General features: G+C 36.0%; 1 protein-coding gene across 9 annotated transcripts; it reads left to right on the plus strand.

The window, feature by feature from the left end:
* The first annotated feature begins 7273 nt into the window (after positions 1-7273).
* khdrbs2 (KH domain containing, RNA binding, signal transduction associated 2) lies at positions 7274-93263 on the plus strand. 9 transcript variants are annotated; one of them, XM_051126582.1, is made up of 15 exons: positions 7274-7537; positions 25736-25863; positions 44981-45097; positions 52364-52510; positions 60179-60306; positions 64533-64731; positions 73854-73936; positions 74049-74107; positions 77240-77326; positions 79238-79285; positions 79450-79572; positions 85631-85752; positions 89276-89367; positions 89636-89710; positions 89971-93263. In XM_051126582.1, exons 1-10 carry the CDS (start codon positions 7447-7449, stop codon positions 79258-79260), a joined length of 1062 nt encoding a protein of 353 aa, XP_050982539.1. In that variant the 5' UTR covers positions 7274-7446; the 3' UTR covers positions 79261-79285; positions 79450-79572; positions 85631-85752; positions 89276-89367; positions 89636-89710; positions 89971-93263. The 9 variants fall into 9 exon arrangements, with proteins under 9 accessions (XP_050982539.1, XP_050982541.1, XP_050982537.1 ...); XM_051126584.1 differs by having other exon boundaries at positions 77240-77339; positions 89636-93263; XM_051126580.1 differs by having other exon boundaries at positions 89636-93263.
* Positions 93264-140021: the final 46758 nt, after the last annotated feature.

Genomic DNA, 140021 nt, shown 5'->3' on the forward strand with positions numbered 1-140021 from the left:
TTGGTTGTTTAAGTACTATTTTTCTTTTTCTCAGTAGTGGCCCTCAAAAGACAAGACATGTCCAGCACTGTTTACAAGTAGCCTGAGGAGCAATAAAATAAGTTAATCCTAATTGATCATGGAGAGCACCCTCAGTAGAATAGGCAAACTGTAATAACTGCTGATATTAGGATGCCCTGTGGGTCAAAAAAGCTATTTCAATTAGTAATGTAAGGTCTTTTATATCCACTTTTTTTTGCCCGGAGGCTCTTATTAAACTTTCTTTTACAAGGGAGCTCACAGTGGAAATTATTGTTGATGACAAAGGGTTTGGGCTTGTCAGGATACTGCAGACTCACTATTTAACCCTGCTGGCTGCGTGGACTCTTATGGCCAGGGGCAGTGGCAGCCATTATCTGCTCTGGCCTTCACAATCATAAGCCTAATTTAGTTGCGCTGTCCTAACATTGCCTTAACACATTTTGCCTTAATGCTGACCTTTATGAATCATAATCTTTTAATGAACAGTAACGAACAGCTGTGTGGCCACCACTCACACACTCTATTGCTCAATAGGCCTACTGTATATATTCTACTGTAATTATATGCTCTGACCTGAAAGTCCTGGAAAAAAAAGTTTTGCAAAAGTAGAATTAATATTGATACAGTTGAGGTCAAAAGTTTACATACACCTTGCTGAATCTTCAAAATATTATTTCACCAAAATAAGAAGGATCATACAAAATGATGACCTGAATAAGATATTTCACATAAAAGATGTTTAGATATAGTCCATACCTGAATGATCCACAGTTGTGTTTTTTTTGTTGTTGTTTGTTTAGTGATAGTTGTTCATGAGTCTCATGTTTGTCCTGAACAGTTAAACTGCCTGCTGTTCTTCAGAAAAATCCTTCAGGTCCCTTTCCAACAATGACTTTATTATTAAGAGATTTATCTTTTCACACTGAGGACAACTTAGGGATGCAAGTATTACAAAAGGTTCAAACACTCACTGATGCTCCAGAAGGAAAAACGATGGATTAAGAACCAGGGGTGAAAACTTTTGAACAGAATGAAGATGTGTACATTTTTCTTATTTTGCCTAAATATAATATTTTTTTAATTTAGTACTGCCCTTCGGAAGTTACAGAAGACACCTACATGTTTCCAAGAAGACAAAATAAGTTAACCTGATCTTTGAATTCAGAAAGTTTTCAACCACCGGCTTTTAGGTCCTGGAAACTGCATTTAAAAATCCATTTATTTAAAATTAACCATAATAATTAGTATATAGTTCTATAGGCCTACATAGACTATTTGCTTACACAAATCATAAGTCTGCTATTACTTTTAAGTGGTAAAATGTTCAAGTAGGTTATAATGTTAGGGTGTCCTTTATTAATTATTAATTATTTTTTACGTTAATTATGAAATATCTTGCAAGTTATTTGTAGTTACGAGAAGGTAATATTGTGTTGCTTATTTGTGACCCTGGACCACAAACCATTGTGGTAACCAATAAATAAGCTTTCCATTGATTAATGGTTTGTTAGGATAGGACAACATTTGGCCGAGATACAACTATTTGAAAATCAAAAATTAAGTTTTTATATATTTATGGTAGGAAATTTACAAAATATCTTCATGGAACATGATCTTAACATAATATCCTAATGATTTTTGGCATTAAAAAAAAAAAAAAAAATGGCTGTTGCTACAAATATACTCGTGCTACTTAAAGGAGAAGTCCACTTCCAGAACAACAATTTACAGATAATGTACTCACCCTCTTGTCATCCACAATGTTCATGTCTTTCTTTTTTCAGTCGTAAAGAAATTATGTTTTTTGAGGAAAACATTTCAGCATTTTTCTCCATATAATGGACTGATATGGTGAACTTTCAAAATGCTGTTTAAATGATCAAACGATCCCAAATGTGGTTGTAAACGATCCCAGCCGAGGAAGAAGGGTCTTATCTAGCATAACGATCGGTTATTTTAATAAAAATAATACAATTTATATACTTTTTAATGCCAAACGCTCGTCTTGTCTTACTCTGCCTGGACTGTTTTTGTTCCGGTCATGACAGTTAGGGTATGTCAAAAAAACTCCCATCTCATGTTCCCCCTCAACTTCAAATTCGCCCTATATCGCTGTTTTACCTTTTTTGTTAAGGGTGTTTGATCGTCTTTGCATGTTCACTTGCAAAGACTGCGTTGGAACTCCTGCAATAATGTTGGATGATTATGAAATTATTTTTAAAGTTGAGGGAGAAAATACGATCAGAGTTTTTCAACATACCCTAACTGTCTTGAGCCAGAATACACAGAGTTCAAGGATTGCAAGGCAAGACGAGCGTTTCAGAATAAAAAGTATTTAAATTGTATTTTTTTTTATGTAAATAACTGATCATTTCGCTAGAGAAGACCCTTCTTCCTTGGCTGGGATTGTTTACAACCGCATTTGGGATTGTTTGAAGCCGTTTGAAGTTCAAAATCGGGGCACCATAGCAGTCCATTATATAGAGAAAAATGCTGAATGTTTTCCTCAAAAAACATAATTTCTTTACGACTGAAGAAAGAAAGACATGAACATCATGGATGTCAAGGGGGGTGAGTACATTATTTGTAAATTGTTGTTCTGGAAGTGGAGTTCTCCTTTAAGACCGGTTTCGTGATCCAGGGTCACATTTGTTCCTGAGTTATTTGATCATTCATAGATGATGCAAGAACGGTATTCTAAATTGTGACCAAAAAGTGTATTTAACTTGTTTGTAACTAAATTGTTACCAAATAATATATTAAGTGATATTAAATGATATGTAACATTTTAATATAAAAAAATAGGATTTTATGAATGTGCTTGACTGCATTATCTCCCATTAAGGTTACTTAATGTCTCCTGATCTCTATCATTTTCACTGGCAACAAAATGTTGTACAACAAAACGTACAACAGACTAAGACAGTCGGTACCAGCCTATGCTGTTTATAGCATCGTCTCGATAGCTCTCTCCACCTGTCAGGATAGAATGGATTGCTTTGTGTGAAGCAGAGAGCTTGTAAAAATAAATAAATACATAAATCTCAAGCGAAGAAGCAGGAGGTTGATGTGACACAAGGGCCTGAGATGCCATGTGAACCCTTAGTCCTCAAATTGAGCAAAACTTAATATCCCATTACCCCATTTCCTCCCCTCTCCTGACTTCTCTCTCAATAGTGCTGGTTAATAATTCACACTGTGGGCTATTGCATTTCCACAATCGGAGACTCTGCTAAAATACCAAAGCTACCGTCCCTGAGCTGATTACATTCGCTCAAAGTTTTTGATACACCAAAAAAGTGGCTCATGAAAGTGCAACTCAGGACTTTGAAAATTTTGCATACTACTAAACATTTGTTTTTAATAGTTGTTAGGGAGCTTGATCTGAGGTGTAAAGTAGCTCTACTTTTTTTGACTATGTAATAAAGATTGATTATTCCTAACACATGGTCCGGTTACAGCCTTGCAATTCATCATGTATTTTCCCTGCATTTTCTAGTCTAATTATCCTTCATTGCTTGATGTGCCATCAATCCAGAATGAATGACTGGATCTTCTGAATAGAAAAAGGTGTCAGAAAAACAGACTTGATGTTAGACAGTTATATTCTGAATATTAAAGACTTACCACAACAAATGTGTTTTGTGTCCCTTTAAAACAAATGTTTATAAAAGATAATATTTATAAAATGCATCGCTTTTTTCCAATTAAACTCTGTCCAATTTAGTGTCAATGTGACAGCAGGAAACAAAAACAAATTACCAACAACAAATTCTGTGTTGGCCAGAATTTGTTTCGTGCTTTGAAATATTGGCTGCCCACAGCATGAAACCACTGGGTTTAAGCGACAATTAAAAACCAAAATCATCAGTTTCCCATTCAGATTTAAGAAATGTCCATACTGTGTAGTGAGTTACTGCTCATTTAATGTAAAATCTGGGATCTGAATCAAAACCAATTGAGAAGCACTTAATCTACCTGATCCTGTGGTGTTATTTTTGGCCACTAGAGTGCTGCAGAAAGCCATTCTTACTAGTTTCATACATGAAGCAAAGGAATAAATTACGCTAAGCTGTTAAGTGTAACTACAGAGGCTGCTCTAGTCGTTTTTTTCTTGACCAGATGCCTCAGAAGTTCAATATAGCTTTCTTTCTTCCTTTCTTTTTACTACAGTGGCTAGTATAAATACAAATATGGAAAAGAAACGGATTGACTGTGTGGTGTTGAATAACTATGGAACAAATATCACAGTATCACCTTAAATGACCATCCTCTGATGTTTTCTTAGCAAAATGAAAATAAAGACATTTTGTAAAAATGAGAATGCAGATGCAAAAAAACTAGTCTAAGTGAGAGACTTGATGAATTGCAGTCTTTTGATGAAGCATTAAAACTGTTTTTCATCTTCCTGGGATGAGACAAAAGAAGCGTATATCATAGCAATTGATAGCTTTTGCCCTTCAGAAGGATTTCATTATGTTGAGTGGTGAGTGATGTATAGAAGGTGTTGATCCTTCACAAACCCTTATTTCTTTTTCCTTAATCCTTCATTCACCACCCTCAGAAATCAATATAGAGACCCCAAATCCATTTGATTATCCTATACCAAACTGATTCCAAGTGTTAAAGCGGAAAATACAACATGGACATGGAAGTCACACGGGAAATTAAGTAAAGTAAGAACACAAATGTGTCATTTTAAATTAAAGCGATGGTTAGAAATGTTAGTATAACTCATCAGAAATGAAAGATAATATATGAATTGTTGTGTGACATGTTAAACTATATTAATTGTTGCATATGTAATCCAGTCATAAGTAGCACAGGTATATTTATAGCAATAGCCAACAATACATTGTATAGGTCAAAATGATCGATTTTTCTTTTATGGCAAAAATCATTAGGATATTAATATATGTATATATATATATATTAAGCATATATCAGAACTTAATTTTTGATTAGTAATATGCATTGCTAAGAACTTCATTTGGACAACTTTAAAGGCAATTTTCTCAATAATTTTTGCACCGTCGGATTCCAGATATCTCGGCCAAATATTGTCCTATCCTAACAAACTGTATATCAATGAAAAGCTTATTTATTCATATCAATCTCAGTTTCAAAAATGTACCCTCATGACTGGTTTTGTAGTCCAGGATCACATATAAAAATGTTTTATTTAATGCATTAGCATGTTTTATATATTTGTATACTCTTATTTTCGTAAATCCCCTTTATTATGGAATATTCTGGATAAATCAGTATTCCCATGAGACTTTTTGATGTTTTACTTATTGATTACTTGTGCCAAATGGTTTTTCATTTGTAGCATTACTGTGCAACACTCTGTCTGTGTGGACCAGTATTCTGTAATTATGTTCATAGTTCACAGGCAGACAGTAAATATGACACTTGGGGTGCAGATGTTTGCCAACAGCACTGTAATCCATTCAGTTATTAATTAGGCAAGCTGGTCCTGTCCCTCTTCCTCCTTTCACTGCCTCTCTCTCTTTCTCTCTCGTCTTCTCTCCCCTTCTCCTCTGTGGCTATCTTTCCTTCCCCCTCATATGTGCTTAGCTGCTTGGCTAAGTGTTAGTGTGTGTGTTTGCGAGTGTTTGCACTATCTGTGACTGTCTGTCACAACAGCTTAATCCATCTTGGCAAACTGAGGCAAATGGGAAATCCACTGATTAGTATTCATGGCCGTTACCAAATTTCCCTTCCAACTCTGCTGCCTGCGATGGAAAACTTATGTTTGTCCTCAATAGCTGTTATTGCACCTTTCCAATTAACACAATATATTTTCACTGTTGTTTCCAGCTATTAGTCCTTTGTCCATAATATTGCTGTTTTCAGTGAAAAAGTCATCTTGTCTGAATCGGGAGATAAATATGCACAGACCGTCGGTGCCAATAGTCGGTGCCAATAGACATATAGCACAGCTGTGCTCGCAGCGACCCGAGTTCGAAACCCGTCTTGAGGCCGTTTGCCGATCCCGCTCCCTTCTCTTCGCCCAGTAATTTACTGTCATCTCTCTACTGTCCTGTCCATTAAAGGCCCAAAAATATAACTTAAAAAAAGACCAAGCAAAAACAGTCGAAAATAGTTTTTGATGTGAAGCGTTATTATGGATTTGTGGACTTGTAGGTTGGTATTTTGGCAAGAAGCGATGGTTTAAAATGAAAATGCCTTCATAATCAATTTGTTTTTAACACACATACAGCTTTTCACTTCATAAGGCAATAACTAATGGGCTGAAGTTGTGTTAGTTACTTGTGGATTTTTTGTGATATTTTTATCAGCTCTTTGAACTCTGATTCAGACGGCACCCATTCACTGCAGGCAGAGGATGCATTGGTATGCAAGTGACGTAATGCTACATTTCTCCAAATCTGTCAATTAAACAAATTCATCTACACCTCGGATGGCCTGAGGGTGACTGAATGTTAGGCAAATTTTTATATTTGTGACCCTGGGCCACAAAACCAATTTTAAGTCGCATGGGTATATTTGTAGCAATAGCCAACAATACATTGTATGGGTCAAAATTACAGATTTTTATTTATGCCAAAAATCATTAGGATATAAAGTACAGATCATGTTCCATGAAGATATTTTGCAAACGTCTTACTGTAAATATAACAAAACTTAATGTTTGATTAGTAATATGCATTGCTAAAAACTTCATTTGGACAGCTTCAATATTTTGATTTTTTTGCACCCTCAGATTCCAGATTCTCCTTGTTAGTCCTATCCTAACAAACCATACATCAATAGAAAGCTTATTTATTCAGCTTTCAGATGATGTATAAATCTCAATGTCAAAACATTCACCCTTATGACTGTTTTTGTGGTCCAGGGTCACATTTAGGAGAACTATTCCTTTAAAGCATATGAAGAATGACTTCATTATTTCATGTTAAATTCTGCATCCACTTATACTTGCTTAATAATGCTGTTGCAACAATGCATTTGTTTCATGATGTCTTTCAAAGTAAATGTGCGAAGACATTCAAGGTTACTTGTCACAGAGTACAAAGCCATAGCTTTGCATAGAAGATCAGGTGTTCAGAACCATGGACAGGGGTGACAGATCAGCAGCGGGATCTCAGAACGTCCCCGATTCAATCCTATAGACAGTATCTGATATTTGCATGCAGTTTGCTCTCTGCCATGACCAATCCAGATATAGATGGGCGGAGAGAGAGTACAGATTCGGAGTCTGAGGTGGGAGGTTTTACATGAGAGACTCGAGGAGATGGGTACACTGCATTGATATCTTCCACGTTGTGCGCGAAAACCACACGATCCCTCCCCGATATTACGCAGTCTATTTAAACGCAACATCCACACACCCATACCATCACTCACCACTTTGGTCGTCTCACCTGCACTCGCGGTGTACAGGAGAGGAATCCAGTGATGGATCAGGACAAGTACCTGCCAGAGCTCATTGCCGAGAAGGAGAGCTTGGACCCGTCCTTCGTCCACGCGATGCGCCTTCTCGCCGAAGGTAAACTATGATTTCCTCTGCCGTCATTTTTAGGCTCATATCTGTTTGGTGTGGCGTAGCTGCTGTACATTGTTCGTGCTGTTATCGCGTATACACTATTCATTATTCATATTTGATACAGATGAATTGATATCTGTTATTGAATCACGCGTGTCAGGCGTTTACCATTTAGGCTGTTTTCAGGTGATAATTTAGTTAGTTAAATGAGGGAATTGTTCACTGGCAGGCTTAGTCTTTATAAATAATTTTTGGATCTAAGGTCGTCCGGACTGTGTTCAACTTCGTTCTCATACACAGACTCAAGTAAGCTTTCAATCAACACAGTTATATATAACCAGTGAACGGAATTAAAGAAATGTTCACCTTTATGCAGCATAAACGACGGTAAAATATTGTTCTTCAGTTCTTCCGAAAAGTTCACGTGCTTCAACGACGTCGCTTCTAGCCTACAATCACAGAAATTATTTCGAGTTACTGGATCAAGCAATACCGCAAACGCATTCACATAGTGAAACGTGCTTATTCATAATACTGTTTTTTATGCATTTTATCTAATAAATTCAAATTATAGGCTACATTTATCCCTCATTCTGTTTCATTTAATAACCAATATGTTAATTATACCACAACTTTAAGGGAAGTCGGGTATTTAAAGCAATTTCGGCTTTTTCTAAAGAATTAAATATTAATGCAAAAGTAATTTTGTTGCATAACCTGTCGATGTTCAGCTCGTGAACTCACTGATTTAGTAGCTACCGCATAGTTAGCTAGACGTCACTTACATAAAATGTTAAACAAAATATTAGTTTGTGTTATATAGGTTATTTATCATACAAGTCATGCATAACAGTGCTTGTCTAAACTGCAGCCCAAATGTGACCCTGGATCACAAAACCAGTCATAAGGGTCATTTTTTCAAAATTGAGATTTACACATCATATGAAAGCTGGATAAATAAGCTTTTGATTGATGTATAGTTTGTTAGAATAGGACAATATTTGGTCGAGAAATCAGGAATCTGAGGGTGCAGAAAAATCAAAATATTGAGAAAATTGCCTTTAAAGTTCTTCAAATAATGTTCTTAACAATGCATATTACTAATCAAAAATTAAGTTTTCATACATTTACAGTAGGAATTTTACAAAATATCTTCATGGAACATGATCTTTACTTAATTTCCTAATGATATTTGCCATAAAAGAAAAATCAATAATTTTGACCCATACAATGTATTTTTGGCTATTGCTACAAATACATCCCAGCGACTTAAGACTGGTTTTGTGGTCCAGGGTCACAAATCTGAACTGGCGAGCAGTGTTCTGTTGTTATGGTTACCTACTTTGGCTAACGAATTTTGTTCGTTAGTGTCGTGATTTGGCTAGCTATGACTAATTTTAATGTAATTATGATCGTTACTGATTCGTTTAAAAACTTGTGAACTTGTATGAAAAACAATAACTTACAAATCTTAGGCTATAGCATATATATGCTGGTATATTGATTTAATGTTCAGCACAGAGAGCCTAAATATTTCAGAGTTTAAATATTTCAGTTTTCATTTGTGTAATGTCATGAGGACAGCCTAACATGGTTGCATTGCCTATGGTCTGAAGTTATTATAGTTGGGATAAGATAAAAGCAGTTCTTGACAACTCATCTGATAGTAAGCAGAGTAATTAAGAGGCAATTACGGCTATTACAAAGTACTCACACTGGCTCAGATTATCTCAAGTGCAGGGGAGCACAGTGGGGTGTGTGCTGTTGAATAAGCATGCATATAATTAAATGACAACCGTTGTAACTGGTCTAGGTTATCAGGAAATTGTAAATAACAGTAAACATATTTTTAATCGTATAATGCACAGCATTAATTTATGTTAAAACACAAGTCACTGTTAATGCCGCTGCAGTTAGTTTCTTAGAAGTGTTCTGCATGTGTTGCATAAAGCTCATGTCATCTCATGTGTTGTGTTTATTCATGAAGGTTAGATTAATTTTTTACATGATAGAAGCAAACAAAGAAAAAAAGAAAAATGTTCCTCAAGCTCATGATAAATATTAAAATGTGTGAAGTGTTTTAATGTAATCATGCCTGTAATGAAAGTTAGAAATGGGAAATCTCAAAGAGTCCTAAAACGGGCTGTGCTTTTTCAAAATAGCTTGTGTTACCAGGGTTTTCTGTAGGTAACAAATGCATCTGGTAAAAACCTCTTTATGTGCCCCCAAATAATTAGTCATAATCTTAAAACTAAATCAAGATAGCACGCCTCTCCACAAAAGGGATAATAAGTCATTTGTATGCTATCTTTCAAATGAACTAAATTGGCCATGGTTATGAAAGTCTGAATATACCTTACGTCACCATTACTCTGTCTAATTTTTTTGCCTCTGCACAAAAAGGCTTATTGAACTGGAATTAATGGTAATTAGTGGCAGTCTAGTGAAGACACTTACTCTCCTGTGGGTCATTTTTAATCTAAGTAGACACCTACTGTCTTAAAAGACTTCATTTTTAGTGCTTCCCCCAAGACATGTTGAAAAAAAGTTTGCCTTTTGCTTTTGCATTTATTTGAATATGAATATCTTTATAATATTTAGCTATCGTCACACACATTTCAGTGTTATATAATTACGTCGTTATAAAGCATGTAATTTATTCAAAAATAATGAAAGGAATAAAAAAAAAAAGTTAAATGGATAGCTCATCCAAAAATGAAAATTCTGTCTTTAATTACTCACCCTCATGTCGTTCCAAACCCGTAAGACCTTTGTTCATCTTCAGAACACTAATTAAGATAATTCTGATGAAATCCGAGAGCTTTCTGACCCTGCATAGACATCAGCATAATTACCCTTTTCAAGGCCCAGTAAGGTAGTAAGGACATTGATACAAAAATGAAAAATTGTTGAATAAAGTTAGTTTTCTTTGCACACAGAAAATATCCTCGTAGGTTCATAAAATTATGTCACGTAATGTCCTTACTACCTTTCTGGCCCTCAAATGTGGCAGTACCGTTTCTGTCTACACAGGGTCAAAAAGCTCTCGGATTTCATCAAAAATATCTTAATTTGTGTTTCAAAGATGAACAAAGGTCTTACAGGTTTGGAACGACGTGAGGTTGAGTAATTAATGACAGAATTTTCATTTTTAGTTGAACTATCCCTTTAAACTTGATTATCTCTCACATTATAAAGAATGTATCAATAGTGGTACGGATTATAAAAGCAAACCTTGTGGTTTGTTATATTTCATGCTGAGCCACTGGTACCCTGCCAGTGTTTATTTACCCAAGCACATGTTTTATTTATATCAGATTCAGAATGTTGTATGATAGTCAGGCCTCTTGGTACTGCATGTACCTTTAGGGCCATTGAACAGTACACCCGATTTAAACTTGAATAGGAAATGACTCTGGCCTATGTTCGGGGAACACTTTGACATGTGTTTTCTTGTTAAAGATTTAAAACTCTACACTGTTATGTTTGCTGTGCATTTGGGATATTAAGGGAATTTAAATCAAATGCGTTCACTTTTAAAGTTTCTAGGTTTAAGGAGAGTTCAGGCAAGGAGTCTCCCACAGCTTAGTTATTTTGGTACAAATTTTGTCACACCTTTTAAGAGGGAAGTGATTAATATTACAACGGCGATCAATACAAGCGTAACTTATCCTAAACACCGGGCGGCCTGGAAACAACTGACGACTAAGCACTTTAGCTAATGGCCCGTGCCTGCTGCGTAACTCTAATGTCTAGACCTCTCTGAAACTGCACAGTTCCAGTGCACAGTGAGAGAACTTGCGCAAATGATTGGAATACCTAATTTTAGGACTTTTTTTCGTAATGTGAAAAAGAAGTGATACTTATCATGACATATTTTAGTGCAGCAAAGCATCGACTGGAGAATCATTTATTTTTATTTATTTATTTATTTTTTGCTCAGAGCTACACAAAATGAGATGATACAGGGAAGCTTTTGATAATCTGCTCAACGTTTGGCTGTTTTCCAAGTGATCATTTGTACAGTTAATCAAATAATAGGAAATTGTTATTTTTCATTCAGTCTGTATCTTGGTATTTATTACAGTAGATCTTTTTTGAAGTTAATCAGATATCATGACATATAAGCGATCTACGCAAATGTAATATATATAAATATTCTATATATGCTATGACATATACTGTCATATAAAAGTAAAATCAAGTCAAGTCAAGTCACCTTTATTTATATACCGCCTTTAACAATACAGAATTGTGACAAGGCGGCTGTACAGTATTAAATAGGAAACAGTACATCAACAATGCCAAAGGCAACATTAAACACTCACTTTATAGGTAAAGGTAGTTAATCAAAAACAATAAAATAAAATGCAATATTGTGTTAAGAGAAAGTGTCATATATGAAACCTATTAGAAATTGGAACAATTTCATATTTTAACGTGTATATAGTCCATACAAATATGTATATTTATGTAAAACATTTTTGGACATGCCAAAATTATTATTATTATTATAATTATTATTATTATTATTTTTTTTTTATTACAGACAGGACAGATTAGAAAGCACAGGAAGTGAAGCAGGAGAGAGATGGGGGTGGGATCAGGAAAGGTCCTCAAGTTGGGATTCGAACACGGGATGCACGGAGCACAATTGCGCTATATGTTGGCGCGCTGCCCACAAGCTATTGGTGCCGACTTATCATAGTACAAATATTTCAAAATTTCACTGTTTTTGCAAATAAACGCAGGCTTGGTGAGCAGAAGAAACTAAAAAAATTAAAAATTGTACTGTTCAAAAACTTTTGACAGGTAGTGTAAGTAAAATATATATTGTTGATACATATGTCCTTCTACATATAATGTCATATATTTTATGTATGTTATAACCTTATGTCTTTAACTACCCAGAGAATGTATGTACTGTATGTGAAAACAATATATATCCCCTTATAGGTAGCTTATATAGCGAAATATCACTGTTGATTTCAGTATAGCATTTCAGTACAAGCAAAAACGGGTTGACAGGTTTGTCTAGGAAAAAAATAGGAAAGTTTGGCTGAAAGACTGTTTAAAGTTTATTCATCTTCTCCGTCCAGATGCTTTGATTTTCAGGTGACACAGTCCACTTCAGAGAACCACCAATCTGGAATAAGCTGTTCCTCATGGGGAAACAAAGAGGATGCTTCAGATTCCAGTCTGTCATTTTGATCTTGTAAAGCACATTGCTGAATTGCTTTTATAGAGGTGACTTGATGCAAACTACTTACTTTAGAAAAGGACAGACTGCTACTGCATCCACTTCAGAGTCTATTTTTCTAAAATGAGCCTTCTTTGCCTCATAGGGACAAAAAGTAAGGCAGCAAAAAATCTGCTTAGCAACAACATTTTAGAAATGGATAATACAAGGTGGTGTTACAGATGAGGCAGGATTTCACAGAAATGATTCCTCCCTGATGAACTTAGATGAAAACCGAGCATTTAAATCTAAGCGCTCTTATATGATTAAAACAGCTGGTCATTTATTGCTGGACAGATGTTTGTAGTAGAGGATGACTCGAAAGAAAAGCACACAAAACATTTTTCATAGGAGAATTTAGACAGTTGATTTTGTTGATTACAGTACATCCATTATATCACACTTTACTGCAGTGATTAATCTGTGGTTTAAACAACAGTAATATATGACCTCTCAAGTATTGCTGTGCCTGATGGGAAAATTCTACCACTACAACCTTAATTATATAGAACAGCATGAGTGTCATATTTCAGTAATCAATCACACTTCACTATTATAACAACAGATGTAATATCTAGAGAAAGCTATGTTAGTGTGCCCGTTCATCTCAATGGCAGTTGCTTGGCTGACGCAACAACTAGTAGGTTTGTACTGTATGGGCTCGCAATTTTTTATGTTATTTTATGAGAATACACTTTAGTTTTGCAGTGTCCGTCAATTGCGAGAAATGCTTTTTATTAACAGATAATTTAGTTTCTGACATTTCCCAGCATGGGCTAATAGGAGCTTGCTAAACAGCAGTTTGTAAACCATTCTATGCTTCTGAGACATTAATAACCCATTTCTTTAAATTACACAGTGTTTGTAAAATGTTTGCAGTCCAGGATTTTCAAGTCAATCTACTTATGTCTGAGGTTTAATACTCACATTTTTCAGATTCTACACAGGTCATATGCTTCCAGATGTCTTAAATTAGTGCTAATGAATGCAGTTGATCAAATGTATGATCTAGCAGTAACCTTGTCCTGACAAAACGAAATCATTAGGCCAGAGAACGTGTCTCAAGATAGAATGAATGTTTAATGATATGTCTCCATTTTCATAAGCAGCCTTTTAAGTTGATTTAGTTCTCCTGCAGTATAAATTTGACCTGCAGATTGCACAGTCACAGACTTTGATAGACCGAATACCGCAATCCTCTGGACATTAGTATGTAGAGAGTGCGCTATTTAAAATGGGTATGTTGATAGGATCAGCTGTTCCTAACAGCTTCCCATTTGAAAACTTATCAAGCCACAGCTCTCGATCATAGAGTAATCATGTGCAGGCTAATAGGTTAATGCCAGCTACCTTAATATTTTGATAAATATGTTGATGTTGTTCCACAACTGAAATTGATAGATGGCTTGATACCCTGTTCTAATAATATGGGACGTGACAGGTCTCTTTTATGTTTTGGAGGCCACAGGAAGATCTTGTTTAGCTGTAAGCTACTAGAAGTGTGACTTTTTATATATATATATATTCTTCTTTTAGGCTTACTGATGAAAGAAATGATTGCCAGCCACCAGCCAGCTATATTTTTCCCCCAGGGCTTCATGAATCTTTAGCATGTTGCCTTCCTTGAGTTAATGGCTGTAAAAACTGAAAAATGATGCCTATGGAGGTAGGAAGGCGTCAAGAAACATCAAAATCGTGTTCGCATAACAGTGCCTTTATCCAAGTTGGTTTTTGAAGCAGTGCAGATGTAGATCATTCACTGTTGGAATCACCGTAAGAGCGGCCGTGGCTATTTGTTAATTTTATGGGTCTGGCTTCCGGTCTCATCCGTGTCTAGCTATTTTTAGCTGTACAAAACAGCTTGTTTTTTTGCTTGATATTGCAAATTGGTGTGTCTTACCGTATTATGTTATTGTATTATCTAAATAATGAACACACTGGTTTGTACTGCAAACAGTTTTACTGTTTACTGCACGTTGTTATTCTTCTCGTCATTTCCCTACAGCGCATAATGCACCGGAAGTCTTGCCTGTAGGCTTCCGCGTTGAAGAAAAAAGGTGGATACTATATATATTCAGTAGTGCACAGGTGTGCATGGACAACCAAAATAAAAAATGCACTGTGTATACGCACTGGCAAGGTTGACAGAATGCACACTTCCCATTTTAGATCGGATAACTGTAATACAGTATAAGATAAGATACTGCTGGTTTCACAGCAGAACGCAAAATTGTGACATTTTATTCACTGATGTGCTTCTCTTATGATCTTCTTCACTCACGCAGTTCACACTTGGCATTGCGCTAAAGCAGCAGCGCATATACGTACTTGCTGGGAACCTGCCAAAATAAAAGCTTGGTGATTTTAGGTTTGAAACTGATTGAAAATTATATTAAATAAGTAAATAAATAAAAAATAAAAAATATTAGCAATGTATTTGTAAGTGTATTACAAAAATACAGCATTTTTATTTAAAACTCAATTTTTATTTAAATTGTAATAGTAAAAAATTGTAATAACAAAATAAATCAAGTGCAATAAGGGTTAGGTCTCCCAAAAATGCAAATTCTGTCATTAATTACTCACCCTCATGTCGTTCCAAACCCATAAGATTTTAGGACACAACTTAAGATATTTTTGATGAAATCTTAGAGCTTTCTGGCCATCCGTAGACAGCAAGGGACCAAGTTCAACGTCCAGAAACATAGTAAGAACATCGTTATTATAGTCCATGTGACATCAGTGGTTCAACTTGTAACTTTATGAAGCTACAAGAACACATTTTGTGCACAAAGAAAACAAAAATAACAATACATTTCTTTGTGTACAAAAAGTCTCGTAGGTTCTAAAAATTAGGGTTGAACCACTGATGTCACATGGAATATTTTAACGATATCCTTGCTGTCTACGCAGGGTCAGAAAGCTCTTGGATTTCATTAAAAATATCCGGAGATAAACGAAGGTCTTACGGCTTTGGAACGACATGAGAGTAAGTACCTAATGGTAAAATTTTAATTTTTGGGTGAACTATCCCTTTAATGAGTCACACTATGTGCAGTTTGAGTACCAAACCAAAGCTCCAGGTGCTCTCATAAGAACCAGACTGAAAAACTTATGAGCACCCCAGAGAGACACGCTTTTTCATTATTAGCTACAAAGCTCATTAAATATTACTTATGACAGCTTTTGCACTTATACTCCACCAGGATACTTTTATTTTTGATCCCCACCACGTTGTTTGGTTTCCTCAGTAGCACAACAGGCACAGGCCACTTGTGTTTGCTATGAGATACACAGTGAACTTCACTGCATAGATTGTTCCTGAAACTCCAGCTGGAACAAAGAGATCCCAAGTGTCTTTGTTTCTCTGGCTGGATGGCAGGTTCCTTTTCTTCTTGCTGTTACAGCAGCACCTTCTAAAAATGGGATGCCCATACACTTGAGAAGCAGCGAGTAGCACTCCCTTGCAAGCGTGTTTGGCGACTTGATGAAATACCACTGTTCGGGGAGAACAGGGGGGTGGCTGACAGCGAATTCGAACAGGCTTGTCCTTGTGCTCCTGGAATAATTTGCATCAGTATTCTACATGTGGCAGATGTTAATGTGCATTTTGGCTGAAAAACAAAATGGATACTCAATTAAGTTTGTGATTTTATTTTTAAATATGCTTCAGACAGGTGAAGCAAATGCGTGGGATGTAAAAGCTAGCTATCTCTCTGTCCCTTTGCTCTTCTCTATGCTCATCTGTAGCACCGTGTGAAAGGAGACTGAGCAAAGCTGGAGCAGAAATCATATCGCTCTTTTAATGCATGACAGCCACACTCTCAGTTCCTTGTTCGTGCATAATATGAGCCCCCCGGCAAAAGTTCAATTAAGGAATCTTCTTATGATTTGGGGAGCCATTTAAAATGTAATGGAGAAAAGAGATTTGCTAAAAAGCATGTCAGAATGATTTTAGGCATTTTTGTTTTTTTGTCTCTGTTACTGAGCTGTCAATAGCTGCATGAATACACTCCAACTGTACAGCCTGTCGAGGGCAGTCTGTAATATGTGCAGAATTGATTATTTTTTTCTTAAACAGGTTTGAGGTTTTTTGTTTTTGAAAGTGATGGTAATGAAATTTATAATGTTACAAAAGATTTCTATTTTAAATAAATGTTTTTTTTAAACTTTCTTTTTATCAGTGTATCCTGAAAATCAAGGTTTCCAAAACTATTACACAGCTGTTACACAACTGCTTTCAGCATTGATAATAGAACTATATGTTTCTTAAGCACCAAATTAGTATATTAAAATATATTCTAAAGTGACACTGAAGACTGGAGTAATGGCTGCTGAAATTTCAGCTTTGCCATCACAGGTATAAATTACATTCTAAAATATATTCAAATGTAAGTTATTTTTGATCAAATAAATGCAGCTTTGGTGAACATAAAATAATTATAAAACATATAAAAACATAAAAAGCATTGTTAACATTAGTTAATAAAAATATAGCAGTTAATTGTTAGTCCATAGCAGCTCAATTCCATTAAATAATATGAACTATGCAATAACATTGAATAAAGTATATAAATGAGCAATATCACATGAGTAGCAGTGCGTGTATCATGGCTGTATATCAGCACAGCTATGATTCACTTGCAGGTAATAACTGCATGTGATATTGCATTTACACAACAGTTCGACGGCACAAGTATGTAAATAAACAGAGACAACAATGTCTTTAAAAACCTTCTTTTGTGTGGAACTACTTCCTTCCACCACAGATTCAAATCTCAGTTTCACAGTTTAACAGCTGAGCCCGAGCCGCCGTTGCTAATTCGAAAACATCACTATAGAACTAGTAACGAAGGCACATTGAGTTGCTTCATTGAAAGCTCACTGTATTACTGTATTAAAAGCTCACTATATTATGTAGAGTATAATGAGAGAGAGATGGACTGAACAAGTGTGTTTACCTGCATCTGACACAGCATTCATTCTACAGCTCAATCTCATATTCAGAATAAAACATTAGTTTAAATGTCCACTGAGGAAAGCGATATCTTTGTCATACTCTCCTTTCATTTGTAAAGGGTGACTTCTGATGACACAGCTGCTCAGTGCATTTTTTGGCTGCCTCTTACAAGGTGTTGTTCAAAGTAAAAATAACTTACTTGTTTACAGCCCTTTTCCAGTCTTTTTAATATAAATGTCTTTACTGCTTACTCATAAAAAGTCTCTTTTGTAACACTATGAGGCTTTGTCCTCGTCCAAAATTATTTGCTCCTAAACAAATAATGAGATCAAAGACCTGTTAGATTTACCCAAAATGAATTATATCTCATGTTTAACCACTATAGAGACAGAGTCAGTGCCAAATTCCTGAAGAACTGGCCGTAGTAAGGCTGCTCTCAGTGGGTTCATGATCGCTGATCGCCCGTTGATGCCTTGAATCTCACATCTCCGAAAACGTCAAAGCAAATTTTCAAAAAGACTCTATCTTTATTAACAAACCATATATTTGAAGTCTAAGCAATTACATTCTTGTCTAAAAAACAGTCTTATTTATAAAAATTATTGTGAATATGGGTGTTCGTCATGACATTCATTGTGAGAAATATCGCAAACAGTTCTGTTATCACTAGAATATCACACTCCTCTCAGTCAATCAGACTTGAGGACCAGAAATAACTGTTGTGTGTGTATATATAGACTGATCTGTGCTGCTGGGTGAAATGTGACATTCTTGCATAAACAGGTCTGTTTACTATCTCTGATATTTTTAAAACATGATTAAATGATAATTACATTTAAAAACCCCTTTGTAATACATTAACTGTCCTGATTCGTTTAGTGGCACTCTAATTTTGTTATGGCACCCCGTGAAAGGTGCAGGAGCCAACTGTGCTGACATCTGTCGACCAACTATATTTCAGACCTGAGAGTCTTCATTCCCACTTATTAGAAGTTCAGAGGGCAGGTGAGAGGAGTGATGCAGCACACACCAGGCTCACTTTTATTCTAATTAGGAAGCAAGACAAGATGTTCTTTACTGTGGAGGTTAAACAGTAGCTTTTAGTGTATTTCCAGCCCGTTTAGAAACATCTGGGAAAAATCATTATCATTCAGTGTGAATTGTTGTTCAGCCATTGCAATTTGTTGTGGAGATATGAATGCTTTATGCCAGCATTAATGTCTGTGTGTTTGACTTTGAGGCACTTATTTGAAGGTCATACATTTTTAAGTATAGAAGATTATACTGTTTTAATGGTTCAGTGTTTTAAGATGCACAACGTGCAAATATCATTCCTGCCTAAACTATAAAAAATATCTACATTCCCGACGGGCCACTAAGGTTAATTAAGTAATGTAAATTAGGGTGGTGCGCGATGAAAGGTGATGTATGATGGGGAAGGAAATGAAAAGAGAAGAGGTTTCTAATAGTAATGACTTGAGTAATATTTGTCGAGATAGGCAGAAGATGGAAATATATTAATATTCAGAAACTGAAATGAGTTTCTCAAACTCATCTGAAACAAATATTATGAACCCTATTGTAAAATCATGGTGTTGGAAAGTGACATATTCAAACATATCAAAGTATAAAGTTTTAAATTGCAAAATATTACAGGCAGGTGTGCATGTAAATATGATGTGTTTAGTGGATAGTGTCTGTCTGTGTGTTTTGAACTCAATTTCTCATTTACTGCGTTTACATGCAAAATAATGTTGATATTAATCAGAATTGTATTATAAATGAACAATGTGTACTCTTTCTCCATGTTACCTTCACTCAGATCTCCCAGTTTATTTGTCAGCTAAAGTCTGGAGGATGATACAAAACCTACCTTTTTAACAAAAGGGAACACCATAGCCTGTTTTGTCAATTTTGTCTTTAGTCACACAGCAACAATTATTTAAAAAATGGCCTTTCTAATACTTAGACAAGTTTTGTTAAAAACCCTAGTTACCAGCAGTGAATCAACTCTTTATATGTCATGTAAACTTGATTTATGAACCAGATTAAACCTAAAGTCTGATTTTTAGAAACCTTTAGAAACCTTCATCTAAAATTGAAGTGGTTGCTGAAGTAATATGAATCAGCAGACAAAAAAGTAGTAAAGCAGACTGACAAAAGTGTCCCTCGAGTACATCCAGGGCAACAATTCACAAGCTGACGTAGCTAAAGTGCTGCCAGAAAAGTTAGTATTAAATCCTTTGTCTATGTTCTTTGAATTCAAAGTGTTCAAATTGGGTTTTATTATAGATCAAGCATATCCTTCAAAGTGGGATTTATGTTGTAAAACAGGAAAACACGATCACAGAGGCCCTTGGCAGCTGAGATTGCCTCAGCTCTCTGTTAGTTTGTGTTTTGGTGGATTACAATAAAGCTACTGGGTCGTTCTATAATTAGGGGTACGTTTAGAATTTGACAATGTGAAGAAAAAAGCTTTCCTGTTTCCCCAAAACCCAAGCATGACCTTACATAGCTGCTTTGAAACGATCTATATTGTATAAAGTGCTATATAAATAAAGATGATCTGTAGGAATATGTGCATAAAATACCATCTATGTTTGCTACTGTCCACCATGTTACCTTTACTGGGTAACACAGTTGACAGGTAACTTAGTTGACATTTTTAGTGTTTTAGGCCTATACTCAACATGGAAGCCTAGAACTACTGAGCATATGGTATGTTTAGAAATATATTTTCATAAACAAAACATACGTTTTAGTTAAATTTTGCAGCAGTAATACTTGTGTAACACTGTTGACAGTCAATTAATCCACTCTTGACACAGGTTTGCTAGTTTAACCAATATTAGGGTAAAGAAAGTGAACAACTTCTAGTGTTTCATCCATGTGGATTGGGGGGGGGGGGGGGGGAGGTAGGGTGTTCTAGTGGGTATCTTAGTTGACAATGGTTTTTCGGACACAAATAAAACAAGTTATATCACAATAAACATTTTTTCACAATTTTTGAAGCATACACTCAAATGTCTTGATAACCTAATCTAACTGAAAGCAAAACTATAAAATTAATTTATATTTGAGGTAATTTTCATGCTTAAATGCTGAGCAGAATGAGCAACTTTACGAAATCAGACAGCCAAATACCAGGGTTGTATGTGATATGAACATCATTTTTGAACAAAAGATATTGCTTTTTCAACATATAGTAGTGTGATTGGGAAAAATACAATTGTGTAGTAGAAAATTAAGCATCTGGTCTTTATATTGATGAAAATATATAAAAAATATACTTTACAGACATGAGATGTATCCACAATTATAGAATGACCCTACTATTCCTATAGTTGACTTTTCTGAATGGGAAGGGTACTGCGATTATTACCTGTGGTTCGTAATGTTGCTGAAGTAAAAACACAAGGCTGGTTTGAGCAGTAAACAATTAGCCATATCCTGTGACTGAGCCTTCACCTTTATCTGTATTTAATCATTTTTAAACCTACGTACACCTTTGTAAGTGTGTGTATGAGTGCGTCAGAAGAGTGCCAAGCAATTATTGCACTGATTACGTTACAGATTACAAAAAAATAGTGAACACAAATTGAGGACAAAAAAAGAATTGCAACAAGTAACCTTGAAATGATTTTGTGCTGAAAATGTGTTTTACTAGAACCAAAGGGTGATTTACCTTTCGTTTTCATAGCCGGATTGTCCTAATGTGAGATTTGAATTTGTGAGTTCCATAGGGTCCTGATCAAGAGGTCAGATTGATGTGTTTTACAATGTGAATGTCATTTTCAGTTAAAAGTTTCATTTTTCAGCCAGCAGGATCTGATCTTCAGAGAGACTGAGTCTTCAAAGTTCAGTACGGTTATGTCTTTTTGATGGATTGTTAGAAAAGGTGGATCAAGTGGTGTAAAATGTATTGTATATCAGGGAACAATTCTGTGGCACTCCAAATATTATTATTAAAAGCCATTTCATTTTTTGGATTGATTTGTGATAACAGATCAACCTCAGATTAGGCCCAAAGGTCTTTGTAGATTTTCTTTCGTCCTTGAGAGCATTATTATTTGGACAGATTTGGCATCCTTAAATTGTACCCAATTGGTTCATGCGGAACAAGGATCACAGAATTCAATCTTGAATCTTCCTGTGAACTAGACCCATAGAGAAACTTCACGGAGCCCTTAGATGAATAAATATATTTTACATTCTGTGATGTGCATTTTTTCTGCTTATTGTAATGTCAAGAGTATGAAATTTGAAAATGAATAAATTGTGCAGTGAACAGATTTTAATGCTTTCTTTAGGATTTAAATGCTTGGTTTTTTTTGACCTTTGAATGACGAATTGTTTATGCATCGGTAACTGCATTGGGCACTCCTTAAACAAGCTGGACTAAAGTGTTTTATGCAAAGCCATAACAACAGATGTCAGAAAAAGAAACCAGGCTAGAATTTAAGCCTGGATCTTCCCTATTATGCTGCGATACTCATTCCACAGAGCCACTCACCCTTGAAATTGTTATATGTATCAACTAAAAGCCCATTTGTGGACTTTTTGGTCTTTTACTCACTCAATAAGATCAGATCAACAGCTCCTAAATAGCACCTAGAGACTTTTGTTAGTTAGCATTGTCAGGCATGCATGGCATACTCAAGAGACAGCTTTCATTGTGTTTACGGGCATCCAAAATCAATCAGATCCGAAAACGAAGCGGTCTCACAGTGCTTTTTTTATGTTGAATTTGTTTGTTTTTGTTCACTGGCAGTTTGTATGTTGCGAAAAGTCAAGGAATACAGCACCTTTGAATTTTGTCTGATCATATCTTTTCTGTGCAAATAAAATAGCATTAGAAATGCACAGAACACAAGTCTATTCTCAGTGGATTACAATGAGCGCAGCTACTGAGGAGTACTTTTCATATTTAAAATGAACTTACATATATTCATAAGCAAGAGGACAAAGTGATTATACAGTACTTTTCTCACATTCCTTTGTTATAGTTATATGCAGAAACAAATATTAATTCAGGATGTATGTAGCCACTCTCCGTTAAATTATTTTAGCATACCTTACTGTTAGGTCTTCGTTTCCAATGTGTCTCATTTGCAGTCTGGTTTGATTTCATTTCTGAACAACATCCCCAGGACAAAAAAAGGTTAACAAAATGAATCATCATGATCAGGCGACTTTTACTTAGACCGTGTCATTGTTTACTTTTTTGATGGAAATTTCACCTTTTCTTGCCGTTGTCATTTTGCAGATGCTTTGCCATTAGTCGCTTGCAGCCACCTGAGAGTAAGTGTCATTCTGAAGGGCACACAATGAAGCAAGATCTCTGTAACTCTCCAGTTTATGCATCGCCTCAACTGGCAGTTCAACTCACAACTGTAGTGCTGCTAGTGCAAGAAGGATTTTCAAGCAAAAACGTGTTTGTTAGGTTTAAAGCAGTGGTTCTTATTCAGGAGGCCGGGGCCCACTAGGGGGTCTCAGCGAGCTTCCAAGGGGGCCTGAAGTATTTAAATTATTATTATTATTATTTTTTTAAATAGTAAAATCTGAATTAAAAAAAAATTAAAAACTAAGACCATATTTCTTTTCATTTTATTCTCAGTAACTATTGTTTTTACAATACAGAACATAACTTTTGGAATCACAAAATGAATTCTAAATAATTAATTGAAAATATTAATAAAAAAAGTTTGAAAACAAGCAGCTTTTCCTTAAACACAGAAGAAATACCAGAAATACAATATATGGAGGGGAAACTTTGAATATAGTATTTTTTCACAACGCGTCATCCATTGGCCAAATTGGCTACACTGAACATAAACAATGCCACTGAACCGAACAAAACTTAGCATATTTTGCTGATTACTACTGCTGAAAATGGTCAATTATTGTCATGTTTTGGCCTGTACCGATCGGTCGGACCGGGAAAAACATTTGGAGTACTATAGACTGCCAAAACTATAGACTGCCAAAAGGAGAAGAGTGCAAAAAACTGTCTAAAAGAGAAAAAAAAGCATTTGTGGTTGGCCAAACTGAACCAGGATTTCCAGGGCAAGTATTTTGACAACATTTGTGTTTGTTCTTATTTCCTGTCAGGTAGGTGAAATATTAGATGATATATTATAATATTTTAATTAATAATGCCTGTACGTATCTTTACCACCTATTAACTTTAGTTTGTCAAAGAATTGCCCCCTCTCCTGCCCTACTCTATATGATTTAGCAGCTTCTACACATTTGTTTCTGTGGTTTAAACAGCATAAATTATCGAACAACGTATTCAGTAGTACTGTTGTTTACATCCGAGTATCGCCAGTATGGCCGCACATCCAGGTAACTGACCAAATCGTGACGTAAGTGTAAACCCTCTATAGTATTGGCCAACCTGAGAACTACTGTTTTAAATAGACAGTAATGGATAATACTGTTAAACAATGTACTGGATACTGTTATACAATATAACGGACATACTGATATACTAAATGGTTTTTTAAGGAACCAAGTATGCCTAACTTCAGGTTTTCAAAAATTGGTGAAACATGTTCATTGTTAATATGCTGAACTACACCTGTGGTTTCTCTGATAGGACACCTTTGTGAACCTGAGGGGATCTGACTTCATACATCCTTTAAAAATCACCTTGAGACCAGCTGGTTTAAAATAACTGCAGAAATAACTTTTATTATTATTTTATTTTCTCAGTGACTTCATTCTCTGTTGTTGCACATAATTCAAGCAAATTATATTATCCATCTTTTTCCTGGACGCGGAAGTCTCGCCCGACTGGAGCGATGCTTTACATTTCCGGTGTCTGGTGTTTCTATTGAAATGTACGTAATTTCCGAGCCGAATAATATTGTGTTAAATCTATGAAAATGGTTTTTAAAAAGCACGGCGCTATAGTTTCATCACTTAACAGTGTCGCAATGACCGTCTTTTTTGCAGTCACTTCTCATAATCTAATGAGCGGGAAGATGACATAAAGCGACGCGAGGTTAGCTATGCAAAACTAGTACTTAACAGGAATTCCTTAAGCTTGTTGCTGTTACAGTGGCAGCCATTTGTAAATTTAGTTATATTGAAAAAGTTTCAGCTTAATGAATTCAGTCAATATTTTACCCTGTTTTAACATGGATTTCTAAGGAGACTGGAAGACGAGAGTAATGTTACACAATCTGAAGTTAACGGCATCAGGTCGGCATTCCCGGATTAATCAGGAAAAAGATGAATAACGAGCAAATAATGGCTTTCTAGCTGTTTATTCTGAAAAACAAACGTGATCTTTACAGAGAAAGTTTAATTTTAAATACTTAAGGGGCGATATGAATGCAGCAGGCTACCCGTGTTGTATTCACAAAAGACCAGCACACTAAGCTAAAAGAACAACACTTAAAACTTAAAAGATGTTGTGATGAAATCCTATCTGCTCTTCCCCACTACATACAGTATAGAAGTCAGAGGGAGACTATGGTTTTCTGCAGGTCTAAGCAGTTGAGAGTCTCACCAGAGGTGAGATGAAAAATAATGGTCTCTTTTCACCTGCTGACTTCCCTTCCCTGCTTTACCCACTCCATGTTTTACACGAGTTGCACAGGTTCATAATTCTCAATTCTGCTGAGCATTAATTTAGCAGCGACAGAAGGGGATCCCTGGAGGAACCCAGGTGACAGCTTCATTTCAAGCCTCTTTAATGTTGTGTGGCTGCTAAGTCTCCGGCTCAATTCTCAAAAGCACCATAAAATTCCTCAAGCACAAAATATTACAGTTTTGCGCAGCAGCTTTTCAATTTGTGTTTGTCATGCGAATAAGGGCTTAGCAGGCTTACGCCGACAAGTTACGTTCTACGCAGAGTATTTATTTAATTGTTGTTAATAAACGTGCCACTGGAAACTGAAAAGATCTGAAAGGGTTTTTTGAGTTCTTACTAATATTACAGGCCGGAAATTTTAACTTTATTTGACCCAAACTGTTTTTTTCTTTCATCCAGAGATTGAAAAGTTCGAAGGAGACGAGTTGAGAAAAGATGGCGAGGTGAAGAAATACTTGGATATCATCAGCAACAAAAACATCAAACTGTCAGAGCGCGTGCTGATCCCGGTTCAGCAGTATCCTAAGGTAAGACCTCAGTGCTTCATGCAACATACAAAGAAGTGATGACGTGCTGGCCAAATCAATGTTATAGTCATGTGGAGATCAAAGAGGATCAAAAGCAATTCATCAGTTTTATGGGATTGCTGTGCTCGTGGTAATGACTTAATATGTTCTGTATCTGGCAGGAGCAAACTAGATGGTGTCAGACCATGATTTGTGCTGCACTGCAGATCTGCTGTTATTTACACCTTATATTTCTGTCCTAGCTGAAAAGATTCCTGGCTCTCTCAGAGTAACAGGCACGCCACATCTGTTTCTACCTGTTCAAACATTATTCTGCCTCATTTCGTAATCAGGAAATTATTCTTGTTTTTTCCTCCTCTTTTTTTTTTTTCCCTTTACCAGCTGGCCTCTCATGCATCTGTTAGGAAATTTCAGCTTCTCAGCACCAGTAGAGGCATAAAACCATTTTATTTAGCAACATGGCCAGTATTGTAGAATGTTATTGTGTGTTGGTTGATTGGTCTTCTTGTGGGGCTTTGACTTTGTAGCTCTTGTATTTGTTATGTTGATCAGTTTTTTTTCACAGATAACAGCTGAAGTCTTTAAACGTGAAATTAAAACGAGAGATGTAGCGCACTTGGCGCTGAGTGCTTATGTTTGAGTATATAGAAAGCCAGAAATGCCTGGTTTGATTCATCTGGAATCACGTTAAACAATATCACACATGTTTTAGTCAGTAGCAGTGCTTTATTTTAGAAGCATGTTGAAAACAGAGTTTTTATTTCAGGTGACTGGTTATTTATTTCAGACTACTCTGTCGTTATCACGTCGGGTGCACGCGGCGCTCTTTTATTCAGCATTGTGCTGCTTTAAAATGATGCTTTGAAAATGAGTGGAAAAAAGCCCATGAGCATCACACAGACGGATCCATAAAGCTTCTGGGCTTCTCATATGCTCCCTCATTTTTTACTGTTTCTGCTTTAGGAAATGAATCCCTGGAGTACTAAAATGTGCAGACTGTTTGATGGGTTTAGTAGATTTGTGCTGTCGAAAAAAAAGAGTACAAAGAACACGCCTTAGGTTTAGATTTTACATGTCTTGTTCAAGTTGTTACAATGGATTTTTGTTTTCCCAAATCCCTCTTTCTGCAGATTCCTGGCTGCTTTGTAGTTATGGTAATTTTATGGCAAAGTTCTCCTGTGATATTCCTGGAACGTGAGAAATGTCTGTACAGTGTCATCGGATTGATTAACGTTAAGTTTAAGTTATTGTTTTGGTTATGATTATGTAAAAGGGTAAGAGGGTGTATTTTCCCCTCAAATATAAGCATATAAAAAATTTGTTTTTGTGAAGAGTTACACACATACCAAATAGAGTCAATGTGTGCAAGATGCTTTTTTTGTGATCTAATTTTAGCATCTCAGGTTATTATTGATCTGAGACAAGACTAGCGATTTTAAGAACCTTATGGAGGACTATGGGAATCCTGGCTTTTCTTTTTGTAACTGCAGATGGAAGCAGGTTTTGGGGGGAAGAATCTGGCTGACGGGATAAAGAAACAAACCTGACGATGCACAAAATATTGGTACTATATTGATCAGCATAAGCTCATTAGAAACACATGCCTATATATACATTTCAGCAAAACTGAAAAAACTTACCTATATTTACGAATCACCGCAGTTTCCAGTTGAAATGACCACTAGAGGCTGTAAAGCTCCAACAGCTTTCGTTCGTTTTAACACAAAGTATGATTTACACACAGTAAATTAACGAAGCCTAATTTTCACACAATTGCTTGCAGAATATTATATTATGGCTTCAAAACAATTTTAACATCCTGCATGATTTGAAAACTGATACTTCTGAATGTTGTCATCATATATACAGCTTCATGTGCATAAGTTTTCTAATTCAGTAGGTTTGCTTGGTAGCTCACGCGATACAGTGTTGCAATTAAGAGATAAAGAACTCCGTTACAAACCCCGTGAAACAACAGTTCGACACAACAGCTCATATCCGCATGAGGAAGTTAAAATAGCATGGCTGCACCAACAAGTGTGTTAAAATTGTGTGTTAAAACACTATTGGTTAGGTTTAGGGTTTAGTGTAGGGGATATTTCCAACACAGCATTAACCTTTAGCGTCACTGCCCGTATTTGAACTCTGAACAGCCGCAATACGTACCTCAAGCAGCGTCATAAAAACGCAGCAATATGTGGCGTACCAATGTAATAAAAATGTGCCACAGACAAGTATTGAAGGTGTGTTTTAGTGCCACTCTCTGGAGATGTCACTTTGAAACTGGCACGAAATGTGCAGTAAGCTGCTTAATTAGGGTGTTGCATAAATGTATATAGAGGCATGTTTTTCCAGTGAGCCTGGTTTCATATTGATTATAATCATTGGCATTGGTTGAAATGTCTGTATTTGATTTTTCATACTCATTTCTCTTAATTTTAATCTTAGATTAACATTGCAGTCAATTTAACTCACTCAGTGGAGAAGTCCACTTCCAGAACAACAATTTACAAATAATTTACTCACTCCCTTGTCATCCAAGATGTTCATGTCTTTCTGTCTTCGGTCGTAAAGAAATTATGGTTTTTGAGGAAAGCATTTCAGAATTTTTCTCGAAACGATCCCAGCTGAGGAAGAACGGTCTTATCTAGTGAAACGATCTGTCATTTTTAAAAAAAAACAACTATTTGTATACTTTTTAAGCACAAACGCTTGTGTAGCACAGGCTCTGGCATGCACGTCCACGATGCTACGAATTAGTAATGGGTAGTTCTTAAAAGATTCTTTCATTTTTAACAAATCTTTAATGTGACTCGGGAAGAACAAGTTGTCTCGGGGAGTGATTCGTTCAGTCGCGCATGTGCAACATCCTATTAGGTTCTGTACTGGAATTAGTTTACCTGTTTCAAGTCTTCAGGTTTTTCGAGTCGTCCGTTCATCTTACGGGGCTGTCACGTGAAAACTTGAAACAAACCTGAAAACTTGTCAGTTAAGAGGTGAGGTGAGTTAATCATAGACTAAAGACCCAGGTAAACAATGAATTAATCTTTTCTGTTTCTTATAGCATTATAGTTTTGTCTTGTTTGTAGTGTGATCAACGTTTGTGTAAGCAGTAGATGTGTTAAGGAAGTAACACATAACATTTTAATTATATTTTGCTAAAATGAACGAAATTACTCAAAAAAAGATTTGTTCATTTTGCTGAACGAGACTCAAAGGTCAGAGTCGATTAAATTAACCCGAAATACCCATCATTACTACGAATCACACGTAAGCTCATTGTCTGTGTATTAAGTATGTCGAAAAACTCCATCTTATTTTCTCCTACAACTTGAGAGGAGAACGTCGTTGTACCTTTTTGTTTGTAAACAGCCTTTACAAATGTGCTTGCACTTTCTTAGTCTTTGTGTCTTCGCTTTGTAAACATTGGGTCTGTAGTTCCGCATGACCTTTCGACGTGATTCAATAGTATGCAGCGTTGCGCTTAGAAAGTATTTAAAAAAAATTATTTTCAGAAAAAAATTACAGAGCATTTCGCTAGATAAGACCCTTCTTCCTTGGCTGGGATCATTTAGAGCCCTTTGAAGCTGCATTTAAACTACATTTTGGAAGTTCCTCAAAAACCATAATTTCTTCATGACTGACGACAGAAAGACATGAACATCTTGGATGACAAGGGGGTGAGTAAATTATTTTTAAATTGTTGTTCTGGAAGTGGACTTCTTTAAAGTTAATCATTTAACACACTAATGATTTAAAAACACTTATTTTAAAAGTAATCTTGAGCAAGTCAAGGCAAGTTGTGATGATAAATTAACTTGTAGCATTTAATTAATACAAATGGTTTTATTTTTTATAGTTTTATTTTTCAATTTATTTAAACAAAATAGTATATTTTATTGTGTCTGCCCATGCATTATTGGTGAAAATAAGTCCTGCTAAGAAAGTATTTTACAGGTATTCTTTTGCTTGTCATGGCACTTGATATAGAGCTTCTAATTGTTTTGCTGCATTTACAAGCCATTTCTCAAGGCCAAGCCAAAACACAAATAAATACAAATATTATTTTAACGCTTAGAAACCACTATACCTCAACATCAGTTGATCAATGAACTTGTGGACCATAACAGATAATAGCTTACAAAGTCTAGACTTTATGTTATGCTCTCTGTTACAAATCCTCAGGATTTATCTATGTGTGGTTAATTAATCCGTGTGTGACGACAGCGCTGTCTCAGAGTTTTGTCTAATCATGCTTGATGAGACTGTCTCTAAGGAAGAGCATCTCGGCTGCAGCTCAGATTATCTGAGCTGGAGTCGCTCTTGGTTTCTTTGATCCTCTCATTAAATTAGGCTAACTTTAGTTTATGTATTTGCATAATGAAGAACAGGCCTTTGTGGACCTTGAATGGCAGTTTGTTATGTATCTTGTGACTGTTTGTTCTAATGTATATATTGACCTTGACACGAATGCCTTGTCCTGAATTTTGTTCCTTGCTTTGTTTCAGATTGAGACTTTTACTGCGTCGCCCCATTGCTTAGAATATCTTTGTTTTTCATGACAAGATATTAATTGCACATCACTGCTGTGCTATAATGCATGTGCTCAATATACATTTATGGTACATTTATTTTTCTCCAAATTATCGCAGAACACTATCTTTATATGAAATGAAAAATTAAATGCTTTTACAGTGGTACTGGCAGTTTAAATTATTTTATTCAGTGAATATTAAGTTCTTTGGCTCCTCTTTGCTGAATTGGCAAGGTTATAGAAGACTGGAGAACAAAGACTTTATTCTTTTTAAAGAATACGGTTTCTTTTCTATGTTTTTGAGTTGCAGCCTATTAATATCCATAATCCCTTTAATGAACTTATGAATTTATGACACAAATAACAACTCATACAACTTGGCTCTATCATGATCAATCAATCAGTCAATCATTTTCTATCATTATTTATTTAGCATCTCACTGCTTAAAACACACCAGCGCCAGCTCAAACCATTTTTTTGGCGTTGAAATAGTACTGTCAGGATTTACTAAAGACGCACAGTGAAGAATTAGCGCATGGACACAGTTATTTTTGGACCTGATCTGCCCTATAATGATAAAAATCCAAGCAGTGGTATTTGTTTAATCTGTAAAAATAATATCCCCTTTTTCAAATCAAGCCATTCTCAGATGCCTGTCCATGTGGCGTCACACCGACAGAGGCCGCCTCCACAATAGTTGATTGACATGAGCGTCTTACCTCAGATCAGCTGCAACAGTCCCACCTCCACTGTTTTGATGCCGGAGCAGGGATATTAGTTAGACAAGAATTGAGCGACTGAGGTGTTGTGTTGCTGGATGTAATAATGAATGTGGTGGTCGTCATTTACTCCTGCTATCTGAGCTGCTGAAGATGCAGTGGATTACGTTTGTTTGTGAAGGGAATGCACCTCCTGATCTACATATGAAGAGTTCAGATGCAAAACCAGCTAAAAGCCATCTCAGTCAAAAATGAAATAATGATACTGAGTGAATACTCCTGACACACATTATACATCCATCAAATACTTTTTCTTTAAACTCAGTAAATCCCAGCCTCAGCCCAATCAGAAGTACCAGTACTTACATAGAAACCTATACATCTGAGCCTGATAAAAAATACATTTTTTAAAGAAAGACGTCAGATGGATTTAGCTGGTTTTGCATCTGAACTCTTCATATATCCGTCTATGTTTGCGCGAATCATTCGTGATCCAGCTTCACTTACAGCAGAATTGAGTATAAGGGTTTTTTATGAATCTTTGGGATCACCTTTGCTAATAATGTGCTAGTTAGCAAGTTTAGCGGCTAAACGCGGCTAAATATGGCTAAAATAAACAGCCTCATCACTCTAAGGAGAGAAGAGAGGGGCAGGGTGAGCAGAGCTCATTTGCATTTAAAGCAGCCTTGACCAGAATAGGATGATCTTTGCAGAGCTGATTTTTTAAAGGTAAAAAGGGTGTTGTTTTACACAACCATTGAGAATTTTTAACCAAAGTATATTATAGACTTTACATTAAGACTCTAAAGAATCATATCAACTTGTGGAAAATGGGCATCCGATGACCCCTTTAAACTATTTTGCGCTTGAAATGGCTCCAACTGCTAGGACGAGACACCACAGAGAAAAGAGAGCATGTGGTAGAAGGGAGAGAATTTTTTCCACAAGAATTAATTTATTTGGAATGCCAGAAGAACACATTATCCAACATATCGTTTGCCAAGCCATGTTATTTTTAATTTGTTTCAGGAAATAAAATTCGAACCCTCAACTAGGAGTCACGCAATACCAGGTCTATTAAAACCACTTACAACCACTTTTTTTGGACTTTTTAACACACTGTTTTTTTTTAAAGCACTGTGGCATCTTTATTTCTCCATTCTTTATTTGCGACTACGCTAATTTGCGCTGTGCTTGATATATTGCGTTGTTCGATATGTAAATTAGATGTTGTGTCTGTGTTCTTTAATTTGCGCATTGTCAGTAAATCACCTGCAGAAATTTCCACGCCCGTCGGAGCTGTTTTTGAATTGCGCTCTCGTGCTAAATTGCCCTGTTTAGTAAATCTGGCCAATATGGTAAACCAGGGACATTCTTTTGACAGTTGTAACATTTTTTACATTTTCCTTTTATAACTTCTGCTGTATAACATGCACAGAAACGGGTTGCTGTGAACAGAGCTGTTTTTGACAAGGTAAAAAGGGTGTTGCTTAACACCACCATTGAGGAATTTGAACTTAAGTATGTTGGAAACATTTCATAAAGATCCTAAAGAATTATAACAAAAAAGGCATCCAGTGTCCCCTTTAACGGACTTCTAATGGAAAAAAAGCAAAGCATTCTGGGTATTCAAAATTTGCTGTTATTGAGTTCATGTAACTTTCTCTATTAAGTGCAATGTACTTTTTGTAATGTTTAAGTGAAATTAACTCATTTAATTTGTGAGTTTTACAGTGTATGGAAAATGTGCAGTTCACAACATGAACACTTTTTTTTCTCTCAGGTGGAGAGAGAACTTCACTGAGCATATCCTGAATAAGTGTCATCCTTCATCACTGAGGACATTTAGTTTGTTAAATTGCTCCCGGTCTCCCTTACATCTTGTCGGAGATCCAATTTCTGCTACTGCATTGAAAAACTGTTGATGTGTTTTGGACAATGTCCACTAAGTGTTGAATCACTGGATATTTTTATCCTGCTTGTATTACCTCTGCAACTCTTCTTCCTTGGATCTCTTTGCACAGATCTGTATATATTTCATTGTGACATCACAAAACAGCACGCTGTTTTCATTTTTTCATCAGTGTCTGTTACCTCTATGCAAATAAACTGTTTGATTTACCATAACTTGCTGAGAAGCACTGTCAGTGGTTTGCAATAAAATATAGTCCCTGCTGACACAGACCTCTGATACCTGTGCGAACGGATAGAAATCAAGAGAGCGTCACGCATATAGACCAAACGGAAGGCCAAGAGATGAATGGGGTACCTGCATCACCATCTAGTAAAGTCAAAGACACGGTCGCCATGGAAACCACTGTATTTAGATTTAAGAGATGAATATGGGCAATCTATCAAAGGGCATTTCTGCACATCTGAGCATTGCTGCAAATTTGTTTTATGATAGTCTGGTTTTTTCCCATAGGGGATGGTGTCATTTTGATCAACAGTATTCAAAAAAGGATAACTGGGACGTGTGCGTAAGCATTTGGGACATCTTGCTTTACACCGTATTGTAACTCTTACTGTTTGTGTGAGTTTACAAGGTAGCCAGACTGCCTTGGTGTCTGATTTGTCAGTGGATTCTAATTAAGACTTAGCAAATGTCCTATGGGTGCATCTGTTTGTGCAGAGACTCATTAGAGGTGTAGTAGACGCTAAGCTTGTTTTGGTGCAGTGCACACTGATGAATCAAAATGGTGTGGAGTATGCTATCATTCACCTGATTCCACTGGGCCTAACATTAATTTGACAAACACATGTCCGGTAGCACATGCTAGCGGTGCAAAAAAACTTGCATCATCAGCAACTGAATCGAGGCGGTAGCTGTGTTGCCCATATTTTCAGCCCATTTTCTGATTGTTATGCTGTACTGTCAAATCATGATATAAAGAAATCCTTGAAGGTGGAAATTTTGTTAAACAAGGTTAAATGGAACAGCACCGCAAATATCTTAAATATCTTTGATAAAATATCAGTAGTAAAGTATATATTTTTTTAATCTCCAAAAAAACTTAAACAACCGTTTTGATTTTGCGATGTCATTACTGTTCAGGCCCCGCCCAAGACTGCTGACAGACTGTCAGATATTAGAATATTTCCACCAGAGCTCTACACTTACTTTTCTTTTTAGAAGCAAATTTCGGGAGCACCTTCTAATCAATAATCAAAAAATCTGATCAAAAATTAGCCTTCCCATTACGAGGTGATATTTGACTCCCTAAAGTGATTTACAGAGGAATTTTGTTCCCTGAGATCGACCGATATATCGATTTACCAACATTTTTCCTGATATTTAAGCATTTTACCATTATCAGTTATTGGTTTTGTAATATCGGGTTCACCGATAAACATCACCATCTTGTCGGTGTTTTGAAAATTGCGTGCTTGCAGCGCGCCTGAGGGGACACCCAACAACAGCGACGTGCAAAGTTAAAGCATAGCCTACTTTCTTGCTTTGCTGTAATTAGTAAATTTTATTTAATATAACAGCCATTAATGCTCATATTAGATGTGATACAAAAATGCCTGATATGTAGCTAGTTTATGCAGCTTGGCTCTAAGAAATGGAGATGAACTTACAGTCACATAAAATAATTTGTCAAGTCCGGTCCCAATAAACATAACTTTGCCTGAATTAAATAATATACAGCCATGAATGAGCACATGTTGGAAATGAAAGTGCTGAATTTAATTCTCTTTCTTTTGTCTGTGTGTATAAAAAGGGTTTTTAAAAAGGCGAAGTTTAGGGTAAAAAGGTGCAGAGATATGCAAAAACATAGGTTGACAGGAAGGTAGGAATATGCTTTCCACAGATGATACAAATACATATAAATACATTTAGACCACTTAACTTCAGGAGAGTGAAGAGACTTTCAACCAGCAAAACAAAAAATGTTTTGAACCAAGTCACCTACCCTGCCATTAATGTCATTTTAAATTGCTTATCATTTAAAGTGCTGTAAAGAAAGTCAGGCATGCAAGAAATGAAAGCATGAGAACATATTTTTTAAGCACTAGACAGCAAGAATTGTATTTGTGTTTAGGCAAAAATCTTGGAAGATATTTATAAATCCATTGCGGTGGTGCATTCAGTATTCACAATGCTGTTGTAGTAGTAAACAACCAGCTTTACCTAAACCTTTCATTAAAAACCAGCCACAAGAAAAGACGCAAACAGATCAACCACAAGGTTTGCCTTTATAGTTGTGAAAACACAACTAATCCGTTGAATAGTAATGCCGGTGGTTGTTGTCCCCAAAGATTGTGGCTTATCTGTCTCCAGTTATATGACCTTTACATGGAGGTGTAGGCAAGCTCTGCACACAAAGATAATCCAATTGTTGTCTTGTTAAAGAATTCCCTAGTCCCAAAGGCCGACCAACCTTGTCAAAGGTGTTTAACATAGATAAGCTGCTGAACAGATTCAGAATCGAACAGTACACAGTGGGGAGAAATAAAAAAGAAAAAATCAACAACAGCGAGGAAGTTGTATCTTCTTAATGAATTAAAAGCCTGCTAAGGCACCTTTTATTTGTTTTGAGGAAGGTTATTTATATAATTGTAAACATGAGCTCAGATAATGTGGGTTTTCTTGTGGCGCACAGTTGTTGTTTCAAGATTTAGAGAGACGGAAAAGTCATGGAAAGAAACACTGAGCCTATGGGAATATGGCTTCTTTCCTAATCGGTTTATAAAGCTTATCCCAGTATGTTTCAAATGACCAACACCCCATGGGATAACACACTCACTAAGCAGCCAGCAGAAAGGCATTCATTTGTGATGCGGGTGCCATAATCTTGAGCAAACAAATATTTTCGCACTTGGAAAACTTGTAAATGTGTGACTTTCCAGTTTTTTTGACCTTTCCAGGACAGAATTTCGTTTTTAAGAGCTGACACTGAAGTAACATGGGAAATGTAGTCTAGGGAAGAGGATGCCTCTCATCTGTATGGGTAGCAGTCTTTTAACCTGTCAGCCTCCTGACTCTGAGATGGTCTTAATGTGCTGTTTGTTTACCCTGCATCTGTGCTGTCAGCCCCAGAGTGTCAGAGCTCAATATGGGTTCTGTAATGCAGGGGATCCATCATCAACTTTTCCTCAGGCTGATACCTTTCCTAGTGCTGCACTCAACGCAATATTCAGAATGTTGAAACATACGTCTCAGTCTGATGTCTCACATGTTTGTTGGGCGTTCTGTTTATGTGCATCTCATTTTCCCATTTTACACATTCTGACTAGGGCTGTCAGTCGATTAAAATTTGAAATCGAATTATTATATGATGTTTCGATGAATTAATCGCAAAATAAATTTGACTGCAAAAAAAGCTATTTTTGTGTTAAATGACAAAGTATCCAGTAGACATTACAAATTGTAGCTTTAAAAAGAAATATTTCTTCATAGAATTTATTGCACGTAAACATTTAGGCTGTAACGTAAACTATGAAACATAAAAGAAGATCATTAGAGAAACATTTTAGTATTGTTTTATTCATACGATGAAAGTTTTTGGTGAACTATCCCTTTAATGGTTTTATTTTTCTTTCTCTTTTTTTTAAAAAAGGAAAGGATACTGTAAATAAGAAACTAAATCTGCCAGCAGATGGTGGTAAATGTCGTTATGAGTCATTTATTTATTCGATTCGTTCAAACGGCAGGAATTAAGTAAATGGCTTTCTTTACAAATGGGCTTTTGAATCATTGGTTCACACAATTCGTTCAAAACGCTGATTCATTCAGAAACTAAACACCGCTGTATTGTTTGGAGACGTGCAACAATTCTGCTATGGCTGCAAGGGAAATATATTCTCTGCAAAAATGAACAAAAACACGTAATACTGTGTTTAAAATTTAACACAGTATCAAATTCTTATTTACTGAACTGTTGTATAAAATCACATTTAAGCTTGTGATAGTTTGGGACTAAATCAGCACTCTTGTCATATTGCTCTTGCTGCCCGTGTGATATTGTGTGATATGTGATGCATGTAAATATGAGACAAAAAAGACACATACAGGGGCATTTTTTTGCACCTGTATTTTGATTTTAGGGCATAACTGCATTTGTGGAGTTGTTGCCCTGCATCATATTTGTCAAAAGTCAACTATATGAAATATAAGATGATGTACAGGTGCGTTAAAATACTTTAATCGTGTTTTTTTTTTCGTAACTAATTAATTAAGTTAGTGCCTTAAACTGACAGCCCTAAATTTGACATATTGTATGCTTAAATATTAAAATTATTATGTATTATTATTTTAGGAATCTCATTAGATCTTTAAATGCTTTGAGATGTCTGTTAATACTTACTTGCACAACTACTTCTGCGTTCTACTTATTACTACTTGGGAGTTTCTGGTTAGCACTCAGCGCACCTACATAAAGACAGTTGCTAATGAGAATGCAGATTATTACTACATTTTAGGGCTAGGATTTAAAAAAATAAATAAATAAAAAACAATTAATCATATTATCTGCGTTGACATGAATTATCTTCAACCTGCTGAAATGTTACTATAAATATATTTCCCTTCAGTATGTGCATTCGGAATAATAAATATATATATATATTTCCCCACTAACCTGACTACTTTGAATATTCATATTTTGGCATTAGGCTACATACAGTGAAATAATGACAGAGAATATGGCACAGAACAGTGACTCACATATTTAATACAGATAAATAAAAGTTCATTATGATTATATTCATCAGAGCTCACAAACACAGCGTTGCTGTTTACGCTCACTTGAGGTAGTTTTTGACTTGTGCAAAAAAATTCCTCCATGCGCATCAAAAAAGGATAACTTGACTAACCAGTGGATCGATCTTGTTGCACAGCATCTGAAGTGTTGTTATGGTCATTTCTGTATAATTGCCTTCTAGTACTGTCTTACATGACTGCGTTACCAAACAGCAGGCATCCACCTCCGAAAGCAATGACCACATTTGTGTTTTGTCTGCTTGCTCTGAGCTGCAATTTATATATGAAAAATTATTATATTCTGTGGCTTCTCCTACTTTTCTTGGTGATATTTATTGCCAGTATATCAGAAAGCAATGATTTTGTTCTCTTTGACTCATTGGATGGAAACTTGGTTATTCACAAATGCTTTATGTGATTTTCCAATTTTACGTACAAGTTAAATTCACAACTTTGGATGAAAACCCAGTTTGTGGAAACTGAGTTTGAAACCCACTGTTGAGAGATGTACAAGGTTTTAAGGCTTTAACATAACAATTTTACTTTAAGTTCATTCTATATTGCTCATAATTTTGAATATTGTAAAAAAAAATCAGGCATATATAAACAAATATTCATATTTTTTTCAGCAAGGACACATTAAACTGATCAAATGTAACAGTCAAGACTTTTACAGTGTTATAAAAATGCAGGGCTTTTTTTCATAAAAGAATCCTGAAAAAATATATCACAGTTTCCATAAAAATATTAAACAGCACAAATTTTATCGCATTAAAATACATGTATATAAAAAAAATGTTTTACTGTTTATTGTTTTTGATCAAATAAATACAAACATGGTATGCATAAGATTTCTTAATTAAAATGATAAATAATTAAAATCACATTTAAAAAAATCTACTGACTCCAAACCTTGTAGTTAGTGTACGTTTTATAAATATTAAAATATACTTATTAGTCATTATCCAAAAGCCCTTCATCTTATTTTGATGTTAAAGCTAATAATATATGTTGAATACTGGCCAGTATCAAAGCTCTCCCTCTTTCTCCTAGCTCATTAGCCTCCACTAACAGCCAGCAGTGGCCCTTTGACTCCCGCCTCTATTTAACACCATAGTGCGCTGCCCCTGTTTAAACCATTCTCTGCTAATGCCCATGTCCATTGACTGCGGCCAAGCCATTTCTCCTGGCCATTATTACATCTCTCTCAGTCCTAGTCCCCAGCAATAATCCTGCTATCAGCCAGTGCTAGGCCTCGCTAGCAGCACAGCTGGCTACACTGGCAGTAGACATCTAACCACATCTGTGGATCTTATCTGGTTTCACAGCTTATGGCAAGGGTGCTGTGTTTCAACCTCCAACTCAAACAGAGGCGAACAGCCTAACTGCACTTACGGTTATGTTAAGAGTTCCCTTCGCCAGCTTTGGCTGGCAGCACATTCTGTTGTGAAGCCTGAGGAGTTTTGTGCCATTTTTGCTGAAACAGCCTTGAGGATATTTAGAAGTTGTTTATTGGCCCTAGACTTCATAGTCATTTATACAGTGTAAGATGCAGACTATAGCTGTTGTAGCTCTTTCTGCAGAGTCTGTAGTTCCAGGTTTAATTGGCACAGTCTGAAGCCCAAATCCACAAACAACACAAGTTAGCATGTGTCTTGTGCTTAACGTCTCTTTAGATTAACATGTAGTTCGCATTCAGTTATTGTAAATTGGCAGCAGAGTGAAATTGTGCCTGTGTCCCTCAAGATCTCCTGTTCCAATTTTTTGATGATGTGATAAGATGCACCAAAAATAGATTAGTATATTCTATTTATTTCACAACAGATACGAACATGCACCTTTTATACTGAAGAATGAAACACAAAATAATCAAAGACTTCGATATACGTATAGAGGAGCAATTTCTATCAAATCCGTTGAGATGAAGCTGAAGAGAAGTGTTCTAGAACAGCACTCTTGGTGCACCACAGAATGAAATTCAGAATTAAGCACACAATGCATTAGAGAGTATGAGACAGATTTTAAACTCTTAAGACTCTTTCTGAGGAAGTTTAAATTAACAAGTAAAGCTGGTCTTAGTGCAGGGATTCTCAACCTTATTTGCTCTGTGACACATTTTTAAGATCCAAAATTATTGAAACCCAACATCGAAGAATTACGTTAGACACTTGATGACCTCACAGATTTAATTTCCCACAAAAAGGAAGTCTATAATTACCTGGAGAGAGTTATGCATTGGCATTAACATTCATGTCTATGGTAACCTAAATATTGTATTAAGATCGCATTAAAAATTTATGTTAATACCGATGATAAGCTTTAAGCATTTTTACTCAATATCAATTAATCACACAGCAGAAATTAATGTCAGTGCATTTCACTAAGTCTGCACGTTCTGCATGTTTTTGTGTGAATAAGTGACAAAAACTCAAACATTTTTGACACCATAGATATACAAAGACTTATGTAATATGGTGAAATATGCCTTGCCTTCTAAATGAAAGAGCCAATCGCTGCTTGGTAAAGTCATTGCGTCACTGCAGCGGCTGCAGCCATTCACATAGAACCTGAGACTCGTGCTTATAACTGCATATGTGCATTGGCTAGAAAATTACTTTTTTTTTTTATAAACCTTTTGAGCTTTAATTAATGCATTTCTGTTGTTTATCTTATTTCACAAAAAAATAAAATCCAATATTTTGCTGTAAACTGTTATATTTTCATTTTTAAAAAAAATGATTCAGTTGTTAAATTTTTATTTATTAATTTCACAAATTTTGATGGTAAATTTGTATTTAATCATAAAACACAGAATCCAGAAAAAAATACAGTGGAAAACACAGAATTAGGGAAAATTTTGGGAAAAATAAAAGGGATTTCATTGGGCCATAAATTAAAAAGTGGCATACTATGTGGAGTTTAATTATGAACAAACAAGTTATGTTTACAGTCATTCTCAAGGTCTGACAAACATGTGGAACGTATTTCCTTCCTCATTAATGATAATAATAATATTGTAATAAATAGCAATATATTTAATGGTAAGAATAATGGCACTGAGAAAAAATAGTAACATCCAAATTCATCTTCACTTTTGCAGAGTAATGAAATATTAGTGTTTATATGTGTTTCTTAGTAAATACATACATTCATAAATACACAACTAATAAAATAATAAATATTGCATGGCCCTCAGTGAATAAAGAAGCTTTTTGTCTGCTGATTGTGTAGTTACAGCCTGTTGGACAAATCGACAGAAATGCCTCCAACAGGACGACTGTCAGTATGTGATGATAGTAAAATGTGTCTGGTGATCGTGCCAATATGAAACTGATCAAGAGCTTAGTGGTCTGAGTGGCTTGAATGACTTCTGAAAAGATTTTGACAGAGAAATCAATGTAATGCACATCAGAGAGCACCGAGCGCAGGTGAAGGTCCCTGTCAAAGGGACTCATGTGTGAAAAGTCATTTGTTCAGCCAGCCACACACACACTCTGAAGTCACTGCGCGCTCTGAAAATAAGTGATTCTGCATGACAGCACAGAGAATAGCCATCCGAGCTTCTTTAGTTATCAATAAACACAACAGCGAATGTTTTTCCAGGATTTTGGCTGTGTTTTCAGACGTACACACTGATCCAGGCTCTAGAAGTGTGGGTTAGCGATCTACTCTCCATCACAACAGCACACTGCGCACGCTTTCTTAGAAGTCCCATTTGCTCATAATAAGCCAATGCGGTTTGACACTTATGCCTCCGGTTGTCAGGTTTATCATCCTCAGCCTGTCAGTGCTGCATAATGCCCATCATTCTGCGGCCTGCCTCTGCCGGGGACTGCGAGGGACAGCTTGCATCGCTTCAAACCTCATCCAGCGCTGAACTGTGCCCCCTAATAAAGCTTAAATTGCCCACCGTGGAGCAGGAGAGCGGCTCCAGACATTCATTAGCTTAATGAAAACAGGCCACTCCACTGCAGCCGCCCAGTGAGCATCTTCACACTGTAGCTGAGGCAACCATCTGCTCCGAGGCACCCAGCCAGCTGCAGAGTATTCCTGTCATACACACCCCGTCAGAGGCAATGCAAACGGCACACCTCCAGCTCACCCGCTCCGAGAGAGTTGGTCATGACGCTTTGGCGCAGTGCTGCAGTGTTGCTAAATATACTGCCCTACCCACACCTCACCCTTTCACCTGAAACGCTTTGCATTTGCTTTGTGGCTCCGGCCAAATTTGGTGACGGTTCTTCTGCAAACTAGAGTTCCCTACAGCTGCATCTACAGCCTGACTGGGAAGAGCATGTGTTGAGGAGTTTCCAGCCATGTGCTAGGCAGGGTACGTCAACATGTGTTATAGCCAACTGTTTCGTTTTGGCCGCCACATATCAGCTAACCTTTGCAAACATTTGAAGGACAAATTCACTTTTCTTAGTAATGTCTGGCTCACTGGGCTGGAAATAAACAAATACTGTAGTGAACAGCCATATCGCTAAAATGATGCAACTTTACACTGTACACACTGTTCACACTGTGAATGTTATAGTTGGATTGTCACAATGGGGACTAGATATAGTGTCGTGATATACGATCATTGTGATATTTAAATAATAAAATATAGTTATCGTGTTAAAGGGATAGTTCACCCAAAAATGAAAATTTGATGTTTATCTGTTAACCCTTAGGGCATCCAAGATGTAGGTGACTTTGTTTCTTCAGTAGAACACAAACAAAGATTTTAACTCAAACTGTTGCAGTCTGTCAGTCATGTAATGGCTGTCAATGGGATCCACGGCTTTGAGGGTCAAAAGAACATACACAGACAAAACCAAATTAAACCCTGCAGCTTAACACCTCAATGATACATTGAGGTGTTAAGACACGTAACAATCGGTCTGTGCAGGAAACTGAACAGTATTTATATCATTTTTTACCTCTGATCCACCAGTGTCCAGCTGTCCTGAGCACGTTTACAACAGCCGAAACGTGATGCGTCAACGTGCTCTGACATAGTAGACACATGCGCGGAAGCGATCTATCATGCGTATATGTCACTTATTGTTTACACAGTGCAGAGATCGTGGCGGCTACTCAAAATGGTAATTACTTGTGCTTATCCTGACTGTTGCAATCAATTAAAAACTAAAAGATTATGTTTGCTTGCGCTAACTCATCCGGGAGTGTTGACTTTTCACCGACTCCCAACTTTTTAGCCTGATCGACTGAAGTTATGGTTGCTTGCTCTTGTATATGCCAGAGCACGCTGACACATCACGCTCTGGCTGTTGTGAACGTGCTCAGGACAGTTGGACATTGCAGTGGATTAATGTAAAAAATTGTATAAATACTGTTCAGTTTCTTGCATAGACTGATTTTCGACTTAAGTTTTGTATCTTAACACCTCAATGTACGAGCCGCAGGGTTTAATTTGGTTTTGTCTGTGTATGTTTTTTTGACTCTCAAAGCCGTGGGTCCCATTGACAGACTGCAACGGTTTGAGTTAAAAATCTTTGTTTGTGTTCAACTGCAGAAACAAAGTCATCTACATATTGGATGCCCTAAGGGTTAACAGATAAACATCAAATTTTTATTTTTTGGGTGAACTATCCCTTTAATTAGGGGTGTCACAATATTGGTGATATTTAAAAATACGATAATATGAGACATAAAAATCCAGCGCCAGACCCTTTATGGAGCGTTATACTCTCACGTGTGATTTGTTTCATTCATATGCAACACTGGAGGGTGCTCTCAAGAAGAAAGTCCACAAGCGAGACTCATAGGAGTAATAAAACAAATTACTTTCCAGGCCTATAGAAGGTTTGCGCTTACGTCATGGTTCGGTCAGTTACCCGGATGTGCGGCCATATTGGATATACTCGGATGTAAACAACAGCATGGATTGTACGGTTACAATCCAGTTTTTTGCACTCTTCTCTGTGATTTGTTAAAACTTTTGGCAGTCTATAGTACTCCAAAGTTTTTCCCGAAGGTTCTGACCGATTAGTACAGCCCAAAACATGACAATAATGGACCATTTTCAGCAGCAATAATCAGCAAAATATGCGAGTTTTGTTCAGTTCAGTGGAATTGTTTACATTCAGTGCCGCCAATATGGCCGATTAATGATGTGTCGTGAAAACACTATACGAGTGTGTGTGTTTGCAGTTTGCTCAGTAAAACAACCATGCACATTCGCCCGTATAGGTGCGTACTCAATATCCGAAACATCACTTTCTTTTTCTGTTTTATTGTCCTGTGTAAAGATCATACAAAATGTTTTTTTGAAAGGTTTCTCAAAAACATATTACATCTAAAGTAAATTTAGAGAGGCTTCTGGCAAAGGGAATTGTGGCAATACATCAAAGAAAGTGATGAAGACTGAACATGAGCAGACAGTGATGAAGTGACACTGTTATAAAGGGAATCTGATGCGCCATTTTATACAAGGGCACTTTTTCTTACAATGGCAGCATTTATTGACTATTTAAGATTTGTTGTTATCATGGGCATTAAACAGTACTCAGCAGCCCAAATCAGATTGCAAGAAATTCCTTGAAGATACAGTTGTGTGATGCGCAGATGTGAGTAAACCAGCAGAGATAGAGGGTGAAAAAACAGTGAAGGCCAAGTGTTCTCAATGACCGCTGATCTGCTGTGTGACTGAAATGTTAGTTGCTGCCCCAAGGCGGTTGCTGGATAGCTCATCATCTGGGTAGTATTACTTGAATCCCCATTGGAAATGAACTCATTATGTTATGCCTCATTCAAGCATGGACTTCTGGATCGTTTTGAAGATCCCTTTTGGCATTTGGTACATGTTATAATATCTCTGAAAGCAGCGGAGCCCAACCACTGACCCCAAACATCGATTAGACACATGAGTGGCTGCAGTGCCCTGCAGAAACAGGTGTAGACTCTCACATCTTTCTTGATCGCATCTGAAAAACTTGAACCTAAAAATGATCGACGACTGCCACAGATTTCATTTTGTACCCAGGAAGAATTTTTCATTCTCTCACTGTAACTGTTTCTGTGCATGATGAGAAAAACCAACGTACTTTTGAATGTTTTTTATTGACTGTGAGCTAACGGAGGCAACTACTGTCTAGGAAGCAGGCAGTGTGAGAGACCAACCGTATTGCTTTTTCTCTCCTCTATTACAGTTTAATTTTGTTGGGAAACTGCTGGGGCCCAGGGGCAATTCCATGAAAAGATTACAAGAGGAAACAGGAGCAAAGATGTCCATCCTCGGCAAGGGTTCAATGAGGGATAAAGGCAAGGTAAGATGACTGGCAACAATTTCTTTTTTTTATTCTCCCATGTACTTTGTAAAAAGTAATATTTTTCATAAATGCTTTGAGTATTATTATGTTAGACATTGATTTGTTTGTAACCATAAATGTCATAATTGTGCCCGCATATTTTTGGATATTAAATATCTAAACTGACTGCTCATGACTAAAGCAAATTACCTGCATTTGTTTAAATCATTTGTTGATTTTCGTAATAATTCTATGAAAGTCTGTTTCTGCCACAAAAGAAAAAAAAATGTTTTGTATGACATAAGTGTTTTGTATGACATAATATATAAGTTAAAGGGTAGTTATGTCATGCTAAATCATAATTGTGAATTTAGTCTCAATTATGACATAAAATGTTGACTTTTTTTCACAGTTGTGACCTTTTAGTTCATTATTTCAACTTTTTATGAGTTAGTATTCAGAATTTGAAAAACGTGTTTGTGCTATAATTACGTTTTTTTTTTAATAAATTTTGGATATAAAGTCATACTTATGAATTCAGAAAAAGTTGTGCAGTAATTTTTTTTTTTTTTTGTCATTTATGACTTTTTAGGCCAATTTCAATAAATTATGAGATAAAAAGTCATAATTATTAGTTAGAAAGTCAAACAAAAACATGCACTGGTAAATCATAATTATGATTAAAAAAAAAGTCCACATAATGATAAGTCAGAACTGTAAGATTAAAATGAAATTACGACATACTAAATTATAATTATTTTTGTTTTTGTTTTGTTTTTGTAGATTTTGGATACAAAGTCATAATTATGAGATTAGAAAAACTGAAATGACATACTAAATAATGTAGTCATTTTTTTTAAATTGTGACTTTTTATGCCAGTTTAAACTTGTTTATGCCAGTTTCAACTAAGGCATAATTATTAGTTAAAAAGTAAAAAAATCATGGCTAAAAAGTTGAAATTATGACATACTAAATTGTAATTATGAACCATAATTATGATTTAGTATGTCATAATTTCAACCTTTTTATCTTAAAATTATGACTTATCTCATAATTTGGACTTTTTATACCACATTTATGATTTACCATAACTTTCTATGCTGTAATTAAGTTTTTATGGATTTTGGATACGAAGTCATAATTATGAGATTAGAAATACTGAAATGACATACTGAATAATGCGGTCATTTTCTTTTTTTTGTCAATTATGACTTTTTATGCCAGTTTCAACTTTTTAACTAGTTAATGCTAACTAGTTTTATGCTTTGGTAAATCATAATTATGATATTAAAAGTCCAAATTATGAGAAGTCAAAACTGCAAGATAAACAAGTTGAAATTGTGACATACTAAATTATAATTATGAGTCATAATTATGATTTAGTATGTCATAATTTCAACCTTTTTATCTTACAATTATTATTTTGGACTTTTTATATTAGAATTATGATTTACCATAGCATTATTTATTTTTCTTATGTGAAGGAAATGGGCTTCCATAAGCTTGTACATATTATGCACACTACATTTATTTCAGAGTGGAGTACTTTATCCCTTAAATCCTGTAAACCTTTCATTTCTGTGAGTCTAACAAGCATCAGCAGTGGCTGACAGAGCAAAGTGTGAGATGACGCTAAGACTGAAGATCATTACCTGCACTTTATGCCCCCAGATAGAGGAGGAACTGCTGTTTTTAGCATTACTGATGTTGTATACATTTTTAAAAAGAGAAATATATAACGCAAACAATATCACAAATAGATAGCACTGACTGTGAAATTTGGCTGAAAGTAAAGCCTGGCAACCTAACAGACCTGTTTTTTTTTTTTTTTTTTTTTGTCAGTATTTGTAGAATCAACAATATCTCCATGTTGTAAATAGTAGGAGCTGTTGTGACTATTCACAGTATGGATCTTTCTCAGTGGATCTGATTTAAATATGTGCTTTGGACTGAGTTGTGGTGAGTGTAATGTTTAGAAATGGCATTTTGTGATTCAGCCAAACAGCTGCCCTAAGAGACATTCTGGTCATTTACATAGCCAGAGAATCATTCCAAATGTAATATTTCTCGGTTTGCTGCTCCTGTCATCTCATAATAGGCCATCCTGAATTCCCCAGCTCAATAAAATGTTCATTTTAATGTAATATTACTGAATGTAACTCCATTTAATGAAAAACATTCATATCAAGCAAATATTAGTTTTCTTTCATGTGGTGTATAAAACAGATTGAAGCAATGAGCAAAGCGAGGCTGTGTTCTAAAGAGATTTTACCACAGTTAAGGGGTGTTGTTAGGCACAGGTGAAGCATGGAGATTTGGCATATTATTATATCATTCAGTTGATGTGTGCATATTTACAACAATTGAATGTTGATTAACCAGTAACATTTTAGAGCTGGAACGATGTAACGACACCATGATGAAAATGAAACTTTGTTATCGTAAGATTTCCACAAAGTAAACAGAAACTGTGCAATCAGCAATGCATTTACAGTTACCTGAGAGTGTATATTAATTATTTACACAAAAGCTGTTTATCCTCATTTAGTCAAGCGAATGAAATGCACAGTGCAAAACCCAATGTCTTGTTCACATTCCACCTGCAATCTATTTTAGCCAGGTGCTACAGGTATGTGCGCTGGTTTAGCGCTGTACTGTTACGCCTCCTTTCTTTATAAATTAAGCTCTTTAAAATGCACTGGATTTGCCTACAGATCAATCAATGTGGCAGTATTACGAAATCAGATTGGTTGGTCTATGACTTATAAGATGACTTATAACAATTTATGACCCTGTTGTATGTAATGGAAATTATTTTACTAGATTTATTTTCATTTTGGGTTTTACAAGCCACCTACATACATACATTTGTGTTTGTGTACATGAGGCCTTGCGTCCATTTATATACAGTGGTATGCAAAACTTTGGGAACCCTTTGCAGAATCTGTGAATAATTTTAACAAAATAAGAGAGATCATACAATGTTTAGTACTGTCCGAGATGTTTACATATAGACCACAAGACAAAAAAAATCCTCTTCAAAAGTTTGTATTACGTTTTCTTAATACTGTGTGTGTTTACCTGGATGATCTACGACTGTTTTTTTGGTTTTGTGATAGTTGTTCATGAGTCCCTTGTCTGTTCTGAACAGTTAAACTGAGTAGTGTTCTTCTGAAAAATCCTCCAGGTTCTGCAGATTCAGTTTTCCAGCATCTTTTGCATATTTGAACCCTTTCCATCTTTTCACACTGAGGACTCAAACACAACTATTAAAAAATATTCAAACATTCACTGATGCTCCAGAAGGAAACATGATGCATTGAGTGCCAGGGGGTGAAAACTTTTTAAATTTGAAGATCAAGGTAAATTGTACTTAAATTGTCTTCCGGAAAACATGGAAGTATCTTCTGTTGCTTCAGAAGAGCAAGTACTAAAGAAAAAAAAAAGCTATTTCAACAAAATAAGAAAAGGTTGGACATCTTCGTATGTTCAAAAGTGTTCACCCCCCGGGTCTTAATGCATTGTGTTTCCTTCTGGAGCATCAGTGAATGTTTAAATCTTTTTTAATAGTTGTGTTTGAGTCCCTCAATTGTCCTCAGTGTGAAAAGATGGATCTCAAAATTATAGTCACTGCTGGAAAGTGTCCAAATATGCAAAAGATGCTGGAAAACTGAAGAATCTGCAGGACCTGGAGGATTTTTCTGAAGAACAGTGCTCAGTTTAACTGTTCAGGACAAACAAGGGACCCATGAACAACCAAGAACCAAGGGTTCCCAAACTTTTGAAGGGGGTTATTTTAATAATTTCAGCTATTTTTTGGTCTTGTGGACTATATGTAAACATCTTTTATGTAAAATATCTTACTCAGTACAGTATTAAATAAAAAATATCATGCATTTTGTGTGATCTCTCTCTCTCTTATTTTGTTGAAATGATTCACATTTTCACAGATTCTGCAAGGGGTTCCCAAACTTTTACATGCCACTGTATCAGCATTTTGCAAACTGCACTGTGCAGATCATGTCATGCACACAGCCCCAATTTCACCATTACCTAATTTACATAATTAGGTAATTCTTCAATTTTCCAGCACCTTTTGCATATTTGAACCCTTTCCTGCAGTGATTGTATGATTTTGAGATCCATCTTTTCACATGAGGACAACTGAGGGACTCAAACACAACTTTTAAAAAAGGTTCAAACATTCACTGATGCTCCAGAAGGAAACATGATGCATTGAGTGCCGGGGGTGAAAACTTTTTGAATTTGAAGATGAACATGCAAGTCTCTTCTGTTGCTTCAGAAGGGCAGTACTAATAAAAAAAAGGAATTTTAACAAAATAAGAAACGTTTGGACATCTTCATTCTGTTCAAAAGTTTTCACCCCCGGGTCTTAATGCATTGTGTTTCCTTCTGGAGCATCAGTGAATGTTTGAATCTTTTTTAATAGTCGTGTTTGAGTCCCACAATTTTCCTCAGTGTGAAAAGATGGCTCTCAAAATCATACAGTTGCTGCCTGAAAGGGTCCAAATATGCAAAAGATGCTGGAAAACTGAAGAATCCGCAGGACCTTGAGGATTTTTCTGAAGAACAGTGCTCAGTTGAACTGTTCAGAACAAACAAGGGACTCATGAACAACTATCGTAAAACACAAAAACACTGTGGATCTTCCAGGTAACCACACACAGTATTAAGAACCAAGGGTTCCCAGACTTCTGAAGGGGTTATTTTAATAATTTCAGCTATTTTTTTTGTCTTGTGGACTATATGTAAACATATTTTATGTAAAATATCTTACTCAGTTCAGTGTTAAATAAAAAAATGACATGCATTTAGTATGATCTCTCTTCTTTTGTTAAACTTATTCACATTTTCACAGATTCTGCAAGGGGTTCCCAAACTTTCGCGTGCCACTGTATCAGCATTTTGCAAACTGCACTGCAGATCACGTCATGCACACAGCCCCAGTTTTACCATTACCTAATTTACATAATTTGTGTTTAAGCAATGCAGATAGCATGCAAATACAAATGCTTTTAGGGCTATAATCCTTTCTTAATGAATTCCCCCTCAGACTTTAATTTAAACATATTATGCATATTTTTGACTAAAATCTTGTCTTCGTTGCAATCATTTCACAGAACCAAACAAGACCAATGTCTTGTTATTGTTTTATTGTCTTACACTGTTACATGTTAAAAAGGTGTCCAAAAGAAGAAAATGAGACCGGAATATGCATGGTTTGATTCCAAATAGCCGTGTGGGGAGTTTCCACAAGGAGAAAGTTTTATAAACACACTGTTCACCAGAATCCCTTTTAACAATGTACATGAACCATGCTCTGAAATCTATTTAAATTTATGGCAGAACTCAAACCACAGCCTGTTGGATTGTTTTAAATCCCAAAGGCAATCATTAATGCAAACATATTCCATTATAAAGAGTCACCTTGAGCTGGTACAGGTTTGTTATACATGTGAAATTAAGAGTCTGCCAAGCATCTTTATAGACTTGTCTGCCGTATCTAAAATTCCTACTGAGGTCTTCAAATAACAGACTCTCTACATCCAAGGATCAGCAAAGCAAAGAATATTGCATTTCGAATGATTCCCCGGGCAAGTAAATGAACAGCTTGTGTCTGAGGGCAGCAAATTGACTGAATCAAAAATGGCATTTCAGGAAATTACATTCACCACAATGGCAAAAAGACAATCCGTGTAGCGCAAATCTCAATCTGGGGACAGCCACAAATGTTACAGCAGAAATATGTAACTCATATCTTTAATTTTTATGGAATGAAAATAAACGTAGTGTTTATTATGACCCACAGTGCTGTTTCAGGAGTAGATTTTATTTGGCTTCGTAAGCTTTTGTTTGAATGTTTCAAAACTGAGCTCTTTAACTCCATGGGGGCACTGGATAACTGTCAGGCTTATAAGTGTCAGATTCACTATTTGTACTTTACTGGGAATAAATTTGAGGAACCCTTCATTTTGTCACATTTGAAGAGGATTCTGCTGTGCTTAGACATGCTTACTTGAGTGCCTTTTGAAATGCATCCTGGGAGACAGACCTACCTTTTGAAACAACAGAACATTTTCTTCATGGATTGACATGAAAGGAAAGTTAAAGCTTTCAGCCTTGAAACAGAACAAATGTCATCTGACGAACGGTTTTCCGGAGGACTGTAAATGAGACGGTAGACTTTTCACCGTCTCCTGCTTCCCCTTTTGTCTGTCCGTTTTTAAGTCAATCTGGAAACACCCACAGCATCCACACCTACACGTATATATATTTGTGTTTGAGCCATGTCATCTTCACAATTCGTCAGCGCGTGTATACGGAGCCCCACAAAATATGATTATGCCTCTCAGAAATGTTGTGAAAGCTTAAGTGTCTCCTGACCTTTCGTCCATGCAAAGCGTGACGGAAAAAGTGCTTGGGTCACTTTGACATGATAGAAAGATGGCATCGGTAAGTGTTTATTAAAGCTGAAGGGGCTACAAGGGCCTGCATCAGTGATCAGACATCTCTGAATGGCCCCTACATCAAAGCCCTCCTGTCTTTAAGAAGAAGCCACGGCTGAACGGTAATCAACATTAGACAGAAATGTTGACTGCCGTAATTACAAGCTTTGTGAAGTTTGAAGTTTTTTGAAGAGCCACAGAACACCTTTAGCAATCAGAGAGAATTGAGAAACTGAATACTTCTGTGAAATATCACCCTTTTCTGCTCTTCCGATGGCAGGATTTAATCAGAAAGGTGAAAGTGTCAATTTATTTCTGACAAAAACCCCTTGGGCAGATTTAAGCATAATGATTTGCATTATCTACATACCCATTATCTATGTTACAGAGTAAGGGTGTTGATAGGTTCCATTGTTCACAATTTTCCCATGCTGTTATGAGAATTATTATAAAATGTGAGCTAAAAAAGTAATTTTTGTGACATCTTGTCAATACATTCAAAAAACATTATCACCTTAAAAAGAGTTTTTTTTCTTAAAGGGATAGTAAAAGTAGAACTAAAAATTCTTCTTCTGTCATCTTCATGTTGTACCTGTTTGACTTCCTTTCTATGTGGGACAAAAAGATAATTTGAAAAACGTCCCACGTGAGGGTGAGTAAATGAAAACCGAATTTATTTTTGGGTGAACTATCCCTTTAATGCCTTTCCAGTTCACTCTCAGTTCAAAATATGCTGAAGTACTATTTGTTTAATTCTTTAATGAGATGATTCATTCTTCACACAGAGATCCTGACTGATATTTTTTCCATCTCTAGGAGGAAGAGCTGAGGAAAAGTGGAGAGGCGAAATACGCCCATTTGAGCAACGATCTTCATGTTTTAATTGAAGTTTTCGCACCACCTGGAGAAGCCTATTCCCGCATGAGCCATGCCCTGGAGGAGATTAAGAAATTCCTTGTTCCAGTAAGTTCATAGAGTTGGATTCCTTGAGAGGGATAGTGAGCTGGAAGCCAAGATGAGATGAGTACACCAGCCAATACTGAACTCTAGTGCTCTCCTGCATGCATAAATGTGTTCATGTTTATTGCAAAAGAGATTATAAAGTTATGCATATGATTAAATATATACATTGGAGATCAGCCTTACAAAATTGAATGTTTAATATGTTGGAACTGGCTAGAAACTCAGAGTACGCTGCTGGTTTCAGATAATGCATTTTCCAAATCCACATTAATTTAAAAAAAAAACAAGTGGCTTAGTTTGTCTGCTTCTGCTTTTTTTACTATGCCAGTACACAATTTACAGTTTACAATATGTAATAGAACTCTCAGGTGTCCCCATAATAAGTATGTGAAGTTTCAGCTTTAAATACCCCACAGATCATTTATTATATAATTTTAAAAATGCCTATTTTGAGTGGAAGCAAAAACATGCTGTTTTTGTGCATGTCTCTTTAAATGTAAATGAGCTGCTGCTCCCCTCCCCCCTTTTCCAGAATAGAGCTGTGACTTTACAGCTGTTACCTCAGATATTCTGTCAAAAAACATCTGTTTGGCTTTGATTATCATGTCTATCACGCTGAAATCATCCGTTTTAAACCATATTAGTTTGAACATTTGATATAGGATTGCGGCATCACGGCATAAGAGTTTTAAACAAACGTGAGTTCTCTTTTATGTCTTATTGCGTTTAAACTGTCAAATATACACAAGTTTGTTAAAAATGCACAGGAGTTACAAAAACAGTTATGTCTGTGAAGGTAAACAGCTGGCAAAGAAATCACGTTTATATTAGATCTATGTGGTAGCGGCATAATATACAGTAAATAAATCAATAAATCCACTGTTCTCTTGTCTCCTCTGAGGCTGGGACTCAGAAATAGTGTTCTGTGCTTGTCTGTGCAGCCAGCGCCAAATCAGTTAGCGTGCTTTGCCCGAACTTTGGCCATGGTGTTAGATCTGGTACACCGTTGTCGCTTGCGAAAACAAAATGATGGTGCCGTGGGTGGAAACGTGGAGATTAAGGGACAGTAATATTATAATAAAATCCCTTTACTACGTCACGGGGAAGCGAAATGTGACGTGCATATTTTTTCACATGCTTGCAGAAAGAGGCTTACCAAAACAAAGTTTTCTGGGTTGGTAGATGCACTGGGGACCCAATTATACCACTTAAACACAGAAAAAGTCAGATTTTTCATGATATGCCACCTTTAAAATAATAGTAATACTTCTATGATACAAAAGATTTCAAATTAATGCTGAATAAATAAGCACAACTATTCAACATTGACAGTAATAAAGTTTGTTTATTTATTTATTTATGAGCACCAAATCAGCATATCAGAATGATTTCTGAAGGCTCATGTGACACTGAAGACTGGAGTAATGGCTGCTGAAAACTCAGAGCAATAAATTACATGTTAACTTATTAAAACAGAAAACAAATATTTTAAATTGCAATAATATTTCATGATATTACTGTTTTGACTGTATTTTTGATCAAAACATTTTAAAAATTTACCAACTTCAAACCTTTGAACAGTAATATACACACACTAGCTCACTTGTAACGTTAGAGAAAGTGAGTCCTGGAGCTTTCAAAGGTAATTAATGTGTCAAATCTCTGTATATAGTCCAGACTGTAAATATTCATGTAGCCGTGTGAGTTGTTGGCCGCAGGGAGAAAGCGTTCTAGGAGATATTCCCTACATTCACCTGGGCTTTAGGCAGTCTCTTAGCCTCTTGGGCCACATCTTTGCATCATCCACAAAACTGATCTGGTCACATCCTCCATATGTATTACTTCTCAGTGGTCTTCCATGTTTTATGCCCACTGTGGAATACCAAGCAGAGGAGTTTTCAGTCTCAACAGTTCTGTTTCTAATCTTTCCACCTTATTATTCAACGCAGAAGTATGCCTATGGGCGAGACGTCCGCTTCATTTGCCGCTACAGGGAAATAAAGAGAAAGAAAACAATGTGCAGTAAACAGTAAAACTGTTTGCATTACAAACCAGTGTGTTCATAATTAAGATAATACATTAAAATAATATGGTAAGACATAGCAATTTGCAATATCAAGCAGCAAAACAAGCTGTTTTGCAAGGCTAAAAATAGCTGGACACGGATGAGACCGGAAGCCAGACCCATAAAATTTATAAATGGCCGCACCCACTCTTACGGGAAAAATAAGGTGGATATCTGTAGGCATTTTAAGATATCATAGGCATGCTTCTGACACAATTATAATGCCTCCAAATTCTAAGGCAGTGTGTGTATCCATTTTGGTTAGGATGCTGCCATAAAAGCAGCTTCCTATGTAGGCAGCAGGCAGCGAGGCAGCTCATTAGGGTTTTTCTAGCTGATGTCTTGATGTTTTTCCATCTTTGAATGTGTTTATAGTGGTCCACTCATTTATCTTTGTCAGAAAGCTTGATTCCTGTCAGGATTAAAGTAGCATGCTGAAATCTCGAGATGGTGCACTTTGAAATGTTAATAGCATCTAGGCAGCCATGTGAATATTTCACAGCGTTTGTTTTATTGAGACGTGATATTACAAATACACTACATGACACCTTTCTAATTAAAGGCTTTTGCTAGGCCCCTTAATTCCAGTGAAAACAAACCTTAATGCTCACCACACATGACATTCTAGTGTATTGTGTGCTTCTGACTTTCTTGCCATAGTTTTGGGAAGCCATTCAGCATGATACAATGCCACAGTGCACAAAGAAAAGTCTATTAAGAAATGTTTTACTGAGTCTAGTGTGGAAGAACTTGACTGACCCGCACCGAACTCAGACCTGAACTTCTACTGAACACCATTAAGATGAATTGGAACAGACTGAGAGCCAGACCCCCTGACTCAACATTATTAAATGGCTGTAGTGATGCTCTTGTGTCCAAATGAGAGAAAATCCCAGCATCCTTGTTTCCGTGCAAAATAGGGGTGTGACGAGACACTTATCTCGTCTCGCGGGATACACGAGACTGGGTTCACGAGAGACGAGGCGAGATTTTTTAACTTTTCTTAAGAAATCCTCAATGATTAAATATATAGGGAAAATAGTATTTTATTCAACTGAAAAAGACAAAATGCCAAAAAATGTAGGTGCATTTTGAACTTTATGAAATTAAACTTCTATTTTAATGAATTATATGCAGTAATAAACAACAATTAAACAAGAGCTTCACAATTCTGGAGAAAAAAGATTAGAAAACTATACAAAATAACGTAATTTACCAGTGGTTCTGACAAACTGTTCATTGCTTAAGTCTTTTAAAAACATATATTCATTTAAACAAAATTAAAAAAAAAAACATTCAATGAAGAAGTCAGTGTCTCACTTCATTAAGACTTGTTTGACTATTGAAATCTCTTGAATAAATGATTCAGTGACATACTTTTTTTAAACGGGCAGTTGTCCCCACATCCTTGCGGAAGAGGTTAAGCATTCCTATACATACAAGATAGTTTCGTTTTGATCGCTACTGTAGACAATAAGTGTTTATACCCAAACTATAAACTTTTATCCCAGTACTTGTGTTATTTAAATGTCTGTAACACAAAAATAATGATTATAATGTGGTTGAAAAGACTGTTTGTGTTACTCTTTCTGCGTTCACATTTACCCCATCCCTCTGATTCATTAACATGGGCAGCAACAAAACGTCCTTCTCACGCTCCACTGACACTCGCGATGTGAAACAGTACTAATAGACACGTGGGTCGCGTGGGTGTTTGAATCGAGATCTCATATTTTAAGGATTTATCGTGCAACTCTAATGTAAACACTGCAAAATGTTTTACAAGGATTTCGTCACGACATCTCGCGAGACCAGTTGGATCTCACATCAGAGATCACACATCAGATCTCGCGAGATCTCGTGCTGCCAGATCTCGTCACATCCCTAGTGCAAAACATTCCAAAAAAGTGGAAGCTGATAGCAAAGGGAGACCCAGCTCACATATAATACCTAACAAACACATACACTAACATAGGTAAAATAGTTTTAATGTTTTTGAAAGAAATCTCTCAGTCACCAAGGTATTTATTTAATTAAAATACAGCAAGAATGTAACAGCTGTTGTATATTTGAATATATTTTAAAATTTGAATTATTCCTGTGATGGCAAACCTGAATTTTCACATTATCCTTCAGAAATCATTTTAATAGCTATTTTGCTGCTCAAGACAAAATCGTCTTCTTATCAATGTTTAAAACAGGTTTGCTGCTTAATATTTTTGTGGAAGCCATGATTCTGTTTTTCAGGATTCTTTGAGGTAAAGTTAAAAAACAGCGTTTATCTAAAATAGACATCATCTGTAACATTATAAATGTCTTTACTATAATCTTTAGTCAGTTTAATGCATCCTTCCTTAAAACAAGTATTGTCTTTTTAAGACAATAGACCGTAGAGACAATGATTTGTGTTGCTTCAGCTGTAAAGATATCATTGTCAAAAAAATAAAGCAGCATGCAGATTATCTCCAGTTCTGGATTAAATTGCACCATGAATTGTGAAGATCCATTGAACGAATTTTGTAATTCCAGATTAGCTGTGGTTAACATAGAATGAATATGTCTTTAAAAAAAACAAACAAACAAAACGCCTTTGCAACCTGGACTACTGATAGGCCTAAACCTTTGTTGATAAAGCCTACAGAAATGTGAATACGGTTACAAAACCTCACACACTGCCACAAGAAAAGAGTGATTCATGCAAAATGCAATATCTCTAGTACGGTAGGTGTGAGTGGGCTCTCCTCAGATGCAGTACTGTACATCTATTGACTGTACTCTCATTAAGAAGGAAACTGCAGAGCTTTTGCAGAAGGAAGTCTTATATATCATTAATACAGGACGGATGTACAGACTCATACGGAGACTGAAAAGTCTGCGGGCTGGCTGGACACAATTTGGCCTGGTGTTTCTAAGACTCCCTGTTTATATCCTGAATCAATGCATTACCGCTGTTATTAAATCTTATTCAGAACATAATTAGCTTTACCACGAGACACTCTACGTAATGAGTCCATCAGAATGCTCATTACATCTGATAAGTATAAAATACATTTCTGTCTGTCCATGTATTACCCTCATTTCTCAAGGCAAGGAATGAGTCAGATTGTTTAGGCTCCAACATGGGCTGTCCTAGCAACAGGGAAAACCTAACAAGCACTGATCCAAGCACCTCACCTCACCTCACCTAACACACCTGCCACCTTTCAACAAGATATAGAAGCTATCAAAATTATTACTTCTGGGTTTTAGATTTCTTTGAAGATTGTCTCTGTAGTAACTACTATGTTTAGAGGACTAAAAAGATCACCCCTTTAGAGATATGTCTCATTTGTCCTATTTCCAGAAGTAGCACTGTAGAGGATGAAATATTAAGCAGCAAACCTGTTTTTGACATTGATAATAATAAAAATGTGTTTTGTCTGGTTTTAAGCCCAGATATCTAAAAATTCTCAAATCAAGAAGATTTTCTAGACAAGTAAGAATTATTGTCTTATTTTCAGAAAAAAAAACAAGTCAAAATTAAGTCAGTTTTTACTTGAAACAAGCTAAATAATCTGCCAATGGGGTAAGCAAAATAATATTGTTTTCTGTTTGAAATAAGATTATTTTGCTTACCCCACTGGCAGTTCTAAGCAAAAACTTGCTTAATTTTGACTTCTTGATTTAAGAATTTTTATATATTTTGGCTGGAAACAAGACAAAACGTCTAAGTAAGAAAACCCTTTTTTGCAGTGTAGCACCATATATTTCTGAAGGACGTGACATTGACGTCTGATGGCTGCTGAAAATCACAGGAAAAACTTGGATTTAAATATATTAATATATTATAACTATGGCTGTCAAACGATTAATCGCGATTAATCGCATAGAAAATAAAAGTTAAAGTTTGACTAATATATGTGTGTGTACTGTGTGTAATTATGTCTATATAATTCTAAACACATTCATGTATATATTTAAAAATATTTACAAGTATATGTATTTATTATAATTTGTATATAATTTATATTATATGTAAATACAAATATTTTGTACATAAATAACATATTTCTCTTAAATATATACATTAATTTGTGTCTATTTGTATATGCATAATAATTACACACAGCACACACACATATATTAGGCAAACTCAGACTTTTATTTTGTATGCAATTAATCGTGATTAATCATTTGACAGCCCTAATTATAATATATTTTTTAAAAATATACAAAGTTTTATTTTAAATGGTAATAATTTTTGATCAAATAAATGCAGCTTTGGTAAGCATAAGTATGGAAGGCCGTTTCCGCCACAGAATAAAAAAAAAGTGAATTGTGACTTTTTATCTCGCACTTCTGACTTTTTCTTTTCTCAGAATTAAGGGAAATAAACTTGCAATTGCAAAAAAATCATAATTGTGAAATACAAACTCCCAATTGTGAGAAAAATGTTTATTTCACAGAATTCTGAGAAAAAAAGTCATAATTGTGACTTCATATTTTGCAATTCTGTCTTTATTTCTCAGAATTGCAAGTTTATATCTCACAGTTCTGACTTTATAATGCGCAGTTGTGATTTTATATCTCACAATTCTAAGACAAATCTGAAAAAAAACTGAATGGCAAGATGTAAACTCGCAATTGTGAGAAAACAGTAAGAATTGTGAGATAAATAGTTGCAATTATCTTTATTTTTATTCAGTGCCGCAAACTGGCATCCATACATGAGACTTCATTCAAAAAGAAAAAACGTCAAATATAGTTCATAGTTTTTATACTCTATTTTTTGAACAATGAACAAGCCTGAGCCTATTTATAGACACAAAAGCAGCTCTAAATCTCGGCAATGCAATCTTTATTGATTGTTGAGCATATCTCTGTGGAAAGGCCACTCTCTTCTAGCTGCCATGTCTGATATTTGCCTGTACCCAGCTGTTGTGCCAAACAGGAAGGGAAATAAGTGGCTGGTGGAAATGAGGCTCCGTTTATCTGCCTGTGGCAGTGACATGATAATAAAATAAGCGCTATCCACTCTGTAATCGTCCTTGTGATTCAGGGCCCTGTCATGTTCAATCAAATGAGAGAGGGACTTTATAAATGCAGAAAGTGGAATTATTCTTTCACAACAATGCACTGATAGCTGATGTCAAACAAAGTTAATAAGCCAGTGCTCTATTTTTCTCCTGCCTCTATCATTTCTCTTACTCTAAATGAAAGATATGTGTGCATCACGTTCCCTCATTCGACACCATAATTTCAGCATGTGTTGGAGTGCGTGTCATATGGTGCCTTTTTGTCAGTATGTATGCAAAAATGTTTCTTGTCCTGCACATCTGAAAAACAAGCAAAAACAGGTTTCTTTTTTTATCCTTGTTTTTTGTTTGAAGTCAGCAAAACTTTCTGGCAGTATATTTAACATTCTCTGCCAACATTCTGGTTGTCTGGCAATGCATTTAAAACTTTGCTTTGACGCTGGTTTCTGCAAGATGTGCGTCCAACTGGATAATTTCTTTATGCAGAAGCCTGTCAAATGAAATGCACATACAACGCTTGGTATAACATGTATTTTCCTGGTATATAAATGTATTTTTATGTCATGTTGCTGTCTTTTCATTCCATAGGATTACAATGATGAGATCAGGCAGGAGCAACTTCGTGAGCTCTCCTACTTAAATGGCTCAGATGACCCAAGCCGAGGAAGAACCGCACGAGGACGAGGTTTACGTCTGACCTCCACCGCCTCCACTCGGTACAGTAGCTTCACCTCACCAGCCCTCTGAAGAATCATAGAAAAGTTAAAGGATAATAGCTCACCCCCAAGTATGCCATCAATTATTCACCTTTATGTCATTCCAAAACCATATAGCTTTTTTCACTTCTGTGGAATGCAAAGCAAGAGGTTTGAAAAAAATTGTTAAAGATCTTCACTTTTAGGTGGATTTTGAGCAGGTTTGTTGAAAAAATATGTTTTAAAATATGTTATCTTTAGTCTGTCTACCAGAAAACTCAGGTTAGTATAATCTCAAAATCCTAACCAAATATTTCACATGTGGTCTAGGAAATTTTTCCACCCTGTTATATTTTTACAATGCATTGTGTAACAATGTGGACTTTAACTGGGTAGACCTTTTAAGCTAATGAAGCCAGTTTAAAAATGCCCAGTATAAATTAACATAATAGGGTGGACGTGTTATGTTTTATGCTATTAGAGAAGTCTGCTAAAATTAGGAAAAAAGGGAATGTTTATGATTTATAATTACTTGGTCCTTGGAGTTGCTTTCCTTCCAAGAAAATGTTGTCACTTCTAGTCATGGGGATACAATGTAGCAGTGTGGACTGAAGTTTGAGAAACAAACTAATAAACTAATTTAATGGTTTTACACATTAAAAATGTATCACAATAAATTATATGTTATGTCAAAGAAAATAAGTTAGTATGTATACTTGTACTCAAAATTGCTTTTACTTTTATTTCAAATTTAAATTGAAAAAAGATTTGGTACATGGGAATTTGTCAAATTTCGATTTTTGTTTTTAGGTACTAATCATTATGAATTTGTGTTATTGAAGTACAATTACAGTATGCATTTTTGGGTGAACTGTTCCTTTAACTAACATAGTGATAGGAATGTGCTTGCTAAGAAATTAAAGGGACAGGTCATATATCCCAAAAATGAAAATATCCCATAGATTCTTAATAGGGTTCAGGTCAGGCATGTTGGCTGGCCAATAAAGCACAATAATGTCATGGTCAGCAAACCACTTGGAAGTACTTTTGGCACTGTGGGCAGGTGCTAAAGTCCTGCTGGAAAAGGAAATCAGCATCTCCATAAAGCTTGTCAGCAGATGGAAGCATAAAGTGCTCCAAAATCTCCTGGTAGATTGCTGCATTGACTTTGCACTTGATAAAACACAATGGACCAACACCAGGCTTTACTTGACAGTATTCTCAAGCTTGCGGTCATCCCTGTTGCTTGTGCACCTTTGCCTACCCAATTTGCTTCCTTCCAGTCAACTTTGCATTTAATATGCTTTGATGCAGCACTCTGTAAACAGCCACCCCATTCAGTAATGACCTGTGACGTACCCTCTTTGTGGAGGGTGTCAATGATTGTTTTGGACCATTGGCAAGTCAGCAGTCTTCCCCATTAGTGTGGTTTTGAAGAACAAGAGATACCTGGAATTTATACTGTAGGGATGGTCATTTAATAAAATGCAAATGTAAATATTCTTATATTTTGAGATACTGGATTTTTGACATTCATGAGCTATATGCTCTAATCATCAAAATTAAAACAAAAAAACTTTTTAAATGTTTCACTTTACTTGTAATGAATCTAGAATATATGAAAGTTTCATATTTTTAAAAATCTTTTTCATTATATTCTAATTTTTTGAGATGCACCTGTACACCTAGGATGTCTTGACTTCATTTTTGGGAAAACTACCTTTTAAGATCTAAAAGAATAAAATAAAATATCATATAACAATTAAAATATAAATATCTTATTCTGTGTTTCTGATGAAAGCAAAGTAATCTAAGTTTACTCGAACTGCTTTAACTCTAACTGTTAACAACTCTAACAGAGGCCCAATTTTTACTCCCAAACATCTGTGCACTGTTGGACCATGAAAGTGCCCTGAGGTTCAGTGTTATTAATCAGGTTAGCAGGTGAAGCTTTAATTGTTCTCATCAAAAGCATAACTTATATATACAGTCATGCATTATTTACACCATATTTAATGTTTATTTCATAAATTTCACACTGCACTTGTTCTGGCTTGCTTGAGCCTCTGAAGTTCCCTCTAGGATTCTCCCAAAACAGTGACAGCTTGCATTACCTCAGGTAGTAATAATAGATTCAAAATATGATCTTTCTGTTTACCGTTCCTGGCGGATGAAGCTATAAAGCGCCTCTTTCCCTTGATGTGCCCTGAGAAGTCATTACCACAAATCAGCATGGCAAAAACAACACTGATGAGGCCATTAGTCTCTGTAGGATCTTTGGATTTGGATGGACAAAATGTAGATCTGGACAGACTGAAACATTTGCCATTCACCAGTGCTGCCAACTCCATCTGCCATGCTGCAGCAGTAATCAGGTCGAAAATGACTCCAGAAATAAACAACATCACCCCTTGATTTCACAGAATCGTCCTAAAAACAACAGCAGCAAAACCGTACATCAAAATAAAGCTGTCTCTCATTGGACTGAATGAAACAATGTCTTCTACAGACTGCTTTTTGATGCCATGCTTCACTGCCACTGTTACAGTGGGTAACCAGAGAGTGCTATGAAAGAAAAGAGCTGAGGCAGTGAATATTGCAATATCTTTGAAAACCCTGCTGTCTCACCTTATTGAGTCAATGGCATTATGGTTCACAGTGCTTTAATAGGCTCTCTGTGATGAAAACACCAGCTACCAGCAACCCACTATTATAGCACTGCAGCAAATGACTTCACACAAAATGCTAATTTTTCATGTAAACACTGGAGTTGTGCTGCGCTAATTTTGCATACTGCTGCCACTGCATCAAGCCTTTGCCATGTTACTAGAAATATATAGTTCTGCAGAAACGGTATATTATAGCAATATCAAACAATTATGGGAAAGTTTGGTGACTTTCGAAGTGCCTAGATAATAAATACAATGTGAAGTGTACATTATTCATAAGAATCAAACATCTTATACATGAAACTAGAGTTTAGAGTTTTTTTAATGCCATTAAATTATTGTCATAATTAGAAAGTTAAATATTTCATTTTAATATTAAATACATAAAAATAAACTAAAATATATAAATGTTAAGGGGCCAAGCACTAGGCAAGCAAGGCAGCAAGTATCAGAACAACTGAAGCAATGAGTAATTAAAGCCATTTTAATTTTATTTTAGCCAAAATGGCTGAAAAATCATAAATGCAACCACTAGTAATATGATTAATTGGCTTATCAAGTTTGGTGTCAATATGTCAAAGCTTTGCAGAGATACAGCCTCAGAGTTATTTTGGCATCATGGCTCAAATTTGTTGCAGCGCTATAAAAGAAGATTTTGTCTATCAACACAAAATCCATAATGTTGATAGACATTATCCCATCACCCAAGATGATTTGACTCGAATTTTGTTAAAATCAGACTAACGGTCTAGGAGTAAAAAAAAAAAAAGGTTTTTAAAGAAAATCAAAATGTCAAGCAGGAAGTTCGGCCAGTTATGGCACAACTGGTATGTATGCTCTCTATATTACCCAAGGAATAGAGATCAGTTTCATTATAATAGGCTAATTTAATCAAGTAAGTTATTTGCATTTTTGGAAATTTCATTATTAACAGTTTATGAATGGTTTATCACATTTGACCAATAGGTGGCCAAATGGATGTGGTGTGTTCTGTTTAAGGTGACAATGCCACACACAAAGTTTGATGTCAATATGCCAAAGCTTTTTTAGAAATACAGCCTCAGATGCAGATTGGCATCTTTCCAGTAAATTCATTGATGCGTTAAATGATAATAATTTCGTATACTGACACGAAATCCATAACTTTTTTGCCAGCATGGTCTGAAGATGATGAGTCGAATTCGTTATTCGCGTTATTCAAGAAAAAGTTCGAAAAACTAGATTTTTTGAACTTTTAAAAACAGCGAAAAACTTGACCTTATGAATTTTAAAAATTCTAAATTCTAAAAATAGAATTTTCTTTCTAGACTGTACTGTTCAAAAGTAATTAGCATAAACATGAGTGAAACTTTGCACAAGTGGTGGCGCTAGAGAGCTTGAGTTAGAGACTCCAAACCTGCTATGGTTAATGTTGAAACTGTCCTCTATCTGTGTGCCAAATATAAAAAAGAAAAAACATATATCATGCCAAAAATCTCATATCTTTTATAAAAATATAAGAAGTAAAAAAAAAAAAAAAAAAAAAAAAAAAAGGAATATATTGTATTAAATAGCTTTCCTTCCAATTTATGTCTTTAGAGGTCGAGGGGGGGCAGCTCCACCTCCTCCACCTGGCCGAGGAGCAGCAGCACCCAGAGGAACCGTGGGTACACGCACCTCCGTCCCCACACCAACACTAGCCAGAGGAGTGTCTGCATCCCGGGCCAGAGGAACTACAGGAACCCCTGGATACAGAGCCCCGCTACTACAGGCCACGCACAAATCATATGACGACTACGTAAGTCAAGATTAAGTGTTTTTAATGACAGTTTTGTTTTTTTTGTTTTTTGGAGTGTATGTGTTTTAGTTTCATTTTAAGAACTACTGATGTGGAAACATTCGCTGGTTTCATATATGACCAGAGTTGAGCTGGTGTCCAAAAACTCTTCATTATTGAAAGTCTTGATTACAGACCCATGCAAACACATATACACACTCACAAACTAAAAAGGCTTGGTAGAAGAAAGCTTTATGAATCCTTAAATCAAATCATCAATCAATCAAATCACTAAGGTAAATGGACAAGGAATGGCTTTTCTATTTACCAAAAGTTGAATGAATCAGTGGAGACAGAACCCATTCTGACAGACCGAATGTCAGAAGATGTTAGTCTACATGCTGACATGCTGTAAAGAAAAGCCAAAGAAAAGCAAAGAAAAGCATCTGCTCACTCGATTGGCTATTCTCTCTGAGACTATGAGCTTGACTATCACTATCATAATCATTGATGATGGTAATGATGATGATTAAATAATAATGAAAGCTTTTGCTCATTTGTAGGACAACACCTGCACATTGCAGACTTTTTTGCACCCAGGTGTGCACAAGGTTATTTTTGCGAATTCTCAGCCAAGTGAACGTCAAACTCCAACCTAATGAAAAAAGCAATATCTCATGGATTCGATTCCCTCTGAGCTTTTGCCTAATGCAAAAGCCCTATATGTGCAGCGCTGTGGCAGATTGGTCTGTCTGCATGGGGAAATGTTAGAGTACAGACTCATTACCAGTGTGAATTGAGTTCTGCTGGAGAGCCTCTGTATTATGGGAGACATGGAAAACGTGGACATATTTCTGAGTAATTGGGTCTGGGGTAGGCAGGTGGAAGAAGAGGACTAAGAAATGAGCAGTTCACTAGAAACATATTGTAAGTTACCTTTCAAAATCTAACCTTGCCAAACCTCAACCTTGGGATTTTTGCCTAGACTTTAAGAATTCCTGAATGTACATATATATTTGTAGAAACATAACAGGTACATGATATCTTTTCCTATCATTTTCTATCAGATCTGAGAGATTTGAGAGAGATCTGAATCTGAAAATTGTATCTTGTATTACTTAATAACATTTCTTTGGTAAGGATCATTTCAAAGATTCAGGATCTTCCTGAATCACATTACATTTGTGCAATTAACATAACAGCAGAAGAGTTATATTACAGTAAAATCAAACAACCCTGTGAAGATTTGATGCTGATATACTATAGTCACATTAAAACTTTGCCAAAGATAATGAATTCTCATACATTATTCAAAAATATTATTATACACCATTCCAACCTGTTTTGAATATGAAGTGCAGTTTTAAGCAATCCAATCATCTATTTATATTATTGGGGAAAATGTTTTATGAGCAATCAATGGCAGTATATACACACACACACACTTTTTTTTTTCCAATAGATATTTTATCCAAACCCTTAACCTTTGTGTTCTAGAAAAAGACAGCTTTTTTTGTTGTTAATTTGTTGTCTGCTTTTACACAAACTGAAACTGTCATCTAGGTTTAAGATGTATAAAATGAAAGACACATGAATATCCACTGTTGTGTGGCAGCTTTTTGCTCTCTTTGTTGGTAAGGATTTGAATCCAGTTAATCACAGCTCTTATGTATATCAGCCGAGCCGTGCCAGACTGCCTCCTCCTCTCGCTCTCAGCACAACAGCTTTACTCAAAGATCACAAGTGCTTTCTCAGAGGGCTCTTCACTCTTCTACAAACCAGTCAGACACTCCTCTATGAGCTGACGCCCCTTTTTCTTCCCACAAAATAAACAGATTTCTGAATGTGGCTTAGTAGAAACCTAGACGGATATCTGTGCAGTAACATTTCAAAATATGTCCAAAGCTGCTTGTTGATGTGTAATTATACAGTATGTATCCTTTGGCCATTGTTTGTATGTTGTTTGATTTATTAAAAACTTTTTTTTCCTATCACAGCTTAATATGCAGAGTGCTTGTAAGTCATTTGTAGGTTGAGTATGCTAAAAAGTGTAAGCACTGAGGCTCTGTGGTGTTTTTCAAAACATTGTTTTGTTTGTTTCATTATTCCAACCAGCCCAGCATAGCAACAGGGTCTCATCCAATGGTGTTAGTTTGGGGCGGAGCTATATGTTTGTCTTGACCAATGGCAGGCAGGGGAAAGGTGTTTGAGAACAATAATTATATTTCCATTTCTGTTTGGTAACACTAGTGTTGCAGCAAGAACTGTATTTTTTGTCATAATTTAACAGAAACAAAACCCACGAGACTTTCATTCATCTTTGAATCACAAACAAAAATATCTTAATGACACCTGAGAGATTTACATCCTACCTTTGAAAGTCCATTCCACTAATACTTTAATGCTTTAAACAGCGTCAGCCAAACATGTTTGATTTTCCCTACCTGATCTCATGATGAAATCGTACTTGTGGGAACTTTTTCGCAAGACGCAAAATACGTAACAATTTGTAGTACATATCACTGTTGTTTCCAACACTAGAGGCGGTAAAACACTGAGGACTTGTAATCGTTTTCATACACAGTTATGATTACAGCTCCATATGTTTCACTTTCTGGATGTAACAAATATCTCAGCTGGCATGGAATTGGACTTAGATTGCGAGTTCCTGTTAAAAACATGACTCTCAATGAAAGACCTGAAAGATAAGAGGTCGAAAAAAGCTAAAAAGCTAAGCTGCTTTCGGGTTGGTCATGTTTAGGTTTTTAGGTTTAGTTTAGATGGTACGCCTTTTGAAAACATCACTGAGCGTTAGAGTTATAGCGGCACTAGAAAAAATACCAAGTACATAAGAAAAAGTGGGCTCAATGTAGACCAAATTTTACCCATTTTATTAATGATTTTACATTATATGTAAATCTTTTTGAACAATCAAAAAAGCACTGAAAACATGTAAAGTCATTTTCTTTTTCTTTTTTTTCTCTGGCAGCTATTGTAATTTGACATGAATATGTAATACCTCTTGTTCTCATGGCATTGGAATAATAAAGCATTATAAAAAAAAAAAAAAGAGTTATAGCACCACTCAACAGATATTTAAAGTCAGAACTGTGGTGACACATTCAAAACCAGCGTCACATAAAACATTACCATATGTAGTTCATCAAAACTGAACACTCTTTTAGCACCACTCAGTGGACATTTTACATCGAATATGTCACAAAACGTACTTGGCGGTATGTATGTTGCATCTTGCGATAAAGTCCCCACAGGTACGTCTTCCTCATGAGATCAGGTTGGATTTTCCATTTACCATTATGCCTTTATGTTTATATGTGGATTGAAAATATTTTAATGTTTTGACAATGAACTGAAGTTTTGTAGGTTTTGAATGATCTGAGGGTGAAAAACTGATGACAGAATTTTCATTTTGGAGTAAACTAACCCTTTAACCGCCTCACGGTTTTCTTTTTTTGTCGTGTTATATACTGTTTTAATGTACTAACTGTTTGAAAATCCAATTAAAAAGCATGCAGAATGCCTTCTAAGGTCACAACCAGCTCGCAGTGGATAAATAAATGAAAAGGGTCAATCACTGTGAAAGAAGCTCTCGAGTGTCTCGGATAGTATCTCAGTAAACCTCTTACACACACAATCACACGCCACTTCACACGGCAAAAGCCGATTCAAGGTGCAGAATAGAATGTTGCGAAAAGGCTTCACTCGCACTATTTCAAAGCAAGGTTCTCACCACGGCTGTAATTGTTTTTTAACAATGGGCTCGCTTACACCGCTGACTTGACATTTCTGAGGTGAACTAATTATTGAAATGGAATTCTTCATGCAGAACTCCCTCGTTTAATAAAACAGATGTACGACACACACCTCGAGAAGAAGTGTAATAATTTCCTCCTGAAGAGAAGCATGTGGAATGCCTAGAGGCTCAGCATATTATTTCAGGTCTGAGAGCTGCACATAAGGAGGCAGTTAAAAAACTGGGAAAAGTAGCACTTGTGCTTTGCTGTGAAAATATCAAGGGGGGATGAGCTGCATGTCATTGCCAGTAAAATTGTTGGGTACAAGCTAAATATGCTTTCTATGAGCTACAGTGTATTTACTGGTCAGTGATTACTGAATCAGGGAACACTGGCTACGGCTATCACAACTCCTTGTCGTGCATGAAATAACGCCTATTAAAATTTATTGCAACATGATTCACAAATGCGCAGTAGATTGCTCCGTTACAGGAATTGCGCCTTCTGAAGGTTAGAAATAATAGCATACTTGTCTGTCATCAGCTTGCTGAATTAGTTCTTTTATTTGGGTGATTGTAAAAGTTTATGTAACAAGTAATAAGTGCTCTATATTTCTACAGTGAGATCTTTGGCAATAAACAGTCCTAGTTTATCACATTTCTCCTGCCACTTTCTTAGTACTGGCAACCAACTATGCTTTCAGGCAAAGCCAATGCTTTCAGGAATCTCTAAACTGTTATTTTAGCTCTATAAATATTCATGTTGTTGTTCTCGGGTTGGTGGAAGATGTCTTTAATGATTTTCAGTGAGCTGGTATCAAATAAGATTAGACATACTAATTATTTTTATTTCCAGTTGGTAAGTGGTAAGATCTTTTAATTCTGTATTTTAGCAATATAAAATATTAAAACCTGACTCCTGGCCATAGACAATAATTTGCTTGATTAAATTATTTGAGATATTGTTTTGCCTAAAGCAAAGACTGTGTAAATCTGTCCTGAATATGTGATGATTTCTCTACATATGGAGCAACACATGGTAATTGACATATTTACATGGAAATGTATGGAAAAACTCAGAGAGCAGGTGTTTTAGAAAAATAACCTGTTTAATCAGATCCTCAACAAATCAATGATTCCATGCAGTTAATTTGAATATATATATTAATATAATAGTTATTTTACATAGAATTTGTCATACCAGGATGACTAAATTCCAAATAAAGTTATGGTTCTAATTTATGTAATACTGCACTACTACTTATATTTTTATGCAAACACAGACACCAATGACAAGACCAAAAACCAAAGCTCTGGTCTCCTCTTGCCAATAAACTGTGGTTAACTTCATCTAAACCTATTAGTCACTAATCACCATGATATGAAATGCAGTTTCCCTTTAATATAAAATTGATGTTCAGTGAAATCCCATTTTAGAATTATGTGTCCTTTCAACGTTTGCAACAATCAGAACGGACCATTAAATAGATATATGGCAAGTTGGATGTCATTATATTTCAGACCGCTCCATCCTGTCTGGCCTTAAGCCTGTGTTTGCTCAAACTTCAAACTGAAAATATTAGCCCTGAAAAATCGGTTGAGAAACAAGTGCAGACAAAGAGCCTTCATTCAATAAGCAGACGGAGCCACAGACAAAAAAGCGCTTTCAACCCTTCATTTCCCTTTGCTGCTCTCCAGTGAGGAATCATATTCAGTTGCCGTCCCACACAGAGATCAGTCACTGTCAAGAGGTGTTGGTGGTTGTCAATTGATAATGAAGCGGAGTATTGAAGACCTTTGGCTGTCTGCTGTATTAATTACTCTTGCAGTGCTCTCTACCACTTGATTTATTTCCTGTTAGCTTTCTCAATAGGACCAGAGTTAATTGCTCTTTCAAACGAGTGTTGAAATGTAACGATCAAGCACCATTAACTAGAGCTTGCTCGAATTATGCACAGTGGCTTGTAAGTGCATGTTAAAGTCAAAAAGGTCAGACACAAGGACCTTTCAAACAGCACTTTGTTATTATACTAAGTAATATCCTGGCCACACAGGATTTACATAGATGTGCAAGACCTCTTTTAATAGCTTTTGCAGTATCATATAGATGGTTGAATGTGTTTTCATGTGTTTCTATCTTAGGAATAGATATGTCTCATATCTTTAAGGAATAGACCTTAGTCAGAGTAGCGGCATATTTAATTTCTGCGCAGTACTATGGCAAGCCGTTTATCTCATAACTGGCGACGCCAGCAGCACTGACAATCGCCTCGCCCACATATTGTAACGATATCTTCTAACAGGAAAAACACATCTTTTTTATGACATATGTTGTTATTATGAGAAAATATGTCGTTTAAATGGCATAACATTACTCCATATCTTACAAAAATTTAGTGGAAAAAAAAGTACACTACCAGTCAAGAAGTTTTGAACAGTAAAATTTTTAATGTTTTTAAAGAAGTCTCCTCTGCTCACCAAGCCTGCATTTATTTGATCCAAAATACTGCAAAAACAGTCAAATTTTGAAACATTTTTACTATTTAAAATAACAGATTTCTACTTGAATTTATTTTAAAATGTAATTTATTCTTGTGATTTCAAAGCTGAATATTTAGCATTATTACTCCAGTCACATGATCCTTCAGAAATCATTCTAATATTCTTATTTGCTGCTCAAAATTATTATTACTATTATTGTTGTTGTTGTTGTTGATATGTTAAAAACAGTAGAATTTTTTAAATAGAAAGCTCAGAAGAACAGCTTTCATCTGAAACAGAAATCTGTTGAAACATTGTAAATATCTTTATAATCACTTTTGATTAATTTAAAGAATTCTTGCTAAATAAAAGTATTAATTTCTATAATTAATATTTAATTATTAAATATATATATATATATATATATATATATATATGTACTGACTCCAAGTTTTTGAATGGTATAGTATATATTGTTACAAAAGCTTTTTATTTCAAATAGATGCTGGTTTTTGGATCTTTCTATTCATCAAAGAATCTTAAAAAAATGTACTCAACTGTTTTAAATACTACTACTACTATTAATAAATGTTTCTTAAACAGCAAATCAACATATTAGAATGATTTCTGAAGGATCATGTGACACTGAAGACTGGAGTAATGATGCTGAAAATTTTGTTTTGATCACAGGAATAAATAACAGTTATTTTAAATAATAAAACTATTTCAAGTATTTAAAGTTTTACTGTTTTTGCTGTACTTTGGATGAAATAAATGCAGGCTTGGTGAGCAGAAGAGACTTCTTTAAAAATCATTAAAAAAACATTAAAAATCTTAATGAAAGATTTCATTAAAAAACTTTTGACTGGTAGTATATGTGGCAGCAATGCATCGTAAAAACCCCAAAACGTGCAATTGTAAGAAAACTAAGGAAAAAAGCATGTTCTTTTTGCCTGTTTAGACACTTCAAACAGACATTTGCACTGCCTGTTTGGCTTACCAGTTTACACATTTATCGTTTGACTTGAAACCATCGTCAGAACTGTGTGTTTTCGGTGACTCCGAAGTCATGTTTTTATAGTAAATCACACCTAGAGAATGTGCATTTTGATGCAAAAAAACCCCAAAAACAAATATGACCCAAAACGCACTTCAAGAATTCTTTTGTAATGGAAAATCACGTCTAGGATGCTTGTTTTACTGTCAACTCCCACACTTATGACAGGTCAGTGTGCAATCAGATGCCCGACCAGGCATATATGAATACTTTTTTGCCATACAATACGGTCTACTTCACACGTCCTGTCTCAACATTTACTTGCGCCTGCGCTGTTGTATACAGACAATCTGCGCAGTTACAAACATTGGGTTGCGCATGGATGGTGCGTGGATGTTCGTGGGCACTTCTCATGACAGCGCGAACTGTCCCTCGGAACCTATCCACAGAAAATTTAATATAGCGTTTAATATAGACCTGTAGTTCACTCATAACTTTTTAAACATAATTTTTCACATTTTATTTCTAAATCAAACAATTCACTAAAAGAACTTTTAATGTAAAGTAAGTAATGACAGAATCTTCGTTTTTGGTTGAACTGTTCTGTTTGTAAATGTCATAGCAGACAAAAAAGGGCACATCTTCATTTTCTTGAGTGTTTTTAAATGAAAGCTACTCCTTCCGCTCTTGATGAAATGACCCTATTAAACGGGTAGGTCAGTCACTACCTCTCACTGTTCTGCTAAAATGTATTTCCTTAGCGTGCTGTTGGTATTAGAGTGATTGACGTGTTCTGAAATATGCCATTAAATAGTAAAACATACTGCCTCTATACGCTGCTGCTTAAGATATGCATAGCACTCTATCAAGAGGACATGTTAACAAACCGGTCAATTAGTGGGAGAGGACAGAACCTTGACCCTATTAGCACGAGGAAAAACTAATAGAAGGAAACTTGTGTGTTAGATCTCCTGAACAACTTAATCCCTGGCCTAATCCGTAACTTTAATTTAGTCAAATCCTTCTTCATACTCATAAAACCTGACTGTTGTGCAGAATTTTAATATAAAAGGAATAGACAGGGTCAAAATAGCTTACCCAGGTTTTTCTGACAGATTAGGCCTAATAAAAAAGGGAAGCGTTTTCAGTTAGTCTGCCTGAAAAACAAAATATGAGATGTTATGAGTTTGCATTTGTGAACTATTTGGTGTTTACCCAATAGTTAGTTTCATTAATCAATGCAATATAGTAGCATCACCCTCTTAGCACAGGATTTTGCTTGAGGAAAGATGAATTTTCATTTTATGATGCTGTAAATCTTCTACAGGCCAAGAAGTCTGAAGTGAAATAAATAGAATGTCTTATTTTTGAAATATGATTTTTCTGCACAATTCACCTCTGTGTTCTTTTGCATTTATTATTTGATATCTTTTTCAGATGCTTTTTATCAAAATGTGTATGTGCTGCTGAATTTCCATCAGGCCAAAATATAAAACCAGACATTAAAATATCAAAACAATTCCTTTCAACATCAGTGAAAGCTTAAAAAAAGAATAAGAAAGAGTGTATGGATGACATGAGTCATGTTGGATCTCCTGAACATATCATTATGAAGTTTTAATCTGTTTATTGTTTCTTTTGTCTGTAATACTGAATCGACCTAGGCATTATCCACTTGTCTTCAGACATGGCAAATGAGACAATTGTCGCTCATTGATCAATATTTTCTGTTAGACATGATTCAGCTGTGCCAGTCCTCTACTCTGGGAGTATATTTATTAGAGAAATCCTATTGCAGTGTAATTAAACATTGATTTTTCAACCCTAAACAATTAGAGTGCCGCTTTGAGACAGATTCAGTCCTCTAGCGTTGTCCTCTGTGATTATTCTTTTGTGTTTCTGTGATTTCAGGGATACGATGATGGTTATGACGGGGAATACGATGACCAGAGTTATGAGGGCTATGATGACAACTACAGCAACCAGTCGAAAAGGTGTAGATTTATTTTTAAAAGACATTCTGTCACAACATGAGCTAATTAATGCTTGGCTCTCACTCTAAGAATCTGTCAAAATGTCTCATAAGAATGATTTTTCCTCCTACAGTGTCTCAGAATATTATGAATATGGACACGGTAATAATGACGAAGCCTACAACAATTATGGTAAGAATCTGATCTGCAGTTCGCCATCATGAGTTTCATCTCAAACTTTCATACCTTTTTTCTCTTTTAGCTTAGTAGGAAACGGTTAGGATTTTAGGTCAACCATTTTGAATGGTGCATCACAAAGAGAAACATCCTCTTTGCATAGCAGTAGTTCGCCTAGCAGGCGGGCTGGAACTCAGTCATGGCACATTGCCCACACCAGTGAGAAACCTCTTTGCCTCATTCATTTTCCATATTGCTGTTAAATGTTTTAGAGCTAAAGGTAAGGAAAAACACCTTGCGGCATTTGCCAGTTGTTAAATCACCGAGGCCCAGGGCACAGCAGCTGCCATCTTACCGTACTAGTCTGCTTCAGGGCTGGGTTTTAAGATGCACTTGAAATCATGGACTAGAGCCAGTAGAGAGCTGGAGGCGTTGCTGAGGCCCACCAAGAGAGTCAGAATGGCCTTTTAGCCATTACTTTGCCTTTTGAATTTGTGCTCTCTCTGGATTACATTTGATGCAGTATTCCCTCTGTTTTGGAATGGATTGTTGTTTTCCACGGATGCCAGTTTCCCACTGTATACGTGCCTGCTCATTCATTTCACATTGTGGCAAATTGTGCGGTGGAGTGTCAAAGTGTTAACAGAAATGATTTGCTATTTTGCCACGTTTTGACTTGAAACCAAGATTTCATTGTGTTACGAAATGTTTTGCTTGTTAGGATCACATGGAAGCCCATTTCCACCTCAAAGAGGTAATTATGACTGTGTATCTCACAATAGCGACTCTGTCTCGCATTTGTGACTTCCTTGCACACCCTGTCTTAAAGTCTCACAGTTGCAGCTTTGTTTCTCACAGTTATTAATATTCAGTAATATTAATGATTTAAGTACACTGTTCGTGCACTACACTATTGGATAAGAACAAAATTCAAACTGAATTGAGCGGGTAAAGTGAAACAATGTTGAACTAGGGCTGGGTAAAAAATATTGATTTCATTATTTTAATCGATTCTCATTTTTATGAAACAATATTGATTCTTAAATAAGTCTAGCCTGTTTTTAGAGTATTGGAGTATTGTAGGACACCTCCCATCCAATAAATCGCGATAAGCTTTGTGCTTTGTTAGTTTTGATCTAAAACAAAGTCTCAGATTTCACATTCAAACCATTAATGTTGTTTTGGCACTGTGGAGTGACAGATCGCTGTAGCGCCTCAGTTCAAGACAAGCGGTACGTGAACTGATCATCTCACTTTAATACCAGTTTCAACGCAAAATAAACATGAATAAACATCCAAAGGTATGTTAACAGAGAGTACAACTTGCCGAAATCATAATATGTGTCATGTAATTGCTCAATCAGTGTTTCAACCTCGCAAAGAGGTCAGTATGACTTTCAAACTTGTAAAACTTGTAAACAATGTCAGGTAACATCACATTTACCTCAGAAAAAACAAATTGGTGACCATAAACTTATCAGTCAGCTAGAAAAATGAACTATATAACATATTCATTATATTTTTTTTACTGTTCTTCAGTATTTAATTTGTTTTGTAAAATAGTCACCATTTAAATGTTTATATTTCAAAAAAATGAATTGGAGTATAAATATAATTATGTAATACTTTATTATTTTAAAAACTTCACTGAGTGTATTTCACAGTAAGCGTTAATACACAAATCAATTCATTTTAACCTTCAATATTACATTAATGTAATAACTGACCCTTGTGTATATTTTACAGCATTAGCTGAGAGGTTTTTTTCCTTGAAAATTTGGCATGTGCTGTATCTGATATATATCCAAAATAATCGATACTGAATTAAATCAAATCAAAAATCAAATTGAGAAGCTTGTGAATCAGAATCTAATTGAATCATGAAATTTGTGTCAAAACCCAGCCCTAATAATTGATTACTTTAACAGTTAGTTTCTTGCTGCTCTTGTAGCAGAGACAGTTGTATGAAGCACTTTATAAATGTGACTTGACTTTGCTTCTCATAATTGCAAATTTACTCAAAATGTCACAACTGTGACTTTATATCCTTTAGTGTGACTATTTCTAACAATTTGACTTTGTCTGTGGCGTTATCTCTTGTAATTGTGATTTCAGATCTCAAAATGTAACTATTTCTCACAATGTGACTATATCTTACAATTGTGACTTTTTGCTATAATTGTGTATATAACGTCGTACAATCCAGTTTTATGTATTTTTTTTCCCAACAATGTGACTATATCTTGCAAATGCAAATCTCAAACTTTATTTTTCACTATTTGACCATTTGATCTCACAATTTATTTCTCGTAGTTGTGACTGTATGTCACAGGGTGACTTTATTTTTTTATTTTTAACTCTCAAAATTACCTGCTGTATTTTTAGGTGAAAACAGGCATCCATAAGATTCTAATGATCAGAGATCGTTTTTCACAGTGAGGAGGATGTAGTGGAAAACCTATTAAAAATAATGTGAGTGAGGGAGGGCTGTTTGTGCGGTAGTGATCATTACACAGAATACTGGAATAAAAGGGATTTTGTCATGATGTATAATGGTTTTTTCTCCTTTCTCTGCGAAACGGTAGTTAGCAACAATGAAGGTTAAGGTTCTTTGCCCTGAAGGCGGGCTGATTGTTTCTTCAATGGCCCAGCGATCACACTCAGAGAACCTAATGGAGCATCGGCTCCCAACACATACTGTATTTAAATGACAGCAGGGTCATACTGTGAGCTCAGCCAGGAGTTCATGCCTCATCTGTTCTGCCTTTGGTAACTGATAATTAGGGCAAAGTGACATTGTATATTTCTCAAATCTACCATAATGTACCGAGGCAAACATGCAAAGCCCTAGATGGGATGCAGGAATGGAGCTCTAAACTGATTATTGAAATGCATGTGTAAGATGATCAGCTGGTGCTCAGTTTATTATTTTGTAATGCTTAGAACAAAAAAAGAAAGCATTAAAAATTGCTAATGTCACATGGAATTACATGGCCGTAGGATATCCATTCCCTGATGAATCGTCATAGCATTGCATTTCAGCCAAGAGGTTTCTCTCCTGTGTAACATCTTGTGTCAAATTCCATTTTTCTCTTTAAATGAAGCTTGATTTAACTGTTTAAAGCGGTTTAATCATTTCACTTTTAGCAGAAGAGGACTGGATCTCATCGCGGCCCAACCTCAAAGCTCCAGCATCAAGACTTACTCGAGGGGGCTACAGAGATCACCCCTATGGTAGATATTAAAGGTGCTCCAGATCACGTGACCTCCATTCAACGCCAACTTTATTTGCTAAATAATCTAAAATGGGATTTTTAAGTGATAGGTCAATCATGTTTTTAAATTCACACTAACCTTGGGGGTGGTGGGGGAAAATCTACATGGTCCCTTCTTTTGAAATTGTTGACTTCTTTGTATGAAACCTTATGGACGTAAATTCTGGCCAGGATTTGGCAGTGTACTTTTGTCATTGAATGCTCCTCCCTTCAGTTTTCCATTGTTTGTCCCCTAAATTGTAAAGCATGGAATTAGCTACACATTATGCTTCCCTGACATTGGGAACCTTTGCGTTAAGACAAAAATGTGGAAAGACTCATTTTGTACATAACATCTTTCTTAATACTTCTTGATTTGATGATGGTAAATACTGAGTTTGTATATTTAATTTTGATATCAGTATTGGGTTTGAAAGCAATTGGCTATGTATGTAGCCACATCCAAGTGCTTTGCTTTGTGTGTAGCTTGTATTTGTACATAAAAATGTAATAAAAAAGGATGTAAAGCGCCTTGTGCAAGCTTCTCTAAATAGGTGATTATAATTGTTAAACTTGTGTTGCTATAATTTGTTAATAAAGTTGAGATCCTTTTTGTAAAATTAGATTAGGTACGTACTTGTCTCTAGTACTAAATGCCTGTTTGACCTGAGGAAATGGATAATATGTTTTTTATATATATATATATATATATATATATATATCTCTCTATCTATATACTTAACAAAGAAAAGCCACAAAAAGGAACCGTAGAGACGTTGTCAAGTCATTTTGTGTAATAATAGATAAGCTACATTAATAGAATTAAACTTTGTTAAATAATTTTTAACATTAGCTCTAAATTTGTTCATGGACTCTTGATTAGTCATTTAAATGTTTAACATGTTAATGGAAATCAACTGTTTAGATCAATAAATTGAATCTTTTTTAACACACTCTTTAAGCTTCAGCTTATTAAACAATAAGTCGGACTGACTTGTCTGCGCTAACGTGACTCTGAGAAAGATATGGAGATTCAGGAGGTAAGAACGTCCCCATATTCCAATAAGATGTTCTAAGTGCCTTCAGCCTTTGGTGTTAACCACTGTAGCCGATGTGAATATGAGTGATATTCACACTGTTTCATCACTCGCAGGAGTGAATGGGATTCAGTTAAAATGCTTTATCTCTGCTACCTACAGTATATTTTCCTCTTTTGCTATTTATGTTAATGAACATCAGAAGGCTGAATTTGTGTTGTAATACCAATGCTTTTAAATATCAACACTATTCAAGGCCCCATAGAGACCTCAACTCTTTTTTGTGACTATTAGAACTGAATGCTGACGCGTATTAAGACTTCGAAAGGATGACTAAACGTTAAGCAGGTAACCCTAATAATAACTCTAATGTTGCGAATGCCAGTCATAAATTAAGTTATTTATACTTCAAAAAGTAAACCTGCCCTCACTAACCCCAAATAAATGCCTCGGCCTTCTAAATCCGCTAATAAAGTTAACTAGTGACATCAAAAATGACTTACTAACACATAAGAAAAAAAAAAATTAACAATCCATCTTTTAAAAGAAGCTAAAACTGATCTATAATACCTGACCAGCTAAACTAAGCTTTTTAACCAGACACGCTGAAAAAGATGGTTGCTCTCAAATCATATTCTGCTCTGACAGCTTTTGTCCAGCCCCACAAATTGGTTTACTTTTTTGATAGTAACATATGCTTTGTCAACCTGTTTTCTATCCATCTGTTATTCGTGCATGCGAGTGTACGTTTGTTTTGACTTTGTAGTATCACTCATTGTCTCTACTTCATTTTGTGTATTATACTAATAGCGCCTCAAAATCTATATACTAAATATGATTTATCTTTCCAACAGGTACCAGTCTCTCTGTGAGCTGAGATGCAGTGGATTGAATCAGACTTGGTAAGCTGCAAAAGTGTGTCTAAACATAACAGCAAATGCATTCAAATATAGTTTAGGTGTACATTTGTTTTTTTCTGGAGGTTTAAGACTTCTTACCTGATTTTTATTAATGTGGAAGTTCATACATCCATTCATTTTAACCCAATATCCACCTTTTTCCTCAGTAACTGATGAGCGGCACCCTGGTGGATTATAACACCGTGTCTGGTTGTCGCCCCGCGTCGCGCCGCAACAGCTGTTTACACTGGATGCGACAAAGCGACCGTTGCAAATCATTTGAACTTTGTGTGAGTATGTCATAAATAGAATAGCTGTTTACGGGGATTTGTCGTGTCGCGCTGCGACGCATCCAGTGTAGACAGCATTGATGATTATAATGGGTTCTACTGTATTTTGTCGCGTCCGGTGTAGTCACGGTGTAACACTGTGTCCTAACTGCACGCGATGCGATGCCGCGACACTTGATAAAAGGTATCTTATCCGTATTAATGAGAGTTTTTTCCTAACTAGCTACGACGGCGACAGGCGAAATTTCTGTTTTAACCCGCCTTTCCACTGCACACGACATTCGGACACGACTGTCGCATTTCTCCCCCTAGTGGCAGCCGCACAGAACGTTCAGACTGATCGTGCAGCAACCGTTACCTCTGCATATGGTAAAATTAATGATTTGAATGAATATGATCAATGTATGAATGTATCCGTCACAAAACAAATAAAAACATAGTGGGTTTCATGGGGCTAATCAACGTAAATAATGATTTAATAATTATAAAATAATTATTTCTGCCATAATTATTCTAAAGCAACATTTTACAGAAATAGTGTGTAAAGAATAATGTTAATGTGAATAAAATATTGATAATTTTAACCTTACGCTAATAGTTTTTAATAAAATATATCACATCCGGTCGGGCAGTCGCATAGGGTCTAGCTGCAGAAATTCAAATAGACCAATTATCTGTGTGTAAACATTCGGGATGCGCGTGCAGCGTGGTTGCAGAAAACCCGGGAGAGATGGCCTTTACAGTTAGAGAATTACAAGGATACGGCACAAAATACTTGGATTTAAAAAAAGTATAGATTATATTGATTAGATGTCATTTTCAAAATGTTATTCGCATATTACAGCAGCTTGTCACCCAGCCATAAGCAATGTTATTCAACGAAATTTACGTTAGATAGTGGGATAGTCTTACAGACCCGAAACAGGGATGACGTTTTTTTATGGGCGGTTCAAGTGGCAGTCTAAGGAGCCATGGAATAAAAGAATAAAAAGGTATATTTGATTTTATATTTCAAAATTCTGACTTTATTTTCGCAATTCCGAGATTATATCCCACAACTCTAGAGGAAAAACAACTCGACATTCTCTCTTTTCCCCTCTCTTTGCCCTAATTATCCCACACTACTGCTTTTTTCCCTCACTAATTTTGTTAAATCGAGTTATGAAGTCCGAATTAGGAGATATAAACTTGCATTCGTGAGAAACAAAAATCAGAATTGTGAGATAAAATAAAAAAATGTTATGTTAAAAAATTAATAGTTATAGATTTAAATAATATTTCATGCTGTAACTGTAGGGCTAATACAGTACATCCCCTATGAACAGCATATGTGAATATTACATAGTCCTATAAATCAAATTTATGCTTTAAAAGTAGGGTAATCATAGCAGTTTTCATCCATAGTATGCCCGTTTAAACGTCTGCGTTTAGCTTCAAATGGCGTCTTGGACTACAGTATTGTATACAAATTATTTGCATTCCGATTTTGACATCAAAAGGCACAAAAATATATTTTTTTCTCTTATTCCATGGATTTTACCCATTTACCTCCACTTGCTACCAGTGTTTTTCTGCAACCACTATGCACGCGCAGCTGCAAATGACGTCACTGTGACGTATACTCGAAATTGGTCTATATTTTAACGCATTCGCAGAGCCGATATTTCCGCATATGATCGGAACTCCACGCTGCTTCCGCACTACTCGCCATTGGAAATGAATGATTTCCGGTCTGTCGCTGGCCGTTCGTCGGAGATAGTGGAAAGGCGGCTTTTATAACGGTTTCTAGTTCTGTGACGTCACAGCTGGAACAACAACATACAAACTGTGACAATTTTAAATACTGATTATTATATGTACTGATTATGCACTTCATTCGATGTTAAAAGTGTCTAATGTGAGTTTGAATATAATGTGTGACATTTAAAGTCATACTGAAATCAATAATAGATAATTTACCTTTAAATCTTAAAAATAAATTTAAATAAACATTACAACTGCAAACTCAATGCGAAACAACAAGTGTTTTCCATGACGAGGTTAGTATCAGTCATTCAGTATATAGTTTTAACAATGTTAAAAAGCTTTAATATTTATGAATTTCGTTGGGAGCGCAATGCACTTCTGTGATTCTGCTGTGGTATTTCAGTGATTCTGTCACGTCACGCTGTCTCTGGATTCTTGTCGTGTGGCGTGTAGTTAGGACATGGTGTAACTTCCGTTTACGTGCAGTCGTGTTCCGATCTCCACAGAAATCCCTGGTAAAACGGGGTAAAAAAGACTGACTTAATTAAACTGGAAGTTTTTCAGTGTAAGTAATTATAAAAATGTGCGCAGGGTTAAGCTGTGCTGTTGTTGGGTGCCACAGCAATCTTAAGGAAGTCCTGTAAAGGACTTGTTTTGCATACCAGCAAAAAAAAGCCTAACCTTGCCTCCAACCTTGCTCCGCTTCATGTCATCTCCTCATTTTTTAAATCTATAGCTATGTTTCTATCCACCTATTTTTATGCGCATTTTGGGATATCACATAAGAATACGCTGATTGGAAACGCCAAGATGCGCATAAATTAAAAAAAATTGCACATAAAAAAACATATGCGCTTAACTAAGTAGGATAAATGTCTTATCCGGTAAGAAAACGTGCATAAACTATAGTGGAAACACTTTTACCGAATAAATTCCTTGACGCGCATCAAAAAAGACATGACTTTGCTATGGGACAGCATAAATGGACCAACCAACAGACCGATCTCATTGCTCAGCATCTGAAATGCTAGTTTTGTCATTCTAAAATGCTTGAGCAAAATCTCGTCAAAGTGCTTGGTTATAATCAACTCTCAGAACTGCCTTCCCAAACAGCAGGCTCCGAAAATAAGATAACATGACCATGTTCCTCTGTGCGCTCTGAAGTATACAAACATTATTATTCAATTCCTACTGCAGCAAATAAATGTTTTCTTTGTGAGATGTAGTGCAAATTAATCAGGAAGTGATGATTTTTGTTCTCTTTAACTCACTGGATGGAAACGATGCTTTATTCGCAAATGTTTTATGCGGTATTCCAATTTTGTGTATAAGTTTACTTCATAACTTTGGATGCAATAAGAAAAAAAGACAGTAAAAAAATGTTAATTGGACTAGAAACAACCAGAAATGTAATAAATCATTCCAGTCGGGTGAGACCTCCGTGTTCAGGAGAAAGGTGGATAGGCATTCTGGGCATAATTGGAAACAGCAAGTATACACCTATATTTGCCACAGAGCTGTCTTAGAGCAAGAGAAAACAATAAGCAAATAATTTTATTTTATAGTAATGAGCATGTACTAATGTTTTGTTGTGAAAGTACAATTAATAAACCATTTAGCATATAACACAAACATCCTGTTGGGTTATAGCTTGAAGACAGAAACCCTCTCAGTATGATGCAGACTTGTGACACCACCCGCAGATTAATTGCACACACCACTAAAATATTAAGGAGTGATTGTATGACCTCGAGTGAAATGTGGCCTTCAGGAACAATGCTTTGAACATTTGGGTAATTAACTTTATTTAGGATTAAATATGCTGCAGGAGATCCCCGCATGTGAAGCATAACAGTAAGAGAGAGACAAAAACAGAATTCTTCAGGACTCATTTTGTTTGGTTTATTGTTTCTTTTGCTATAAGGCAATTATGCGCATCAGAATTGAAAAATCTATTAACGCAACATTTTCAGTATCGATTTAATGCATATATTAGTCATCCTATTAATTTTGACCATCGTCGCATTATTTTGGTTCTCTTGATGGATGGAAGTCTTTTGTAGAGGTCAGCCATGTTTTATAGTCTAATTAAGGACAAGACAGGGGCATGCTCAAACAGATGCGTTTTTTCACACAGAGAACCATTTGTAAGCCAACAAAGGATGATTAAATCACTGATGCCTATCGGATGGCTTATTTGAGAATGGAAAGGTAATGGAAATGATAGCAGAGATGTTTTAGCTGCATTAACACTGGTGTGGTTTTTGATTGTTAATGGTCTGCATGAAATAAATATTTAACTGCTATATTAAATTTCGGTAAATAGTATGTAATTAAATGTAATGGAAAGGGAATTTTTCATTATTTAAATAATATATAGGGTATTGTGATTTGTGGACCTGTATGACTTTGAATGGCTTTAGGCTTGCTAATTAAAATAGGCATTGTCTTCAAATCACTGACACACAGGTGGTGATTTTACTATTTCATAGTAATGCCTTGGGCATGAACATGTCAACAAAGGATTTTGAAGCTTGGATGTAAATCTCATTTGTCTTTACACAGTATTCCACAGTGAAAGAGAGCGCATGTGGCCTGATATTTTGACTGCAAATGTGAAGGTGGTTTAAATGAAGAAATATCTGTTTATGACTGATCTCACATATGCTGTGAATTAATGAGACTCATTTGTAACAAGCAACTGGACTTTTTAGGCTGTTAAATCTAGTCATTTGTGATTCACAATGCATTTTCTTTATGCATTTTTTTTTCTGAAGGGAGGAAGAATACATTTATGATGACAATAACAGATTAATGCATGATGCTTTCTGTTGGGTGTCTGTAATTCACACACAAGACATTCAATTTGCTGTCAAATACTAGTGGAGTTTCCATCACTGTTGAAAATCACGGTTGTTTTCTGTGACAGTGTTGGTCATCACATACAGCACAAGAGCCGGAGATAGAGAGTCGTTTAAACAAAAGGGCTTTAAAATCGAACTTCATTGCGTTACTTTGGCATAGTAGGAATTATTTGTTTGTGAAAAAAAATAAAAATAGCCATGAGATTAAAAACTAAGGATACATTCAAAACAGTACAATATGCTCAATTGTTTTTGGTATATAAAATACCTTCCTTAACTATAGACAGTTTACTTAGATTTTTTTATATATATATATATTTTTTTTTAGGATTAGCTGCATTTTATTAACGTCTAGAACTTGTCTACAGAGTAATATCAACACATCAGAACTAAAAATAAACATAACAAATATAAAAATGTCAACATTATACATATAAATAGGCAGATTTAACCAGCTCAAACAGAAGAATGAATGTTAAATGATTTTGTTAGGCAGTATGGTACTCGAAGACGTTACATGCTGGTCCCATAATTTGGTTCCTTTGGGTTTAACACAGCAGGAGAGCAGACAAACAAATGTTAAGCACACAGAGCTCTTAACTGTACAAAAAGAGAAATCGACAAGCTCCAATTTCTTAACAGTGTTCAGATCTTTGAAATGTGGGATGATGAGTCTATTGGTCTTTTCATCTTTTGAAATGTAGTCTTATTTTATTTTTTACCGCTGTGATGTTGATATCCAACAATGAAAGCCACTGTACGTGAATTAAACCGCCTTTTACGACTTGAAAGAGTGCATGAGCCTCGCGTCTATAGCCTCTTCAGAGGATCCTTTTGGAGTGAACGTGGATAATGGAAAGAGACCAGTTAATCCGACCTCCATTACTTTTCCATAATCAATAATCAGCACAGACGATGTAGAGATTTGAAAATAAATCCACTAAATTCTTTCAAATGAAGCTTGTAGCTTTTATTTAAGCCTGAGAATGTAATGTGAGATGTAATCATTACCTACTTTAAGCCATCTGACAGTCAGTGTGGAGGAAAGTGAAAGAAGATACAGCTTTTTCTTCAGTAGATCATGAATCATGAGCAGCGTATAAAAATCGTTAACAAACAAAACAGCTGAAATAACTGCACAATGTAGTTTGAGGCGAAGAAACCCCCCAAAACATGTCAGGCTATTAATTCTTCAACAAATACCGCTATGTCAGTCTGTGGTCATATTAGTGTTATTTCATCTATCTTCAGGCAACATTTTAGACACGCATATTATCGCTGAGGAGGGTATGACTGTATCATCAGCAGCTTCCCCGACACCAAGTCCTCCCACATATCCAGCTCTATCTCTGCCTTTTATGCTGCCAAGAGTAGAATATCCCTTCCCAGCCTCTCCTTAAACGTTCCGTTTGTTTAACCTGAGTAACATCTCTTCCCTGCCGTTGCAGGCGCTTTGCAGTCGATATGTGGAGCATACTGATAAAACCAATCAGTAAGAAGTGAGGGGGCTCCGTCTCATTTGGCTGAGGAAGTGCTTATAAACAGTCTGTGTGCAGATGCTGTATGCCAGGTAAGTAGTGTGTTTGAAAATGTGGAAAGCGTAACCGCAGCACTTCAACATCCAATTACAGAAGCCACACTTCCTTGGGAGGATGGATGCAATTTCATATTACATATAGAGTATCGTTTATACCTGCCTCTTACAAGTGTACAGAAAGCTTATACTGAAAGATAAGGAAACTGCCTTTACTTATAATAGCTGTGCTTCATATATTATTATACATATGCTACTTATAATAACAGTATATCAACAGTTATGTGCCGTTCACACCAAGGCTGATAACGTTATAGTTTTAAAGGGATAGTTCACCGAAAAGCCATTATAGGTGTAAATGACTTTCTTCTTTCAAACGAATACAGTTGGAGTTATATTAAGAAATGTTCTGACTCTTCCAAGATTTATAATGGCAGTGAATGGTTGTTGAGATTTTGAAGCCCAAAAAGTCCATCCACCCATCATAAAAAGTACTCCACACACCTTCGGGGTTAATGAAAGCCTTCAAAAATGAATCAATGTGTTTGTGTAAGAAAAATATCCATATTTATAACTGTATTTTAAACTGTAATCTGTAGCTTCTGACTGTTGCTAACTTGTATGCGCATGCACAAGAGAGTGGCGTTCCTGTGGATGATGAGAAATGACAAATGCAAAGCAGCAGAACAAAATACCGGTCACAAATTAGAAGCGCAAAATGAGGATTTGTACAGCCAAAAGGAGACTTGGTTCTCGCGAGACTAGCATATTCTCACCGGAGCTTGGACCACAACTTTCTCGTGAATGCACGTACGATAGTTAGCGGAAGCTAGACATTACAGTTTATTAAGTTTTAAAATGTTATGTTTATATCACAGAAATGCATTGTTTTGCTTCAGAAGGCCTTTATTAACCCCTGTGAGCTGTGTGTAGCAGTTTTTATGATGGATGGATGCACTTTATTGGACTTTAAAATCTCAACACCCTTTCACTGCCATTATAAAGCTTGGAAGATCCAGGACATTTTTAAAATAACTCCAGTTGTATTTGTCTGAAAGAAGAAAGTCATATACACATAGGATGGCTTGAGGGTGATTCTCTGAGAATCATGTCCAAGTTCACATCACAGCCATAACAACATAAAATATTCTTCAGAACTATTTTTTTTTCCACCTGACGAATAATAAAAACATTGACAGATGATCAGAATGCACCCAACCTTAAAAAGCTCACGCATTTAAAGAGGCAGACAACATTACTGCAACACTTTTAAAACTGATATTGTGCATTAATGTGGAAGCAAATATAATTCTCATTATGGCCTGAGCACCTATGGTGGTGGAAATGCTCAGATTCTTCTTCTTTTCCAAGATAAGTGCCAAAAGAGAATTTAATATGGGATTTGGGTTTCAGAAGTGGGTGTGGCAAAATGGCTCGATAGCGTCACCTATAAAATTTCAAGCTATGTTTCACATTCATGTACGAAATTCCAATACCTACAAAAAAGTCCCTTGGTACGAAATCTGAAACCCAACACGAAGTCTGTTTTTTTTATTTTCTTTTTTTTTTTTGTTTATTTTTTTTTGCCATTTTCAGGCGTTGTATTTAAACAAACTCCTCCTAGAGATTTAAACAGATCAACACCAAAGACATGCAAAATGTGGATTGAGAAGCACTGATATAGTTATCTTCCTTGGTGTGAATGGGTCTTTAGTTTTGTTCTTCAAATTTGATTGGCTGAGCAGCATTCTATGAAAGCCAGTAAACAGGCCAAAATCTCTGGGACTTTTACTCTTAGTAGCACTCTGCTTTTGTCGGTGATTGCATGTTCCAGACAGACTAACATTCTGTACAGTAATGCTAGAAATTGTTCAACAACTTGTTTAACATTTCTCATAGATACTCCAATATGAGCGAATTATCAATTCAACTGATTTGTTAAAAAACTGATTTATTCAGGAACAAAACAAGTGTCTGTTTTTATAAGTGCATCATTGAATCATTCACTTAAATGATTTGTTCAAAACAACAGATTCATTCAGAAATGAAGCGCACCTGTTATTTGTAACTATTTTAGCTATATACACACAAGGTAAACAACTAATATTGTTTGTAAAATGTGAGTTGCTCAATTTTCGTCTTGTTTATTGAACTGTTCTAAAACATTACACTCACAATCATTCTTCCGGTCTGAATATCAGCGCGACCCACAGCCATTTCACAGCTGCGCTTCGAAACCTCAGCACTCTTGATCGAGTGATAATGAAAAATTCAATTCAGCATGCGAGACACAATGTAATTATCCTTTAGTTTTTAATGAATCTCAATTACCAGCAGTCCCACTTTTCTCATTATAGAGAACTTTCCTCTTCATTTAATAAACACTCCATACGCTTTAGGAAGACATGCATTTGTGACTTATTCTGTCTCCTCTAGTAAAAATCACACTCCTGAAAAAACAGCACCTAGAAAATGCAGCCATGTTCGCATAGCGTCTGTTTATTTTTGGTGTTCGACTGATTAGTATTATGGGGGGCATAATGGATTCCAGCAATATTTGTGCTGTTTTGGCAGACACATTGCAACGAGCCATTCTCATGCTGAGCTTATAACTGTGTGAGCCAGAGGCCACATTCCCAGAGTGCCTAGCGCCTGTTTGTGAATTCAGAGTGTAGCGAGCCTTGCTGTTTTCACCTGTTTTCTTGTAATCAGTTTAGCACTCACCCATCTCTTCATCTGTTTAATTCTTCACAATTTACAGCTGTTTTAGGAAGTTAATTGTTCTGCTGTAATTCAAGGACATTTGTAAACAAGACAACAAGTGATTAATTTAAAACTTTGAGTGAAATCTGCCATTTGAAACATTGGCCCTGCATTCGTCTCAAGACCTGTGCTTTGCTTTATGAAGTACAAGGGATACTGTTGCTTCCAACTTTGTCAGAATATGAAAATAATTTTTAATTTACCTCATTATACCCCCATAATACTAATACTAGGTAGTGCCTAAGATGCTAACCAGCCAAACTTTAATAAAATGCTCCACTGCTCATAATGCATAGTACTGTTTGTATTTATAATTGCATGTATTATTCACCTTAACAAATTTGATTTAGTCTCATTTTTGCTTTTTCCTTTTTTTGATATACACCAAAAGCAGTGAAGATTATGTTATGATTGAGGAGTCAATTAATGCAGTCGGACAAAAAAATTCAGAGGTTTGACAGTGATACAATGACACCGTCTGCTTGCAGGAGTGCACTTGCACTCTCTTATTCTCTGCCATTATGGTAACACTACACACTTGGCAAGTCGACTGAGGGATTTGTTCTGGAAACCAAAGATAATTGCGGGGCTGTAGACAACGGCATCCAAATGACAGATGCTTGTCAATGTAACTGCGCTTTCTCGAGGTCACTGCCAGCATTCCTCGAGATGTGTTTCAGCCCACAGTTTATGAGCTGTCTTACTTGTGTATGATAATGTTCTTGTATTTGGCAGATGTCGGTGGAAAAGCATAAAAACGTACCAGAATTAAATGTCTTTTTTCTTTCCCCACCAGTGGTGAACTTCTCATTTCCCTGGATCTGAATAGAGCTGATCTTGACAGAACATCACTGCAGGGCACAGATGACCACTGCGTATCCATCTTGTGTAAGTCACTGTAAAGTCACACTTGGTTTGTGACAGATGGGAAAGGACGGCATGAGAAAGCTGCAGTAAAAAAAAATAAAGCACAGGTTGATCACATCAGAAATGAAAATAAAATAAACAGTGCTTACCGGCTGGTACGTATTGATGTAGAATCTAGAGCTGATCTTGTAATATAAGCCTGTTTTTCCCAGTTGGAAAGATACGTTTATGAGAATGTATCTTTTGAGTGACACTAAGTTAAGACTCCTGTTTTTATTGTCTTTTTCAGCAAAATGAAATCTGAACGGTGTCTTATGAGATGGACCTCACCCTCCTGGATTGACTCATTCAGACCACGTAGAAGGTCCAAGCAGAAACCTTTCCTAAGCTGCATCACATCCAGTTTGAATTCTTCAGAGACCCATAAATTCAATATGGCATTATGGTGTTAAGATCAATATAGCAACATAAGGCATGCCACATATTGTGGTATATTATGAGGCTATGTTCATCCTAACATTGTTTTCAGGTTTAAATCCTTTCTCATGTATAACGCTGTGCTGTAATGTTTTGCATTTTTTTGGTCATATATCCTCTTTTCGTTTAATCTTTTTTATCCCACAGGACAAAAAAGGACATAATTGGATTAAATGGCAATTGAAGATGGAGTATATTTTGTCTAAGTACGTCATCTACGCTATGTCACCTCAATGACAGCTAAATGAGAGGGTTTATCATGGTGCATTAAATCTTCATAGATATGCAACTAAATATCTTTATGCAACACAAACAGTTTTGGTTGTATTTTTGAGGTTATAGGAGCAGCTTGTTTCTGTGCTTTCTGCCACTGTGACATCTGTGAGCATATGACTCAGTTTGCTCTGCGTATGTCATTACTTGCAGCGTCGAAATACAGCACATATTACTCATCAGAACCTGTGCTGTCAAAGCCGGAGGCTTCAAAAATTAGTTAGATAAATACATACAGTAAGTGAACTTCACACAAAGGCTCATCTTCATGAAAATGCATACTATGTAAACAAATCCAGTGCATAAATCTTTAATGACAAACACATATTCTCATTAATGCTTTGAGTTCCTCAGCCGAATGTGTTTTGAGGTTTTTCTCCTTGCAGTGAAAATTTCAAAACATCCAATCATGTTTTTTTAAGTGGCATTTTTACACTGTCTAAGTGCCCTTGAGGTTATCAACACAGCTCAGACCGAATTTTAAAATTCAGTTTCCTTATGACTGTACAAATGAAACAGCATCTTTCTGGAGAATGTGGAAGGCATGTAGATTCAAAAACATACACCTCAAAGCAATCAATAGTTTGTACAGAATAGTCTATAGGTTTGTCAAATAAGCGTTTGCACAATCTCCACTGAAACAGCTGCAATTTAAGCACATTTTTATAGTCAGAAACAAATCTTTTAAATCTTTTTATATATGCCAATTTCACTCAGGAGCTGTCAGCAAATCTAGCAGTTATTTGCTGATAGAAGGAATAAAGGAAACGCATTGTTTATTTTGCTTACCAGGTACTGAGACTCAATAGTGAGACATATGAACTCACCCACAATAAAATTAAAATAATCTTCATCGTAATGCTACAGTAAGACTACATGTCCTATGAAAAAGTACATTTTTTCATGCATTGTAATGCATAGAATTAACAGTGATAAAATTATGACCAGCAACACGGTTTTATACTTAACAGTACATAATAAAGCTTTAAAACACTTATGCATTAAGTCTTATGTAGTCTTCATTTCAGTTCTAGATGGGGGCTTTGTGCTGAGATCTTAATTATACATATACCTGAATCCAGATACATCTGAAAACAGTGTTTTCGCTTTAAAACACTTTCGATCCACACTGAAATGTTGGAAAACATTAAATTCTAAAGCCTTAAAAAAGCTCAGAGACAATCCAGACATAATTCTTTTGGCAGGATCATTTTATTTAGAAAAATATCTCATTATTCACTGACACGTCCATGTCGCACTATATGTCTGCTCTAAAACACAGCTGCCCTCATTTTTTGCGAGTAAATGTTCTGTCATCTTTGCGGGACTGTAATATAACTGTAGCAACAGTGTGAAAGTGAATAGCACATAACAGGCACAAAACCAGTATAATATGCATCACGACTAAACATCCCCCGTGGTAACACTTTATTTTAAGGTGCCCTTGTTACACGTTACATGTACTTACTATTATAACAACAATTAATAATGCATATTTAAATGCAAGTAACCCTAAGCCAAACCCTAACAATATAGTAAGTACAGTAGATGTAGTTAATTAATATTACTTAGTGCTTAAATGTACAGTTGAGGTCAAAAGTTTACCGTTTTAGAATCTGCAAAATGTTAATTATTTTACCAAAATAAGAGGATGCGTGCTACTGTTTCTTTAGTACTGACCCGAATAAGATATATCACATAAAAAGATGCCAGGGGGTGAAAACTTTTGAAGATGAATGAAGATGTGTACATTTTTCTTATTTTGCCTAAATATCATATTTTTTCATTTAGTACTGCCCTTCAGAAGCTACAGAAGATACTTGCATGTTTCCCAGAAGACTAAAGTTAAATTTACCCTGATTGTTCCAAATGTTTTCACCCCCCAGCTCTTAATACATTGTGTTTCCTTCTGAAACATCAGTGAGTGTTTGAACCTTCTGTAATAGTTGCATACGAGTCCTTCAGTTGTCCTCAGTGTGAAAAGATGCATCTCAATATCATACAGTCATTGTTGGAAAGGGTTCAAATACACAAAAATGCTGGAAAACCAAAGATTTTGTGGGACGTGAAGGATTTTTCTAAAGAACAGTGGGCAGTTTAACTGTTCAGGACAAACAAGGGCCTCATGAACAACTATCACTGAACAAAAAATCAGCTGTGAATCATTCAAGTAACAACACAGTATTACGAATCAAGCGTATGTAAACATCTTTCATGTGAAATATCTTACTTAGGTCAGTACTAAAACAATAACATGCATTTTTTATGATCGTTCTTATTTCAGTAAATAATTTGCATTTTGCAGATTCTAAAAAGGGGGGTGTAAACTTCTGACCTCAGCTGTATAATAACACTGTAACAACGACACCTTAAGGTGTAACCGCCTCTGTTTTCACCATCAACACTACAACGGGAAAACAGCATTCTCAAATTTATCCACTTTGGAGAGCGTTTTCAAAAAGCTGTTTTCCTTGACAGAAACGCCATCTCAGTGTGGATAAAAGCCCAACACTGAGAGAAAAAGATGCGTTTTTAAATTAAAACGTATGAGCAACTGTTCCCATCATGCAGTGTTCTGTTTCAACACTAATCAAACACACCTGAACCCCTTCAGGGTCTGCAGGTTCACATGGAAAACACTGGCAGGTGTGCAGGAACAAGCCATAGACTGCACAAATGCAGATCCCAAAGCCCTGCTTTAATATTTTCAGTACTTTCTCTTCTGGATCAGACCTTTATCCAAAAGTGAAGACAAATAACGGTAGTTCAATATATGTACCCCTCATGCAAAGGTAAATATTAATAGAAAATGTATGCTGGTTTGCCTAGTATGTGTTCACTGTGTGACAGTTTCAGCTGTCGCATAGTTACATTTTATACAGAGTGTTTTCGAGTTGCACTTCAGAATAGAGACGTTATCATGCAGAGATATGGATAGTAAAACAAGGAAAAAGACAAAAAAAATTTATTCTGTGAAAATACTGAATACTTGTGTGATTAAACGTATTGCATCATTTCATACAATGTATCTTCTATTAGTTAAGAACAAATTTTACTGGAACTCCCGGACAAGTGAGCGTGTATGAAGTGTAAGCCTGTCTGACAGGACCAGCTTTCTAACACAAATACTTGCAAACAGTGTGAGCTTGAGTGTACCATCATTAAAGTGTGCAGCAGACCCTGGTGTGACTTTCTCTGACGTTAATAAATGGTGTGCAGTGCAGTGCCAAGCACAAGCATGTCCCTTCATTAGGCAGCTAGGCCCACCGCCGACATAAGGGCCAGATGTCACAGGGGTCCTTTCCCGCACAAATCTGTCCCCAGCAGCAGAGATGAGGACAAAATACAAAGCCCCTGTCTTACGCCGCATCTGAGGGCCATCTCTGTGACAGTGAATAAGCGTGTCTGATGTCTGGCATCTGGCAAGTTGGAGCTAACACATGGAAAAGGCTGCAGTGGAGCTTTGAGAGGTGCTCTGTCAACTGCAATGTTCAGGGATTTTCATCATGTCTGTATTATTACCAGAAGGAGGGAAATCGGTGTCTGAATGTCTAGTTATACTGCAGTGCATTTTCACTGCACTGTTTAAATGGCTCAGCTGGATATGCACCACGGCCACCGTTCATGAGTTTGCCAGTGTATAATGTCAGCCCAATCACTATGTTTGAATCATTTCACTCGGCTTTTAAGTGAATAATATCTCAAAAAAATATCACAATGCAAATCTCCTTACCTGATCTAGAAACTAAACACAAAAAAATAATTTAAAGAAATCATTGCATGCAATCACTATGCTTTCTGACCCTGCAACTGACATGTTCACATGGACTATTTCAACAATGTCCTTACTACCTTTCTGGACTTCGAATGTGGTAGAAGTGTTGCTGCCTATGCAGAGTCAGAAAGCTTTTGGGTTTCATCAAAAATAGCCTAATTTGTGTGGTCTTACGGGTTTGGACCGACATGAGGGTGAGAAATTCATGACAGAATATAGTTTTGTTCCGTAAGTGTATAGTTCATTTAAATGCCCAAATAATCATGGACTAACTCCTTTTTGCTGTCATTATACTCTTCAGCAAACTGCTTCATTGTTAGTTTCAGTGCATCATGGCAGGTCACCCTGAACCCATAATGACTGCCTTGCAAAAATGCACAGTAAATACATTTATTTTGTTTTGCCATACAATTTTGTTTTGATTAAAGAAGAAAAGTAACAGGATAAATTTAATCAGCTCTCCAAATATTGATCTAGAAATTGAACTTTTAGAGTGTACAGCAAAACAGAGAGTGTGTGGAAGTATTCACTGAGATAAAACAACTAAACACAGCGCACTTCCTCATGGACAGAGACAGGTAGCTTAAACAGTCAGTGTCATTTGATAAGCTGTAGTCTTACCTTAAATTTAAAATTGGAATTTCAATGATGAAACAGTTCATCAGAATTCGTCGGGGTTTTGTTGTCTGGCAGGAAGCCAGGCCTGATGTGAGGATGTAAGGATGAGCTGACAGCTCAAATAGGTTCTTTCCAACAAACATTCTGACAGTATCGAATTCAAATCTGGCTTTCCAGGATTTGTGCTGTTTGCTACGAGCACAAATGTCAGCGATTTATAACTGTTGAGCTGAGAGTGTAAACTGGAATGTTCCAGACTGCATCACTTTTTTCAGTAACTCACCTGTCATAGTTTAATGAGTGGGAAGATCCATTGAAAACAGATGCGCACATACACAGCTTCCAAACGGGTCGAAGTTTGCGGGATTTTGTCCACAAAATGATAAGAGTGCTCATTATTTTATTATTTCACACACAGTATGTCAACAAAAGCAGTGCAAGCCATTCTCGTTTTCTTTTGTCATTGTTTATGTAAAGCATACAGCACCAGATACGGACAGATTTGCTGGTCAGAAAAACAAGTATCCTACTTCTCAGGAATTCTTTAAGCGTATTGCTGTGCACATTTAGTTATATTGAAAAAGTTCCGGTTTAATTAATACTGCCAATCTTTTTGTACCCCATTTAACATGGATTTCTATGGAGACTGGAACAGGGGAGCACACAAACAGAAGTCAGAATCCAACATGGCGACGCTCATCAGTTATTGAGGAAAAAGGTGGAAAAGTTATTACAATGAAAAACTTTAAAAAGTGACATAACGATTCATTTCTACAGTCCAGTTTTTTCCATGTCTTCATCAAATCTTAATATATTGGTTGAAATTCTAAACTCTTTAAACAATCTTTAAAGGTGAAATTAATATAATGAAAGTTTACTTTCACTATAATTAACAGTATAAATGAAGAGATCAGATGCAAAACCAGCTAAAAGCCACCTCGGTCAAAAATGAGATAATGATACTGAATGAATGCTCTTGACACATATTATACGTCCATCAAATACTTTTTCTTCAAACTCGCTAAAATACCAGTATCAGCCCAATCAGAAGTACCAGTACTTACATAGAAACCTATACATCTGAGCCTGATAAAAAAAAATGTATTTTTTAAAGAAAGACGTCAGATGGATTTAGCTGGTTTTGCATCTGAACTCTTCAAATATAAAAAAGGCAATGTATTAAGACTACACCTATTCCGTGTTTCCTCACTCTATCCTTAAATGTTTCAAACTAAAGGTTTAGATAATATATATCTAACTTTTCATTAATCTTGTGTAGTATTATAAAATTAAATCATCCCCCAGGAAGTGACATCATTTTGGTGGGACAACAACAGCACAAGCATAAGTATTAGTAGTGGATTTTATAAATTCTTTAATGTTTAGTTGGTAGTTTAGTTGATAGTTGGTTTGTCTCATTTTAAAACATCCCATACTGTTTGATAAAATTACAGAGTTGTTTACAATAATATCAAAACTATAAAAAGAAATTCAATTAGAGTCACTCTCAGTGCCTTTGGATCTTTTTTTCCATCCTTTTAGGCATCCTGTTAATTTTCCTGTCACTGGGTAAACAACCATGTTATAATTAATGAAGAAAGTGCCTGAGCTTGAGCAAGCATTTGCATGGTATAACATTTCAAAAAATCTATAGAGGAGTTAAAAATGTACTGCAAAACAGGAATAAACATAAGATACACTAAAACTTATAGGCCATATAGAGGATTTGCATGGAAGCGTGGCCATATTGGAGATACTTGGATGCAAACAACATCCTGTTCTGCTAATTTATGCAATCTAAACCACGGTAAAAGCGTGGAAGCTGCTAAATCATATAGAGAAGGACCGTAAACAGGAAAGGGCACAATATTTTGACAAATTAAAGTTAATAGGTGGTAAAGATACGTATAGTACAAGCAGTATTAATTAAGATATTAGCCTAATTTTCCACCTACCTGACTGGAAATGATAAGAACAAACACAAATGTTGTCAAGATTCTTGCTCTGGAAATCCTGTTTAGTTTGGCAACCACAAACACCTTTTGTTCCATTTTTTTGCTCTTTTCTCCTTGATTTTTTATAACTTTTGCCAGTCTGTAGTATTCCAGATGTTCTCCCAGTCCGACCGATTAGTACAGCCCAAAACATGACGATAATTGACCATTTTCAGCAGCAATAATCAGCAAAATTCGCGAGTTCTATTCCATTCAGCGGCATTGTTTACATTCAGTGCCGCCAGCGTGGCCGATCGATAATGCTTCGTGAAAACACTCTATATACAGTATATGTAAACTGTAATCTGCAATCTTGGTTTTAAATAAAACATGACTGCTACTCATTTATGTCATCCTGACTTCTATCCTTTTTTTCAAAATATGTAATGTACTATAATTTGTGAGGTGAATGCTTAGTCACTTTAGTAATTTTGCTACAGGCCCTTGTGTTTAATTATCACATACAGTCATTTGCATTTTTAGTCTTTCCTCCTCAAAATCTCTTCATAAAACTGTTTCACACTCTCATGCATTTATCTCGTCTAATAATGATCTACTCAGCCTTTTTCCTTTTGAGTTAATCAAATAAATTAATTATTTAGGAGGTTTCAAACCCAGCACAGAGATTTATTTAAAAATGCATATGTAGCATTTTATTGTCAGATTTGTATTAAACTAAAATAATAAAAAAAAAACAACCTTTAAAAATCCCTAGGCCTTGGTACGCTAATAAAAGCTGATAAAACCTATTTCACATCATCCATTATTACTGTATTAGTCTTCACATTTTTTTTCACATGGTAATACAACCCACAAATGGTAGACATGAAATATGATTTGTTTTTAGAGTCGCCGCAATATGGCTTTCCAGCACCATGTTTGCTTGCAAATTGTTCATATGGAGAGCACTTCTGAGCGGTTAGCACATGAAGGCAAACCCTCTCCTCTATTTTGTGGTGACAGCTGCTAAAAATAGGCTGTTAAAATCTCACTGTAGTCAAGGACACTTCGCTGATTTACATAAAAGCGGAACTTCAAACATGTCACTGACGGAGGTAATTTTATAAATTTCCAAGAATTTTTGGCTCACACCTTCTTACCAGCGATGGACTTTTCTGTGAGAAGAAGATAAAAATTTAAAAAGAACACAGCGTGTGTTCCAACACACTGACTAAATTTTAAGGCACAGCGTATCTTCCAAACCCCTAGTAAAGTCTCCTGGAATGGAATATTTTATAACGCGTTTAGGAAAGCTGCATGTGAAAATCTTCGCTTTTTCCTAAGGTATATTGCTCTGCAGCACGTCTGAAGTGAGAAGAACCTTGTAATGAGATTCAGTGAGACTTTCACCAGCTGTTCGTCATTAAGGATTCTTTCTCATACGCAGCAACACCCCGTGAACCAACTCTCACTACAGCTATACACGTACCGTAAGCATCACACAATAACGTGCCTTTATCCATTCGCTAATTAAAACCCTATTCTGACAGTCGTTTACTGTCTGGAATCTGGGTTGTTTTCTATTATTTCAGTTTGCTTCAATGAACTGTTAAAGGTACAAACCCGAGCCCTTCCCACTACAATGAACAAACCCGAACAGTTATTAGACAGAGATTTTATTTATTAAATTGCCGTTTGTTCTTTGGTTTTTACATAATTGAAAACATTATTTAAAAAACTTGAATCCTACAATTAAAATAAAATGCTTGATGAGTGGCAATTAGCATATTATCCAGACTGTCTTAGCCATTTTGCGCATGTGAGTTTGTGTCTCCATCAGCCCTTTTTTGAGTTCCAAGGCTTATTCTGTAGTGTCATTTTTGCCAGTCCAGCTCATATCTACAGCATATCTACAGAACAGGCCATGCATTATTTGTCCTTTCTCGTTTTATTGTTATCTCGACATAACAAAACCTAACAAATGTCCAAACTAGTTTACTTTACTTGATGAACAACAATTTGCTGATTTAAACTGTCAAAATCTTTAACACTTTTTAATAAGGTGTCATTTGTTAACATTAATGTATTAACCAACATGAACGAACAATGAACAATACATATACTGTATTACACTATTTATTAATTTTTGTTAAAGTTAGTTAATAAAAATACAGTTGGTCGTTGTTCATGTTCAAAGAGCATTAAAGGAGAAGTCCATTTCCAGAACAACAATTTACAGATGTACTCACCCCCTTGTCATCCAAGATGTTCTTGTCTTTCTTTCTTAAGTCGTAAAAAAATTTGTTTTTTTGAGGAAAACATTTTTCTCCATATAATAGACTGATATGGTGCCCCGATTTTGAACTTACAAAATGCAGCTTAAAGCCGGCTTCAAACAATCACAAATGCAGTTTTCCCAGCTGAGGAAAAAGGGTCTTATCTAGCGAAACGATCGGTTATTTTCATAAAAATAATACAATTTATATAATTTTTAATGTCAAACGCTCGTCTTGTCTTGCTCTTCCTGACCTCTGTTTTTTCCCATCTCATGTTCTCCCTCAACTTCAAAATTATCCTATATCACTGTTTTACCTTTTTTGTTAAGGGTGTTTGATCTTTTTTGCATGTTCACTTTGCAAAGACTGGGTCGGTACTTCTGCAGCAATGTAGGATGATTTTGAAATAATTTTTGAAGTTGAGGGAGAAAATATGATCGGAGTTTCAAACTGTCTTGGACCAGAATATACAGAGTTCAGGGAGAGTAAGACATGACGAGCGTTTGAGATTAAAAAGTATTTAAATTGTATTTTTTTAATGAAATCATTTTGCTAGATAAGACTCTTCTTCCTCGACTGGGATCGTTTACAACTGAATTTTGGAAGTTCAAAATCGGGGCACCATATCAGTCCATTATATGGAGAAAAGTCCTGAAATGTTTTCCTCAAAAATCATAATTTCTTTACGACTGAAGAAAGAAAGACATGAACATCTTGGATGACAAGGGGGTGAGTATATTATCTGTAAATTGTTGTTCTGGAAGTGGATTTCTTTAACTAATGTTAACAAACACAACTTGTGATTTTAATAATGCATTAGTAAATGCTGAAATTAACATGAACTAAGATTAATAAATGCTGTAGAAGTATTGTTCACTCGTAGTTTATGTTAATGTAACTAATGAACCTTATTGTAAAGTGTTATCTAGTAATCTTTACTATTTACTTACTATGCCTTTGTTGCTCAAAAAACCCTAGTTAAGATCGATTGGTATGAGTACTATTTTGTCAAGCTAGTTTCTAGTTTCCAGCATATGTTGCTTCAGACTCTTGCAGCAAATGTTGAAATTAAATGTTATTTTGTGTTTTTGCACAAGATTGAAATAGGAGGTGATCTGTTAGTGTTCTTTTCTGTTACGTCTGCATTTTTGGGCAGGTTGCCATTGTGCTGAATAGTAGAGCCTGTGGTTAGGTCATGGACGTGTCTACATATGTTAAGATTACATATTGCTTTATTTAGAAAGTAGTAACTGCACATACAGTTATTGCTTTATTCAAATAGTAACTATCCACCTTATTTTTCCTGTAAGAGTGGCTGTGGCTGTTTGTAAATTTTATTGGTCTGGTTTCTGGTCTCATCTGCGTCCAGTTATTTTTAGCTGTACAACACAGCTCAATTTGCTGTTTGATATTGCAAATTGGTGTCTTACAATATTATTTTAATGTATTATCTTAATTATGAACACACTGGTTGTTAGTGCAACTGTTTTACCATTACTGCACGTTGTTATTCTTCTCATTAATTCCCTATAGTGGATAATGAACCAGAAGTCTTACTTCAGCGTTGAAGAATGAGGTGGATAGTCATTAACAAACTGGTAGTGTCTCGGTTGGCATATTAGCATGTATGCAATTGCTAGCTGGATGACTGAAGTTTAATTTACTGGAGTAACACTTACTTGGTCTTTTAAGGTAATTGGATTGCAGGGTTTAAATAAGTAATTCAGATTGCTTTTCAAGTAAATACAGAGAAATTGGAAGTTGCAGTAAATTTTACATTAGTTAGCTCAATATAATGAGCTGTTTGACATACACACCGCTAACACTTTGAAGTACTGTTCTGTCGTTAATGTATAACTATACAGGAACAAATGAGTAACGCTATATGTGACCCTGGACCACAAAAACAGTCATAAGTCGCATGGGTATATTGTAGCGATAGCCAACAATACATTGTATGGGTCAAAATGATCAATTTTTCTTTTATGCCAAAAATCATTAGGATATTAGGAAGTAAAAATCATGTTCCATGACAATATTTTGTACATTTCCTACCATTAATATATCAAAAGTCATTTTTGATTAGTAATATCCAGCTAAGAACTGCATTTGGACAACTTTAATGGCTATTTTCTCAATATTTAGGTTTTTTTGCACCTTCAGATTTCAGACTTTCAAATAGTTGTATCTCAGCCAAATATTGTCCTATCCTAACCATGTATCAGTAAAAAGGTTATTTATTCAGTTAATCTCAATTTTTAAAAAAAATACCCTTATGACTGATTTTCTGGTCTGGGGTCACATATTAGCACACTATTAACAAAAAACGCTGGTTAATGAATTAGTAAGTAACAGCGATTAGTTGAAAGTGGTAGTTCACTTGGTAAAAAGGATTTGATCGTTACTAGTGGGTTATCCTGACCTGCACTTTAGAATTAATTATACATTATGCATTATTATTATTATTATGAACTTGCAAACAGCAGCTCTTAGTAGTTTTGTGGGAGGTATGAAAAAATAGTAGGTACTGATTAGTGAACTACCACATTTGACTAAGCACTATTATTTACTAATTAATACTAATATAGCGTTACTCATTTGTCCCTGTGTAGTAATTCATTAATAACAGAACAGTATTTTTAAGTGTTACCTACACACCTAGTATATTTAAGTTAAAATAAATTAGTTGTTGAAACTAAAGTTTTTCTAAAGGCAATCCATTTGCATCCTGTTTTAAGTAAGGTTAACTAATTAAATTTTATGGTTGGTTTTACATGATCTCCATGTAAAGATCCAACCCATTATCCAAAAGCACTAATTAATTAAGGGCCATTTTGTTTAATATAATAATCAACTATGATTTTTGAAGCCTAGCCATATTAAAAAAATCTAAACTATAGAGGAGACTTAAATGACTTATTACAGTGAAAAATAACTTAAATCTTCTACTTGTAATTTAATGCTTACAGACTGATTTTATGGAGCTTAATAGACACTATGCTTACTATGAACTGTCATAATGTATATAAAAGGTATGTGAAGATTGTTCAAAAAATCTCCTTTTGTGTTCAACAGAACAAAACATAAAAGCAAAAGCATTTGGAACAACATACCCTCATAGTAAATCATGAAAGAAAGTATGCCTTTAAAGCGAAAAGCCAAGATGTGTAGAACAATAGACTTAAAGTCTGCAGAGACACATTTCAGAGAGAAATATTTGACAAGGGCATCAAAAAAACGATGTGATTTAAGTTTGAGATTTGGGTGCACGTACCCTACAGCGAACCATACCCTCACCAAAACTACTGCTTCAATGACAGCCACTGTGGAGCTGCTCTATTTCAACATTGTCAAAGCTAAAAGTGTGTTGCACCACAACTGGGTTTGATTCTAATGCCTACGGACCGCTGTGTCAAAACATAGAGGGCAAATTAATCCATGAGATATGTAGAAGGATAAAAATAATGATTTTATGGGGTCTTTATAATGAAGGTCGTGTGCTTTTTCCCTCTGCAACATAGTGGCACGCACTTGAGTTCTCGCTGGAGGGATCAAAACACATGACAGCATGATGTATATTCCCCATGTCACACCGTAGAGAGTTCATGATCCATCACAATGATGTGTCCTCTGATACACCAGCCTTTGCTTATAGGTTGGCAGGTAGGATTGTTGGATTCCTTCACTGAATCAACTCCGGTGGTAGTATTTTCATGGACAACCAATAATTTGACCAAAAATCTTCCTAAAGTGCAGCGATAAAATTACACCTCAACAATTTACACAAGACTTAAAATGTGTGCTGCAATTTAATATAATCCTGTTTAATGACACCAACAGTGCTCAATAGAAACACGTAAATGGGTCACGAACAACAAAGCTGATTTGACACACGTCAGTAGTCATTACCAATGTTGACATGTCATTGAATCTCACTTTGAGTTATTTGTGAATACGTTCATTTAATTTGCTTAGAGACCGCAGCACTTTAAATATGACATGAAGCTATGTGTACACACAGGAACTGACAAAAGCACTGATGCCAGTCAGAAAAAAAGCACAACTACAAACATTTGGGGGAAAAGCGCATGCATTTGTGTAGGTAACCAAAGTTAAGCCGAAATGCATTTGTGTTCTGAGACCCAGAGGGTTGCAAAAAGATGAAGACAAAGGCCTCATAGAGTATTGATAAATCACTTAAAGCACTTTTCTCTTTTTTTGAAGGGATTTGTTTGGAAACCATTTCGGAAAGCCGCTGGCGGTGGTAGTCCCATGCCACAGTCCAGATATCAGCAGATTATTACTTCCTCCGCCGAGCTGCTTTTGTTGATATGTGGAAATTCCCCGAGGGCAAGCGCCATAAGCTGTTGAAGTCGATTATGAGCTTGCATTGACCTCACCTTATCAATGTGGCAAGCCCTGCAGCCATGTTTGCTTGGCTTTTGTCTCTTGTGAAAACGCCGCACCTCAATTTCCGCAAGGAACAGAAGTGAAATCTCAGGGACTTCCATATAGAGAAACTCTGACATTTTCTTATGTCTCTTCTCTCCATTTGCTCATGGTCTTCAGATCTGAAAAACACATTCACTCTGGTATTTTTAGCACCATATAAATGAGCAAGAGGTCAAGGAGTTTGCTTCCTGATGAAACTATGTGGTTGGCCATTTGGTGAACTGCCTGTCCTTCATGAATCTCTCAGTTTTAAAATATAACCTGAAGAGCCAAAGCTTTCAAGTCAAACGACAAATATTTGTCACAAAACTGATAAGATTGTAAAGACTGCTGAATTCACCTTCCTGAGTGAAAAATACCAGTGAGCGCATTGCAGATAACTTTATTGAAACCTTGTCCTTGATTTTCTTTTCAGAATCCGTTTATGTGAATTAGACCAGATTTGGCAGTCTAAAATGATAACATCAGGAGGACGAATTCTTCTTTAGTTAGCCAAGTTATATGAGCAGTTTTGCACTGCCACAAGTGTGCTACAAGTGGGATATTGCATTTATACAACAGTTTGACGGCACGAGCGTGTAAATACATAAGAAACAACAACAGAGTGTCTTTAAAAAACCTCTTTTGTGCAAACTACTTCTTTCCGCCACAGAAGTTTGACAGTTTAACAGCTGAGCCCAAGCCTCTTGTTACTAATTTAAAAATGTCACTTTAGAACTAGTAAGTAAGACTGAGTTTCTTCATTAAAAGCTTATTTGTATTACTGTTTTAAAAGCTCACTGTATTTTGTAGAGTATTATGAGAGAGAGATGAACTTAGCAAGTGTGTTTACCTGTATCTGATACAGCATTCATTCTACAGCTCAATCTCATATTCACAATAAAACATTAGTTTTAATGCCCGCTAGGGATATCTTTGTCGCAGTATCCTTTCCTCTGTTAATGGTGATTTCAGTTGTTGGCTGCGTCTTACAAAAGTTGTTGCAAGTAAAAATAACTTCCTTGTTTACAACCCTGTTTCGGTCTCTTTCAATATAAAACTGCTGACTCACTTATAAAAACAGTCTCTTGTCGCCACCTAATGACGGAATAATGTAACTGAAATCACCATCATGAACACACATTGTTTCTCAACACTAAATGCTATTATTAAATACTACTAATATTTAATAAACAACAACAACAGCCATCATAAAAGTTGCTAGGCAATTCGGTCAAAAGTACAAAGGCAGTGCTCTGATATAAAGCGTTAATGAAATATAACGTGATGAGATTTTTCCCTCAGCCAAAATCATTTGCTCTGAAACAAATAATAGATTAATGAGACCAAAGATTGCCCATTAGATTTACCCAAAGCAATTATATCTCATGTTCAACCACTATAGAGATATTAGAGTCAGCGGCAAATCTCAGAAGATCTAGCTGAGGTAAGGCTGCTCTTTGTGGATTCATAAGTGCTGAACGCCCACTGGCGCCCTGAAGCTCACATCTCCGGAAACATCAAAGCAAATTTTCAAACAGACGTTATTTATAGTCTAAACAAGTATATGCTCACCTAAAAAACTACATTTCCTGACACAAAAACAGTATTATTTATAAAATTATAGTGGATCTGGACACTCACTGTGAGAAATACCACAAGCGTAGTGATACAGAAGGTGAAACGGTTGGAGTTCTGTTATCACTAGAATATCACACTCTTCTCAGCCAATCAGATTCGAGGACCAGAAAAAACTGATAAATAAATAAATAAATAGAAACTCGCATGAAAAAGCTCTAGCAACACCCCTTATTTCAGGTGTTGAATAGAAGTGATTTAACCTAACAACCTTGCCACATGCTTTAATATCTTATTAGCTGAGACGGTTCTTACAAAAAGAAATAAAAACAGCTATTTTTATTAGTTATTTGTGCTCCTATACTAAGAAACTCTGCTCTATCCTTCTTCCTGTGGCATAATTTGCCAGTATACCTGTTGTGTTAAACTTGAAATAAATGTCAGGAAGAAATTTCTCCTTAAAAGCTACAATAAAAGAACACCAGCAAGGATGAACAATTAACTCCTTTGGGGGCCTATTCTGTCAAAGAACTTGCGTAAGACCCGGCCATGGGAATAATCGACTCATTTTGAACAGAGCGAATGGAACTCAATTGACCGGTAATCTTTTCAGCTTGAACTGTCTTCTTGACATTACCAATATTATTCATCTAGCAATGTCAAGAGGACAATTACCGCTTTGAGTGAAACTGGGCGCTGTTATCCAAACCGCCGGTGAGGACTTCTCAAAAAAAAAAAGTGCAGAAATTGAACATATGTTATGCAAATGACAAAATCAGAATCAGAGATTCTGAAAGAAAGTGGGACGTGGATAACTGCAGAAAATAGACAGATGTCAGGCTATTATCCATCCAAAAAAGTTTTTCCTAGCTTTTACATGCTTTCATCAGCTCAATACAAAGTGTTACCCAGGAGGATGAGCTTTTCTTTAGCTAGCCAAGTTCCTCATTATAATTCTCCATACCAGCGCCGCTGAAGTCCTTGTGCCGACACAGAACACATGTCAGGAGTGATAAAGGCCACCTCCCAGAGAACGTGGGCATGAGATCCAGCGAGAGGAAATGTTCACGTCTGCATACTACACCACAGGGACGTTGCCTGCTCAACAAAACACTCGCTGATATTTGACTCAATCCTTCAAGTGTGACTTCTGTGCTTCATTTAGAGCATCTTTAAAGGCATAGTTCACCCAAAAATGAAGGCCCAGAAAGGTAGAAAGGACGCCATTAAAATAGTCCAGTGGGCCTTGAACACAATAAATACATTACTGTCTATGTAGGGTCAGAAAGCTCTCGGATTTCATCAAAAATATCTTAATTTGTGTTCCGAAGATGAACGAAGGTCTTATGGGTTTGGAACGACATGAGGGTGAGTAATTAATCACAGAATTTTCCATTTTTGGGTGAACTATCCCTTTAAGGACATCTCTGAGATCTTTATCAGTTCTAATCATACAACATTTTCCTCTCAACCATATTTAATGTGAAAAAGATATATTTAATATATGTATTCACGTGTCAAACTATACACAAGCCTGTCTGTACAAGTTCCCATGGTAACAAGAAAGTGGATAATGGAGGAAAACAATTCAAATACAGCTTCTGATATTTTAAATTATAGACAAGAATAAAGCAATAGGGTTCTTTCATATCACAGTTGTCATTTCCACATGGCGGTTATAAAGATGGGCTCATTTCAATCAACAGCTTGTTCAGTTACATAAAGCACTGAGGTTATTTAGGAGAATGGTATTAGTAGGTGTATTAGCACTAGCTTGCAGACTGACAGCATGAGGTGAATGTTATACATTAAGACTAACACACTCCACAACGTAATTAGTAAGTCTGTCAGTCAACCTAAAAGGTATATTGAACCTGTCCATCTACATTTCTATTGGCAGTTTCAACATGCAAGTTATCATTTTTCTATATGTCAAGACTGATAGTGATTGATAGTAACCATCCGTAGAGTTTTCTGTTTGCTTTTTATTTTGTGATTTACTTTTGTGTCTAGAAGGGGCACATTTCTCCGACATGAGGGGACGTAATCCAAATGCCGTTATTTATCTTGTTAATTGGAGCACTGGCACTCTTGTGCAGAGTCTGTAATGCTGCTTTAATTGGTTGTTGTAAAGGTCGTGAAGGTGATGTTCTCCATCTGTAATCTTAGCAATGCAGCTTTCAATTCAACAGCAGTAGTGAAGATTTTTCAGTATGCAAAGTCAGTCTGTATAACTCACCCTCACAATGTCTGTTTACAAAACGTTTTTTCAAAAAATCTCACTTATTTGTTTGGATCTGTAAGATTAAATGGCAAACTTAAAGGAGAAGTCCACTTTCAGAACAACAATTCACAAATAATTTACTCACCCCCTTGTCATCCAAGATCTTCATGTCTTTCTGTTTTCAGTCTAAAAGAAATGATGGTTTTTGAAGAAAACATTTAAGGATTTTTCTTTATATAATGGACTTCAGTTGTGCCCGTGATTTTGAACTTCCAAAATGTAGTTTAAATGCAGCTTCAAAGGGCTCTAAATGATCCCAGCGGAGGAAGAAGGGTCTTATCTAGCGAAACAATCTGTCATTTTTTTTGGAAAATAAAAATGTGTATACTTTTTAAGCACTAAAGCTTGGGTAGCACAGGTTCTGGCACGCGCATTTACGACACTACATACTATTGAATCAGGTCGAAAGGTCACGCGGAACATAGGCGGAACCACAGACCCAGTGTTTACAAAGCAAATGCGCAAAGACTAAGAAAGTGCAAGTCAAACGCTGTTTACAAACAAAAAGGTACAACGTGTCGGACGATTCTGAAGTTGTAGGAGAAAATAAGATGGAGTTTTTCGCTATATTCTAGCCGGAGTACACAGACGATGAAATTAGACATGATTCGTAGTAGTGATGGGAAGTTCGGATCATTTTACCGACTCAGACCTTTGAGTCTTGTTCAGCAAAATGAACTAATCTTTTTTCGAGTCATTTCGTTAATTTTAGCAAAATCAGCATCACGTGACAGCCCCATAAGATGAACGAACAACTTGAAAAACCCAAAGACTTGAAACAGGTGAACTAATTCCAGTACAGAACCTAATAGGACTGAACGAATCACTCCCCGAGACGACTCGTTCTTTGCGAGTCACATTAAAGATTCGTTCAAAATGAGACGAATCAAGAACGACCCGTGGACGCGCATCCGAGAGCCTGTACTATGCGAGCTTTTTGCTTAAAAAAAATACAAATTTTTATTTTTCGAAAAAAATGTCTGATCGTTTCGCTAGATAAGACCCTTCTTCCTCGGCTGGGATCGTTTAGAGCCCTTTGAAGCTGCATTTAAACTACATTTTGGAAGCTCAAAATCGGGGGCACAATTGAAGTCCATTATATGAAGAAAAATGCTGAAATGTTTTCCTCAAAAAACATAATTTCTTTACGACTAAAGACAGAAAGATATGAACATCTTGGATGACAAGGGGGTGAGTAAATTATTTGTAAATTGTTGTTCTGGAAGTGGACTTCTCCTTTAAAGGAACAGTCAGGTTCAATACAAATTTTCAGTTTGTGGTACCATTTGTGGAATAGTGTTAGAACCTCAAAGAAATGGACTTGTCACTCATTTTATTTAAATAAACAAGTAAAAATTAAGGTTATTGTGTGGAACTTAAAATGGATGTAAATGGGTCAAAGTTTTGAAGGCTTTAAGAGCTTATATGCTGAAATTTGTGTTTTAAAATTGAAGCAGTAAAGTTGTTTAAAGTTGTTTTAGGGTTTAGGAATACTCCATGTTATCATGGCAACAAAGTCAATCTGGATATAAAATCAACTAAAATCATGTTAACACTTTGTAAATCTTGTAGCTGTATTCTGTAAAAATATTTATACTGCTTGTTAAATTTGCTTAATTACAATGAGTTTAAAAAAAACATAATTGCTGATAATTTTGTTTTTTGATTGTGTCCAAAGTAAATATAAATCTACATATGAACTTTTTTTGAGTCTCCCTTAATTATTTTTTGTAGCTGAAAATGTGAGGTGGTTTTTTAGTTCCATGCTGATTAAATCAGGTGAGTAAATGTGGAGTTGGAAATTAAGTGTTAATTTATGTTTGGGTGAAGTGGAAGAGCTACTAGTATTCAGTTATGTTTGACATTTAAAGTAGTTTCTGTTATGTTGAGGTACCTTTGTGTTGAAAAGTGGAGGCTGTGGTTTTGTCAGTGGCTATGAATTAAGTTTATAGTGTATGTTGTGCCATTTAATGAGCAATAGTTGTAGTAAAGTCAGTGCAATGACAAGTAACTTCCTGCTTGTTCATTGCAAATGTTTGTTGTGCAAGCTGCAGAAGCTATTTTAAATGTGCAATAGTAATCAAGAGTTTGCATTATTAGTAATTAGTTGTGCAATGTATTGACAAATGTTAGGTAGAATTTACCTCATTTCGTTTAATGTGTCATAGCTTTTAAAACTAAACTAATCTTTATTCAGCGCATGAGATGAAATGTAGTAAATCATTACCTCATTTTTATAGAGTAGACAGATTTGTCTTTACAGAGTGTTGAAACAATGAGTATTTTAATGTTTACACATTCACCCAATTCACTTTGACTATTAGTGCCTCATTTTAATTTTTTACTGTGTCTGCACTGATGCGACACGGGATGGTGCAATGTGAAACGACGCAACAAATCCCCGACAGTAAGCGGCTTCCTTATTCCAATTATGATGTACTGGCACAAAGTTGAAATGATTTGCAACAGTCGCTTTGTTGGGTCCAGTGTAGGCAGCCTCGAGCTACAACAATTGTTATAACATGTCAGGTTAAAATACCAAGGGTTACATTATTTTAATGATGTCTAAAAATAAAACATGAAGGAAAATCGACAGCTCATTCACTAAAACAGACCTGTAATGCAACCTTATGATTTGAAATGATTAGTTGCAGTCTTTTTAAATGGAAGGTCCCCAAACCGGAAGTGCCACCCCATAATTCAATATATATATATATATTTTTTTTTTAAGTGGAACAAATCAATTAAATTTTTGTAATAATAAATATGATGCCACAAGTGCTATTAATTAATCTTAACTTAATCTGAACTCTGAATACTTCTTCAAGGTATCTGATCACAAAAGTGTCCATGAGGGGAATATACAACCCCAATTCCAGAAAAGTTGGGATGTTTCGTGACATGCAATAAAATCAAGAATATGTTATCTGTTAATTCTCTTTAACCTTTATTTAATTGACTAAAGTGCAAAGAAAAAACATCCAATGTTTTCACTGGACAACTTTTTGATTATATTTTGTAAATAAATGTTAATGGCTGCAACACATTCCAAAAAAAAAAAAAAAAAATTGGGACAGAGGCATGTTTAAAATTGTGCCACATCAACTTTCCTTTTAATTACAATGTTTAATTGTTTGAGAATTGAGGATACTAATACTTATAGTTTTGCAAGCAAAATTGTTGTCCAATCTGGCTAAATAGAAAACGTCAAAGCTCAGCTGTCTGATTATCATTTTCTGATTCTCTGTTTTCAAATTTTTTCAAAAGGAGACAGATCTGGACTGCAGGCAGGCCAGTCTAGCATATTCAGTCTGCGTCTACGAAACCACACCGTTGTAGCACATGCAGAATGAGACCTGACATTGTTTTGACCTAATAATCATGGACTTTAGATGAAAGATGTCATCTTGATGGCAGTATAGTGTCTGTACAATCCCAATACATTCCTCCATTTCAATGGTAGCTTTGCACATATTCCAGTCGCCAATGCCGTTTGCTCTGCTGCAGCCCCATTTCATGACAGTCATTTGCATTTGCATCTGTCGCTGATGAAAGTCTGGTTGGTCCCTTTGGTCTTTGGTACTGAGAACTCAACGTCCATTTTTCCCAGAAACAAGCTGAAATGTAGTCTTGTCTGATCACAGCACACATTTCCATTGTTTTTTTGACTCTGAAATGAGCTCTGGCCCAGAGAACCCCATGGCGTCACTGCATAGAATTGTTGTATAGCTTTCTGCTCTTTTTATGCAGCTGCAGAATGTGTTAAGTGACAGCAGTTTTTCCTGTATTTAACACCGCAGCATGATGGTTTCTTATGCAATGCCATCTGAGGGCTCAAAGGTCATGTACATTCACCTGAGGTGTTTTGCCTTGACTGACATTTCTCTGGATTACCTGAATCTTTTCACGATATTTTGTGTGGTAGTTGATGAAAGACATAAATTCTAAATTTCACCTGCTTACTGTGAACAGTTTCAAAACAGTTTAATTGGAATATTCCGTAACCTTTTCACTTTTATATTGCCTCTGTCCCGACTTTTTTGGAGTGTGTTGCAGCCATGAAAATTTGTTCATATTTGTTGTCCAGTGAAAACATTATTTTTTCTTTGTATTTTAGTCAATTAAACAAAGGTTAAAGAAAACGAACAAATAACATATTCTTGATTTGATGGCATTTCACAAAAGTCCCACCTTTTTGGAATTAGCCTGATATAAAGACAGAAGTAATTTCAGTTATGGTATCTATACCTGTTGGTCAGATGGGCTAATTACAGTTTTATTAAAATATAAAAACATCAAAAAGGAATCTAATGCATCACAACACATTCTCTCAGATGCCAAATATGTTAAAACTGTTAATTTCCAGCATTCACGCATCATCTAATCGACAGTAAATACGCATTACATACATATACATATTTTGCAGTATTGCATCCTATAACTATAATATCAAGGCTGACAGCAGAATGTCTGGGATCCTTCATTTATCTGGAGATTTGGACATGTTTATGAGCGCCCCATCATGTTTTACATGTCACAATAATATAAGCTTGAGTTGTTCATTTTCTTTTTTAATTAGGCGTCTATCGTGATATGCAATGGCTGTGACGTCTGTTAAAAAACCTGGATGTGCTCTGCAGATTCCTTCACGGAGATAAACAAGTGCCCAGAAAGGAAAAGTGATTTTAAACCTGTTGTTTACTTTGTTAAAGCTGCAATGTCTGAGAGAGAAAAAAGCAATCACACCTCCAATCAGACAGAGCTGTGACGGCTGCCATCTTGCTGTTTTTTTTTTCTTTTTAAGACTTATATTGTGATGTATTTATTTACGGCCACAACAAGCTCAACGCCGGGCTTTGAACATATGAGCACTGATTCTCTTTCTTTTTTTCTAATCTATCAATGTCACAGGGCGGTCTGTGGGATTATGGGTAACTGGGTCTCCACACGGCCTCCTGGTGCTTATCTCTGCTCTACTTAAGTCGAGCTGACTCCCCGGCTCTGTGTCGGGTTCAAACAGACACAGACACAGGCATCCCCCAAATCCCAGCCGATGAAAAGAGAACGAGGAAGGCACTCAGCCAGTTGATTGTCAGTGCCATTATGTCTTCGCAGCATCCTCTGAGGACTCCACTCTTGCAATTCACTCTATTAAATAGAACCTTTCCGCCCTCCATTTTCTTCCTTTTGATATGTCACACTCTGATGTAGACCTGTTTTAATACATGTGACAGTATTTACTTCACTGGAAAAAGTAAATTGTCGATATTGGTGTTTTGGATGCAACATTATGTGGATTGAAAGTGTCTCTTCTGTATACAGTTGTTTGAAATGGGCTAAATGGTTTTAAAGGCAGATCATCATCAGGGTGGGAATAATTAAAGCGGGCGTGCATCACACACGGGGAAGAATCGGGGACAGACAGGCCGCTGCTACATCGGCCGCTCTTCCACTGCTATTTCTGTGTACGTCACGTCGCATTCCAATTAAAATTAATTACATGCCCAAAAGTGAATCTTTAGGGAAAAGAGCCACTAACGGGAAAATGGAATCAATTTCACGTGTCTTTTCTTGAGCTGTGGAACTCCAGCGGTTACAAAGTGAAAGGAACTTCCTTTGTGTGGCTTTGTATTGCTGTCAGACTGCAACAAATTAGTGCATTTACATTCAAGTTTTCATGATGTCAAAATGCTGTTTTAGACTCAGGAAGGTGAAGAGGAAAAAAGCAGTTCAAACGGATCTGATGTCTGCAAAATCTGGCACAGGGGAGCAAAAATGGAAAGGATTTAGTGGCCAAAAAAAAAACTAATTTCACTTCTGGGTTATAATTTGATTTGTGATCAGGTAAAGGGGTGTTAAAAGACCATTATAAAACAGATAGTTCTGGTCCTTGATTCTGATTGGTCGAGCCGCGTTCTATGATGTTGTGAATTACTCTACAAACACAACCTCTTTGTTGCAACGTTACTGTTTCTGAGGAACTACATTGTTTGGTGTAAGAATACTGTTTTTACTTATATCATTACAATTTATTTGCTGTGTTTTATTTTGTGAAACCTTACTATGTATAGGGAATAACCGTTTTATAAAAGCAGTAAGCCCAGTGAAGCTGTGGTTTACAGTAAATTTATAACAGCTAAGACCCCAATCACATGGAATGCGTTCTTTAGGTCTGAAAACGAGGCGCACCGCATTGCCTTTTTTTTCGTGACTTTTAAAAAAAGAGCAGTGCGTTGCGTTTTTTTATGTTGCTAGGCAACCACTAAATCAGCAGTCCTGTCAGTCTAATCAAAGGATTATAGCATGAGCGCTCTAAAATCTTTGTTTTTGCTGTAAAGGTAACTGAAAAAAACTTTAAAAATACAACACGCAATAGACACCAAAAGTTTCTCCTCCTTTACTGCAGTCTCCGGACTTTCTAAGCAACGGTAAACTTTCGTCACCACAACGGAAGACCCGCCTCTCCATTTATTCGATTGTTAGTGCCTAACAACACCCCTTAGCTGTTATAAATTCACTGTAAACCATGGCTTTTTGGGGCTTATTGCTTTAATCTGGTGTGACCTGAATCAGCAGATTTTGCTGTTTAATTCAATATATATCCTAACATTTAATTAACTCAGTCATTTTTCATTTAATTTTCCAGTCATTTTGACTTGGAGAGAATTGTCTTTTTTCCCGAAAGTGCTAGTAGTATTATTATAGAATTTGACTTACTGACTTTGCTCCCACATGACATAACAACTTCCAAAAAAAAAAAAAAAAAACACACACACCTTGTTACACTGGTTGGATTTGCACTTAACACAGGTTTTGCATTTCTTTTTCCATATGAAGAGTCCATCTGACGTTTTTTTTTTTTTTAAATAAGCATTTTTATCAGGCTTCTATGTATTGGTTTCTATTTAAGTTCCGGTACTTCTGATTGGGCTGAGGCTGGGATTTACTGAGTTTGAAGTAAAAGTATTTGATGGACGTATGCTATGTGTCGAGAGCATTCGCTCAGTATCATTATCTCGTATTTGACCGAGGTGGCTTTTAGAGGGTTTTGCATCTGAACTCTTCATATACACCTCAGTTTTTGTGTGAACATTGCCAAATTTAGTCACAAATAATATTTTCCTTAAAGGGGTCATCGGATGCAAACTTCACTTTTACATGTTGTTTGAACATTAATGTGTGTTGGCAGTGTATGTACAAATCTACCCTATAATGATAAAAATCCATGCAGTGGTTTTTAATTAATCTGTAAAAATATTATCCTCTTTTTCAAATCGAGGCATTCTTAGCCTGACACTGACAGAGGCTGCTCCCAAGATAGCTGATTGACATGAGCGTCTTACCTCAGATCAGCTGTCACAGTCCGACCTCCATTGTTTCGATGCTGGAGCAGGGATGTAAGTTAGACAAGAATATCTCCAATTGAGCGATTGAGGTGTTGTGTTGCTGGATGTAATAATGAACATAGCGGTCGTCATTTACTCCCGACATCTGAGCCGCTGAAGATGCAGTAGATTACGTCTGTTTGTGAAGGGAATGCACCTCCCGATCTACATAAATGCGTCTATGTTCATGCAAATCATTCCTGATCCAGCTTCACTTACAGCAGAAGTGAGTATAAGGGTTTTTTACGAATCTCTGCAATCACCTTTCCTAATAATGTGCTAGTTAGCAAGTTTCGCGGCTAAACGCGCTAAACGCGGCTAAAGTAAACAATCTCTCAGAGCAGCAGAGAGAAGAGAGAGGCAGGGCAAGCAGAGCTAATTTGCATTTGAAGGAACAATCCCTCAGAATGGGATGATTTTTGCAGAGCTGATTTTGGCAAGGTAAAAAAGATGTTTTTACACAACCATTGAGAATTTTTAACCAAAGTATATTATAGACTTTTCATTAAGACCCTAAAGAATCATATCAACTTGTGGAAAATGGGCATCTGATGGCCTCTTTAAAAACTGAGCCTCTGACCAGTCAGTTCCACCAAGAAAGAAAGAAAGAAAGAAAGAAAGTTTGGTGATAATATAGCATAATAAAAGGGGAAAAAAACAATGTAAAAGCAAAGTATTTTTACAAGGCCAGTGATTTTTGTCTGGGAACACTAAATTAGGTAAATCATTTTCAGCACAGCACAAGGGTTAGCAGCATTTTCCCCATTTACTGGACCCACAAAGACTGAACAAAATAACACAGCGTGTAAGCCAACATTTGGCATAATTGTGACAACAATCACACACCCCTTCCGTTATGCTCTTAATACTTAGTCCATGTTTTATTTTGTTCAATTCTCGTTAAATATAGTTTGCTGTTTTAATTCAAGTGCTTGAAATGAAATGGGGTGGAGATGTGGAAGGGATTGATGGGGTTTGTAGAAAAATAATGTTGAATTTACATTCGTTAAAGCATTACATTCTTTAAAGCAAAAATGTTACAACCATCCCTGGTCTATACACTCTTAAAAATAAAATTCCAAAAGGGTGTTTTTGCAGTGATGCCAAAAAACCCTTTTAGTGAACAGTTCTTAAAAGAACCATTTTGAAGAACATTATAAAGAACGTCCCGTTACGTATGTAACCCTCGTTCCCTGAAGGAGGGCATTGTGACTGAGGGAACCTTTTCTGCATTTTTTTCCATGGATGTTCAAGGTTCTTCATGGAACCATTGACGCCAATAAAGGACCTTTATTTTTAAGAGTGTATCCTATACAGTTGGCTACCATAAACTGTTGTGCTTTCCCCAATAATGAAAACAAACTGAACGTTTTTTAAAGTTTGATTCCTCTCAAGCCTCTGTTCCAGATGTCGTCTCCTTCTGCAGGTTTAATGGCTTCTGACAGCAGCGCTGCAGGTGAGGCTTACTGAAATGAGCGGAGTTAGGAGTGAAGTTAATCAAATCTGCTGGGTAGGTCATATGGTTGAGAGGTTAATGAAGTGAACCCCAGCAGAATAATGAACAGTTTACATACAGCTTTAAGAAGTCCACTCCCACTTTTACTACCAGCAGTGTTTTTTCTTCTTTTTTTTTAAGTGCCGGGCTGCCGTTTCATTATTGTCAAGAGGACTTCAGTGCTATGAATTGTCCTTGAACTGCTATCAATCAATTAGTGTTTAGACACAGATATTAGAATGGCCTGCCGATAACCACAATAATGTCTGTAGAAATAAAAATGTAATACTAATATAAAAAGAATGAATGAACAGATTTGACTGAATACTATTTATGCAGCAAACACACATTGAACAAAAGTAACAGTAAAGATTCTGCATTATTATAAAAACGAAGTAATTTTAAATAAATGCTTTTCTTTTGAACTTTCTACTCATCGAAGGTAAAAAGTATTAAGGTTTCTACAAAAATGTTTTGAGCTCCAAATCAGCAAATTAGAATAATTTCTGAAGAATCATGTGACGCTGAAAACTGGAGTAATGATGCTAAAAATTCAGCTTCACCATCACAGAAATTAATTTTATTTTAAAATTAACATTAAAAATGTTTAAAAGTGTAATAATATTACCACAGTGTTACTGTTTTTACTGTATTCTTGGTCAAACAAATGCAGCCTGGGTGGGTATAAGAAACCATTTTTCAAATATATTAAGAAATGTCACAGATCCTGCACTTGTGGACAATGTGGACAAACTCCGCAGTTGAGTTAAATGTTTAACCTAACCTTCTGGGTAGTTTTATTTAACTCAACTATTGCTAAAAAAAATACTATATTTCTTGCTTAAAATGAACCGAAAATAGGTTGTTAATTAATATTTATTAATATGTTCAATAAATGAACATTTATTAATAAGCTGAATAAATAATAATTAAATAAACTTTTAAATGTAAAATTCTTATTAATACATGTTTTGATTATTGCTGATGCCTCTAATAATTATGTGTCTGATTTTTAATTTACAACCATTTTGGGTTCATTTTAAGCTTGCCATATAGTAATTTTTTAAACAATAGTTGAGTTAAATAAAAACAGCCAGAAGGTTAGGTTAAACATTTACACTTTATTTCAACAGTCCACTTCAGATATTCTACATGATAAAAAACACTGGGTTATTTTTTGAACCCAAATGCTGGGTTGAGACTGCTAGGTTATTTAGGTTCAATTGGGTCAATCAATTGGGTTGACTTTAATATTTTTACCCAGGTACTGGGTAGTTTTTCTACAGTCTAAAAAACGCTGGGTTATTTTTTTGCGGGGTTATTTTTTTGTTTATTTTTGGGTCATCTTATTGGGTTATTTCAATATTTTTTACTCAGATGCTCGGTAGTTTTGGCCAGGTTATGGAGTCAGTCACAGCATCTTTCAGCTAAGAGTGAAATGCAAGGCGGTGGTCTCATAGCTCCCCTGGTGAACAGCAGCCCATCACCGGCTCAGATTTCGCACATACACTGGCACGAGAATTAGCGCTATTTTGGTGAAAAGTGATTACAGAGAACAGTTGAATACACTTAAATTAAAATGCTACTTTTAAATGTTCTAATTATTTGATGTCTAAAATGCTTGTTAAATTAGTTTAAACTAATATTTTAAACTATGCTGCATTCATCCAAATCTTATATTTTGTCCATGGGTGTTCTTGTATAATAATAAATGTTCATCTTTTGATGTTTGCTGCTGCTGATTTCCAGCCCATTTTAAGCCAGCAATATAATAATTTTGAAACAATAGTTGACTTAAATAAAACAACCCAGTATGTTGGGTAAAAACATTTAACCCAACCAGCTGAGTCAAAATAACACAGCATGTGTTCCGTCCAATATCTACCCAGCACTGGGTTGCCAAATAACCCAAGTTTGGTTGTTTTTAAACCAGCATTTTTTTTTAGAGTGCACTATTGTCTTTGCAACAATACATTTCAGAAAGTGAAAAATTATTAAAAAGAAAATTGTAGAAGGTAAAAAATTATTATGGAACTAAAAAAATATGAAGAATGAAATGGTAGAATTAATGAAAGTACAGAATAAACAAATGAAGAACTATAGATAAAAAGAAAAGAGTTTACAGAAAAGAATCTAAATAAAATATATAAAAGAACAACTGAACAAATGAATGAAATTATAGATACAGTGTCAGAGAACGAAAGGAAGAAAGCAGGGTTCATTTCTCAGGTGATCTGTGCGGCTCTTAATAAGGTAACAGCAGATGATCTTGCTGTTGAGGACATACAGCAGCAGTCATTAATCTGAATGCAGCACAAACATCTGCTTTGCTAGTGAGGATTATGGCTGTGCTCTTTGGCTGGAGCAGTTATTCATTTCTTTATCCTTTGTGTTAAATCGCAGTGGTCTGTCTCTATAGCCCAGAGCGGTGTCTAAAGGTGAAAAGAATGTATGAGAAATGTTATTGGTCCATTGGGCTTGAGGTGATCATCTTCAGAACGGCTCACAGGCACTGTTTACTCTGGGTCACTGAAGGATTTCACTGCCTTACTTACATGCAAGCAGAGTTGCTGATGCTAGTAAAAGACTTTCTTACCAAATCAAGCACGCTGCATTGCTGTGTGTCTATCACTTGTGTTTTAAAACTCTCTGCATGTTGCTTTTTAGTAAAAAAGCTTTAGAATTTCTCATCAAAACAAAGTTCAATTATTTTTTCTTTTACTTTGCTCTTCAAACGCTTTTCTATCTGCCTTCATGACCTCCTCTTACTTTGCTTCACAACTACTGACATGCAGTATATTCTTTGCAGTATACTGACAGCTTGATCTATTTTTGCAACATCCTCCCTGCTGCGCCTGAAATTCTGTTAAACAGGCCACAGACACTGAAAATTGTGCTGTCAAATGAGAGCTGTTTAAAACAGCACCACTAGCTTCTATAATGAACGATACAGAGATGTCGATCAGCAGACAATCATACAGAAATCAGCACGAGTAAGCGTACTTTAGCACATCAAATCGAGGGCAGAGATAATTAACCTCTAGCTATGGAATAAAGTAAAGCTCAGCAAAAAAGGGTGTGTGTTTTTAGGTGGATAAGATTCATATCAGACCTCTGCCCCTCCCTGTCTTCTACTGAAATATCTCTTCTTCATAATACAAGAGGAACGCCCTCAAGTTGATATATGCCACTATTATTGGGATTTTCAAGCTAGAGGACAACTGTAAAAACGATTTCCTCCATTTCGCCATTGAGAAGTATTTGTATTCACTTTTGGAATAAAGTGGAACATATTCTTTTATCAGTTAGAGGAGTGCAGTGCAATTGTTTTCTATGCAGTATAGCACACTTGCATTGTCAAATGGGTTAGGAAACATTTTACAACAGTTCTTTCTGGTCCTTGAATCTGATTGGCTGATAAGAGTATGTTAATAGAGTGATAACAGAATTCCAACAGCCTTTTCACCACTTGTATTATTCCATTTGCAGTATCTCACAGCGAGTGTCATGGTGGACACCTAAATCCACTTAAATACAATTTTAAAAATATTACTGTTTTGTGTCACAGAATGTAGTTTTAAGAGTTTAGACGAGAATGTACTTGTTTATATTTCAAATATGCGGTTTGTTAATAAGGATAATGTCTATTTGAAAATTTGCCCGGAGGTGTGAGCTCCAGGGCGTCAGCAGCCAGTTGATGTTCTGCCATTAGATGGTGATAGAAGACTGTTTTTATGAGTCTGCAGTAAAGACTTTCATAATGAAAGAGACTGAAACTGATGTTCATTTTTATTTTTAACAGCAGCTTGCAAGACACAACCAACAAATGCACTGAGCAGCACTGTCATCGGAAATCACCCCTAACAGATGAAAAGATAGTACGACAAAGATATCGCTTTCCTCAGACATTCAAACTAATGTTTTATTGTGAATATGAGATTGAACTGAAGAATGAGTGCTGTGTATCAGATCTAGGTAATCATACTCGCTCAGTCAATCTCTCTCTCACAATACTCTACTCCACATAATACACACCTTTTAATACAGTAATACAATAAGCTTTTATTGAAGCAACTCAACATTCCTTCATCACTACCTCTAAAGCGATGTTTTGGAATTAATACCAGAGGTTCAGCTGTTAAACTGTCAAACTGAGATTTGAATCTGTGGCGAAAGTAGTTCTGCACAAAAGAGGGTTTTTAAAGACACTCCATTGTTGTTTCTTATGTATTTACACACTTGTGCTATTGAACTGTTGTATAAGCATAATATAATGCTTGTAGCCATGAGATATGGCTGTATATTGGCACACTATGATGGCCTAAGACCGATCTTACGACTACTTGTGATTTTGCTTTTATATATGTTGTACATTTATATTTATTGTAAAACTGGCCCCTTTTCAATTTATGAGTTGGAATTTGAATAGAACTGGCCATAAATAAATAAAAAAGAAAAGTGAATTAGAATTTAAACTGGAACGTCATCCATTCATCCATCTACATTCCAATTTCAAAGTTTTAAAAAACATTTAACATCAGCAGTGTCTTGACAAACTTTGTTTGTTCTAGATAAAGATTGTGGTCATATGGTTTTCAATTCATTTTAATTATGCTCCTTTACACTCATTTTTGAATTGCAATTCTTCATACTGTTTGCAACAAATCCAATAGAGTGTTTTGACAACACGTCATCAATCAGCCATATTGGCGGCACTGAGCGTAAACAATGCCACTGAACCAAATGAAACTTGCATATTTTGCTGATTACTGCTGCTGAAAATGGTCAATAATTGTCATGTTTTGGACCGTACTAATCGGTCAGACTGGAAAAAACATTTGGAGTACTATAGACCGGCAAAAGTTATAACAAATAAAGGAGAAGAGTGCAAAAAATGGTCTGAGGAACAAAAGGCCAAACTGAACTTCTATGGTGCCCCGAGTTTGAACTTCCAAAATGCAGTTTAAATGTGGCTTCAAACGATCCCAAAAGTGGTTGTAAACGATCCCAGCCAAGGAAGAAGGGCAAAACGATAATCTAGCAAAACGATCGCTCTAATCTAACTCTGCCCAAACTCTGTTTTTGTTCCCGTTCATGGCAGTTAGGAAAAACTCCCATCTCATGTTCTCCCTCAACTTCATCCTATATCACTGTTTTACCTTTTTTGTCAAGGGTGTTTGATCTTCTTTGCATGTTCACTTTGCAAGACTGGGAAAACTCTGAAAAAAAAATTCGGGAAAGCTCAGAATCGATTCCCTCGCAATGCTTCTGTTTTTCATCGTAGCCCTAGACTTACACGACAATTACTGTTTTCAGATGATGTGTTTGAAGATGCTTTTAGGTCTAAATTAAATTAGGTTAACTTGCGTCGGTTTTATCCCAGACATGTCCTGCCTAAGATTTCTAAATTGCCTAAATGTCCAGATTTTGCCTTTCTTTTCGTATTGATTCTATACTTGCTAAAGGTACTGACTGAAAAGTAGTTTGACCAATAGTGTGCAGGCATTGTACATAATCGATCAATCATTGCATGCAAAAAAAGATGGGATCAGAGAACAATCAAAGCCATGCAAATATGAGTACGTGTATGAGGACTGTCATATTAATAGGAACGCAAAGCCAAAACTTGGGAATTTTAGGCAATTTAGAAATACTGGCCAGGACATGTCCAGAAAAAAGAGGATGTATTGTCACCCTACTTTAAAGTGAAGACTTTTATTGTTTTGTTTTTACTAAATTAAATTTTTGGTATCTAGGTCTGATTTACCCTTGGAGTGATGAATAAGTACAACCACTGCAAAATGTGTATGTCTCTGGGATTACAGAGTGCTCTACTGCAGGTACATTTTGTTCAGACATTACATCTTCACCTGAGGCCAACCTTTGATTTGACGCAGGGAACAATACAGAAATGCACGTCACATTAATGCATGCAAAAACAAAAGATGAAAATTTAAAACAGCATATAGGTCGAATGGTGATAAATCGGTTTAAAGCAGGCTAATGTTTGTTGTGTTTACTGGACCTGAAGCGCAGGAAACGCGGGCACAAAAAAAACTGTTTGTTTGTGCACCGCTGAATGAAAAATAGTTTTAAGAAGACTCCCATGAGAAAAGCGTAGTCTGTGCAGGGCTGGTTTTGAGATGACAGGTAAACCAAAGCCCATGAGAAAGAAAGAAAGAGAGACAAATACAGAGAGAGAAAGGAACAGCACATGCTCCTGATGAATGGGGAAGCACCGAGTAGCTCATTTGTTTTCTCGTTCCTGCAGCCATGGCAGGACATCTTGGGGATTCAGGCCTCTCGAAGACACCCCCGACTCTCACCGTAACGTCGCTGTGATACTGGCACACAACTGCACTAACTTATTAAACTTATTGGAGCCATATATAACTGGGATAATGATTCTAGTCTGCAATGAATTGCCAGTGTCTATCTCCGAGCCCACAAGACGAATTTAGAAAGAAGCGTGTGGGAGGATCGAGAGAGGAGACCACTGCCAGCCTGATGCATTGTGGATGCCGAGGGTTATGATGAAGGAATATGTGGCTGTTTGTTTTCTTTCCCAAAAATACACGCCGTGCCCTATTGACCTCCGCTCATGCCGCTCAGCGTGCACAACATATTTTATAATGGCTTATGGATGTGCAAATCTAATTACATCCCTTGATTATTTTACTGCAGGAATAATTTCAGACATAAATCTCATTGGAAAACTTTCAAATGTACCTCTGAGGATGAGATGAGAGTTTTTATGTTGCTGAAATCGGCAGTATCATTAAGAAACAAACTACCGTCAGAATCCAAATCGTTCCGTTCGACACGTCCTGTGAATTTACGACTTCCTCCCTGTCATTTTCAAACTAATTATTTCATCATTAGCATATCTGAGCCTATAATTGGGCGTTAGCTGCCTATTAAATGTTGCACATGAACATTATCTGTGATGAAAAATAACTGCTAAATATCTTTCATCATTCGCGGCGCAAAATAATATCAAATTTTTATGCCGCTCGTCATCAGGAATGCTCGTTCACTATGTGAACAACATATAAATAGTTACAATGCTAATGAATGCAAATAACAATTCTGAAGACAAGCTATAGAAAGGAAATCTGTCACTGCTCTTCATAACACTGCAGAAATTCAATTCAGACCTAAATGCCACATTATCTAAAAGCACATTTTACACCCATTTTTATGTTGTTTTTAAGCTATCAGATAACCTGTTGCATTTCTAATTAACCTTTTATATTCTGTCCATATAAGATAAAACAAGAAATTCTGTTTAGCATGCAAGATAATATAGTGTATGCATGTAATGACATGCTCACTGAGTTTATTCAAATTAATACATTTGCATATTGACAGCAGAGGCTGCATGAAATAACGTTAATTGCAAATGGTTGAGAAAATAAATTGAATCAGAAATAATCATACAGACATATAGAAAGAACACTGAATCCAGTCAAGGTCGAACCGACGCTCACTCAATGAGTGCTGTGAATCGAACTAGTCTAAAAAAAGATCACCAGCCCAGAAGCCCATGACCCCTGCTGGACAGGGCAATCACTTCCTGTCCAATAGTACCATTTCTTAAAGGTCTGAGCAGAACTGCCTTTTCAAAATGCTATTTTCTAGTTCGGAAATTGTTAGGCAGCAGTTCTTACCTCTTACCTCCATTAGCAATTTTAGCACAGGTTATTCAAAGTTTCAGCGATGAATATTCATTGATAGCCAACAAATGTTGACTTTTTTTCTTTAAACGTTCTCTATTTTACATAAAGCATTAGTGCCAAAAGCAGCCTGGTTAAAAGAGGTAATACTGAGGAAATGTCCCATTTAAAACTGATGAACTCATCGTCCCGGATGTCATGAAAAATTGAGTGTGTTACTTGGAGGTGCCGGGAGGGAGTTTGAAGGAACGAGGCAGTAGCTCCGAGCTCTCCCATTAGACGTGTAAGTGACTCATTTACAGCAGTACAGGTTACTGACACTCTCCACTTCTGTTCGGACCACTCATTTGTATCCTTTGAGACGTGAGGGGAAAAAAATCCAGGGCGTTAATAAGTTCCCAATGCCCCCGTCTCCCAAGTTCATTTGCATTTTTGGAACGGATGGGGGGGGAGAAAAAAAAGACTGTGATACACAAAGAGGACTGAAGTATTACCAAGGCTTCAAATTCCCACTGGCTTTTCTTTGTCAGGGAAAAAAGCTAGCTACCATTATGGCCTACTTCCTACTTGAGTGCATGCTGCTCATTCACTTCGCAAAGTAGATACAAGTGCAGCTGGGAGTCAAGAAGTGCCCAGGCTGACAAAGGAAAGAATGACTGGTGACTTGTTAAGTCTCGTTTAGTACAATGGTTTATAGTTGGAGAAGGATTTTGCTGAAGTTTTGATGACTGTAGAGTAGCTGGGAATGTAATTTGTTCCCCAAAAGTCTTTCTACATCATCTCAAAAACAACATATTTGAAATAAAATGATTTTTTTTTGTCTTGCTAAGGCTACTTTCATAGTTAGCATTTTAAGTATCTGAAACGCATAATAATACATTCACATATCATTGAATATGGTGAAAAGAACTGGTCACAAGTAATACTGAGCTTATAATATAATACAATATAATTTAATATAATATAATAAATTATAATATAAAATATAATATAATATAATAATATTTCAAATATTATTTTTCAGTGATTTTCACTGTCGCTTCAGATTAAAAGTCAAGATTTGGTTTTCTAGGATAAAACTAAATATGTAATATAATATAATGTAATATAATGTATAAAATAATTCAAATGTTATTTTTGAGATTTTCATGGTCACACATCTGAATTTGGCTTTCTAGGTTCTTATAATATAATATAATATAATATAATTCAAATATTTTTGAGATTTTCACTGTAAATTTTAAGATTAAAAGTCTGGATTTAGCTTTCGAGGGTCAAACAAAATCTATAATATAATATAATATAATATAATATAATATATAATATAAGAATTCAAATGTTATTTTGGAAATTTTCACTGTCACTTTTACGATTAAAAGTCTGGATTTAGCTTCTTTGGGTAAAACAAAATCTAACAATATATTATAATGTAATAAATATAATAATATAACATAATGTAACAACAATATAATATAATATATAATATATAATATATAATATATTTTAATACATTTAAATATAATCATTCTATTATTTTTGAGAAATATTTTGTCTCTTTTTAAGATTAAAAGATTTTAAGATTTGGCTTTCTAGGTTAAAACAATCTATACATATAATGTAATGTAATGTATATTATATCACATAATATAAAGTTAACAATATCCCTTATTCAACACAGTTGAAGAAACAACCAATTGTTCAGCCTTTTTTTTTTTTTTCACAGTACAGGTAAACAATGCACAAGAGAAAAAGAAGAAGAAGTATCTAAGGATGGCTGGTTTTGTCTGAATCCTTCAGTTGTGCTTCATTTGATGGAGGTCACATATCTTGAAGTTTGGCCTTGTGAAATCTACTCCTCCTTTATTCCATAATTCATTATAATTTCAGCAATATTTTTCAAAGACAAGGAGTGCCAAGGGAGATGGTGAACTTTGCTATTGGCACGCATCTCCGTTCTAAACAAACACACTACCCCCTTCCTTGGCAGGCAGTGCAATAATCTATCAGTCCAGGCCTAGATTAAAAAAGAAACACATGACAAGGTCAAAAACTAATTTTCAGACACAGTTGGGGCTCCAAATAGAGACGCATAATCTGTCCGTGTAGCGCGAAAGTTTTGGCTGCCATTTGTCCGTTGAGCTGAAGTGCGCTTAAAAGGGAAAAGGTCACGACATTGTACAATTAATAAATTGGGGCGGCAGTAAATTTGCGCTCTTCTCCCTCATGAGAGTTTGAACTGCCCATCCGGTGGGACGGCGCCACATTAGCACGAGCTAGCGTGATTAATGAGTATGGATTGCTACGGCTGTGTGGTTTTTGAGAGACATGCTTTTTGAGAAACAAAACAAAGCAAAAAAAAAAAAAAACCTCTCGCCAACACCTCTGCGCTCATTTTAAATGAAGTGTTTAAATATGGGTAAACACAATCACGCATTTGTTGACATTCTTGGACAGGGACTTGGACAATAATTGCAAAGCATGTTTGAGAGCTAGTTGGCATGCAAGAGAATCAAGTCCCAAATCTCTAGCCTGACAAATTCAATTCATGAAGAGCATCTCAATGCACTATATTTAGCAGACCATCTCCCATGCGTTACGGGGGGTCTAATAAATGTCTTTGGGTCAGAGACGTCATGCCAACTTCAGGGACCATTCAATTTGTATAAGACTAGTCAGTCAGTCAATGCAATTTTAAAACAGCACACATCAAAATTAAACCAATACGTGCGGTCGAAAGTAGAAATTTTCAGAAGCCGCAGTAAAGCCTTGTCCATATTATAGACTTGATGAAAAATGACCCCCTCTGGGCTGCTATTCAGCATTAAAAATCCAAAGGAAATCACTACAATAGCTTGTCTTCATGGAAGACTGAGAGTTTGAAATGAATAAATGGGTTTTGATTTACCTTCTGTTTGGATTTGGTTGAGCAGAACAATACCTTCTGTAATCTACATGCTTGTAAATAGAAGGTTATCACTTCTCCAGTTTTCTAATGGGAAGATTACACATTTTGTGCTTGAAGGAACCCATCAATCTTCATGCATGGATTTTGCAATCCAACACTTTCTTTCTTTAAGACTTCAATGGAATAAGATGATATGATGAGTAGAGAATCAACTGACCCTTTGCAGGGAATTTGATTGACAGGCGATCTGACCAATCGTAACACTGAATCTGCCGTTTTTGTCCGACAAATAAACCATACATGAGAGTAGATTAACACTGGCGGACTTGAACTTGAAAAACGATGTGTATTGACGTATTTCCATGGTTGAACCGATCCGATGTCCATTCATGTTTATTTCGCTATAATTAGTAAAGAGATGGTCAGTTGACGTGCTGCTTGAACTGAGGCGCTACAGATCTGCCACGACGCTACAAAACGGTATGTATTGTTTGAATTTCTTAACGAGACGATGTTGCTGCTGTTGAAAGAAGGAGGAGGCCATGGACTGATCACTCTTCAGGAGGAAACTGATTAGAGAAAAGCGTGTAATAATGCAGCTTTGTAAGAGCATGTAATTTAAACTACTCCTTTGTAGTCACGTAGCTGGAAAGTTTGGATTCAGAATGCTATATTGCTGGACTTTCTACTTTGATATTGCTTCTTTATTACACAGCTCTGGAATAATTTACTCTGATTCACAGTCTGATGTTGACACTCAGCAATTTGTGACTATTTTTGAAGAATTCATTTGAATTCATTCAATCTGCTTACACCCCACAGAGTCCTTAATTTATTTCTAAAAGTCACACATTTTTATGTGAATCAAACTGTATGAAATTCTTAAAAATTTGGCATCTGGAAAAATAGTTTTGTTTATAATGAGATGAAGTTACATAATACTGTTATTTATGGCAATGCCATATATCAGTCCACTCTTGTATTGTATCACACTGCAGTGTTGTTCTTGTTGCATACAAACACAACTAGTGCATAAAAATGACTTTGGCAGTACAGTATATATTTACTGTGTTATACTTTTATGTTTTTGCACAAATCCAATTGTATGAAACTCTAAGAAATTACCAACTACAATAGTTACATTTTCTCATGAGACTGGGTTGGTCAGTTAATATTGGGCAGTGTTCTTATGCAGGCAACAAATCAACACTACTTTAATGTTTCTTGTATCACACTGTAATGTTGCTTTCTCATTGCAACAAATGCTACTAGTGCCGTTTTGTGTCTCAGTTATCAGTTGTACTTATCAAATGACTTGAGGACTTAAGTGAGGTAACTAAGTATTCAACAACATTTTTTCTAATTAAACAATTACAATGCAGCAATTCGCATGAAGTTTGATCAGAAATCAACACAGATAAAGAAATGATTGCTGCGTCCCAGTGTGCCTACGTATACTACGCCCTTAAAGTATGTACTCTTTTGGTGAAGAAAAAGTACACACTTTTAAGTGTGTAGTAGAAGAGTAGACAAGCTTTGGGACATACCATCACGTCACACAACTGCTTCTTTAATGGACACTCTGTCGCATCAATACATGTACACTGTCACTGTAATCTGGCTGCACGTTGATCTGCCAGTCACGGGTCTTTCGTGCTGAAAACTCAGCTCATATTTTCTGCATAATGATGCATTTAAAAGTTAACAACCAAACGAATAAATGTAACACAGATAGCATGAAATATTTTTCCCACCAGGTTAATTGTTGATTATTAGAAACTCAAACCCCTTTTTCTAAACATCTCTACCTAAACACTGGTCGCGCACATCCACCATGTTTGTAGCTTTTTTAACGTGTTTTATTCTTGTTTGTAGTTCTGGACCGAATCCTTCACCAAAACGCAATGGATAGTGGGCAATATTAGATATTAGAGTGTGCACGGGTCCACACCTTAAAAATCGACCTGAAATAGTAGACTATCCGGGGAATTTTGGCATACTCTTTTCAGCATAAAATATTTTGAAACACATTTTCTAATGTCACATACTATTTAGGAAGGATAGTATGAACATTGGGATGCATGGGGAGTGTCTAATTTCACTAACTCTGCCCACCAACGTGTGATTGGAGTAGTCAACACTACAAAAGAGGAGTGTCAAACTTCAGCTCCAGTGGATTAGATGGTAAAGCATGTGCTGTAGTCTTTTTGACGCAATCGACCCGAATCTGCCTTTTGCCAAACTTTTTTCCCTTTTCAAATCTCATATCACATCGAAAAGGCATCTATTTTCAAAAAAATGAAGGAAATAATCCAAAAGTTAAAAACAAAGTATCGGGCAGGGTTAGGGTGGGCGTAGGGAGGGCTTTATTGTCGCAATAAGGTAGCATCCATTTAAAATTTTGAATAAAAATTATAATTTACACTCAATGTTATTATAGCGTACTGTACTACAATACTGAGGTGCAGATAATTGACACTAATTGCACTGAGAAGTATAAATAGCAGAAAATTCTGCTTTTTTAACAGTGTTAATAAAATCTATAGCTATTTGCACTTTGTAAATAGTGTAAATAGCATATCGCTAAAATGCTGCTATTTTAACAGTAATATCTAATTACTGTTTACACTTAGTGTAAATGAAATTCAATTCTTGAATGTTCAGGGGGGGGGGCCCTCTTGTGAATCTTGATCTTCAGTTTCTCACAGATTTTCTGTTAGGGTTTAACACACTGTGTCAGAAATTTTCGCATGTAAAAAAAAAAAGAAATTGTAGAAAATACAACTTTATGGTGAACTAAAGTTTTGGATTCAGAGTGTTAACATGATTGACACGTGAGGTCATATTTATTTTTTCAATATGCAAAAAATTTGGCAAAAGCCAAAATCGAGAATGGCATTTGACAAGTTGATTCACTTCCTCTCGCAGCACAAGGTCCTTGCGCACTAAGCTCACAGAAATTGGTGGTCTTCTTTTTAATATGTGGCTCCAGTATCTCTAGCAAAGCATCAAACTAAGCCACTGACATTCTGAAGTAAACTTGAAATCGCCTGTGATAATTCGACAGCTCTTTAATATGGAGGTGGAACTCTCCTTCCTCTCTGTATCTTAGGATTGAATGGACCCATATTTCCTCTTTCTCTTTTTAAGAAGAGAGAAGACAACATCATCCTCACTGCTTGACTCCATTTTGTTTTGTTTCGTGAATTTTTTCGCAATGGATTAATTTATACGCATCGGACTCAGTGTGCAAGGTTTCTGTGCATGAAGAATTTTTAGAATGACGAATATAAAAACGCATATGAAAATTTCAGACTCTGTGTGCAAGGACCTTAAATGTGATTGTGATTGCCTGGGCTATCCCAACAACTTCCATTTTCTTCCTCCGGAACCAATTCAAAGTCTTCTTTTAAGTATGTTTTGGATAGTTGTGCTACTGGAAGGTCCATCTGTGTCTCATCCTCATCATCCTGGTGGATGGCAAGAGATTCATGATGCTTACACCTCCAACTTTGACTGTTGGAATGATATTTTTAAAGTTATATCCAGACCTATTTCTCTGCCAGACAGCTTGTGGTATTATTGCCAGAAAGTTAGATTTTTGTCTCATCTGACCAGACTATATTCCCCCGGTAATTCATGCTTTGTAGCAAACTTCAAACAAGCTTCAGCATGCCTTTTCTTCAACGATGGATTCTCCTGGCTGTGGCGATGGAGTGCACTGCTTATTATTTTCTCTGTGACAACTGTACCTGCTGCCTTAGTTGTTCTGGAGTGTTTCCCAAGTGGGCCTTGGCTCTTGGGCTACTCCTCTAACGAACCGCCCAACTCCCTGATCACAAATCTTGCAAGAAGCTCCGGTGCATGACCAATTGATGGTGGGTGATGTTCCTTCGACTTAAAGATAACAGCCCCAATGGAGCTTTCAGGAAAATTTAGGAGTTGTGAAAAACAGTGCCACTGTTATGTAGCACAACAATCTTGCTGCAGTGGTCTTGGAAGAGCTTGTTTGTATACATGCACTCAGAGGTGGGCAAACCCTTTTCTAACGTATTACTTACCAAGCTGATTCTAATTTGCACAGGTAGGAGGTAGAACTGTCTTGTGAAATAAACGGCCTTGCCTTGCTTTGCTATGGTATGCTGCTTTTTTCTAGTTAAATCTTTTTGAAAACTTTTGAAAACTTTCTTTTTTCCTGTATCATTCCACTTTAAATATTGGTGGGTTGTAATATTATGATTTCTTTCTCTGCACTCTAAAAAAATGCTGGGTTATTTTTTTGTTAACACAAATGCTCTGCTTGTTGGGTCATTTTATTGGGCTATTTTTAATTATTTTTTGATTTTTTTTTTACCCAACTGCTGGGTTGAGCCTGTCTTCAATGAAACAACCCAGCTGCTGAGTTACAGTCAGTGCACAGACTTTTTGGTTCCTCTACAGGAGAGAGCGGTTCTCATCGCCGATGATTTGGCAGACTTCCTCAGCAAAACAGAGGTTTGTATACATTTTATTTCATTTATAAAGTCTTTACTGTGCTGTAAATTATACTATGTTATGCAATGCAACATACAAGGATGAGATGTCTGTCTTTTAATATGATGGAAACGCCTTTTGCCTTGCATAACATAAACTGATTTTATTTGTTATAATACTGAATTTAATTTAATTTGATGTTGAAATATGTTCTCTAATCTCAGTACTGTTTGTTTATGGGCAAGTCATGGAGTCAGTCACGGCACCTTTCAGCTATGAGTGAAACACGAGGCAGCAGTCTGAGGTTCATACTTCCCTGGCGAACAGCAGCCCATCACCGATTTTGCCGACACACCGACACGAGAACTAGCACTGTTTTAGTGAAAAGTGATTACAGAGAACAGTTTAATACCCTTAAATTGAAATGCTACTTTTAAACGTTTATTTTTTTTTATATATATATTTTTTTTTTTATCAAAAATGCTTGTTTAAGCGAGTTTAAATGTGACATTGTAAACTATGCTGTATTCACCCAAATAAATTCAATCTGTCTTATATTTTTGCCCATGGGTGTTCTTGCTTAATAAATGTTAATGTTAATGTCTTTTGATAACTGCCTCTATAATTCGGTAGCAAAATTCAGTAGTGTTGTATGTTGTTTCAGAGTTGGCATAGTTGACTTGACAATAGTTGACTTGAATAAAATAACCCAGCATGTTTGGTAAAAACATTTAACCCAACCAGCTGGGTCAAAATAACCCAGCATGTGTTCTGTCAGTGCTGGGTTGCCAAACAACCCAAGTTGGGTTGTTTTTAACCCAGAATTGTTTAGAGTGTGTACAAATTTCTTGAGGTAATGCCAATGTCTGGTCAAAACTTCATGCGAATTGCTGCACTGGAACTGTTTAATTAAAAAAAAAAAAAAAAAAAAAATGTTGATGCGTTGAATACTTATTTCCCCCGTGTATATTAGTGTAATACTATCGCAATGTTTGTCTTGTTGTGAAGCCAATATGTGATATTTTTTCTTCTTAGTGGAAACTAAGGTATACAGATACATGTAATAACCAGGATTAGTTTATTTTGTGACACTGAGTTACATTTCATAATGTGCAAAAATAGGAATTTAGTCTTGCTCTAGTGCCTATAAGTACTGTATATTATTCTAAAGAAGAAAAGATGAGCAACAGGATTGAAACATAATAATTTCCTGTTTCCATTGTATTGGATTGAATTACTCACAGTAGCTCTAACTTGCTCAAGGCCTCTACATGGTTCAGATGTAACCTTCAGCTCTTTAATGCCCATCCTGTGTGGCTGAGGAATGGCCTACAACACATTTAAGCTTGTTCCAAAGACCCAGACTCATCATCCATGTGCTGTGCAGATCAGAGCAGCACGCCTAACCCACCACCCCCACCGCCAGCAACCACAACTGCTGGCAGAGGCTCTAGTCAGACTGGCTTTTCCACCAGCAGTGCAGGCTGTCACTGTCACAGGCATTGTCAAAGACATGATCAAATACTCTTCCACTCTGCCGCCTGAAACACACACACACACACACACGCGCGCATACTTCTCTTCCCAGCTCCCACATACATTGAGACAAACTGTCAAAGAACCAAAGATTAGTAGATGCAACTTGCAGCATACTTATTGTTATGCATGGATTCTGAGCAGAGAAAAGGTGAATAAATTTATGGAGAACCACAGGAAGTGAAGGAACATCAGCAGGATGCATACAATTCATTCCAGCCTGGCTAATGCACCGGAGGCCTGTGCTAATTAGTCAATGTCCAGACAGATTAGGTACAAGGTGGAGTGTAGAAGTAGCTGCAGGATATTTCAAATCAGTGTAATAGTTTTTTTCCCCCAAATCTAACACCATACAGAGCATATATAAGGATATATTTGGCTTCGGTTCCAACAAGCAAAGGATCCGTCTATAAATTTCATGCACCAGTAAAAGCAATTTAGCTGTGAAAATACACCAGTGTAATTGGGACAAAAAATAGGCCTGAAACTGTCATCTGAAAATTTCTTTGTTTGCTCATTTTTTCCCCAACCTCCTCCATACTCAGAAACTGTAGATAAGGAAAACAGGGCCAAATATCTCCCAGCCCATTTCAATTCGGAAATGTTTACACACCCGTATTTATTATTCATAGATCTAGGACGGGTTCTTTCCAAAGACAAAAACACAAAAACTTACATGATAAACTGTTGTACCCTTTCCGAATGTCCTATATTTGAGCATGGCTAAAGAAAAGTGAATCAAAAACGCTTCTGTACGAATGCCGGTCTTTATACTTCATCTCTTATACTGTTTCCGCCAAGGTGGAATGCCTGAGAATACCAAATTATTCCCTCTAGGCCACAAACAACTTCCAAAAAGTGCTTATCTATGACATTTCAAGCTTACTTTCTGCAAGATTAGAGGTGGAGAAATTACACTTCGAGTCGATAAAAGCTACCACAAAGAGCCCTACACATCAAGATAAGGGAGGCTGCTGCTGACAGAGTTTAGAAACCGTAAGAGGGGTTTTTTTCATGAAAATAAGAGAATGCAAAATAATATTTTATATGTTGGAACCACAGTTGGAGGCTTTGTGGTCAAGAGGGGTCAAAGTAAACACATGCACAGACAGAAGGTTTAATCATTGCAGTGCTACACCCCTTCTTGAGCTTGTTTTCAAAAAAACAAAAGCCATTTTAAATGATATAACACAACATGAGATTCCACTTAATCTAAATTAATATTTAAATAATTCTAAACTTCAGAAAACCCATGATGGTTGAACAGAAATGTGTTTTCCGACCTTTTTGTCGCATGTCGGCATTCCTTAAGCACCCCTGCAATAGAAATGAATTCATGCTAAAGATAATTTTATTCATTTTGATTGTTTTGATCACAACAATCAACACTGACTCATCAAGTAGATTCTTTTCCTTTAATAAGACATGTGAACTTTGTCTATCACAATTTTTGACAGTTCTGTATGAAAACAGAGATAAACTTTTTCAGGACAACTATCAGTGATTTATTCATAAATTAAACTGATTTCTAAAGCAACTGCCACGTGTTTTTGGATATTAAAATTCTGACAGACGGTTCACCCAAAAAAATAAAAATCTGTCATCATCTACTAAATCAAATTTTAAAAATATCTTTTGTTTTCCACAGAACAAAGAATGTTACACAGATGTGAAATGACGTGAGGGTGAGTAAATAATGACAGAATATTCATTTTTGGGTGAATTATCTCTTTAAAGCTATTGAGATGAAAGTGAATGAAACATTCGGTAGATTTGGTAACTCGTGTTTCAAAAGCCTACAGCTGCGGTAAGTACTTCTGTTACCCCATGCAGCCAAGTGCATCTGTCCCAGTCTCAGGCTGGCCATTCTCAGATATTAACCTCATGAAAGACTGACAAATGGAACTAATTACCATCCAGTGGCATGAGACCCCTTGGTGCCCACAAAGGATGACTACACGCTCTGCACCCTTCAACCCATCAAGGTCATGTTTTATATAAACCACTGGGCAGGGCTCTTTACAAAAACTTTCCTATCAGATACAGCATGTCTGTTGCTAATGCACTCAAATGAGTAACAACTGATTTAAATACTTACCTAAAAAAAAGGAATAAAACTGTGCTTCTAAAAATTTGCATTAAAATTTATTTTATTTCATACACTACACTACAGTAAATACGCAACCCATTTACCTCGCTTGCCCAAGATAAATGGGCAGAAATGATGCCTACACGCACACAGGTAAAAGGCATCAAGGCTTTTATGCACGGATGGGCATGTCATTGAACACATTACGCTTTCTCTTCCTCCACTGAACACACTATCCTAAACTGCCCTCACATCCACAGCAACTGAAGCATGAAGCATATGTGTAGACTATATGCTACATAATCCAGGGCTGTGCACCATTCAGAATTAAAATTAAGAATGCCTTATTTGAATTAAAACTTAAAAATAATAATAAAATAAGTTAGATTAATTACTGCTTGTACACTAGTAATAGTAAAGGAAAGAAATTTATTTAGCAAGGACGCAATAAATTGTTCAAAAGTGACCGTAAGAGATTTTTTTTTTTTAATGTTACAAAGATTTCTATTTAAAAATGCTTATAAAGAAGCAAAACTAAATTACTTCTTCGGTCATTGCTTGGACAGTATTAAAGTTGCAGTATGTAATATTGACACCAGGGCTGTCATGATTCCCCGATTTAGTTTGAGTACTCGATTTTAAAAAAATCCTTAATTGCATTTTGCCTGTGTGATATACAGGCAATTGCATGATATAATTGCATGATATATTGAACCCATTTAAAAATTATAATAAATCACAATGCTACTGTGAATTCACAAACGCTACAAATGCTAAGTAATAATAAAAGTAAATGCTCCTCCACACGAACTGTTATCATTTACATGTGTGAAGCATCTCAAACTTCATCTCTGCATATTGCTGTAAGTTTGCATGTATTATAATGTTTATCTGGGAATGCAACATGCACAATTTCATCAGATTTGTAAGATAAATCATTTATAAGCCTACAAAAACACAGGTGAATACATTAATATCTTTCTAAATATGCTAACTGTTCATCGCGATTTCAAAAAGCTTAAGCCCTCACTCTTGAGTTTACACTTTCCGATGTCCACATATTCAAATAAAATTCGCCACCTTGGAATTATAAGGTTCTATCTGCATTCTGAGCAGTTTGGAGAGCTTCAAAGTTTTTGGGTTCCATAGACTTCTGTAAATAGAACTCTTTTTGTTTTCTAAAAAAAGGCCCAAAATGTACACCACTTACAAAAGAAACATCACATAATGTAAATAAGTTGTCACCGAATAAGAATATGTGAATAACTCAGTTTTGACAAAAAAAGTCAGATAGAACCTTACAATTCCGAGGTAACGGATTATAAGTGTCCAATTACTTGATTAATCTTCAGAATAATCAACTTATTACTTGATTACCAAAATAATTGTTAGTGGCAGCCCTAATTGACAGCTAGTGGTTTAAATGTGTACTACAGTCCAAATTCAAAATATTGTTTGTCCCGCCTCCTCCTCCTCAGACGCGACGCTCATGTGGGTTGCACAATTGAGGACACGCAACAGTAACAAGCATAGCTGACAAGTGGAGACAACGAGTTGATTTACAAATTATAATTTAGTTCAAGAGTTGATCAATCTGCATTTTAATATGCCTCTAATCCTAGAGCTTTTCAGATGGATGCAGAGGCGTTTTAGTTCGAGTAGAATCTGCACTCATTTTAAAACGCACTGTTTTCCACCAACTGGCAACCCAGGTTATCAAAATACTATTGGATATACTGGCAATGAACGGAATCACACAGAACAAAACAAAAACTGACATTCCGATACGGAATGTATATTTTCAAAGTAGTATAACTGCATTTAACAACCAAATGAACTCCTGAAAAATACAGGTCATGACAACCGCATTTACAGAATTTCTACGCAGTGTGTACGGAACCGAACTGAACAACTAGTTGTTAATTACGTATTAAAAGGCGCATTAGAAATGTGTCTTCGTCTGTATGTGAGATGCAAGAAAATAACAGTGAAAGAAGTCTTAACCTTAGCACATTCTGACACGGGGCTAGCTGCACTCACGAGCCCTGTGGTAAAGTGTCAGTGTTGCCAGATTTTCATAGGAAAAAAACCCCAACATAAAAACAAGGACAAGCACCATAAAACACTAAAACACCCAAATGCTTTGTTTTATAACACCAAAAAATCATTTCTCATATCCGCAACAGACCACTTTATTAACTACATAAAGTGCTTAGCTTTATGAGCTAAGACCAAACAACATGCTTACCTTGTAAATATGAGGACATGGCAACACCGCAAGACAGCGCTCTCTAAAGCAGCCTCCAAAGCATCAATAAAACGTGGCCTATGTGAACTTAGCATATTTCCAAAATACCTGTGAATGTATTTTTGTTTTTATGCTTTGGTACAGTCAAAAAAAAAAATACATACAGCACCTTTAATGTGTCAAATACATAGAAAAAATATTCTACATGATAGGAAATAAATAGCCATAATTAGTCAGAATTAATGATGTAACTGGTTTGTAACAAAACTGATGTTGAACCAAGTAAATTCTTCTGTTGTGTAACATCTTGTAGGCAATTATATTCAAACTCCAAGACATAAATGAAAAGGAAATCAATTTTTAAATTTCGAATTTAGACCAAAGATGCTTTAATATGGCTAAATGACTGCAAAGTCATGCGTCAAAGCTGAAAGCAGCACCAGTGCACTGATTTATAGAGGGAGGCTTTGTCAAATGCAGTCTAGAGCTACCAAATATAAAACATGAAGGTCTCTTGTTGTCAATACCCCAGCTGTGCACTGCTTATATCCAGATGCATATTATTTTGCACTAATCCCTTGTCTGTCAAGCTCCATTTTTAAACTCCAAAGCTAATTTAATTCCGCTAGTGTGACGTGGTGAAGGATTGAAGCAAAGCCGGCAGTGCGGCTCCACTGTCACAACATGCTTCATAGCCCGACATTACGGCCCGAGGTCAGATAAAATGAACCTCAAATCCAGTCAGTCTGTCATCAAGCATGGAAATGCAATTTCTTTTGCTTTCCATCCAACATCATTATGGTTGTTTAAGACAACAATATGAATGCAGCAATAAAGTTTTCAAAGACTTTTTGTTTTGCCTGCAAATCAAAACAAAAGGGGTAAAGATATGTCACTCCATTGATCATTATGCGTCGAGAAGCACTGGACTGAACTAGAGCTTATTCTAAAGTTCTTCTTCTGACAGCAGATTTTTGGTTTCACCTAAGAGACCATTACATCAGGTTGGAGAAACCACAGGATGCTTTAGTGATTCATATATAACAACCCAGAATAACAAAGAAGTGTGCATACATTTGGAGAATAACAATTGTGCTGAAACCATATGCACACTTAAAGGTAAGAGCATTCATTAAATTTGTCCCTTAATGGTACTATTACTTGTCTTTGCCCTACCAAGGGGACGCATTTGCATTCACAATGCAGGTCTAACTCCACGGTGCCTCTAATTGCCTCTAAATTTAGCATGTTGGCTTGTCCAGGGTACACCGTAAGAAAGAGAAGGCAAGAACTAAGCCATTACGGAGGGAGTGAGAAGTAAGGCGAACCCAGGAGGAGGGTTTTGATCATGCAAAGGGCATATTTCAATGTTCAAGGACGTTTTCAGAAGAAAACAACGTGAGACTGCATAGCAACGGCGCCGCCACAACAGACACTTGGAAATAGCGTTTGTGGCATACAAAGAACAAATGCTGCTCCACTTAATGATGCTTGACATTCAAAATAAATGTTCATTTCAAGCGCAATTATGTTTAAGAGTCAGAAGTGAGGATGAAGGGTTTACAGATAGCTTTAATGTGAGCGCTGAATGGAAAGCACCTCCTGTGAGGCCAAAATCAACATCCTTCATGTCCTTGAGGCTGCAATAGAATATGACTCCGCTTTACTTCTTTCTCTAGCGTGATGAGCAAGAAAGACGAATCAAGGTTTTCGTTTCCAAAATAATCCATTTTACTTTCAGATTTGCTATTTAAATGAAAAAAGTGCAGCTGGTTCAGTCTGAGAAGCCCAAATTATTTGGCATCTAAATTGGCCCACCTCATCCTAACCGCCTACTGTATTGTTTTTATTTTCTACAGTGACGATCAGGTGCAGCAGTGCTCTCACGGTCGCCTGTATGCTTCAGTCAATCTAGATCAATTTCTGTCCCTGTAGCTCAACTGGTACAGCATGGCACTAACACCACCAAGGTCATGGGTTTGAATCTCTGGAAATTTACAGCTTGGAAACAGAAAGTCACTTCAGATAAAAGCATCTGCTTTTACGCAAATGTAAGGCAAATATAAATTCTGAGATTCCCTTTTGGAGAAATGTGCTCCTGTTTAAATATTATAAAATAATAGTACAATTTAAAATAACTGGTTTCTATTTTGATAGATTTTAACCCTTTAACTGTCACCGCCCCCTCTGTGAGACACCTAAATTTACTTCACCATATTACAAATAAATCCTAATCTAATCATGACAAACTATACATCGTTGGAAAGGTCTAAGACTCCTAAATAGATATTTTACCATATTTTTGTGTTACAAATTATGTAGAAAAAAAATAATAGATTAATATATGTCAAGAGTGCAACTTAAAAAAAAAAATCTACATCATAACATGAGTTCTGACCTTTGTCACAAAAGACTTTCTTTGTTGCCTTTTTCCCTATCATGCTTTAGATATCATAAGAAACTATATTATAGTTCAAAACTTAAATCTTAAAATTCATCCTTTAAAAGGCATTTTAAAATCAGACATTGCATTACCACGGAAGATGTACTTCAAAATCATATTACAAAATGTTTTCATTCATGAATTATAAAAACGTCTGGATAGTGTATGTCTGTGTTCAAAAATGGAAGTGACAGTTAAAAGATTAAAGTGTAATTTATATTTGATTGCAAAGCTACATTTTCAGCAATTATTACTCCAGTCTTTAGTTTCACATGATCCTTCAGAAATCATTATATGTTGATTTGCTGCTCAAGAACATTTTTTGTTATCAAAGATATTGCAAAGATAAACAGTTGCTGCTTAAAATGGTGGAAACTGATACTTTTTTCCATTTTTGATGAACAGAAAGAACAGCACATATTTGAAACACTATAATTTTCTTTATGGTTACATTTGATCAATTTAATGCATCCTTGATGAATGAAACTATTCATTTATATAAAAAAAGATTTTTACTGACCCTGAAGACTGCACGACCAGCTCTCCCTTCAAAGATGTTAAAGGAGAAGTTCAGTTCCAGAACAAAAATGTACAGATAATTTACTCACCCCCTTGTCATCCAAGATGTTTATGTCTGTCTTTCTTCAGTCGTAAAGAAATTATGTTTTTGACGAAAAAAAATCAGGAATGTTCTCCATATAGTGGACTTCAGTGGTGCCAGCAAGTTTGAACTTCCAAAATGCAACTTTAAAGAGCTCTAAATGAGCTCTTTAAAATCT

The sequence above is a fragment of the Labeo rohita genome, chromosome 13 (assembly GCF_022985175.1).
Source record: "Labeo rohita strain BAU-BD-2019 chromosome 13, IGBB_LRoh.1.0, whole genome shotgun sequence".
Lineage (NCBI taxonomy): Eukaryota > Metazoa > Chordata > Actinopteri > Cypriniformes > Cyprinidae > Labeo > Labeo rohita.

What these genes read in the sequence shown, in the direction of transcription:
- khdrbs2 (XM_051126580.1), top strand. Translation starts at nt 7,447, where the DNA reads ATGGATCAGGACAAGTACCTGCCAGAGCTCATTGCCGAGAAGGAGAGC. An exon ending in GATGCGCCTTCTCGCCGAAG is followed by an intron (nt 7,538 to 25,735) that starts GTAAACTATGAT and finishes TCTTTCATCCAG; the next exon opens with AGATTGAAAAGTTCGAAGGA. An exon ending in CTACAGAGATCACCCCTATG is followed by an intron (nt 77,327 to 79,237) that starts GTAGATATTAAA and finishes TCTTTCCAACAG; the next exon opens with GTACCAGTCTCTCTGTGAGC.